The sequence below is a fragment of the Ciconia boyciana genome, chromosome 14 (assembly GCF_034638445.1).
Source record: "Ciconia boyciana chromosome 14, ASM3463844v1, whole genome shotgun sequence".
In the NCBI taxonomy this organism is placed as follows: domain Eukaryota; kingdom Metazoa; phylum Chordata; class Aves; order Ciconiiformes; family Ciconiidae; genus Ciconia; species Ciconia boyciana.
Window position 1 is genome coordinate 16,689,727 of NC_132947.1, and position 137,997 is coordinate 16,827,723.

The window sequence follows — 137,997 nt, forward strand, 5'->3', positions numbered from 1 at the left end:
ATGCAGTGGGAATGGGTTTGCTACTGCCCCATATCCCCCCCTGTTCATTTACTGGGGAACAAGAAATACGTCCAACTCCATTTGGGCGGCATCCCCCGCTGTGCCCAGGTGCCAGAAGGTTTGGCCGTGGGAGATCAGTCCTCAGTGCTGCGTTGCTGGGCTGGTGCCATGAGCAGAGCAGCCTTTGCTCGCCTGCCTAATAAACAGCCTAATAACGGCTGCCCTGGGGCCTCGCAGCCACCTTTTTCCCCAGTTGCTGGACCTCACGTGCATTGTGGTGCATCGGGGTGCCTGGATGGAACAGGCAACCTCTGGGTAACCTGAGAGGGAGTTTAGCACCGCTGGGGAAGCTCCTCTGTGCTGGGTTATTCCAGCACAGCCAGGCACACGAACCAGGACCTGAAGCCATCTCAGCAGGCGGATGTGGCAGTGCCAGCCGGCACCAGGACCTGGGCTGTGCAGCACTGCCGGGGAGCAGCAAGAAGAAGAGAGAAGGACCAGGAGCTGAAAGAGTTGGAGTAGCAAGATAGTCATTCCTCTGGGTGTCAAGGACAAACGGACCTGTAGAAACCTCTGCTGTGCCCTTGTGCTGGGAGCGTGGAGACCACGTGGCCCAGCAAGGGCAGTCACTGCAGGGACAGGGCGTTGCAGGGTTGGGGCTGGCAGGCAGAGTGCAGCGCTTTCAGGGATTCCTCCCGAGCACTATGCTCATCCCCGTGCAGCCTAAACCCATCTGCAGTGAGGGGGTGGAGAGCCTTAAGCACAAGCAGGAAGCACTGTCAAAAAAAGCCTCTTCAGTGTTGTTATGCCGGTGCAATCATGTCAAAAAAACAAAAAGGCATCACCACCTGCAAAAGAGCAGGCGCTAACTCTGACAGCCTTGGAACTCCTACCCACATCACCAGCCCTCCAAGAGACGGGCACGGAGCTCGTTCCTCAGGCCCCTGCACTCTGCGCGACCCAGTCTCAAGCCCTGGGGCCAGTCGGACCCCTCTCAGCCGACAGAGCAGCTCAGGGTCTCCTCCACTCACCCACCCCGCAGCACTACACCAGCTCCCCAGGGCCACCAGCAGCCCAGAGCCACCAACGCAGCCTGTGGTCTTGTCACCCCCTGGGCCCCAGCACGAACCCGTTCCCAACACAGCCAGGGAGAAGATGTGCCTCCTGCTCCATCGGCTGAGCCACGATGGGACGAGGCACTGACTCAGGCTCAAGTCCTTTCCCGTGAGCCCTCCTTGTAGCTTCAAACCAGGCGGAGTGCTGCAGCCCTGGTTTGCTGCAGCGGCAGCTTTTCTGGATGTGCCAACTGCATCTGAAGAACATCGCTACTTGATGCTACCTGCTCTCTGCCTTCCCTGCCTTGGGGAAATGAAGGGCCATACTGAGCGGTTCCATCGCAGTGCCAAGGGGAGGTCTTGCCTGAGCCCTGGGAGGTCTGGAGGAAGGCAGACTTGCTCCCTGACACTGCCTTTTTCCCTAGTCCTGCCCAGCGACCCAAGCAGGCTGCAGGCAGCTCGCTGGCTTATGGGGGCTCCAGGATCAGATCCTTGGACCATAATCAGTGCTCCTTCCTCGTCCTGCTGGCAAAGCACTGCCCACCAGTCTGAGTCCCTGCCCAGCCACCCATACCCTCAGCACGGTGGGTCTCCCAACACCACCAGCAGCCCGGGGGTCCTGGGGCACCCAGGGAGTACAATGGGGTACTTACCTTCCTCCCTGCCAGCTAGACTAAAAAGCACTCGTACAACATCACTTCAAACCTGGCCTGACAGCAACAGGAGCAACATGTGCTCCGTGCACAAATCCAAAGGGATAACAATCCCCAGCGATGAGAAAAACCCTGATGACAGCTGGCATGGCCTGCAGGAGCAATTCCTGCCAAACTGCTTATCTCCCCAGAGAGGATTTTCACTGGTGCTTTCTGGCATCCCTGACCTTGGTGTTACCTACCAAGGGCTGGTGAGCTGCCTACAGAGCCTGGGTACTCATCTCTCCACTGCCACAGCAGTCATTGCCACATTCCTGGTGGCCGCAGCTCAGCTCTCTGCCTGGCATCCCTGGCACGTCCCCTCTGCACCGTTCAGTGGACCCAGGAGATGCAGTCCAGAAGACGACTTCAGGAGTGAGCTGAGGGTGCCTGGCTTCTGAGCCCCAGCACTAGTGAGGCAACACAGCACCAGAGAGACACAGAACTGTCACATTGAACTGGCCCACACTAAATGTTTTGGATCTGCTCATCAGACTACAAGAGTTCTTTCCACCTCAGTAATACTTACTGACTGCACATCAAAAAACTTGCCACCTGCTTTCCTTTTCCAGAAGTGACACTTTTGTTTTGTTCCTTGCAGTGTTCCACTTAATGAAAAAAATCTGAGATTTCCCTTTTTGAAATCTGGATAAACTGAGTATAGGAAGTTTTGTGCAGGAAGGATCACGTGGCTGCTGCTCAGCTCAAGCCTTTGCTGGCTTCTGGACACTCCCAGCTGCCCTCCCTCCCCGGCTCCATGCAATGTCGTATATGCAGTATGCCAAAAGGTTTTGTGCACCGGTGTCTGGCCATCCTCTGAGCTCAAGACATGTCCCTGCAGGGGCAAATGCATCTGCAAACGGTGCAAGAAAGGAGGTGCAAGCATTGGTGCAAACGGTGCAGAAAGGAGGGCTCAGTTCCCTTCACAGCATGGCTGGCCAGAGGTGGACCCTGCTTGATGAAGAAGGAAAGAGCATCCAAGGACCCTGATGTACCTGTCCAGTGAGGAGAGATTTATTTCCTGTTTGAAGGGACTAATGACAAAAACCAAGGGGAAGAAACAAGAAAGCTGGCTAAAAGCCTCCAGGAAGAGTGGGAAGGGGCAGCGGAGCCTGAACTGCTGAAGGAGGGAGCATGGTGCGGAGTCCTGAGATCTGAGCAGGGCAGACACCAACGCCAGCAGCAAGGGGGACAAAATGGAAGAGCTGGGAACACGCCCTGGAGCTGAACATCGCAGGGACTTGGTGGGACAACACAGGCCAGGTACGTCAGTACAGAAGGCAGAACCTGGGAAAAGAGAATAGTGCAGCATTGCTATACCTCAAGGATGTATGTATAAAAATGAATATAGAGGAAAACACAAATACGGGGAGACAAAATCAAGCAGACTAAGGCAGAAAATGAGTTCTGCCTAGATGTATGAGCCTAGGAAAAAAAAAATCTTTATGTCCAGGAAAGTCTAGATTAACTAAATGGGACAGATAAGCAAATATCAGATGATATGTGAGATGGCTGAATTCTTCTATATCTTTTATGCTTTAAATATTTACAGAAGGGTTAACTGTGACCAGACTACTATTAGCAACAAGAGGCTAGGAACAAGAACAGAATAACAAGGTTGAAGAATATAGCATGAGAATATTCAAATTGTCAAGGTCTGATAAAACTTACCCTGGAGTACATAAGGAACTAGCCACAGTAACCTCTGACCCCATTAGCAATTATCTCAGCAAACATATGGAGCATGAGTGAGGGCCTTGTGGACTGGAGCAGGACAAACACGGCGTGTAGAACTAAAAAGGGAGAAAGGGAAATACACTAGTCAGACTAACTTTGATGCCTGAAAAGATACAGAATGAAATTATTACACGATCCCATGTTAAGCATCTCAAGGATAATATGGGCTAAGGAACAGACAACAAGGATTTGCCAATAATACAACATGTTGAACCAATCTAATTGCCATCATTCATGGGGAAGTAGCCCAGCTGATAACAGGTATGGTATGTCTTGACTTGCATGGGTTTTTGGCGCTGTCCCACGGGACATGCTCTTTGGGAAACATAGGCGATGGATTGCGACTGAAACATCACTAAGGTGGATGTCCAACTGGTTAAAAAACACTGAAAGCAGAGGCTGCTCAGATGCTGTCAGACTGGGAAGACATGTTAAGTGAGGTCCTGTGAGATCTGTCCTGGGTCAGGCCCTGGTCAATATTTTCATTAGCCACCAGGCTGATGAAATAGTGATTATGCTTATAAAATGCTGAAAGATAGCAAAGGGCTGCATCTGTTTTGAAGGACATGATCAGAATTAAAAAAAAAACTCAATCACTTAGAAATTACTTGAAATTGATAAAATGCAGTTCAGTAAAGACAAATGCAAAGCAGGCAACCTGCAATGCACAAACACCGTGCAGAAACTCCCTGGCTGGAGAGCAGTACTGCTGCTGGGGGTTCCGGCGGGTGCCTGCTGATGAGGCTGGCAGCCGCCTGCTGCTGTGAGCAAGGCGGGCGCATGCTGGGCGTTGCCAGCACCGTGGCCCTCGTAAGGCAGGAGCAGCCACAGCCCTGCTCTGCTTGGCCTGGGGGGAATTTCAGCCAGAGATTTGGGCAGGTCATCATGAGGAGGAGGTAGCAAATGGGAGAAAGTCCAGAGGAGATGCTTACAGGAGTGGTTAGAAGTTTTGAAAAACATGAGCTGCAACAAGAGGAAGAGCAAACCGAATCTGTCTAGGTCTGGCAGGGTGAAGCTTGAGCAGAAATATGAGAACAGCCTTCTAAAATGCTGAAAATCACTAGAAAGAGATTAGCGACCACTTATTCTCAGGTCTACCAAGGATATTTTGCGCAGTAATTGGCTTAATTTGCATCTAGAGAGATTCAGGGTGGGTATTAGGATTGCAAGAAGATTTTCCTTGGGCCACAGCATGATGTATCAAAGGCTGGCGGGGATCTAGCTGCTCCAAAACAGCAGGCAGAGGAGCAGCTCCTTGCAGTCCCACTTGCCCTTTGGGGCTGCAGGGCACCCTGGAGGGACCCTGCTGTGCCAGGCACCCTGGGGAGACTTCCCTGGTAAATCAGGGCCAGGCAGGGAAAGGCTGGCCAGAGCCATCTCTGAGCACCCAGCACTGGGGGCTGAGGGAGCAGGGAAGAGGGGAGGCAGCAGGGGCTCCTGCTCCCACTCCTGAGAAGCTGCCGGCCTCCTTGCCGTGGGAGAAAGAGGTCTTTGCCCAGTGGCAGAGGGTGGAAACTGTTTTGGTGAGCTGCGCCATTGAATAGGAAAACCAGCTCCGTAACTGTATCTCCAGTTCTCCCCTTTTCGATCTGTCCCTCTGCCACACCATCCTTTCCTCTCCCCTCCCGTCTCCCTGGGCCTCTGTTTTGCATCTCCTCCGTCATCTTTCTTCTGCTGTACCCCTCCTGCTCTCCATCTTCCCCATCCCTCCAGCTGCACTCCTCCTCCTTTCTAGTCTCTCCCTCTTTATTCTCATTCCTTCTCACACCAGCTTTTGAATTCAGCAGCACGACATTTCCATTTGAATCGCTTTCCTGACTCCATCCAGGACAGGAGCCGAGCCAGGGTGCTGCATCCTGTCCTAGCCCCACATTCATTAGCGTCACGTGGACGGTGCTGGCCGTCACCAGCAAGCCCATTCTGCATGCGTGGCAGCGTGCGCCCGCACCTCCTCGCTGCCTGCCGAGCTGAGGTAAGCATGGCTTACAGCGCGAGCGGTGCTCCAGCCCGTGTGCGGAGAGGGAGCGACAGCGAGTCTCGCCCAGAGACAGGCTGAGCGCTCCCCACTGGCATCCCCAGAGGAGTAAAAGGGCACTCTGCAGCCACCCATTCCCAGAGGGCCCGCAGGGTCTGCAGGCTGCTTTTCTGAGGGTACAAGGCACACCATCTGCACCAGCTCTGCCCACCAGTCCCTGTGGGCCAGCCTGGGAGCCCCCCTGCCAAATCAGGCACCGCAGCGGCAAAGGCAAGAGATAAGCGTGGTGAGCAGGATCATCTGGTGGAGGTGTACGTCTGTAAGATCTGCTGGCTGGGGGTGGCCATCAGACGGTCTTTCTAGCAGGCTCTAGGGTGGCTAGGAGTGAAGCTCTGGTCTCACCAGGATGGCGCGAGCTCGGCCGTTTGCTGCGTGGCTGGGTGGGGGTGCTGGGCTCAGCCCAGCCCCTCTGAAGCACTCTCAGTGCAGGGACCTCCCTGCTCTACACAGACCCTTGTATTAGCCACTGGGGTCTGTCAAAGTCCATTCCTTCCCAAGGACCATCTCCACGTGTTCCTGCTCATCTGGGTGCTGAGGCTGGTGTTTTGGGGCAAACTGGCTCTTTTCTGCATTTTCTCAAGGCCCTATGAGCACGATGCTGTGGTCTGCGTAAAGTGTCTGAATTTCTCCTGGTTTTCACAGCCGTTGCCTTCTCCAGGCTGAGGCAGACAGTGTGTGCGTGTTCCCTGAAGAGCACGTCACCAAGCTCCGTGCTCCCAGGGCCACGCTCTGCCCTTCAGCCACCCATCGCAGCAGCCGCTTTTCTTCCAGAGGCAGCAGTTGAGCACAAGGGCTTTGGTGGAGCCATCCCTGCTGAAAGCCCTGCCCCGGCTGTCCCCACGGCACGCGCGGGACACGACAGCCACTGGGTTGGGGCTGGGGTTGCTCCACTTCGCTCAACCGCGTGCTCGGCCTCACCGGGACCCTGACAAAGCAGAGGCGAACGGTGCCTTGCGTCTCCCTCCCCAGCCTTCCCAGCGACAGGCTCTCAGGCTGAGAGGTGCCCCCCTTGCTCTCAGCTGCCTGTGCACATGTGCGCCCAAATGCCCGCTCACACACACGTGAATTCGCTTCTTGCACAGCAGCACGTGTGAACGTCCATCAGGGACCAGACCACACCGTGCAGGGGCCATTGAACGGGGCCTGGGACCCCCTGTGGCAGCTCTTCTGCCTCCCCTGACCCCCCGGGGGCTGCTGGCTGAGGTTCTCAGCTCCTTCACCCGGAGGACGGAGGGCCAGGAAATCCCATCCTGTGGGCTGCCGCTCCATGGATATGAGAGGCCCTGCTGTGAAAGTCCCCAAGACCAGGACACAGTTCTGTTCCCTGAGGTCCCTTGGTCTGGAAGACAGGGTTGGGGTGGAGGCCTGTGGGGCACATGGCTGCCCGCCCTCCCCACCTCCTTCTCTCTTCTCTTGAGGCTCATTTGGGTGCTCAACCTTGCAGAGCTCTACCTCTCTCCCTTGTAATCTTGCAGTCTGCCCAGGCTAAGTAAGATTTATTATCTCCCCAGCACCGGGTGGACACACAGGCAAATAGCTTCCAGCCTCACAGGGTGTTTCTTTCCTTCTCCATCAAGGGCCGGTTAATGGTTAACTTTCAGGAGTTTTCCTCCTGGCAAACAGGGAGCCCTTCAACATTTTCTTTAACCTCTCGGTTAAAGAAAAACCAAGAGCCGGTTGGTATCTGGTGAACTTCTCTCCATGCCAGGTGGAACTGGTGCCCACTTTGCAGGTGGCTCCATGCAGGTGCATCGGCAGAAGGGCAGGGCAGCACTTCCAGGCCAGCGTGGGCTGCAGGCAACTAGCCACAGCCACCAGCGGCACGATACAGGAGAGGGCCCGGGGAGGGTTTGGTTTCACTTAGAGGATGTAGAAGCTGGGTCTGATGGAGGACTACAGATGCAGCTGAGGATGTGGGGGGCCTGCAGTGACCTGGCTGTTTGCCATCAGGAAAAGGGCTATGGTCCCCGTTGGGCTGTAAATTAAAATTCTGCCCATGTCCTTCTCCAGGGGCGGAGTGGGTGGGAACGGGGTTGTCGCTCTGATGTACTGAGGGGAGCCTCAAGCCCTTTACCAGTAAACGCACGAGACAGGCTCAGCGTGCAGGCGGTTGGTGCTAAGGCATCGGGTGCTGGGAGCTCCCCGACAGCTGTGGCCATCGGCTCCCTCATCATGGAAGAAAAACGGGTGCCCAGGTTTCCGCTTGCTCTCTCTAAAAGCAGAGCTGTTAGCCAGAAGTTCATATATTTGAAAGAGGGTCAGATTGTGCTAGTAACAGCGCAAAGGGGTAGAATATTTTGCAGTCTTGTTTGCGTTTCACTGATGGCCATTCACAAACCACCCACCAGCGGTGACCCTCGGACCGTGTGAGCAGAGTGCCCGGGGCTGCCCTTTGGTGGCCGCGGCATGGCACACCGCCTCATCCCTTCATTTTTGACTGGGGGGTTAAAATATCACTTGATTTCCATTCTCTCTGCCTTGATGGAAAAAGCGAACAGGCAAAGAGGCTTTGCGCTTGGGTTGTTAAATTTTCATGGCAATTTAGCAAGGCTGGTTGAGAGCCATTTTCCAGCTAATTTCAGTTCCTTTGCGCTGCTCCTGGGCTGCAGGGCCTGGGCTGCAAATGTGACAGCAGGGAGCTGCTCGTTTGCCACTCAGTCTTGCCATGGAAGAAAGCTAACCTGGGAAACGTTGTTATCAGCATTTGATAAGAGATGATAATGCTAATTTTGGTTCTAAAGTCTTTCCTTAATAGAAATTATCAGCTCATATTTATCCCAGCAATTACAGCTGCAAAAAGCTCATGCAATTAGAGAATATCCACCTTCTGCAGCTGAGAGAGAGGAGAGGTTTACGTGGATCATGAGAACTAATGCTAACGTGGCTTTTTGAAGGAAATTCTCCCTTTGGAGGATAAATCAGCACCTAGCTGTTAGAAATCAGGCCCCGTTCTCCCGTGGGACCGGCTGTCCCACATCTTCCTGACGGACGGGTGTCTTGCCCATCCCTCTGATGCATCTGGCTTTTGTCCTTGCAGGAACCAGGAGGCAGAACCTGGCCCTGCTCCAGCGCCCAGTGTGGGCTTGTGCTCAAGGCCTGACATTCTGAGTCGTATTTCTGAGGATGCCTGTAAGGGGCTTTTGCCAGAAAATGTCCCTTCCAGGGCATCAGGTCTAGGTGGGCACACGCACCCCAGCCTACGCTTGATCCCTGAATCCTTCTGAAGTGCAGCTATGTGCAGCGTGACCTGCTGAGGCGTCACCGTTCGTGTACCAGGGCGCGATCATTGCTTGCAGATATTGGCAGCCCGTATTTCTCATCTAGCACGTGTGGCCTGAAGGCTCAGCAGGACACAAGGCAGAGCACGTATGGCTCCACAGTGGGGATGCTGGAGCTGCTGCCAGGGAGCTTGTGTTTCAGGGGCACGGGCAGACCTGCCGTGCCTTTGCAGGGCATATTCTTACATTTTGCAGCAACAAGGAGAGTTTTCCAGCCTGCTCCAGCCCGTGCAGCACTGAAAAGCACAGTCCTTGACTCAACACGAGCTCACCGACTGCTTTCTGTAGCACCAGCCATTTAACCTTTCTCCTCTGCCCAAATCAATCAATGTGTCTGCAGGGCCTTTGGAGCTGCGCAACGCCGGCCAGCGCTGGCGGGTGGACCAGGAAAGCGAGGAGCCAGGTGGTGCTGCCGTGGAGCGCGTCAGCCTGGTTTGTCCGGGTCTCTTCTGGCCGCTGCGTGATTTGTCACCAGAAGGATCGGTGCACGCCACCGGGCCGGTGCGGCCGCCCGCAGAGGGGCCCAGACACCCGGCCGGTGCACGGGCAGGGCTGGCACTGGCGCTTCTGCCACGCAGGTGGACAAAAAGGCAAGGACTGAAAATGGGTCTTATGTGCAAAGCACCAGAGCCGAGGGGGCAGGATGAATTCCCCAAGCCAGTCCAACAGGTTTATGCAAAGAGGAAATCACTGGCGTTTCTGTGTTGGTGCTTATGTCTGCTCCAGGTTTCATATAGAACAGCCTCAGTTTTAACATGTCAGGACTTTCAGAAATTTGACTCTTTGACTGACTCCAGTGATCTGGACTTGTTGTCCACGTGAGCACCTTCAGCACAAAGCCTGCCAGTGCTGCCACTCGCGAAGGCCATTAACCCTCATCTTCCTGTACCCACTCCTGAAGAAAGGAAGCTGGCACCCGCACCGGTCCCCTCCAGGACAGGGAAAGGACAGCACATGTGTTGAGGATGACGAGGCCCTAAGCCAGGACTCTGCTAGGCTGAGTTACCTGCAGGGTGCGTCCCAAGGGAGGAGGTGGGGACCTGCTGTTTTGCCTGACGTGGCTGACACCCCTCAAACGCTGGCTTTGCAGGGGAGATATGCAAGGGGTGGAGCAGGTCCCCCTGGACCCAGCTGACCATTGGCACTGGGGATGCCCAGCTCTTCTCCTTGTGAAAGACAAGAGCGTGTCCCCAGAGCACCCAGCTGTCGGCATCAGCTGGGGGTCCCCGTGCCACCCGGCTGCAGCGGCAGCTCTGACACCTGGCTGGGCTCCTCACCAGGCTCCAGCACCTCAGAACAGCGACCAGTGAGGGCCCGATCCAGACAGGCGCCAAATACCCACATCATCCCTCAAACTGGCTGACCGGAGTGTGTCACTGAGCCCAGGGCCTCTGTGGCTGCCGCCAGCACTGGGGTCCCCACCCTTCGCCCAGGGCATTTGGGGCAGGACCAGGGATCAGGAGAGGTTCCTCCTGTACCTCCTCGCCTTGCCCAGCGCACCATGGCCACGTGGCCCCTTTGCTCCTGCCAGCAGTGTGCTTTGGAGGGTGACCAGCCGCCAGTGTGAAGCCTCCATGGCTCCGGTCCTTCCCCGGCAGCCCCCTGCTTTCCTCCCTGAGCCTGTGCTCGGGCCCCATCCCATCGGGCTGGGGCTGGGGGAGCCCCGGGCAAGCCCCAAGCAAGCCCCGCACTGTCTGCAAGGGGTCGAGCAAGACCATGGCACCCACGGGGGCCCTGGCCAGGGAGCAGAGCTGGCGCCAGGACAAGCTGCCCCCGCAGGCCCCTTCCCTCCTCCTCACTTCTGGTCCCATTAACCAGCATCAGCTGAAGCTGGCAGAGGGCTGGAGGTCTCAGCAACGCCAATAAATACCCTGAAAAGAGGACCCCACCTTCAAGCCTGATCCTGTGCTGCTGGGAGAGGCTCCAGCTGGGTGCTGGACACCCCTGGCAGGGGCTGGCTGTGCACAGATCTTTATTTTCCAAATATTAGTCGTGACCCTGTATGTGATGAGCAATAACAAGGCTGGGATCTCACTGTGTGCTGCTGCCAGGGCGCCTGGGCCGCAGAAATTGGCTGTGGAGGTGTTTGAAGTGCTTTTGCAGCATGTGGGGGGGCTGAGCCCTGGCAGCCCCACGGCTGCAGTGGGGAGGCTGCTCGCTGCTCTCTGTGCCCTTGGCCATGGGGTCGGGAGCAGCTCGAGCCAGAAGCTGCAGTGGAGGTTGCTCGGAGGCCAGGGAGGCAGGAGTCTGGGACAAAACAGGGTTTGTTTCCCCCGCCGTGACTTCTCTCATCAGCTCAGCTGCGGGCTTGTGTTCCCACGTCTCAGTGGGGTGGCATCCCCAGGAGGATGCTCCTCTCGTCCCGTGGCATTTGCAGGGTGGAGACCAAAGGTCCTGTGTCCTCACTGGAGCCTCACTGAGGACCTGATGACGCCTTCTCGTGCAGCTTGTGGGACTGGGCCCCTTGGGGAGAGCTACCATTGGCCAGGGCTGCAGAGGAGGAGAGCTCGGCAAGACCTCGGGGCATCGACCGCATGCTGCAAGGGGCTGGGGTGGGCAGACGCAGGGAGAGGGTGAGCCAGTGCCTTTCCGGGGCCGACACTGCTGAGGGGGCATTTCCAGGCCAGGCTCAGGGATGCCCGGGTTGGGTACAACAGTGGGGAGGCAATGGTGCAGCACTGTACCAGCCCCACATGCCTGAGACCCCATGGCTCAGGCGCCCCAGGAGGGTGCGAACTCCCTGCATCATCCTGCCCGTGGGACATGGGCAGGCGACCTGGTGGTCCTGGCTGGGGGCTGTTGGACCGAGGCTGTGTGGAGGGAGTGAGGCACAGACCGTCTCCCTTGCACCACGGGAAGGAGAGGAGAGCTGCTCCCCGGGTTTGGGGGCGGTTTGGCCCCAGCTGGGCTGGGCTCTGCTCCAGTCCCTGTGCTGCCCTCCCGCCCATGGGCACAACCAGCGTTGGTGGTGCAGCCACAAGGCTATCGCTGGGGATTTGGCCGCTAATCCTCTCTGGAAGAGATGGCTGTAATCTAGCAATATTGGCTCAGGCTTTTCTTATTAACTTCTCCCAGGCTGCCAGATGCCTCTGGCCAGCACGTCCAGAGGTGAGGGACTGCCCTCTCCACACCTTCCCAGGCATTTGGAGGGGGAAGTGGGGTGAACCGCACAGCACTGGGCAGGTGTCAGGTTAGTGGGGCAATGCTGGGGCTCAGTTCACAGGAGCCCCCCATCATTTGGGAGCAAGCCATGTGCTCCAGGGCAGGACAAGTATGAGACAGAGCCACTTGGAGAGGGCAGCAGGAGGCAGGTACTTCCCTGTTTTGGGAGGCTGGAGAGGATCATGGCTTCTGACCCTATGCCACCGCCTAAGACAGCAACGCTGGCCCAGCTTTTGCCGTGGGTCTCCATCGAAATTTGCCAGCTGGTGAGGGGCCGTGACGCCTGGGCAGGGCACTCGCCACGCTGCAGTAGGCCAGGCTGTCGGGCTGCCCGTGGGCACCAGTGGCAGCTGGGACAGGCAGGAGAGCGGGCATGGGGAGTGCTGCCAGGGGCAGGCAGGTCTGCGGGGGGCAGGAGCCCTCCCTTGCCTTTGGGGGAGCCACCCGTGTGGGTCCAGCCGGCCACCAGCAGCTGCCCTGCCTGCTCTGGCTGGTGTGTGGACAGAGGCAGCAGGCAAAGCTCCTGGGGCTGGGACAAAGCAGTAGGAACTCAGCATCTTGGAGACTGCCTGGGGTCCAGCGGGGAGTGAGTTAGGTGCCTGCCAAGGAGAGAGCCTGCCCTGCCTGCCACCAGCCCCTGCCCTGATAAGACCTGGGTCACATGCACAAGACTGGGCAAAGCCCGTCTCAATCCCAGCTCCTGCCTGCAGAGCAAACAGCCCTTCAACAGATCCCGCGTCAGAACAGTAAATGGCCCAGGCTGGGAGCTAACAAGCGAAGGAGGCTCCAGCTGCAGGAGCCATCTCTCCATCACAAGCCGGTGGGAGAGCAGGCTCTAGTGCTGATGGGACCACCTCTCCTGCCTCATGGAAACTGCCCCAAGCGCTCATTTTGGAAGCAATGCTGCCTAGGGCTAGGCAATTGAGTCCATCCCAGTTGCTCCCTGCCTGCGAGACAGGCTGTGGCCCAGTGGCCCTGCTCTCCTGGAGGTGGTCCTCAGGGGTGGTCACACAAGGTTTCTCCCAACCTAGGCCCAGAGATGCTGGCTCTTCCCTGTTCCCCAAGCACATCTGCTCCTGCCCAGCTTCCCACTGGCCGTGGCCAGGACCCGGCAGCGTCCACCCTGCCCACTCTGTGCTCTAGGTTCAGGATGGGGAAGTTTGTAAGTTACTGCTAGAGCAGCCAGGACAGCGGTAGATCAATTTGAAATAAATGCCCTCCTTCTTCCCACAAGAAACTTGGGCTCTAGCTGACCTAATCCCACCTATGTAATCTCACTATGCTATGCCAGCCTCCGCAGCACGGGGGCTGTAAGCAGTTTAGTGCCTCTCCTGGAAAAGAAGATGAGTCTCAGGGCTTCTCCATGGGGGTCAAATAAGCAGAAAGGCCAAGAGCCCCAGTAAAGTGCGTGCTGATGAGGGGTCTCCTACGCCAACAGGCTTCTGGCTGCCAATGCCAACCACATCACTGCTCTGCTCAGAGAACTCCTCCCAGGTGCCCTGCACGGGCTTCCCCAGTGCCTGCTGCCCTGCTGATGACTAGCAGCATGATTGTGGCTCTTGGGAAAATGTGGGAGACCAGTCTCTTTTTATTCAGGGAAGGCTGGAGCACCCTCCAGCTACGCTTGGGGCACTGGGATCTGCTCCCCATCAGTGCAATGTCTCCGGGTGAATTTCTGGCATGTACTCTCAGATCTTTGGCGGGAGATGGGAACCATGTGAATCCTGCATCCGAACCCATGAGTACCTTGCCAACATCCAGAGCTGAGCTGAGTGTTTAGGACAAAAGTGTGGCTTTAGCAGAGATGTTGCAAGCTGTTCAGCCCTCCCCACATGCTAATCCCAGGACCAGAGTCCTTTTTCATTGTCCCCGGCAAATCCTTGCAGCACAGCCCCCACAATAATGTCCCTCAGCCCAGGTGGGTTTATGTCATTGTATCCAGGGGAAAAGTTTTCATGGATTCCCTTCATTCAGAAGACATCGCAGGAAGACACTGTCAGTAACCATGGGGTGTACTAAGTGCTTTGAAGATGTGGGAGGGAAGCCTCTGCTCCTTGTGACCCACATCCCTACAACAACTTCCCCGCATCTCTGCGTCAGCAGGGAAGGGGGCTGTGCCCACCTCTTAGCTAACTTCAGCCCAGGTATGGAGCACAGACTCCTGGGGACCCTTGGTAAAAAAAGTGTCGTTCTTCCTATACCCATTCTGAACCCTTCCTGTATGAAACTGAGTCTCAAATGTGTCTTAAACCCATGAACATTCACTGGCATCATGTATGTAGCTGAAAGAGGTCTAAAGAGGGCTGTGAGCCCAGCCGGGGTCAGAAGAGCCTGCCTGGCAGCAGCAGACCAAAGAACTTCAGCTCGTTGGGTTTCTCTAGGAAAATGCCCAGGGGTGTGCGTGGGAGCCGTAGGCACCAGCGTGGGGAGAGGCCTGTGCGTAACAGAGCACTCTGTAACCAGACACGCGCAGCAAGACCTAGCGGCTGGTAACTGGAGATACTTAAATTATGGCTGAGATGCTGCTCATGCAGCGGAGGTCATTGACTTCCTTAGGACTGTGGTCAGTTCACCGTCACTCCTCCGCTGGCTGTCCCTCCCATGGACACGTGTCTGCTCAGCCGCCAGTCCTGGGCCTCGTGGGAGGTGGTGGGGCCAGTTCTCCAGGCTTTCCTGTGCAAGGCACTAGGCTGGATGATTGTAGTAGTCCTGCAAGGCTTGGTGCCTTCTCCACCTAAACGGATCCTTAGGTCATTCTTGACCCTCTCTTGATTTGTTTTCTGCCATTCTGGCCTTTAGGTTTCACATTTTCCTGTCTTTGCTGTACCCAGAAGTGCTAGAAGCTGAGATTTTCACATAGTCACCTGGCTCCATGAGCTGGGACACTGAGGGGGTTGTAACTGGTAATCTGAAATCCAGAACAGATGACTTTTTTTTTTTTTCAGGTGTTCCCTTCATGCCTGTGATTCTTAATAGAAAAATCCATACGGTCTCAAAATGTTTGCACTGAGAAGTAATAGCTTGGGCAGCATGAGAGCTCGTGCAGTACAAAGTCAGGTTCTTGGGCAGAAATACCATTTTCTGCTGGCGCAGTCCCCCAGGTCAGCACTCCTGCTGCAACACTGTAATTAATATTGCACCCTCCTCTGTGGCTCCCCAAAGCAGCGTTAAGGAGTATCCTTCTAACCGGGGCAGCTGGGGGCTACAGGAGCCCTGTGAGAGGACGAGAGGCTTCGTTGGGGGGTGCTGTGGCTCCAACCTAATCGGTGCTGACGCAGCGTGGTTAGCAGAATGGATTAAAGGAGCAAACGTGACCGCATCTGCTCCGCGCTTTGCACCTTGTTCTTCATCTTTCCCTGCTTTCTCTCTCTTTGGTGCCACGGGTTTCTGCTGAGGGTCTCAGCTGTTCTCAGTGGGGCAGGCTGGTGTCGGACTCATCTTCGTTCAATCCCTGCCATCTTCAAGCTGGCAGTTAATTAAGCTGTCAGAGCCTTCCCTTTAATCAGAGCATGTCAGACCCGTGCCAGGGGCTCCCCTCAGGAGAACTGTACTTTCCTGGCGGCGTCAGGATGGAAAGGCAGAGGATATCCATTTGCTCTGCCTGTCGCGCACTCTGGGGCAGAGCCTCGGCCGCCCTATGCTCCTAAACAGGATGCGACTGACGCTCTCCAGGGACCTGCAGCCCAGGGTTGCATCCAGCTGGTCCATGCAGAAAGCCCAGCCAAGAAAGGAGCGGGTCCCACAGGGCTCTTGCCTGCGTGGGGCAGGACGTGCACAGAGGGCTGGGGCTGCCGCTGGAGCAGGGAGCAGGACCTGCCCGGCCCTTCCCCCTTCCCCTCACAGTTCACAGGACAGGAGTAATCCGTTGCCAATATCATCACTCTCTTTGCTGGTGGCTCCTAACCCCATCGCTGACTCACCGGGAACCCCATCTGCCCCACAGGTCTCCGGAGATGGCTGTAGCACAAGTGCTTTCTGTGGTCACTTTGCATCTCGTTACAGCTCTGTTGGGTGGCATCAGGCAACCCACATCCCACCCCGGGTCTCAGGTTCCCTGCCTGTAACGTGGGCAAATACTCCTTCCTCCCTTTCTCCCGGGGGTGCTGCAATTCTTTGCAAGGTGTCAAGGTGGGATGTGTCGTAACTGTTACACGGGTCGTTAATCTCTTTGAGTTAAATTAAAAAAATGCATTTCCTGCCCCTTTTATTCCTAGTTCTCCACCATGTGCACAACTATCTGAAGTTATGCCCACCTGTCGGAAGGCATTGACAGCATCTGGGTGCTAGGTGCCCAAATGCTGTCAATGCATTGGTACTAGGGTACTTCCTTGGGAAGCAGAGGAGGAAGGCAGTGGGAGGCCTGCTCGTCCCCCAAGACTTCAGGGCTCCAGACACGCAGGGATAATAAGGGCTTGATCTGATGTCCCTGGTGCCATCTCTGTCCCAGGGACTTCTTTGAGCTTTGGATCCCACTCAAACAGCCTGGAGGAAGACAGCACCAAGAGCTGGAAATGTTTTCTTTGGATGGAAACATTTGCCTGGGGCTCCTGGAGGTGAAGCAGCCCGAGCTCACCGCTGTGTTCCCACCATCCAAAGCATGTGAAGGGCAGAAAGTGCCCAGGAGCCCAGCGCGAGGAGCCGTGCTCCCTCTCCTGCAGGGCGGCTCTTTCTGCGAGCCCTCCTCAGCCCGCGGGCACCCCCCTGCCTCCCTGCGGGCACAACTTTGCCAAGGGGGATGGAGCGGAGGAGCACACAGGGAGCATCTCACTAATCCCAGCTGGCAGCAGCTCCCCGAGCTGCACAAAGGGCCTTTTCAGGCCCTGCATAAACAAGCAAGAGGCATGAAAGGTTGTTATCGCAGAGCATCAGCACCAGCAGCAGCTCAGGCGGGGATTCCCAAAATAACCTCCTCCCAAAAACACACAGACATGCACACCCCTTTTTCCGTGCTGCTGGGCTTTATGGAATAAAGGTTTTGGGTGCACCCAGCTCCTCTGCTGAACCCTGTAGCCTGAGAGCTGGCTCACAGGCAGGGCTCGAGCCCTGTGCCTGCCAGTGCCTGCCGCCAGGAAAGGCAGGGCTGGCGGTGCACCTGCAGGCACGGCGTCTGCGTGTGCATGCACACACGCGCATGCTCACCGGGTGTTGGAAGCGAGGAGGAACACGACCACACTTCAACTTTTGCTGCGTCCTTGTGTTTGTAGGTCTGATGAAGAATACTTTGCAATGATTACTAATAACTGGCGGCGTGCTTCCCTGACGCTGGTATTGCAGGGGCTAATTAACAGTTTGCTCTGTGCTTGGAAGGTGAAGCTCCAAGAGCTCCAAGAGCTCCAAGGTGCTCTTCCTTGGAGGAGGTTTCCTCGTCATAGCCGCCCCTATGAGGCTGGACCCCTAGCTGCACCCCTATCTCATCTCTCTTCTCCGAGGAAGAGAAGGTTTCCATGTAGAAATACACTCAGGGGTCACTACTGGAGGATGCACTGATCCTCTTTGCTTTCTATCCCATAAAGCCAGGCCAGAGTCACTGCAGAGTTAAACTGTAAGGGGGAAACTTGCGGGAGTAAAAGATCTTGGAGGCTTTCAAGGAGATCTGGGAAGAGCCTGGTGACCAAACCTCTCCTAACATTGAACCATGAAACATCTGCAAGCCCTTGCAATTTACGCCAGTCCTCCTCTACTTGTATGGGCGTTCATGTTTTCTTATGTTGTTGTTTCAAGTTGATTCTGCCGGACAGTGGGAATCTGTCCAGGAGATCCTCACTTGGGTTGCAAAAATGACCTGACTCCTGAGAGAGGGTTTCCCATGGAGCTGCTGGCCAGCAGCGAGCAGGGCTTGCAGGCTCCTCCATTGGCAGCGCCATTGCGGGAGGCTCAGAGGTTTCCCTTGTGCGCTGCTGGGCAACAAAGGTCCCCGGTGTCCAATGGGCAGACGGAGAGGCAGTTCCAGCCAGCTGCGGAATGGCTGGTTTCGGTGCTTAAAACAACTAACTTCTCGGGAAATGCATGTGATTTATCTGAAAAAAATAACTGAACAAATGTCAGCTCCTTTAAATTTCTTTAAATTCTTTAAATTTTCAGTTAAGGTCCAGAAAACCTTGTAAAGTTTACACATCCTCAATGGTTTCTGGAGGGGGGGGAAAGTCTTACTGTCCCCTTCCCGCCACCCCGTCTGCAATGTGTGGCCAGAGCAGGCATCCCCATCGCTCCCATCACTGCAGCAGGCAGCTGACGGGGATGCAGGAAAGCTGTCTGTTATTTGTCTGCTATTGAATGTCCAGAAGAGGGTCCAGCACACGGTGGGCTGATCAATAGCTCCCAGGTGATTATTTTGCAAATTAAGCTCTTTTCCTCGTTTCGGCGGGCAGAGGGCTGTACAGCCAGGTATGCGCACAGATTGCATTTTCTGTCTTCAGGGCTATTGAGGAGCTTCAGGTTTTAGCTCGGTGGTAACTGGAAGGCAGTTCAGGCTGGGCTCTTTGCACCAGTGCGAGAAGGGGAGTGAAAGATTCACGGGAGGAATTTGTTCCACACGTTCTTCTGGCTCCTTGGCTTCGCAAGGGGAATGCTCCCTGCGGTGGGCACTGGGGAACTATAGCAAGGATATCTGTGCTCATAGCTCTGCCAGTGTGGTCACCCACTGCCTTATTTGACCCAAATTCACATAAAAGTGAATTTAACATTTAAATTCCCTAGATTTTCTTTTAGAGTATGACAGAACCCGACCCATTGAGCAGAAATTGTTATTTTTCCTTTGCATGACCTGAAAAATGAAAACACAGTAACAGTCCTCAAGACACTGCACAGAGCTACAGTTGCAACTATTTTTTGCAACAATACGGTGCAACCTTTCTCCTGTACGAGTTCCCTACAAATTCAGCACAGCGTGACATGCGAATGATGATGTCACTTGCAGCGCAGCCACCCCTGCAGTGAGGTAAAGCACTTATTCAGCATCGTCCCTTAACGATGCACAGCGGTGGAGGGCCGGAGGTGAAAACCATGCCTGCAGGGGGAATCTGAGCAGCCAGCTGAAATGGCTTTTATTTGTAAATGAACGCCCTCCCTCAAGCTTGGCTCCCATGCGGTGGGGTTTTTTTTCCAAGAGGTTCCTGCTATTTACCCAACTTTCCAGCTGGGCTTCTCGGAGGCACAAAGAGGCAGGACCTGCCTGAGTTTGTACAGTGAGTCAACAGCTCAGCAGGGGATTAGAGCCCTCAATCCTGCTGGCATCGCTGCCTTGGCTCGAACCACTGGACCATGCAGCCTCATTTTGTTCCTGGTACTCTCTGCTGGTATGTGGTTTGTCAGGAAAAAAGCCTCAGTGTGGCTAATAAAGGAGGCACTTTATAAAGCAGTAAAAAAAAGCCCGCCTCGTTCCAGCGCTTTGTCCCAGTCGTGGTGGTGCAGGGGTCAGGCTCCCTGTGTGAGCGGGAACCGCAGGTTTCCCGAAGGCTGGTGGGGAGGAAGCTGAAGAGCAGCGCCCGGAGGCAGCCGGCACAGGGCCCTGGCACCCACTGCTGCCAGACAGGAGACCGTGTGCTGACACACCGGGACGAGCTGCCCCAGGCCAGCCCTGGCTTGCAGAGGACGAGCAGAGGCAGCCAGGTCAGACCTTCCCTGCTGGGAAGAGTCCCCAGGCCTCCCCCTCCCCACGGGAGACCTGCCTGTCCCGGGGTCCCGCGCAGAGCTGCACCCTTCTGACTTCAGAGGACCAATACAGTAACTGATGGCAGATGCGCTACTAGATAACGGAGCAAAGCAAAGGCCCTGCAGGGAAGTCCAGGGGCACAACATGCTGCTTGGAGCCCTGCATGAAGCAGCAAGTGCTAGTGGGTGTTGGGTACCGAGTCAGGACTAGCCACAGGCTCTGGGGACGAGGAAGCCAGACCCAGTGCTAACCTGCGTGTGACACATCCCCTCCGTCCTTTGCTCCTCAGCATTTGCGAGGCAAAGAGGGCTGAGTGTGCAGCGCACCTCTAGCTTCATTCCTCCTGCTTAGGAGCACCAATCTGACTTCCCCAAAGGTTGCACCTATGGCCATAGTGGCCATTGCAGCCATGCTGTGCACCCAGTGCATCCCTGCACCCAGTGCATCCACGCACCCAATGCATCCCTGCACCCAGGGCATCCATGCTGTGGGTGCACACGTGTGTGGTGGAGCACCTGGCCCCCCCTTTTCATCTGCATCTCTTGGAGGGGGCTGCTTGCCCTGACACACCCCAAATACACAAGCCAGATCCCTTGATGATGTGGAGATCTCTGGAGACCGGCTGACGGGTGTCCCACACAAACACCGCACGCAGCGCTCCGGGGCTGTGGGCAGCGGGTGGGCAGCCCCGGTGCTCCGGGAAGGGTCAGCCACCCCTTGGGAGCTGCAAAGCCTGCCGACGCGTCCCGCCGAGGCGAAGCCCCTTCCTTGAGGAAGGAAACCTCGGTCCGGGGCTGCAGCCCTCGACGGGGAGGCGGCAGGGGGAGGCTCTGCAGGGACGGGAGCTCTGCTGGGCCGGAGAGCGGCCGGCGCAGCCGTGCGAGCCGAGCTGGGTGAAAGGGGGAGCGCAGAAAGGGAGGGCCTGGGTGCCTCTGCAGGACCCTGCCCGTGGCGTGGGGGGAGGGGGGAGTCGCGCGGGACGTGCGCGAAAACAGCCGCGGCGGCCCCCCGTGCCCGCGGGGACGACCCCGAGCCGCGCCGAGCCGAGCCGAGCGGAGCCGAGCCGCGCCGCGCCGCCGCGCCCCCGCACTGCCCGCAGCTCCCGCAGCTCCACGGCGCGGCCCGTGGGCGGCTCCCACGCAGCGCGGGGCGGGGCGGGGCGGCAGCGGCCTCTCCCCCTCCGCAGCGCCGCGTCCCGCCCCGCCCCGCCCCGCGCCGCGCTCCCGCCGCACGGCGGGCAGGCAGCAGGCAGGCAGCAGGCAGGGCGGGCAGCGGCCGCTGCGGCGTGGGGCCGCGCCCGGGAGGCGGCGGCGGAGCGGGCCGGGCCGGGCCGGGCCGAGGTGAGCGCCGGGGGGATGCGGGGGCGGGCAGCGGCGGCAGCCCCAGGTGCGCTGCCTGCGAGGGAGAGGCAGGCAGGGCTGCAGGCAGGGCTGCAGGCAGGCGCAGCCCCGCCGCTGGGAAAGCTTTTCCAAGCCGGGCCTCCCCTTCGCGGCAGCGGCGGGAGGGCGGGCAGCGCATCCCGCATCGTGTCCTGCCTCCGCGCCCGCCGTGCGGGGCGGGACGCTGAGGTCGGGGCGCGGCTCCCCACGGGGGTCCAGCCGGGCACGGGGCGGGGGGGACCGCGCTGCCCACCCGCGAAGGAGCAAAGCGGGGTGCGGGGAAGCAGCAGGGCGATCGGCTCCTTGCACCGGGGTGAGCCGGCCCCAGGGATCCGTAGCGCCGAGCTGCGGGCTGCCGTAATAGCATTTAACTGCCGGGCTGTGATTTCAGGGAGACGATTTACATTAGAGGGAGAATGTGGAGAGAGCCAGGAACAACTTGGAATGGGTCCTCGCATATTTCTGTGGTTATTTTTGGAGTATCGTCATATGGCAGGAGGTGGGCTCTGAGGTATCCTTGAGCTCAGCATTTTCTCCATAGGCTGGTTACCCGGGAGATTGTACTAGAGGACCTGCGTGGCCCTTCTCTCTGTCAGCGGTTTCTGTATAAACCACTATTTCTCTTGCTGTTTCCGCGGTGGTATTGTTTCCCTCTGGCGTGCCCAGCCTTCAGCGTGTTATGGTGGGGACCCTTCTGTGGACAAACAATGGTCTGGGTGTGCGTGGTTGAGTATTCACAATGTGTTGCAGGAGCAGGCGATGGAAAAGCTGGGTTTGCTTCAGCTGTAGATGGTGTGAGGTGACTCCTGATCAGCCCCCTCTCCACTGCCGTGGGTGAGGTGTGGCCTCTCCAGCATCCCTAGAGAGGCCAGCCCATGCATCGGTCTCCTTCCTGCACTTAACTGTCACTTTCCCTCCAGCTTCCTCATGCTAGACTCGTCCCAAGTGGTTTTTGCTTCCAAACAACTCGAGGTGCGGGAGGCACGTTGTTACCAAGGTCTGCTCCTTGGGGCTGCCTTGCAGATCTCCGCGTCCTTTGCGGCCCGCTGGAGGACTCTGCGTGTCAGATCCCTTTGAGGGTGGCTGCGCAGGCTGGGGAGCTGTTCTGGTGGCTTTCAGTTGCGTGCCCTTGTTGCCGTCAAGCGAGTTTGGAGCTGAGGGAACGCTGGGTTTGGGTGATGATACTTGCAAGAAGGGAATTACTCTTTAATTATATTTTTTGCAGAGCCTGGTTTGGTAGGCATGGAGGCTGTCTGCGGAGGCCTCCCCAGGGTGCTCAGAGCTGAGGCCTCCCCAGGGTGCTCAGAGCTGAGGCCTCCCCGGGGTGCTCAGAGCCGCGCTCTCGATGAGGACCCTGGTCTCTGCTGCATGCAGAGATGCAGGGCACGTTCTGGAAGCTGTGGCAGACCCTGGCTGTTGTAGCGTATGGCAGGTCCACAACCACCCTCTTTCTCCCAGAGTGTTCCCTCCTTACGCAGGGGTAACCTCCGTGTTTGGTGTCAAAGGACCATGACGTACCCATCCCTTGGGGGAGCAAGCTGCCGCCCTGGGAGCGGAGCACTCATGCCTCCTCTCCTCTTCGTGCCATCCTTGTGCTGTGCTTTAGCTGCAACTTCAGATGGTAATGCAGTCATTAAACCAGACATCACCGTGAAGAGCAGAGCCCTGGGTTGGGCTGCGGGGGTACGGGGTGTCTGTCTGCGGGGGTATGGGGTGTCTTGGAGGGTGTGATGCAGCTCTGGATTAGCTGCAGAGCCTGTGTGTTTGTGCTGATGGTAGGCTGGCTTTGGCTGCAGGTGATGTGTTCTTCCGCTGCTGTTTTGGTTGCTTGTTGATGTTGCAGCTAGAACTGTCCAGAATTTTTGGTTTTACCAATTTTTGAGAAATCAGCGTTTTCCAAAACTCTCAGGGGAGATGTTTTGGTTTGGAGGAGGCTTCTAAAAAAGGTTTTTGAAGTCCAGTGTTGTATTTCTGGTCAAAAAGCACAAGTGTAGAAGAGAGCCTGTGTTCCTGGCGTGCGGAAGGTGAAGGTTTTGGTACCTTTCCTGTCCAGTGCAGGCATGGAGCTTGCTGGGCCCCGTTGCCTGGGCTGCTGCCATGGTTGCCACCACCACAACAACCTTCCAGGGTAAGTGTCTTCTGGCATGTGGTTTATGGGCAGCCAGGAAGGGTGGCTGGGTCAGCTGGAGAAGTCACTGCAGTGTAGAATGGGGAAAATCTTAAAAATCAATTTTCTTCCCCGAGGCAGTTAGCTCCCTGTTGAGCTCTGGGTGATGACCTTGGTCCTGGTGAGGAGCTGGGTCTCTCATTGATTTACAGAATAACCTCTCACGCTTTCTGCTGGCAGCACCGAGCCCTCGTCCCATGGGCAGCTCCAGCGTCACTCTGTGTTGCCTGCGTTCCTCCTTGCTCTAGCACTGCTGGTGACTTCTGCGTTACTAGAGGAGGTTTTCAGAGACAGACAGACAGACCAGTCAGGTGCTTGATTAATTTTGTCCCTAAAAAAAGAAATCTTTCCCATAGCTAATTAGGATTTCTAAATTAGGAAGTCCCAGAGAATGACCTGTCGGTTAAAGGGCAGGGGGCGGGCTTGGCTGCTCCCAGGCTTGCTCCAAGTTTCCTGCCCAGCCTCGCAGACATCACTTGGGTGTCCTTTGCCTTAATTTTATTCGGCTATGGACTGGGAATAGTTCCCTGCCGCCTTGGGCACGGCGCTACGGCCCCTGAGTGACAGCTGGGGTACTGATAGGGAAGCAGCGTGTGAGGAGATGGGCTGAGTACGGGCTTAAGCTTTGCGGCAGAGCAGCGTGGGCGTCTGTACGGCCTGTGTTTAGCTATATAGTAGACTTTCATGCGGTGCCTGTCACTTGGGGGTCTGAGCCGAGGCTGAAGCTCTGTTTTAAGCATAGACGCAAAAGAAGAAATGCGAAACGGCGGAGGTTCCTGAGTCCCCGTTTGCTGGAAGCTCCTGTGCAGGAAGACTTGTGCAGCTACAAATACATGACTCTCATACGGCATCTAAAAATGTGCTTGCACTGAGGCTGTGACAGTGATGGCTGCGTAGCTTATTGTTCTCATTAGAGCAGTCGGGTGGCTCTGAGTCAGCAGGTTTGGATTTGTCACAGCCTGGGCGATTGTGCCAGGGAGACCTGTGAGGTTCTGTGGTGCTGAGCGGAGGGGCTGGCCCTGGCCATCTCCTCCTGCGTGGGGACGCTGGGGTTTGAGCCTGGACTCACGCTCACTGTTGGCTCGTGCTGTCACTTGAGCCTGGAAGGAGTTGTTATGTATTTGTGGGAGCTGGAGGACAGTCTCCCTTGGGAGCTCCTTTCCAGCACCTGCCCGGTGCCACTTGGGTCTATAAAGTAAGTTGAGCATCACTACTGCCAGGGAGGCGGCTTGCTGAGTGGACCAGTCTTTCTTGTGCACATCACCTTGTCTGGATTACAGGAGATGGGAAGCCTGGTGGGAGGAGACCGTCTTTGATGGGGACATGTTGCAGTATTTCATTCTGGCTGCAGATCCATCTTTCCTCTCCTCCCAGCCCTTGGGTGGAAGTTTGTGGGTTGTCTAGGACCTAAGTGTGCCTTAAAGGGAAGAGGAAGAGATCTGGGCAACCACATCTTCCACCATGGAAGCAGTGGCTGCTTTCTGCAGCAGCTCTCCCATCCGCACAGCGTGCTCCTGGTGCAGAGCAGGGTGTTGGGCCCAGGCCTCGTGGATGTCCCTTGTCTTGGATGATAGTTGCTCCCTCCTCACTGCCTTGCTCCGAGGAGGTGAACTGTTTGGGGGTGCACGGAGGCATCTGTACCAAGAGCTGTTGGGCTGAGCTTTTGTACAACTGGGACAGGAGCCAAGCTTTGCTCTCCTTGCGCTAGACAGGGAGCTGTGGGACTGTGTGGAAAGGGGCAGTCATCGCAGAGCCCTAGGTGGGTGATTTGGTATAAATACTTCATGTCTGCTTGTCCCAGTACGCAGCTGAGGGTGCTCTGAATTGAAGCTGAGAATTAGTCAGTGCCCTGCTGATAGTGTGTGCATGCCCGTGGGCATGCCCATGCACACTCCCAGGTTTGCTGTCTGGGAGGGCGGGAGCAGCAGACAGAGCCTTAAAATCTGGATGATGATGCTCTGGAAGAGGAATTTCTTTCCATCGTCTGCTGATGGTCTGTCTTTTGCCCTCCGGAGGGCAATGCTAGCTCCCCTGGGTGCTTAGCAGTGTCCCACGCTGGGCTTGCCCCGTGCAGGAGCTGCTGTGTCTGGGAGCAGCCGGGTCTGGGTAAGCAGCATCCCGGGTCCAGCGTGATCACAGGGCAGAGAGGAGACTGGGCTGACCCTATTGTGCTCAAAACATGAGACAAACGAGGCTGAAGCTGCAGATCTGCAGTTGCCAGCAGGTCAGCAGTTTAACTCGGGCATTTGGCCTCTTTGTGGAGACGAAATGTGGTAGCAGTGTAGTATCTGCTCCATCCCCCTTTCAGAAACCAGCCCTCTGCCCACCAGCTATGACTGGACCCTGTAGCCATCTCGGGGGCTTTGCTGTCCCCGGCCCCTTCTCGGTCCCGAAGACCGATGCTCCTTTGCAAGGTATTGGCGATGAGGTGGAAACCAAGACCAGGTGCTGCGCTAGTGTAAATCGCATCCTGCGTTTGAGGCGATGCTGAATGAGGATTCACAGCGCGGCCCTGCTGCCAGGTTCCACCCACCGGCTCCTTCCTCCCTCTGCTCCTACTAACCCACTGCCGGCGCCCCGCTCGCTGCCTGGCAGCCGAGCGGAGATGAGTGCTGGTATCCTTCCCCGAGCATCAGATGGAGAGGAAAACACAGGGTGGAGTCATCTCTCGCACAAAGGAAATGTTGAGGTATCGTTTCTGCCTTCAGTGGATTTTTTAGGTGGCTGGGGAGAGATTAAACAGGATCTTAACACATTCACAGCCCCCTTCCCACCTCATTTTCCTGTGAATCTGTTGCTGTCGTGGTATCTTTCAGAAGATATTTTTAGCTTTGCCTTTTCTTCCCCCCCCCCCTCGTATCAGGCTTTTGAAGGGAAACACGTTTCTATGGCAGAACAGAATGAGCCATTTCACGAGACATTTTGTTATGGGCAGAAGGGCCGGGAAATCCGATTGTGCGTTTTAAATGACATATTCCCCTTTGTAATCAGCTAATCGTACTGGCTGGGGTGAGTGCCAGCTGAAAGGCATCCTGGCCGGGCCAGAGGCAGGCTGCGGGGCGGAAGCGGGGAGGGACTAGCCCTTCGCATCCTCCTCCTGCCCGTCCACATGGGACCATCACCCAGGTGGCCAGGCATGAGGGGCTGCAGTGCTGGGAGGGGTCCTGCAGCTTTTTCTCCTTAATGATCCTGTTGGGTAGCAGTACCCCTGTGTATGAGGGAAGCAATTAAATGTGCTAATGAGGTGCACTATTGATCTGGCAGTGTTTCTGCTGGCAGGAGCTCCTGCTGAGCATGGGATGGCATGGCACCTGACGAAGCTTTGGGTCTGCGCTTTGCCGGTGATGAGAGGGACATGGCAGAGGTCTCAAAGGGGGAGAGCGGTGCTGTGTTAAGGCCTAAGGGGTGGTCGTACAGCTGGGTCTGCTGCTCACGATGGGAAGGTGCAATTTTTGACAAGGATACAAACCCAACATTGGGTGAACTTTGGGGTGGGAAACTCCCAGCCTGAATTCTCAGCAGTGCTGCCGTTTAGGAGATTTACTGCAAGTCCTGATAGTTGAAGGTCCTGCAGAGTAAACTGGCCAGAGCAACACAAACCGCCTTTGAGGTCTGATCTGGCTCTGGGTATACGCTTGCCGATGTGAGGGAGGGGCCATTACCTCTGCAAATTCACTGGGGCTCTTCTTTGGGGAACCCAAAAATGCTTTCTGGTAGTATGGCATGAGTAAATCCCTGTGGGTCACCTTGGTCTCGTGTGTGATACATCTGTGAGAAATGCAGCCGACTTTAGGGTGACGGTTGGAAGTACTACAGGACGTAGAGAAAACGCAGCTGTCCGTGCTGTGTTTTGGTGGCAACTTCCACCATCGCTATAAGCCCGCCTGGCCACTTCTGTGCTCCTGCAAGGGCTTTGGAGCTCAGTCCCGCCCCGGCGCAGCGCTGCTGGCTGCGGCAGCCCAGCGTGTGTAGGCAGGGCAACCGGGAGGGCCCATGGTGGTGTGGTCCATGGTCACCTCCTGCTGAGCGCTGGCTGGGCTGTTCCTTCTGGGCTCGCCAGAGCGGATGTGATCCCAGTGCAGGGTGGAGCCGTGCACAGCTGGACCTCTCTCCAGTCATGTTTCGTGCTCGGCTAAGCTGCCCTGGGGCTGCCGCGCTGCCCTGCCCTGTTTATGTTCCTGCTCTGGTGGACATGTGAAGGCGACAGTATGAATCCCTGTCCCCTTCCTTGCCCTTTGTTGGACGCATCAGCATTTTTGCAGCACGCTGGCCTCGATTTGAGTGAGCTGGGCTCAGCATATGGCTCCCTCCTGACCCCAGCCAGCGGTTGAGCCTGCCAGCGGTGCTGGCCGGGACCTGCCGCTTGCACAGACCGTAGCCTTCGTCTGGCTGCCGCTGGTGTCCCGCCGCCTGCTTCCACAGCCAGCGCTCACGCTCACCCCGTCAGGGTCAGGCTGGATGATTGCGATGACGATGTTGTGACAATGTGGGTCACTGTGGGATGTTTTCGAGCCCGGGGCACTGTCTGTGGCTGAAATGGTGTATGCACCGGCCCGGCGCCGGAGAGAGCTGCATGGCAGGAGATCGCGATGCAATCTAGCATGGATTTTTTGCTAGCAAGAGTGTTACGGGGAGCTGCTTGTTTGCAGGCAGAAGTGTGCAGGGTTGGGGGAAGGTCTTGCTCCCGCTGCCTGTTTTCTCAGAATGCTTCGTTAATATGATAGTAATTGATGCAGTAGCTCAGATCCCAAAACGCCTATAGCTCAGAGCCTGCTGCGATGCAGCCAGCCCGGTGAATGCTGCTTCACGCAGCAGAAGACAGGAAGGAGGGACGGTCGGTGTCTGATGGGGAGCACAGGGGCTTTGTTTGGCAGTGTTAACACAGGCAGGTTAGGGAGTGTTGAGTGCCGCTGCCCTGCCTTTGGTGACTGCACCCTCCATCCTCCCTCGCAGGAGGAACACGGTGCAGCCCTGGTGAGCCCTGGGTGCCAGGGCCGCTGGCGCGATACCCCTTCTTCTGGGTCTATCAAAAGCTGGCTGCTCTTGTGTCTGGCTGCGCGTCTGCCTGCCTGTCTCTGCTGTGCATCTCTTGACTCGCCCTTCAGCTGGGATGGGAGAAAGCCGAGCGTACGAACCCGGGAGCAGCACGGGCCCCCACAAAAATCACTGGGCTTGGCAGAATAGGAGCAGGGTCACGGAGGCTGCACTGAAGAGAGGAGAGAGCCCCACAGATCCCCATGGCTTTGTGCGACCGTCTGTGGGTGGGTGCAGGAGCTGCTGGTATTGGAGTCTGTTCCCTGGATCAGCTTGGCCCGTTGGGGCACCTGTGTGTCCTGCCGCTGGGAGAGGGCAGGGCTCTTCTCCTGATGGGGCTCTTTCTCTCCTTTGGCTCGTTAGCCTCTGGGCAGTGGCATCTGGTGCCAGTGGAGGCTGGTGCACGAGAGGGAGGTCTGCCGTGGGCTCTGGGATCGAGGGGTGTGGGCACGGAGGTAATGGCATGGGACAGTAGCCTCCACACACCAGTGGCATCCCTTGGTCCGTGGGCGGCGCAGGCTCTGTGCGTAATTGCGAGTGGGTCGGGAAAATGCCTTTTGCGGGTCTGGGAGAGCAGCGAGCTGTGCACCGGGGCTCGCGTTCCGCTCCTGTGCAGGGCGCTGGCATGGAGGTGTTCAGGCCCTGTGACGCCAGCCCCGTGGTGTGGTGGGTGGGGGTCCTGGGGCTGTGGGTGCAGCCAGCGCTGGTGCCGGCTGGCTGGGTACGGGGATGCCCCGCGTTGCATCCCAGCCCCGCTCCCCACGCAGCGAGACAGCTGAGCAAGTAAAACCGGGCTACGTGGTGGCTGCAAAGGAATCTGTCCCTGGTGGGCAGGGGTGTACGAAAGCGTGCCCAGCGACAGCGCGCGATGACATCCTGCTTGTGCTTCCCCTCGTGTGACAGCCGCAGAGAGCTGGGACAGGACCACGCATGCGGTGGTGGCTGTAACTCCCTCTTCTTTCTGTGTCTCATGCAAATCATTTGGGGGTGCAATTTCTCCCTGCTCAAAGGTGATTTTGTTTCCTTGGAGGTGCTGGAGCTCCCGGCCTTATTGCAACAGGTTTTTTGCCTGGGGGACAGCAGTGGGTCCTGTCCTTGTCCGGGAGGGAATGGCCAGAGCCCCACGTGGCAGCTGCCCAGCCGTGGATCAGTCGCTGCGTGTCACCGTGCTGCTTGGGGACTCTGTCCAGATGGAAAGTGGAGCAGCTTTATGTCCCGAGCGAGCTCTTGGGAAAGCTGCTGTGGATCGGTGTCGGGCTGCTCACAGCTGATGTTTGCTTGCGGAGAGTGGAAAGGTTTTTGCTGAATCCATGGGAGAGGTGGGCACTTTGCACAGGCGGGTCATCCTGCCTGCTTTGCTTCTGTGCTTACGGGAGGATGTTTGACAATTAACCCTTGGAAAAGCAGAAGGTATCCTTGCTGTGCTGTGGGACTGTGCTTCCTCCTTCATCTAACCGTAGTGCCTGCTGGGCAGTTTTTCCTCCCCCATTAGATGCAGTTGTCATCTAAAACGTGGCCCTGAAAATGCTGTTGCAGGATTTGGGCTGTTCCTGTTAAAACTGCTGATTTTACTCCTGGTGTGCCAGGGCTGCTGGGCACTCCGTGGGGGAGTGAGTGGGGCTGCCTCCCGTGGGTCCTGCATCACTGACCTGCATCATCACCCTGGGTGAAAGTCCTGCCGACCAGATGTTGCCCTTGGCAATACCGCAGGGGCCGTGCCGGTGAGCCGGAGGGATGGGCGACAATGTGGCGGCACAGATGGCCCTGAAAGGAGAACTTGGGTAGCGCCCGGCAGCGCGAGCCAGGAGGGTATCTGTTTCATTTCTCAGAGGTGTGTTGGTTCTGCGGCACTGCCTGTAGTAAATATTTGCTTTTATCACTCAAATGAGCAGAGCTGGCTCGCAACGCATGCAGCGGGCAGACTGACTGCGTGAGAAGGTGCTGTTTTCACATCAATCTTTTTGAGAGTAAAGCAGCATCTAGCATAATCTGGAGCTTACATTCTCCAGCAAGCAGATTTGTATGGAGTCTAAACGCAGTGCTCGAGCCGTGCGGGCACCATCTTGTGATGAAGTGCCTGGCTAACGTCCTTCTGTGCACTTGCCATCATCTCTGGGAAGGGTTTTTTTCTTTTCTTTTTAACCAAATCTGCTTTCTTCTTTGCAGGTTCTGAATCGTGCCTGAGCAGAGCGCTGAGAGCAGCACCTGGAAGCAGTGTGAGTTTATCCTGAAAGCTTTTCTTCTCCTTTCCAGATCCCACACAAGGCTGAGTGGGTTTTGTAGCTTAGAAGGGGTTGCTCAGCACGGAGCCGGTGCTGCAGGGAGGCTCGTCTGCCAGAAACCCCCGGCAGGACTGGAAATCTGGCCTCCTACCACCAAAGCGCAAAACTGCTGGGCTTGGGCTTGGTCTGGCTTTCTTTACGTGTTGGGATTTTTTCCTGGTTTAGGTAGGAGTTGGGCAACAGCCCCTTTGCCAACAGAAAGGCTCCTACCGGCTGCCTGAGTCTTTGCCCGCTGACGGAGCGACTTTGGGACGTCACGCTTAATGCCGAGTTTCCATGCTCTCTTTTGTACGGAGGATTTGAGGAAGGCGGCGTGTTTGCAAACCAGCCGTTGTGTTTTGTTGGGTGTGGATCCGAGCCCAGGGCGTAGGTCCCCGGGCTCGCGGGGGCTGGGCACGGCCGGCTTCAGGCACGTCCTGGGGAGGCTGGCACTGCTGGGCAGCTGGGAGCGAAGGATGGGAGAGGACAGCGATAGGTCTGAGCTGCAGAATTAAATTGCTGGGATGCCTGAAAGAGTTGAGGGCTTGTGGTCCAGGCCTCCTCGGAGATCCCCGCGGTCCCTCCAGCTGGGTGGGCTGCTCTGCCCCAGGGCCCAGTGCCCAGCGGGTTTGCACGGTGCCATCCCTGTGAAACCAGATGTCAGCTGCTTCTGCACGTCCTGCAGATGGTGTGTGGCCAGGGATAGCTGGCAGGACGAGGCCCCACTTCTGCTTTCCCTCCCTGACCTGCAAGGCGAGCCTGGGCGGAGAGCAGCGGAGCAGCACTACCCTTGCTCTGGGTCCAAGATGGGAGGAAGTTGTCGTCATCTGAAAACTGGGGACAAGGAGCTCCATGGCTGCACCCCGCTGTCCTGGCTCTTTCCTGGGTGACAGGAGCGTGCGGCAGCGTGCACCGCGAGGCTTGCTGCATCCGCGGAACCCCGCTGCCCGCCGGGGTTTGGCTCCTGCCCACGTGAGGCAAAGGGTGCAGAGCCAGGCAGCGCCCTGGATGCGGGCAGGGGATCCGCGTCCTTGCCGAGGGCTGTGATGGGCTGCTGCGGTGTGCTCCTTGGGGCTAGAGGTGTCTCTGGCTCTGAACGGGGCAGCTGGTTACTTTTTTGAGGGGTTTCTCACCAGCAGTGCAACAAGACCATCCCTCCAGGACAGCTCTTTGCAGGTCCGGCAAGACGCCAGCTCTGCCCGTGTCTGGGGGCACGTGTCTGTAGGGAAAGCGAGGAGAACGGCAAGGTTTCTTGTCCCGTCTCTGTATGCTGAAGGGTTTGGGTGCTGGAAGACCAATTTTGGAATTGGTGCATTTGGGGGCAGAGGTGCAGGCCCAACTTCAGTGGTGGACTGCATGTGATCCTGCATTGCTGCGTGCCTCAGTTTCCCTCCAGCACAGGGTGGGGTGCCTGTGTGCTTCCGCTCTGGGGCTGTGCACGAGGAAGGCTGCTTGGGAGGTTGGGCACCGGCCACCGCCGATGTGGGAGCGTTCGGCTCCTGGGCGATGCCTGGCAGGAATCTACCCCTGCGTGGGGGTGAGTCCCTGTCGGGGTTCCCCGCACGGGGGTGGCCCAGGGAGCAGGAGGACACGCACCACCTCCACGGTGACTCCTGGTACCCAGCCAACCCCTCGCTTTCGCTGGTGGCCTCGGTGTCCCGGGTGCAGCTGGGGGCCGGTGGCCCAGGTCTGGGTGTGTTCACGTTCCCCTCTTCCGGTTGTGTCTCGTGAGCCAGCACTGGGGACTTGGGGAAGCACTTGCACAGCAGAACGGCTTCATGGCTGTGCGCTCTGGGCCAGCTCGCTGAGCCGTGTGCTGGTCGCCTGCGGGTCCCGGCTCCCTGGCAAGTCCAGGCAAGCGAAGCCTTGCCAGCGCAGCCCGGACCAGCTGCCACGTTGTGCCGAGGGAGGTGTCCCCCTGCTTCTGGAAGGGCTGGTGATGCTCCCGTCACGGCACAGCGATCGTGCTGGCCATGAGCTGCTCGTTTCTCTGCGCGTCTACAGCTCCCTCACAGCTGATGTAATATCCTACCTCCTGGATGCCATGAAGGGCTTGCTGCTGGGATTCCGTAGGCGGGGGCGAAGGGAAGGGACTGTTTCCTTGAGAGCTTGCTCGAAGGAGATGGTCCTCTGTCAGTTGGACTAGATGATCGTTGTAGGTCCCTTCCAACTGAACTATTCCATCCCCCCCAGAAGTGGCGCACAAGACGTGACCATTACCTTGGGGAAAATGGCACTTTGTAGCCACTGCTTTAGACCCTGAGCAGGGCTCTTCTGGGGCTGCAGATCAGAGGACGATGACTGTAGGCAGAGAGCTTGGGCCTTCCTTTGGAAGGAAAGAGAAGATGGGAGAAGGCAGGGCTGAGCCCATGCCTGAGCTGGGCTCCCTTCGGTGGCTCCCCTTGCTCTAGGTGCTTTTCACCTGCTCAAGCTCCTCTCCTCTTCCAACACGCTGCTTACAGGCTGGCCTTGTGGTTTGCAGGGTGTCTGGTCCTGTGTTCTTCTTGCACATAGGGCAGCTGAGCTCCCCTGGCTGCTGCGTCCCAGCGCAAGACGGCTGAACCCGTGGTCTCTACCTTCCTCTGCTTGCTTTTGTCCGCGAGCGGTGATTGCCGCAGCGGCAGCGGGTGCCTGGAGCGGGGACAGGAGCTGCTCTCCACCATCACTGGTGGAGGAAGAGTGTTCCCTGGTGATAGGTGGTCCACATGGTTTGCAACACCCCTGCCTGCTTCTGGTGTGTATCTGAGGTGCCTTGCTGGTGCTCTGCAGTGGTCGGCCACAGGGCATGTCTGCAGCTGGGGGAACTGCGTTCAGAGAGCACTGGTTGTTACCATAACTGCCTTTGGTTCAGCCTCCCTCCCTCTGCTGCACCAGAACAGCCCCGGGCTCTGCTCCGGTGCCGTCCCTGCGCGAGGGTTGGAGTAGGAGGGGAGGGATGGCTGCAGGGCCGGTGGTCCCGGTGTCTCCCTGCAGAGCCTGGTCCCTGCCTGGGCTGACTGCTCCATTTGGCCGTGGCACCTCTTGGGCAGCTCCTTCCCTGTCCGAAAAAGCGTGCAGGGGCCAGCGGGGCATGGCCAGCTCCGCAGCCGGGCAGCCCCGTCCCCCAGGCAGAGCCCCCTGTGCTGTCCGGATGCGGCACTGAGATGGTTTAGCCCCGTAACTCTGCTCGCAGGCAGTTCCTAACGGCTGCGACGCGCAGATGAGCACGGAGCAGCTGCTGAGGTCCCTCCCCAGCACCCTGGGCCAGATCAGCTCCTTATTATAAGAACTGGCCCAGGTCGCTGCACTGATCACCTTTTGCCTGAGAAATGCTGTTGGTCTGTTTTACGGAGTAGTTAGGAAGACGAAGCTGTTCTTTCCTCCCTGCCCTTCGCCCGGTGCAGCGGTGGGACCCTGGCTGGGCCGGCAGCGCTGCCAGCCCTGGCACAGCCGGCGGGAGCTGGCAGTGCTGCGGCTGTTTGCTCGGTGCTGGTGCCGTCTGCGGCGGGTGCCGGGGCAGTGCTGTGCCTGCTCCCCCCGTCCCGGCTCGGGGCTGCTGGTGCGCTTTCCTCTTGCTTTGGGGCCCATCCTTGCTGTGAGACATGCCTTGGTCAATGAAGCTTGCTCTCTGCCATCCCAGCTGCTTTGGCCTGGGCTGAGCAAACAGGTTTGCGGTATGTGGCAATGCACGCCCTGAAGGCTGGTGGGAGCTGCCAGCTCCCTCGAACTCGGCTTGGGAACGGCTGGCTTCTGGCCAAACACCCTGCTTGCTTTGGCTGATACTTTTAACCTTTTCTGCATCACGTCGGTTAGGAGCTGGGCTTCCCTGTGCTGTGTTACGCTGGGGTGAGCTGGGATGCCCACCCTTCTCTGACCCCCTCTGCCTGGCTGTTGAAGGTCTCTCTGCCCGAGAGCCGTGCTGGGGCTGTGATCCTTTGACGTGCAGCGCTGTCTGCTTGGGTGGCAGGAGGTGGGGCTTTCCTTGGAAGATGCAGCTTTGCTGCTCCGATGGCCGTGTGCTTGCCCAAGTCCTTGGCAGCTCTCAGCGTGGCAGAGAGCTCTGTTCCCGTGTGAGGTACCACCCTCACCACTGGTTTTGGCCAAGGGTGTGAAGGACTGGGATGGGCTCCTGCCTTGCTAAACTGGTGATCCCATTGAGGCTGGGTGGAAAGGAAGAGCTGTCCGTTCTCAGATCCTTGCAGAGGAGGACTTGCCACCCGAGACTGATGTTTCAGCAGCTTTTTTGGCACAGCAGGACCCAAGGGATGTGAAGCTGTAGGCAGCGTCTGAGCAGGCGCGGTGCGGGGTGCTGATCTGCAGGACTTGCTCCCAAGGGTGGATGTGGAGGCTGGACCACGTGCAGGAGAGCACCCGGCCCTGGCCTGGGTATGCTCTGTGGCATGATCTTCCAACAGACGGGTGCTAGTGGTGGCATCTCTCTTGGCTTCTTCCAGCCCGGCTCCCCCACAGGCCTTGCTGATCTCTCCTTTGTTCTGGGACAGAGGCTTTTGATTTTCCTTTCTTGGCTTTCCTCTGTGTTGCTGAAGGGGTTAAACAGTGTTTGGGCCACTTCCCATCCTCAGCAGCTACAAGAGCAGGTGCTGAGAGCTGCTTGGTGGGAGGCCAACAGGTTCTGTGTGGCATGATCTGCTCCCCTTGTTGCAGCTTGCCAGGCTCAACCCCATCCGCGGTGCCCGGGCTCGCCTGCCTCCCCGGTGCCTTCCCAGGAGATGCTCCTTCCATGGGGGCTGGGTGCTTGTCATGCCTCTGCGTACGGCGGCTCAGCCTGCTGAGAGGGTCCTCAGCATGGCTGGTATTTTCTCTACTGTGGCATTGCTCAGGGACCTCTGGAAAGGGCCAGTTCTTCATAGAGCCATGTGCTGCCCTGGGACCTCGGGTCTTGGCTTGTGTCCTTCCCCACCTGCAAAGAAGGCCGGACGCTTGGTAGGGCGATGGGGAAGCTGGCGGGGCGCTGGAGGGGGCTTCGTGCTGCAGTGAGGAGCTTTTGGAGCCTCTGAGGCCACCAAATGTGCTGGATGGAGAGTGAGGTTGGGTCTCCTTGCCACTGATGTCACCTGGAGGATGCTCGTCCTGCTCCCATGTGCACGTAATGGCCCAGGCCATTCGAGGTAGCCGGCATTGAGATGGTGTCCGTCACTCCACATGTGACTGCTGCACAGGTCCCACTTTCTTCCAGCCAAAAGCCCAGTGGTGCCCAGTAAACCCCATGGCGGTGGTGGTTGGTGGGGTGAGCAGGAGTGCTGCTACTCCCCGTGACACTGGCGTGATGCTTCTTGTTCCTCACCGCGAGGTTATGTTCTAATGATGAATTTTGGATGGAAAGGGCAGGAGGGTGGGGGAAGGAGAAGGCTGCTGTAATCCTGCTATGGATTCAGCATGGCTCTTGCTGCACAAGACCGCTCAGCTGCAAGTAAGAAGGCGCTGGTACCCAGGTTGCCGGGGAGACGGAGATGTTCAGACATGGTGGATGCTGCGGCCGTGCCGGGCGGATTGCCGTCCCACCCCTTTGCTGCCACCAGTGACAGCCCCAGTGGCTGTCCCTGATGTCGTTGCAGGGGACGCAGTGCCGAGCGGTGTGTGTGCTGCCTCATCCCGAGAGGCACTGGTGATGGAGCCCCCGCGCCAGTGACGTGGCTCCTGGTGGCTGTGGCTGCACCACTGCCCTAGACGGATGCCCTGAAGTCGGGGCAGGCTGGGGAGAGTCGGACGAACGGGTATGCTTCTGGCATGGATCAGGCGCCCGTGCTCCAGAGCCATCTCCAAGTGGGTCCCTTGCTCTGGCCCTGGGGGGGTGATGCTGGTGGGGGATGAGAGGCTGTCTGGGGTGGCAGGAGCCTTGCCACCGCTCAGCTCGTCCACCTGGCAACCAAGACGGGCAGCCCCATCTCTTGGAAAGTCTAGACTTCTCTCCTCTTCTAGAAGGCACCCATCATGGGCCACCTTCAGGTCCCTGAGGAGTGACCAGGGACCGGCAAGCAGAGGCAGGCAGTGCCATGCCAGCCCGGGGGTGGGTGCAGTGTGTTGGTGCTCTGCCTGGGCTACAGCCCTGCCTGCGTCCCCACATGGCCGTCACCCATCCAGCGCCTCTTCCAGGCAAGCCCACCATGCCTTCTTCCTGTACGCCCGACCCCGAGCATCCTCTGCAGCTGCCTGCGCTGCTCCCCCATGCACCTTCCTCGCGGCGGGCCAGGTGTCCTGCCTCCCGTCCGGAGGCCACGGTGGGGAGCGGCGAACCCATCAGGGATGGCTGCCAGGTATAAGAAGCATCTCTGTCTTGTTCCCTGCGTGCTGTGCTGAGGGCGCTGGAGCCTCATGCTCTTGGCAGAGGTGGTGTCACCGTTCCGTGCGCGGCAGGGGGCTGTGTGGGGCAGAGGGGTCAGGCTGGGACGGACCTGGCTGAGCCCGGATCTGCCCGGGAGCTGGTGCTGGCTTTGCGTCCCCGGTCCTGGCTGAGCTGCCCCTGGTTAGCTGGGAGGGCAGGAGCCGAGCCAGCCCGTGCCCAGGTCCGCTTGGCACAAGTTGTGTGCCAGGGCGTGCTGCTGCCTCTGCCAGCCACTTGTGTCCAGGACCTCCTGGGCACAAACCTGTCCCTTGGGTTGTGCTGTGGTGGGGCCAGCTCAGCTGCGGCGCTGGGGTCCCTGCTCCCTGCCTGCAGCACCCTCCTGTGCCGGGAGCAGGCTTTTGTGCCCAGGGTGCCTGGATTGGGACCTTCCTCTCGAGCATGGGAGCAGGAGGTACAGGTGGTTACCCCGGGCTCTGCCCACCGTGGGGCTCTGCCCTTGGGTGCGGTGGGGAGGTTCATTCAGGTTTGCCTTTTTTTCCTCCTTTATTTTTTTATTTATTTTTTAAACTTCTCCTCCAGCCCTTCCTTCTGTTGTCATGTAATTGTTCAACTTCCCTGAATACCCGTCACCTGCCTGGGGGTAGAATTTGAGACACATCAAAGCTAGATGAGCTTCTGCAGGCGCTAAGCGTACATCCTCTGGGAGCTGGAGGGAGATTAAACAGCCGAGAAAAACAACTGCTCAGGATTGTCCGAGAGGTAAAATGGAAGGGTTGAGGGAGCGTGAGGGAAAATCAGCAATATTTGCTTACCAGAAAATGTCTGCCTCATGCCTGGGAGGCCAGCCGGCGTGGTGGATCCCCCTGGGGTGAGGCCTGGAGGATGCTGGCTGGGGGAGCACCAGGCTGGAGCGCTTCTGCAGTGGGAGTGGGGATCTCTGCATCTCTCCCCATTATGACCCTGGCATGGTTGGTACAGCTGTTCGTCAGGTTTACATCTGTGCGTCATCAAAATTACTCTGATTCCTGCCACCCCTCTGGCAGGGTTGGCACCTGGTCGCGTGGAAGCGGAGGAGCGGTGCCAGGGAAGAAAAAGGTTAAAATTGAGTGGCAAACTTGGTGTCATACCTGGGCTGGATTCCTACGTGGGGTCTGTGGGCACAGTGTGGGCAGATGTGAGTCCGGGCAGCGGGAGCGGACCTGCACCCACCCAGCTGCCTGCCTGCAGTGGGGTGCTGCTGCCTGCGGCTGGCGGAGACCTGCCCGCACCTGAGGGGTAAATCAGGCTTCAACTTTCAGTTGATGATGGGGGAAAAAAAAAAGGAATTTTAAGCTTTGTATTTGGGAATAATACAAAGCAAATGGCATAAATCCCAAGTGGTGGCATTGTCCTGTAGTCCGGGACCAGCTCAAGCAGTGCTTGGAGAGGTGTCAGCGGCTTGCTCTCTAGCAGAAGCCGGCTGCCTGCATGCACGAGGGAGCGTGGCGTGGGCCTTAGCAGAGCAGCCTGCTGTGGCTCCTGGTTGCTGCCCTGGCCCTGCGCGTGTCTTTGACCAGTCTTCGGTGCCTTATTAAACCTGCATTCAAAGAAGAATGTGGGGGTTTTTTGGGGGGGGATGGGTTGGTCTGTTTCTTTTAAAAAAACCTATAGTAGTAGTCATTTTGTTGCATAAAGTATCTCCTTCTCATATCTTTAAAAAAAAAAAAAACAACCCACCCAAGATATTTTACTCTGCTTCACTGAGAAACCTTTGTTTTGGATGATGGCGGTGAGCGAGCTGGGCGTGGGATGCCGGGCCACGCCAGCCGGTAGCATCTCCCCTGCCATCCTGCACGGCCCTGGGTGGGGGTGCAAGGGAAGGTGGGGACCTCTGGGAGAGCAGCCTCTGGAGACCCAAGTGCAGGTGTCTGGGGCTGCTTTAATGCACGGGGCCTTTGCCTCCTGCAGTGCTGGCACCCAGTGCCAAGCTGCAAGGAGGCTGTTACTGCAGGGTTGAAAGCTCGTGGAAGCCCCTCAGCTTCTTTAACAAGACTTTGGGGCAGTGTGCTTGTGGTCGCATTGATTTCTTGCAGCACTGATGATTAATCAGATTTTCAGGTGCCAAGTTGAAGGAAAAGCTTGGTTTGCTCTCTAGCTCTGACCCATGAGAGGTCAGACCTCTGCTAGAGACACCAGTGCTGGGGATAGTTTAAGGAAGCCTCAGAAGGTCTATTTTCCAGTCTTGATTTTCCGTGGTTAATATAGCAATTTTCTGCTTCTCTTTCCAGCCAGCTAATCTGTCTTCACTCAGAAGTGAGATGAACAGCAGCATAAATTGCAGGCAGTGTCCAAAAAGATGTTTGCAAGAACAGTTCTCTTCCTTGAGCTCCATCTCCTGCTTGTTTCACTTATTGATCTGCTTCTTTTCTTCCTGTGAACTTGTAGCATTTTCCTCCCTGCAAAGGAATTGTTTGGAGGGATTTTGCCAAGCACATTGGCCTCTCAGTTGGGAAGCAACAGCGATGCTGAGGCTTGTGATAGGCCCTTTGCAGCTTGGGGACCTGCTAGGAGGCAGCCAAGCTGTGAAGAATGATGCTGACCAGAGCACGGGGGGGCTCAGACACATCGGTGTCCCGGGGAAAGCAGGTTATGTGGTGCTGTGGGAGATGCTTGTTCCTGGTCAGCCGGGCTGGCTGCTTGAGATGGGCTCAGATGGCGTGAAGTGGTTTCCATTTGTCCTTGTCCTTTCTCTAGCTAGCATTTATCAGCTTCTGGAGGCAGCAACTGGACTTGGGGTGGGAGGTCTGTCTCATCTAAGAGCGTTGCTCCCTTTCCTGTAGGGCTTGGGTCCGAGGCAAGGCTGGGAGCTGAGATGTGGGGGCCGGTGGGATGCAGGGACAGATTGCAGCAGAGCTCGGCCCCGGTGCGTCAGCGGGAAGGGGGAAGCTGGCAGATACCAGGTGGAGGTTTCTGGTCTCACCTCCGCGGCCGGAGCCGTTGCAGCAGAGCTGGTGCTGCTGGCAGGGACAGGCGGGCGAGGTGGCTCCTGCGGGATGCTGGTCGCTAAGCAACCGGCAGAGGTGGAGCTTTCCGGGTACCATCCCCAGCGCCGCTGCCTGCCTGCTCCAGCATTGCCCGCATCCCCCCGGGCAGCGCAGTGGGCGTCCTGCCGCCCTGCTGGCCGCACCACACTGTGCTGGGGCAGGAGGGCACCCCAGGGAGTCTCTGGGCATCGCTGAACCCCAATTTGGGGTTCCTCTGCCCAAGCTCACTGACACCGTCACCCTGGGGAAGGAAGTTGTCTGGAAGCTCCATTGACCCTTTTGTTTGGGGCTTCCACCTCAGTGCTGCTTCCCTGACTGGTGCTGCCATTTTGCGCCAAAGCAGGGCAAAAAGTGGGGAGCCCCAAGGCTGCTGCACCCTGTGGCTCACGTGCAGCCCCTTGGCTGGGCCGGGGGCTGTGGATGCAGGGTGGGCTGGCTGCAAAACTGAGGGGGAGCATGTTTCCCCTCTGGGACAGTTGTGCCAATGGAGCCCGGGCGCCTTCGGTCCTCCTTAGGCGGTGGCTGTGTCGAGACAGGCGTGCTCAGGGCGGTACAGGAAGGCTGGGTGGTGCAGAAGGGTTTGGGGAGGTGTCGGTGGCTCAGGTGACCCTGCTCGGGGCTGTCCCTCAGGGCAGCTTACCCTGTCTGGGTAAGTTGTGACCTTGGGGGCCTTTTCTTTAGGACCTTCCCAAGGCCGAGTGTTTGTAAGGCACTTGGAAAGTCTTTGGATCAAATGACATCCTGCAGCGTGGGAAGGAGCTGTGTCGATGGCTGCTTGGGGGCTGGAGGATGGGGAGGTTGCTCTGGGTGGTGGCTTAAACCCTTCAGTGCATCCACAGGGCTGGTTCACCATGTGCCATCGCATCGGAGGATGTTGTGTGCTGAATGTTAAGCAGCCTGCTTTCTCCCCTGCCATCTCCTGTAATATTCCTGCCCACAGCCAGTGCTTCTTGCTGGACCTCTGCTGGAAGAGCCGAATGCCCTGGGTGCACCATCGTATCATAAATCTCCTGTCTCCCCACTCCTACTGTGCTCTGAACTCTGCTGACAGAGCAAGCATGCCTTTTCCAGGCAAATGCATTCCTTTTGGAGGCACATTCCTGGCTTTACAGGGCTGCCTGACGTGACAGAGGGGGCAAGCTGGGCAGCCTTTGGTTTTGCAAGAAGCCTTAATGAACTTCCACACCCCCCTGGGCTCTTTCCGGGAGCAGCAGGCAGGATGCGGGCAGGCAGCAGAGGGTGATGCAGGGCGGGGTTGCCGGTGGCCGTACAGTTTCTGGCACAGGGCTGCCTGGTTTGCCGCTGGATTCTGGTGCGAGTGGCTTTGCTGCCACGCTGCCGGTGGGAGCCTGTGCTCTGGGCTGGGCGTGGGCTGAGCTTTGGGGTCCCTGTAAGCCTGCGGGCTGGTGTGGCTGTACTGGCACGAAGGTGCTGCACGGTGGCGTGGCTGTCCCCGGTCAGGGAGGGGACCGACAAGCTGTTCCCTGCAGAGACATGCCCCTGTCCCTGAGAGCCAGCGACGGTGCCGGCGCAGCGCAGCCTTGCCACCAGGCTCCTTCCCGAGGAGGCAACGAGACGGCCATCGCCGCCTGCCTGCATCTGCCTGCTGAGGTGCTTTGGAGATGCTTTGGGGTGGGCGGCCAGTGGGCAGCAGGGATGGCTCTCAGGGAGCAGCGGCAGTGGCCCTGCCTGGAAGCAGGGGATGGTTTTTGGCTGGCTGGTGACAGGTAGGCGTTTATGCTTGTGCTACCGAGTGGCTGTCATCAGGGGGAGGGAGCTGAAGTGTGAGGGAGTCGGGCTGAAACTGGAGAGCTCTGGAATAGCATCAACCCTGTGGTACCTCCAAAGGCCGCGGGACTGCAGAGCTGCTGCCCTGCCTGGGCTGGGCAGGTGCAGGCAGGGCCCTGGCGTGGTCAAGGGCATCGATTGGACTTGGCTTTTGGGGGGGAAAATGGGTGAGGCCGGAGGGACCCGTGGATGCCGAGGAAAGCAAAGAAATCCCCGGAGCGCTAAGCAGGCGGGTCGTGGTCTGCCAAGAAGGCGATGCTGTGGTGTCTGGGCTCAGCGGTGGCACGCGGCATGGCGTGGCTGGTGCTGCCGGTCCCATCCCGCGTGCTCACGTGGGCCTCCGGGAGCAGGGAGAGCAACCCAGGGGATGAGGGGTGGCTCTTTCATATCGCTGGTGGGTGGTGTCTGGACTGCACTTTCATCTGGAGAAGCACAGGGTGTTTTTGCAAGGGCTGAATCACCGCTCTGCTCTCCTGACCCACCGGCCGAGAGATCTTTGTTTGCATGTTAATGACGTTGCGTGGAAGGTGTTTCTTGGCTTCCCAAGCTGTCTTCTGCAAGGGGTCACAGCAATTTATTCCTGAACTTATTTATTCAGCTGGGAGGTGTCACTCAAAAGGGTGGGAGTGAAACCTTGTTTAAAATGGCCCAAAATTGCCCAGGTCTTGCAAAATGACCATGTGCCGCTGTGCGTGGCGGGAGCAGGGCAGCAGGCAGGAGGACGTGCTGCTTTTGCATCCTGGCAGGCTTGGAGGAGGAGGCCCCTCAGCCCCGTTCCCCCCGCCCCCGGGACGCAGCAGAGGTCACGCTTCTCTTCCCTAGTTTTTCCTGGTGCCAAGAGGGCTGGGGCCAAGGCGTGGAGGGAGCAAGCTGGAAGGAGGGTTTGGTCTCTTGGGATGGACTCTGCCCCGGCTGCTCTCGACACTGGCAGCTGAGCCGGGCAGGCGGTGAGCTGCCATCACTGCCCCACTCCAGGCTGACTTGGGGGACAGCCCTGCCCTCTCCCTGTGAACTCGGTGGCTTCTTAACTTTGCTTCCCCCCCCCCAACTTTCTCATGATTCATTTTTGACCCATGGCACGATGCCTTTGGAGCCGCAGGGGAGCTGAGCCCGGCTTCCAGAGTGTAGTTTGGTGAAATAAGCTCAGGCTGCTTCATTAACCCTGGAGCAGGGGGATGCCACCGTGGGCAGCAGGTCGCTGCCCATCTCCCGAAGGCGGTGCCCGCGGAGGACGGTGCGGTTCGTAGCAGGGGAGGCACTTTTCTGCCTGTCAGCTGTGTTTGCAAAGCCCAGCGTCCTGCTCTGGGGTCAAATGTCTCTGCGCTGCCTGGCTCGCGCATGATGAGCAAGCAGATGTCCAGGCTCTTGGCAACTGCTGACATAATATAAATACATAATTGCCCAAACACAGATTCAACACGTGTCAATTAAGTCTGAGCTTGCTGCAGGAGAGCAGCTTTGCCAGCCCCGTTCGGAGAGGTGGGAGAGCCCCATGCCGTGAGCTCCTTCCACGTGGTGGATCCCAAAGCTTGTGGAGGTGTTACACAGGATCACTGCCCTCACAGGAGTATGTTGCCACAGGATCACCTCATCCTTGCAGCCTTTACTCTTATATTTTCCCCCACCTGACCCACTTCATCACTTGGCAGCTCCAGCCTGGCCATCGTGCACCCTGTCACGAAGAAGGGTGCACCCTGTCAATGAAGAGCCACCGTCTGCTTCTCATCGTGGTGCTTGGCAGCTGCTTCAGCCCTGGGTTTGACTCCTTTTCTCCAGCTCAGCATCCCTCAGGAACTCCAGGTCAGGTCAGTGGTTGCAGAGCACGCCAACTCAACAGCCCAAGCTTGCCAGGCTTGCTTGGGGCTGGAAAGCAACCACCTCTCCTGACAAAGGTGTCTGTAATAGCCACCAAAGCCCTACATTGATTAAGGCCCGCTGATAGGGCAGGCTTGGGCTTGTCTTCAGGAAGGGACTGGTCCAGACAACCTTGATGAGACCTTCCTGCCCTCCGTCGCCAGGCAGGCTCTGAGCTAGACCTGTCATCTCCGCAGGAGGGACAGGAGCTGACGTGTCCCTGCAGTTTCACTGCGAGCAGTCTCTTGTGGTTAGTTGGTGGTGATCTCCGCCAGCAGGTTCAAACCTCATTGCTCTTCCCCACCCGAAGGCAGGAGCCGTGGCAGGGCCAGGTCCTCCTGATGCTGTGCTGTGTTGTGGTGGGCCAGCCTTGGTCTGGTTAGCAGGACAAGGCAGCAGAGCTCAGTTGGGCCAGTGCTAGGTCTGCTCCCAGGCTGGTGAGGAAGGCGTCTGAGGTGAAGAGGGAATGCTCGAGGCTATCCTTCATGTTCCTAGCGTGACCTACTTGAGCTCATACCATCCTGCTGGGCAGAAGAACATCATACTATGGTGGTCTGACATCTTTCTGAATGCTCCTGGCAAGTGGGTGGGAGGGGAGCAGGCTTGGAGGTGGTGGGAAAAGGGTGAGTTATGGGCAATGTGGCTGTGAGACTATGTGGGTGTGCAGTGACGTGGATGGACGTGTGGTGCAAGGCTCATGAGCGGAAGGAGGGACGATGCCTGCGAGCACCTCATGGTTGCAGGGAGGACTGGATGAGGTGGATGGTCGTGGCAGGGCATGGGTGAGCAATAAAGCTTCTCCCAGCACCCCAGTGCGCTGCTGCTTTTGCAGTAATTGAGTCCTGCTGCACAGGGTGCCTGTGGGATGCGGTGCCCGTGCTCTTGTGCTTTAGTCCTGCCTGTTGTGTGCACATTTAAGTGCTTGCTGGGCAGAGGAGCCAGGTCATTGGGAACTGGAGGATGCCTTTGGTGTGAGGCGAAGAGGGAACTGCTTTACTGTAAGTGGAGAACATCAGAAGAGATTGTGATTGTCTGGAAAAAGGCTTGGATGCTAAAACGTCCATCTGTGTGACTGATCTGAGGAACAGAGAGAAAACAGCGGGACATGAGGAGGGGGCTTGAGACAAGCGTGCAGGCATGAGGTGTCTTAGAAAGCGATGGTTACGCACCAGATGGCAAATCTCAGTGCTGCGGTCGCAAAGCCTTGCTGTCCTGGCTAAGAGGGATCTGCAGGAGCCAGGCAGAGATGACAGGTGAACCCCAAGGTCCATCCAGCTACAGGCAGCAAGGGCACGTGGACTAGACCCTCACGGCACAGCCAAGACCCTGACGGCAGGAGGAACCACCGAATGCTTTCGGTTTGGACCCAGCAGCGCTCAGTGCCCAGCTGCCCATGCCTCTGCCAGCTGTTTTCTGCTCTTGCAGGGTTGGGCAGAGAGGAGCTCCTGGGGCTGGCCCTGCAGGGACCTCCCTGGGCAGCTGTCTCTGCCTTGGCGCTGTGGCTCTGTAGACCTGCTGCTCTCTGAGGGCCTCCAGATCGCCTCTGGGAAGGACCAAGGCTGGAACCTGATGGACCTGAGAGGGCACTTTCCTGTTGGGGTGGATGCAGGTCCTGCTGGTTGAATGGTGGCCGCAGGGGTTGCTGTCCCTGGGCTGAGTGAGCTACCATGGGTGTTGCCTTCTCCTCCGTGCAGGGCTGAGCTGCTGCCGGCACCGGCTCTCTGTGGGGCTGCTCCCATGGAGGGGTCGTGGTGGCCTGGGGATGGTGGGGAGCTGCAGAGCTTGCAATAGCAGAAAGGCAGAATGAGCTCTGCCCTGGCTCTCGGGACAGGGACAACCCCAGCCCAAAACTACACAGAAGGAGGTTTGGTGAAGTGCTGGAGAACACCTCTCTAAAGGGATGAGGATAAAGCCCTGGCGCAGGCAGCGGTGCAGGGAGAGGAGATTCCACCGCAGGAGACTATTAAAAGGCTTGTCGGGCTGGTATGGATGGAGCCGCTCCCTGTGTTGAGCAGAGTGGGATTAAATGACCTCTTGAAGCATCATCTCCCTGCTGCAAGGAGGCTGCCGCAGCCTCCCTGGGGCTCGCAGAGGCGGTGTGGGGACCTGAAGGAGGGTTGTTGGGAGCGAGCTCGCAGGAGGCTGCGGGGACCAGGGCTCCCACGTCAGCCGCATCCGGAGCCTCACCTCTGTGAGTCAGCGTTTCGCTGCCGATGATTCACAGCAGCGCCGCAAGACAGCCACGGGCTGGTGCAGGGCTGAAATTAATTGTCTGAAAGGAGGGCAGCACGGGAGGAGGGAGAGAAGATGTTTTCCCTCATCTTATCAGCGTTTCCCGAGCCTGGCTGCGAGGTACGCCAGCACTGAGCTGGAGAGATGTGCTCTGCCTGCAAAGGGAGCTCCACCCTTCGGTCCCCTCCCTGGCAGCGGCCGGGGCACAGGGTTTGGGGCCCTGGCACCTTGGCGAGCTGGTGGCCGCATCCAGCCATCGTCGTCCTAACCCGAGAGCACGGTCCGCTGCTGGGCTGGGCCTCCTGGCGTGCTGCTTCTGTCGCAGGCAGCCCCTGCCCTCCCGCGACCCGGCGGGGAGGATGAGATGGCCTCCCTCCTCCCCGTGCGTGCGTGGGGAGGCACCTCTGCGCCCCGCAAACCGCGCTGCAGGGCTCCTTGCTGAGCAGGTGTTTCTGTAATTCAGATTAAAAGTGGGGGTCACCTGCCTCCCTTTTCCTGGTGGGAGGCAAGTGACCCCCAGCACATCTGGCACAACTGTAAATCCATTGAGCTATTCGGAATCAGCTTGAGGATGGTGGACGTGTACCGTCGTTATGCTTCAAAAAATATTATTTGGGCATCTCTCTGTGTCCTTTCTGGGCTCAGATACCCTCAACCTGAGATGTAAATTGTCAGAACTGTCCACAGGTGTAATGGGAGGCTTGGCCCCCTCCTCGGTGCTGTCGCTCACAGCCGGGTCGGAAGCTGAAGTGCTGCGTCCTCAGCGCACGCGCGTCCAGTCGGTGCCTTCCAGCCTCTGATTGCCTTCTGAAGGATTTTTGCAGACCAGGTGCCCTGCAGCAAGCTGAAGCCTGATGGTGGTGGCTTTTTTGGTTGCATTTTGCAAGTCATTGAGGAGTTTTCTGTTTGTCCCCGGTGTGGGTGTCTGTAGAGTCCAGGCACTCGGATGCCAAAGGACGGATTCTCCCCAGCTCTGCGGGGAGACAAATGCTGCTGCTTGCAAATATGGATTGAGGCGAGAGTAGCCAAGTTATTTTCTTAGCGAAGTAGGATCGGAGCCAGGTAAGAAAGGTTGTTCAAGGCCGTGAACCTCTTGCCATCCATCTCCACTGAGGCAGCCATTTGAAGGTTGTTTTCTGCTATGAGGCAGCCTGACGGGGGGTGTCTGGCTGCCCACGCCGTGGTCCTTCCCGATGCATGTGTCCCAGGCTCCTGGTTGCTATTTCTGGCTCCTGCTCAGCCCTGTGACTTGTTCAAGCTCCTTTGACACCTTGTCGGTCCTTTCACATATCTGTGAAATGCTTCAGAGCATGGAAATTTCCAAGTTACAGTTTTCCCCGCAGCAGCTGGAATCCAGCTATGCCGCACGTATATTTTAGGACTCGGGTGTAGGAGCGGGCACTGCAGTGCCGGTCGCTGCGGGCACGGCTGGGGACCGGCGTCACAGTGGCTTTGGGACTCGGACCTTCTGAAGTGACGGTGCATGGCACGTTTGACTGTGCAGTGATGACGCTGCATTAATGTATATAATACATACATTATCTATATACATCCTGAATATAAAACAGGCAGGGAAAGCAGCCTGGGCAGAGCTAATGGCTGCTGAAAGACAAACCGGGGACGGATAAAGGGTATTAAGCAGGAGGGAATGGGAGTAAGTCCGTCCCCGAGAGCCGGTTGTCTGGTGTGCGGGCGCTCCTCGCGCTGTCCCGCAGCGGAGCCGGGGCAGGGCTGGGGGGAGATGGTGTCCCAGCTCCTGGGGGATGCAACCTGGTGGGGAGCCCATGGGAGAGGGCCGGGAGCACGTGGGGCTCGTGGAGGTGGGGGTGCGGCAGCGCAGGGGATGGGGCAGCTCCGCTCCTGCAGGCTTGGTGGCATGGCCTGTCCCCTCCCTGTCTCCTCCGTGGCGGGTGGGGAGGGCTGGGGGCCCCTTTCCTCCTTGCCCTCGAGGCTTACCCTACGCAACTGAGCCTCGGTCTGGTGAAGTGGGGTGCTCCCCGCAATGGGTGCCTGCCAGAGCCCCGGATCTGGCCAGCACATCTCCTGGCGAGCTTTGCATCGGGTTCGGGGGTGCTCGGGGAGGTCTTTGTGGGCACTGGGGCACTGTCCCGGACAAACTGGGAAACGTGAGGATAGGCGGCAGTGAGCCCAGCCGGTGTGGGAGGCTCCTGGAGGCTTCCCCGACAAGCGGGGCACCGCCCTGTCCCACGGGACCCAGGGGCACGCGTGGCGCGTCCTGCCCGCCGGGGTGGCAGGAGGCGGCAGAACCCCGGTGTGGGCAGCACTAGTGGGGGTCTGGGCTGGGTTGGGGTGCACCCTGCAGTGCCATTGCAGTCTGGGGCAGGACCGAGGTACCTTCTCCTCGGCACCATTTTTTTGGTGCAGTAGCCCCAGGTCTGCCCACGTGGCCCAAGTCCTGCTGTGTCCCACAGTGTCCCATGGTGTCCTCTGTGTGGAAGGTCAGAGCTGATGAAGGAAGCCCGTGTGCTGCTCCCCACCCCACTGCGGCTCCGAGCCGACTCGCTTTTTCTTCTCCCCACCCTCTGCTATCCCTCTTCTGTCCCTTCTGGCCTTTAAAACATTTGTCTCTTATCTTTGATAATTGCCTGCAAGGCTTGAACATCTCTGAGGCCTCAGAGCTGTCCTTGCCTTGGAAAAAGCTAAAAAGCTCTTTTCTCCTGTGCCTGGGCACCCGCAGAGGGTGCATGTCCTTCTCTGCAGCAGCCTGGAAAGCTGCTGCACCATGGGGAGCAGGGGGGGTATTTCCGTGCATAGGACAGGGTTCCTCCTCTTCCCGCTCCTCGCTGGAGCTGCGGGTCGTCGCCAGCGGGCAGGCTGCTCCCCGGCTTCCTGCTGCCCTGGCTGCTCGCGCTGCCCCAGCAGAGCTGGCCTCGTCCAGTGGGTCGGTGCCCTGACCAGGCCCGTTAGTGGGATGTTGAACCCCGAGATGGGCAGGGGGGCCATGCTGCATGTGCTCTTGTTATTTAGTCTTATTTGATGACGCTCTGGGGTTTCTTAGGGTCCCGGTCCTGCTTCAGTCTGTTGTCACCGGTGGGGATGTGGCTCACAGCCGCGAAGCCACAGGGATGCCATTGCTCCCCTCTCCTGGACATACCTCCCTGGGGTTGGGAGAGGGTCGGATGGGGAGAAACCAGAGCGAAGCCTGCGCTGCTGTCCTTAGGCATTCAGAAAGCATGAGCCAGGTGTCCCAAAAGCAGGGGAATTTCGTTAAAACCCACAAACATTCTGATAACAGCTCCTCCAGCGCTTGCTTCAGCCTGCACGAACCTCCAAGGTGGGTGCCGAGCTCTTTTTTGGTACTGCAAGGACAGAGCTGAACGGATGGTGACGGGGACAGGTGGTTCAAGTGGGGTGTTTCAGGAAAAGACTGTTTCAGGCATGGACCAGGCGTGCCGTGCCGCGGCCCCTGGCCCCCCCGAATCCTCCCTCCTGCTCGGGCTGTGGAGGGCAGCAGGGGCAGGCACGGGCACGGTGTCCCTGCACAGGGCGACCAGCCGCGCGGTGCCTACGGGTGCCCCTGATGGCTGGAGGTCACAAGTAATGATTAGCCCTCGCTTGGATTTAAAGCGTTCTGAGGATTCATGTTGTGTTTTCTCCAATGCCTGCCACTCACGGGGGGTGGCAGGCCTGAGCGGGCAGCTGGGTGGAGGCTCTGGGCAGGGGAACAGTTGCAGGATGAGGCCCATCCCAAATGCCTACATCCCCCACCAGGGTGGGAGGCAGGGAGAGAGCGTTGCCGTGGCTGCCGTGTGGCCGAGCCCCACGTGCCTCAGTTTCCCCTGCCGGGAGCCAGGCGAGCTCCCAGCCTGCGGAGGGGGCCGCGGTGCGTGCAGGAAGCCCAGCAGCAGGGCGGCGGCGCAGCTCTGCCGCCCTCCCCTCCTCGCCTGGGCTTCCTGCAGCGATGGGCGCACGCTGCCCCGCTCCTGGTGTGCGGGCTCGGGGCGGGAGGGGGACGGACCCCGTGGCGGGGCAGCCCTGGGGGACAGGGCACAGAGAGGAAGGTGCTTTTGCTGCAGCACGAGGCAAAAGGGCTGGCGCTGCAGAAGCGCTTGGCAAGTCTCCTGAGCCCTGCAGCCCCTCGGCCCCGCAGTCCCCTTCCCGAGCGGGGAAAGCCATTGTGCCCCCACGGGCCGGGGAGCCAGCCACGAGCGTGGGTTTGGTGCGGCCCGGGGCCCAGCGCCGTGCTCCCGCTGCTCTGGACAGCCCTTCGCACCAGCCCCGAGCTGTGCTGGCCCTTCTTCAACTGCGGGGCTGCGAGGCGGCGTGGCAGCCCCCTCCTGGGTGGGCTGCCAGTGCAGCGGCCCCAGGGCACCCCGGCCGCACCCCAGCGCTCCCCTCCATGCCTGTGGCAGGCACACGTGTGCTGGAATACGGGGAGGGTTTACGGGAGGGATGTGCCCAGTGCTAGTGGTCATCAAAAGGTCTTTTTTTTTTTTTTTTTAAATGCAAGTTTGGGTGGAGTTTTTCAATGCATTTTCCAGCACTTCCAGGGCAGGGATTGGCTTTGCCAGCCCTTCCCCCCCCCCAAGTTTAATTTCTACCAAATTAATCAGAAACATTTTGATGCTCAAAATCAAAGGCTATATCTGGGATTGAAGGAAACCTTGAATCAGCCTATAGATAGAACTGCTCCATGCAGCAGCCACCTCCCTGTCTTCCTCCAGGTTTGCAAATGCCTCCAAAACGCTGGTTGGCAGCCAGCTTTGCTGGGCTGGTGGGGGGGATAAGACCAGTGCTCCTCCGCGCCCACAGCGTTCTCCGCTGGGATCTAAGGACTTACTGTGATGCTGAACTAAAACCTAAGCCCAGCTTAGCCCTGACCTCTTCTAAGAGTTGAGCCTATGTCCCACCGTGGTCAGAGGGAGCTGGCTCTGCTTCGGTGCCTGAGTCACCAAATTGTGCTTCGGGTGGCAGTGGGGAATGCAAATGGTTGCCTCCTGTGCCGGGTGGGACTGCAAGAATGTGAGGAAACCGTGTCGTGGAGTCAGCAGGGGCGGTGGGATCAAGGGGGGACTCGCCAGCAACCACCACCTTTGCAGGAGCATGGCTCAGTGCTTGTTTGGGGGGGCACCTCTGGGCTCGGTGGGTCCCCAAGCTGCTCCCTTCCCTGGGAGGGATCGCGGTATGGTTTTTTGGTGGGTAAGGAGGTGCAGGATCAGGCCCAGCCCATGAGTTGCATCTCCGTGGGACAACTCGGGCATTAGCTGGGTCCTCGCTGAGCACGGTGGCACTGTGGCAGTTAGGCGTGCTCTTCTGTGGGGTGGTACCGCGGCTGACGTCTTTCTGCTGGCCCAAACCCTGCGCTGAAATGCACACAGAGGTCTCTTGGGCTCTGCTGGGTCTCTGCCATCCCCTCCCTTTTAAAGGGAAAAATGTGCTACGCGAGTCAGCCTGTGCCACCCCGGGGGGTTCATTTGCCTCTCCTTAGAGTGAAAAGTGGGGGAAATCATCCATGGGGCAATTTCCCCCTGCCGCCAGCAACACGTGCCGTCCTCAGCTGCTGCCGGGGCTTCCTGCCAAGAGGACGGAGCCAGGCTCTTCTCAGTGGTGCCCAGGGACAGGACCAGCGGCCATGGGCACAAACTGGAGCACAGGGGGGTCCCTCTGAACATCAGGAAACACTTTTCCACTGTCAGGGTGACGGAGCACTGGCACAGTTGCCCAGGGAAGTGGTGGAGTGTCCATCCTTGGAGACACCCAAAAGCCGCCTGGACACGGCCCTGGGCAGCTGGCTCTGGGTGGCCCTGATGGAGCAGGGGGCTGGACAAGGTGACCTCCGGAGGTGCCTCCAACCTCAACCAGCCGGTGATTCTGTGATTCAGTCCTCGAGCACAGCGTGGTGGCCTCTGGCGTGGGCAGGGTGCAAAGGGTTCAGCAGAGCACAGTGGGGTCCTCGATGGGGTGCAGTGCAGGCACTGATGCCACAGGGACCAAGGCACCAGCAGGACCCTGTTTGAAACCTGTTGCTGTTCAGGGCTCCCCACTGCCGTGTGCACCCTGTGGGTCTCACCGGTGGCAGATTTTGGAGCCAGGGAGAAGACCGTTTCCACAGGCACCTCCGTCCCTGTTAGCAGGCAGCGGGTGCAGTGGGTCCCTTCCAGCCTGGTGCCCTGGGCCCCGAGCGCCTCTGGCTGGGTGCATCATTGCTTCCTGCCAGGGAGGAGGGACGATCCTTTCTGCTCTTGTTTTCCCCAGGCTACCTTATGGAGCCAGCTCAGGGACGTTTCACGGGGTTCAGCACTGATCAGAGAGGGGACACATCCCATCGTCCTTGCCTGCCCCCCCAGACTGGCTGGCTTGCTTCCCCGGGGCACGCAGGTACGGGACAGTGGCAGCTCCTGCTGCCTCTCTCCTGCTTCGGGCAGCGCTCCCCAGGGCCAGGGAGTTCGGCTGAGCCGGGGCGGGGTTGTGCACGACACAATGAATTAGGTCTTTCCCATCACGTGTCACGTCCAATCTGAGGCATGGCTTGGGTCTCGGGGTCTTTGTCTGCCGCCATCTCTCCCTTTCCCCCTCCTTTTCCTGTCTGGGTTTCGTCTCCTCTCGGCTCTGGGCTGACTCTTCCCTCTGCTTTCTGTGTCTCCTCCTCCTCGTTCACGCGGCGGCTCCGGACAAGGAGGTTTTACAGCTGTGGGTGCTGGGAGGTTGGTGACGCCAGCCCTGACCACGGTGGGAGGGGTGCAGAGCAGCCGAGAACCCCAGCCCCACACCTCCGTGGCTGTAACCCCCCAGGGTGAGGGCGAGACGGGCGTTCAAGGCTGGAAATGCCATCGAGGCTGCTGAGGCTGCCCAGGCCGAGACCCCCTTGCGCGTGGGGCTGCCCTAGTGCTGCTCCCGTGGGAGCCGTGGGGGCCCGTGTCTGCGCTGCTGCCCCACTGGGAGCCAGGGAAGCTGTGAGCCCGACCGGTCCCTGGCCTTGCTAAACTTGTGGGGATCGCGCTGCCGAGGCCAGGGTGGCAGGTTAGGGTGCAAACGGGCCGGGCAAGGATTTCGGAAGAGGGGGGCTTGCTGAGAAGCATGGGTTGACTGGTCCTCCCTTGCCGCAGGCTTCTGCGTTTCGCTCGAGCAAGACCCACCCCCTGGCTGTCCCGCTCCAACAGCCCAGCAGTCCCTGTGCAAGGCCGAGCCAGCGCGGCCAGCGCCGGCCTGGCTGAGCCGTGCCCAGCTCTGCAGGGGGCTCGTGGGGAGGGGTGTCAGGGCTGTGACCTGGTCCCTGCCCTGCCAGTTCCCCCAGGACTGATGTTCACGGGTGGGGAGATGGTCGGTGCGCGTCCCAACCCATGGGTGCCGTTTGGAGAACTCACTGGTGAGCGGCTGAGCAGCTGGGGCTGAAGGGGGTTTTCTCCCTCTGCATCCAGCGCGGTCAGGCTCTGCGTGGCCGAACCACGCGGGTGGGTGCCTGCACCCCAATCGTAGGAGTCTGCCAGCAAGTTGCCAGACTTTGCGTGGCTTGTGCTTCTTCCCCTGGGGCTCCTGATGACTTGGCGTGCTCCGGAGTTTTCATCAGCATGTGTCCAAACCGGCGGGGACTACCTGGACACTGCTCCTCCCAGCAGGCTGCCTGCCCCCGGTAAATATTACCTAGCCCCTGCCTGCCTGACCTACAGCCTGCGCGGCCGCAGCCAGCCCTGTCTGCCCCCTCCGGGCTGCCCGGGTGCGGGTGCTGGGCAGCACCCGCTGCCACCTGCGGCTGCTCTGCCAGTGCCCTGCCCATGCTCTGGGGTTTCCCACTGCTCACTGAAGGCAGGATCCGTCCCTCTGCTGTGGCAGCGTCAGCGCTCTGCCTTACGGGCACTTTGTGCTGCTGCGTTACAGGGGTACAAGGCACCTCGGCGGTGTGGTACCTAGCCCCAGAGTTTGCTCTGTGGTGCTGTCCCTCCCAGGGGACAAGGGGGGGACAAGGAGCCGCATGCCCTGTAGGCAGGGATGTGCTGGGTGTCACGCTCTGCACTTCGCTGTGGACAGGGGTGATGAAAGAGCTTCTGTTCAGCTATCACTGCTGGTACATCGCCAAGCTGACTAGTGCAAGTGGGGTGCTTGGGTATGTGTTTTGCAGGCGGTGCAGCGTTTCCTGCCCTAGGACCCATGTAAGAGAGGGGGGGGTGATGCAGGAAAGTGCCAGATTAACTTGGGATGAAGACGTATAGTGGTTCCAGCTCCTTGCTGAGCAGCCGGTGCAGGAGCTGAGCTCTCCTTCCCTGCCGGTGCGTGCACGGGGAAGGATCCTGGCAGGATCGCAGCCTGCGCCGGCTCTCTGGTGCCTGGCCCGGGATGAGTCAGGTGTTTGCAGGCAAGGGGGGCGGATGGGGCTGGCACCAGCGTGGGACCCTCCTGCCCCGCCAAGGGGCTGCGGTGCGGGCACAGAGCTCCCGGCGAGGGGGGAGCCCAGCAGTGGGATGGGAAAGCAGCCCAGTTCCCAGCTCGGCTGCGGCTGCGGTACACATCAATCACTGCGCGGGGGTGTTGGGGTTGGGGAAGAGGCGGCTCTGCAGAAGGCGCTGCCTCGGACGCAGCAGCAGCCTGGCAGCGGCGAGCTGTGCTGGAGGCATGGGGAGCTGGCACCAAGGTAGGGCTGGCCTCGCCATGGAAAAGGCAGCTCTGTGGGATGCTCCGCGGTGCTGCTGGCTGCCTGCGGGACGCTCTGGGCTTTAGCCGGCAGCGGGTGCCCAGCATGGGGAGCACCAGCCTGGGTGGGATGGGGGTTCTGGAGCCTGGCTGGGGCGATGGGGCACTTTTCCAGCTGGGGAACGGTTCGGGCCAGTGCAGATCTCTGCCCCTGCCAGTCCCGCGTGAGGAGGAGCGGTGTGCAGTCTCCAGGAGCTGGGGACACCCTGCGTTTCTGATCCCTGCCCCCCTTCACCATAAACAGGGCAGCTCATATGATTTTTTGGCCTTGCTGCAGAGCAGCACAGGAGAGCTCTCCGGGCTTCCCGCTGTGCTGTGGAGTGGTTTGGGGATTTGCACGTCCCCCGCGCCAGGGGGTGAGGGCTGGGTGACAGCCGGGCTCGGGAGTGCCACGTGTTGCTGGGGCTTCGGGAACCGCTTTCCTTGTTCGCTTTTTATGTTCGCTTATCCTAGAGGATACCCAGGACTCCCCGCCGGGGCTCCTCTCCTGTTCCCAGGGTGGCTGCAAGGCGCTGCCTGGGCTCCCATCCTGCCTGTCCCCTGCCAGCTCAGCCTCTGCCCCGTGGCAGGGGAGCTGGGTGCCACAGCCCTGGTTCTTGGGGGCTGGCAAGTACCTGGGCCCCCTGCCCGGTGTCATGCAGCCACTGCCGCCCCCGCAGGGTGCTCCCTATGCCCAGCTTGCTCCCCATCTTCGTCTGCCTCCACAGCAGCCGTCTGTCCCGCAGCGTGGCGGTGGGCTTTGCTGCCGGGATCAGCCCCACGGGGCCCTCGGCCGCTGCTGAGCAGGGTGGCGGGGAGGAGGGCGCTCGGCTGTTACCCGGCGCTGTGCACCCCCCTTGCGCTGGAGCCCGTGGGGAGCTGTTCAGGCACCGGCGTGGGGCTTTGCAGAGCCTCGTGCCTGCCTGTGCCCCTGCTGCTTCGGAAGGGGAGCGGCACGGCCGGGCAGCGTCCTCGGCAGGGGGTGAGGGGGGAGAGCAGAGCCCAGGAGCAAAGGGGGGTGCTCAGCCGTGACAACCAGCCCGGCAGCAGGGAGCGAGTGGCAGGGGAAGGGGAAAGCAGGCTCTGGCGAAACCCCGCTTGGAGGCGGCAGGGAAGGAAGGGCTCTGGGAGGGGAGCGCTGCGGAGGCTGGAGCCGGGATATGCTGGGGAAGTGCGGGGGCAGAGCGTCTGGGAAAGCCGTGAATCCACGCTCCAGCTTGAAGGGGGGGAAGAGGAAAACACCGAGGGAAGGAGGAGCAGGCAGGGAGATGATGGGCGGGGATTAGAGGCATGACGAGCAGGTCTGCCTCTCGTCCTGCTCGGGCTTTCTTTGCGGTCACCGTTCCCACACGCCTGTTTTGGTAGCCCGGAGCTCCAGCCAGCTCCAGCCATTTCACCTGATGTTTGCACTGGGGAGAATATCCCCCAGCCCATTTTGGGTCCAGCTACGGCAGAAGCGAGCCAGCCCTTGCTGAAAACCGGGGTTGTGCTTGGCATGTGGCACCGGGGACCGTGGGTGCGGAGGAGTCCTTCACCAGCGCCCTGCACAGAGACAGGGTCCGGGGAGATGGCACCCGCTGCCTCCTGCCTCTGCCAGCCTCAGCCCGGGAGCTGCTCTGGCCCTGGCTTCGCTCCCGAGGGAGCGTGCAGGAGCAAGGCTGGGTGCTGGGAAGGGCTGGGACAGCCTGGGTGGGCTGCCTGCCCTGCAGGATTGGGTCCTGTTCCTGCTGTGGGTATTTAGGAACAAATTAAATGATTTAAGGACACGGACCTGTTGGAGCGAGTCCAGAGGAGGGCAACGAAGATGATGCGAGGGCTGGAGCACCTCTCCTATGAAGATGGGCTGAGAGAGCTGGGGTTGTTCGGCCTGGAGAAGAGAAGGCTGCGGGGAGACCTTATAGCAGCCTGCCAGTACTTCAAGGGGGCCTATAGGAAAGATGGAGAGGGACTTTTTACAAGGGCAGGTAGTGACAGGACAAGGGGTAACGGCTTTAAACTGAAAGAGGGGAGATTTAGATTAGATATAAGGAAGAAATGTTTTACAATGAGGGCGGTGAGGCACTGGCACAGGTTGCCCAGAGAAGCTGTGGATGCCCCAGCCCTGGAAGTGTTCAAGGCCAGGCTGGATGGGGCTTTGAGCAACCTGCTCTAGTGGAAGGTGTCCCTGCCCATGGCAGGGGGCTTGGAACTAGAGGATCTTTAATGATTTGGGACATTTATGATTTGGGACAGCATTTTCCACTGGTCTCAATCAAGTTCACTGCAGTTGTGGTCTAAACCTCTTCTAAAGGTTAAATTGTCCCTTCAGCAGCATGCTGGCACCCATGTCCTTTCTCAACCCATGGCCCCCCACATCGGGATCTCCTGGGGGGCTGTCCTGTGGGGTGGGGCAGCAGGAGCTGAGTTTTGCATCCAGAAAGTGCTGTGTGATGGCAAGCCCTCCCCATGACTGGCTTCTTGCTGTCTGAAAGCGTGCTTTCTGCCTTTAAATCAGGGGTAGTTCCTGCTTAAGGCACAGAGATGCTCCCATAATAAACATCATCTGCTTTTGAAGCTCTTGAGTGCTGTAGGAAAGTCCATGGGAAAAAATCTAGCTCCCTGGGGGAGAGAAGGGGCTGGGACAGGTCACACCGGCTGCCTCGCCGTGGGTGCTGCTCAGGTCCCTATGGAGTCCTGCAGGTGCCCCCAGGGTGCTGAGCACCCCAGGCTGGTGGAGGGAGCGGTCAGGGTGCTGGCGGTCGTGCCAGCCTCGGTGGCCTTCTCCCATGGCTGGGCCTGCAGCAGCCCTGGGTGCAGGTGACCAGGCTGCGGTGGAGGGTGGCAGCATCCCACTGCTGGCCCGAGCCTTGGGGCTGGGTGCTGCCGTCCCCAGGGGCTTGGTGCTGCCAGGCTGAGGCTGACCCCCAGTGTCCAGCCAGCCCCGAGCCCCCCAGCCCCGCTGCCCACGCTTCTGCGAGCAGCGCTGGGGCGAGCGGCAGTGCTGCAGGCAGCCCTGGCTCCATGCTCCCAGCCTCTCTGCTCAGCTCTACCGTGGGCAGAGAACCCCAGGCAGCAGCACTGCCCACGTGGACATGGCACCAGTGCCCCACCAGCTGCTGAATGCTCCGTTGTGGCTGTGCCCAGGAGCGTGGCGGTGCCAGCGGCCCCCCCCGCCTGCGCTGCCTATGCTGGGACGGTGCGCATCTGCGGGGCTCAGCTGCAGCAGTGCTGTCTCCCAGGGTTGCTGGCTTCCCTGCCAGCCCCATCTCCCTTGGGGCATCTCCTGGACCCTTTTATCCTGGCAATGGGTTTGCAGCCCCATGCGAGGGACCGGAGCCGTCTCAGCACAGCTGCAAGCCGAGAGACCGAGGGGCTTCCTGCTCCTCCCCGAGCCCATCCTACCCAGGGAGCGTGGAGGGGCTCATTCCTCCCTCCTCCGTGTTCCACACTGCTGGGGCAGGAGCAATGCCACAGGGATGGGCTCAATGGGCCCATTGGGACGGGGCCCATTGGTGCTCTGGTTTCCTCTGCGCCCGTGCTGAGCCTCGTCTCCCTGCCGAGGCGCGGGGAGGGGTGCTGGGGCGCCCGTTGGCACCCGCAGCAGGTGGGGCAGGAGGGAGAGTGGATGGCCGGGCTGGGTCGTGCTGGGACCGGGGAAAGGGGGCAGTGGCTGGGATCCCAACGCAGGGTGGCAGGAGAAGCCAGGCCATGATGGGAGCAGGGAGATGCTCCCTGGGGGCTTGCCAGACCCCTTTGCCAGGGCTCCGCCACCCCGGCACTCCTGTGTCGTGCTCTCACCTGCTTCAGCTGAAAGTTAGGGTCCCCGGATCAGGCTCCTTGCCCATCATCAGAAGGTTTGAACTGGAGCTTAATATGCAAAAGTAGGGCTGGCTGGGAGAGGTGGGATGAATTCCCAGCCTGCCACCCTTAAACAATCCCCATCATTTCCTCAGGGATCGGTGCTTCCCAGTACAGGGAAAAAATAGTTTGGAAGAAAGTTTAGAAACCTCAAGTGACAAAACTCAGCATGTTTTTGGCCCAAAGTGATGGCTGTCATTTTAGAGATTTCATGTCAATTCAAAATTTCACACGCTGAGATCCAAACGGAAGCGGTTGGGAATGATCCACGCAGGGATTGGAGCTGGGAGCGTGCAACTGCTTGAATTTGCAGTGGAAAAACAGCAGCCCTGTTTCCTCTGCGGAAAAAATAAACCACTGGTGACCTTTGAAATCTTCTCGTGCCCTTGGCTGAGCACTGGGGTCTGCTAGGAGAGGCTGAGCTGATGTTTCTCAGGGGCTGGGGGCAGGTTGTCCTGCCTGCTCCGGCCAGGAGAGCGTGGCCCTGGGGCGGGGGGGTGAGATCCTGGCTCTTTTGGTGTGAACCAAGTCCCTCTGCGGTGACTGCACAGCGCTTGTACAGCCAGCACGGCCAGCAGCAGCGTTGCTGCCTGCCGGGCCGCGGGAGAGGGCTGCTCCCAGCAGGCTGAGCCTGGCTGCAGGAGGCACAGGCTGCCTCGCTCTGTCTTCTCTGCCCGTCCCTTCTCTTGCGTCCTGTCTGTCCCCTCCCACCCCTGGGAGCCAGTTTTAGCAGTTTTTCTGGGTAAGGTTTCACATCTCCCCATTGTGCTGAGGACACCTGAAAGGCAGAGGTGGGACATGAGCTGTGGTGTGGGATGTGTTTTCTTTGTAAAAGAAAATCAGCAGCTTTGTGGATGGCACCAAGCTGAGCGGAGCAGTCGATTCACCAGAGGGAAGGGATGCCGTCCAGAGGGACCTCGGCAGGCTGGAGGAGTGGGCTCATGTGAACCTCATGAAGTTCAGCAAGGGCGAGTGCAGGGTCCCGCACCTGGCTTGGGGCAATCCCCAGCACCAGCACAGACTGGGGGACAGATGGGTTGAGAGCAGCCCTGTGGAGAAGGACTCGGGGACACTGGTGGGTGACAAATTGGATATGAGCCGGCAATGTGCTCTTGCAGCCCAGAAAGTCAAGCGTATCCTGGGCTGCATTACAAGAACCATGGCCAGCAGGTCGAGGGAGGGGATTCTCCCCCTCTGCTCCACCCGTGTGAGGCCCCACCAGGAGCACTGCGTCCAGCTCTGGGGTCCCCAGCGCACGACAGGCATGGACCGGTTGGAGCGGGTCCAGAGGAGGCCACGGAAATGGTCAGAGGGCTGGAGCACCTCTCCTGTGAAGAAAGGCTGAGAGAGTTGGAATTTTTCAGCCTGGAGAAGAGAAGGCCCCAGGGACCCTTCTTGCAGCCTTTCAATACTTAAAGGGGCTTATAAGAAAGACGGAGAAAGACTTTCTACCAGGGCCAGTAGTGACAGGACAAGGGGCAGTGGTTCTAAACTGAAAGAGGGTAGGGTCAGATTGGACATAAGAAGAAATGTTTCACAATGAGGGTGGTGAGACAGTGGCCCAGGTTACCCAGAGAAGCTGTGGATGCCCCATCCCTGGAAGTGTTCAAGGTCAGGTTGGACGGGGCTCTGAGTAACCTGATCTAGTTGAAGATGTCCCTGCCCACGGCAGGGGGGTTGGACTAGATGGTCTTTGAAGGTCCCTTCCAACCCAAACCATTCTGTGATTCTAAAAGTGGTCTTTCCCTGCCTGCCTTAGATCATGAACCTGACTGGGGCCTTGCTCTCCCATACCTGCTAGAACAGCATTTAGGTAGTTGGGACTTAAAGGAGGTGATGGTGGTGGGACGTCATGTCACCAAGCAACTCCTCCAGCCCCAGGGTGGCCGGGTCCATGGTCTGGAGCTGCACTGGGACCTCATCCCTGCGTTAGTGCTGCCAGGGCTGGGGCAAAGGCTGGGGTCTGGCAGCTCAGGGAGAAGCCAGCTCCCTGCCCGTGCCACGTGGGCTGTCATTCCAGAAACAGGGATCAGAAGTATCCTGTATGGGCTTCCACACTCCAAAAAAGTGCAGTTTTTCTGGTGTTGCAGGCATTACTCAGGGCTGCTCATGTGGCTGCTCTGTGGGCAAGGTGGGTGATGCAACCACAGGCAGATGCTGCCCACTGAGCCAGCTTGTCCAGCCGCAGCCGCAGCCGCAGCCGCAGCCCTCAGGCACGCTGGTGACGCGATCCGAGCTGGTCCTGCGTGGCTGGACGCAGCCCAGGGAGCCCAGCGATGGGGAGCTGGTGGGGGCCTGAGCAGCCCGAGTGGTGGATGGGTGACAGTCACAAAGGGTGCTGGATGACCTGTGCGTGCGTGGACCGTCCCAGGAGCCCTCGCCAGCCCCACGCTGCATTTGCATAAAGGTTTCCAAAACGTAAAGGTTGCAAAAACATGTTACTGAGCACCCCAGCATGGAAAGTGCCTTCCCCTCCCCTGTTCCTGGCCCCGAGTTTGTTTTTGCATCTTGCACGGGACAGGCAGCTGGAGCTGGAGGCAGGTTTTGTCCCGCCGCCATGCAGGGTCCGGCCACGCCGGCCGTGGGAACCCAGCGTGCTACTGCTGCTGGCAAGTCCAGAGGGGAAAAAACCAGCCATCCCGGATGCAATATGTGGAGTTGTCCATGTTTGTTTGCAATTTGCTGTGTCAGTGCAGCCTTTAACCTGACTCACAGCCTGGTTTTTCCTCTCAGAATAAACGCTTCCACTCATAAAAAAGACTAGTGAAGGTACTGAAGGCCTGAGGGCTGAGGGGAGCAGGGGGTTATGGCCAGCCCTGCTCTCTGCTGTGAGTGCAGGGATGGGGCGTGAGCCCTGTGCCCTGACCGCAGTGGGTCCCCGCCACCGGCGTCCCTCCCCACACCGCTGGCTCTTCTCCTCCGGCTCAACTGCGTATGAAATCCTGACATCCTGTGCTGCTGCCGCCAGCCCTTTGCAAAGCCACCTCCTGGCGCAGACGGGGAGCCGGGTGTCTGGCAGCGGCTCTGTGCTGCAGGCAGCGGGGCAGAGATGGGCAGGTCCCACGCCTGCCCATGCGGCCAGGGCATGCCGGGCTGCTGGCTGCCCAGCTGGCATCCTCCGTCCCCGTGCGCCCAGGTGACACCTCCTGTCTCTCCTTGTGGGTGGCGGTGGCAGAGCAGGGTGACCAGTGGCCATGACGACGGAGACAGGCCCCGGGTCGGAGGTGAAGAACGCGCAGGAGGAGGCTCCACAGCAGCAGCTGGAGGCGGCCGCACACGGCCCCAGCGCCGCAGCCGCCAACCCCGCCGGCCGGGACACTGAGGCCAATGAGAAGCCCGGGGCACAGTCCGATGCCCGGAGTACGGAGCTGGTGAGTGGGTAACGGCCGGGTGCCGTGAGACGCGGCAGAGAGGAAGGCGCAGCAGAAGAAGGGGACGTGCCGCCGCTCTCTGCTGCCCATCGCCGTGTCTTCGCTGCAGCGCAGGGGCTGCAGGGAGCCCGGTGAGGTGGGCACCTCTCCTGTGCTGTCGGCCTGGGGGAGCATCCCGGAGGGGAGCCCCCTACAACCAGGGCAGTGGATGGGCTCTGCTGGCTGCCTCCCAGCTGGCTGCACGGGTCCTTGCAGGCAGGACGGGCAGAAGGAGCAGTACAGCAGCCCAAAGTGCTGGCGATGCTGGGAATGGCTCTGCTGCAGCTGCCAGCCAGGATGCGGGGAGGAAGCGGGTGGCCCCATGTCCCAGGACTGAGCCGCCCCTGGCAAGGCTGGAAGCAGCGGCTGCGCCTGTGTCAGCCTTGGAGCTGCCGGGGAGCTGTGCCGCTGCCAGCAGGCAGATGCTGCCCTGGCCCGGCCTCCTGCACCAGGCAGTTGGGCAGGGAGGTTTTGGGTGCTGAACTGGCCCCCGGCTCATGGGTGTCCATTTCCCAGGGACCCTGGTTGTGCCGGTGGCGGGGGGGGAACTGGTGGCGTGGCGGGGGGGAACTGGACTTGGCTGTGGACTCCCAAGAGGTCATCAGCCTCCACCCCTCAGCTGCCCTCTTCTGCCTGCTGTTGGAGGGCTTTCCCCATCTGTCTGTCTGTCCATCCTGGCAGTGGCGCTGGGTAACCCTGTGCATCTCCCCACTCCAGGGCACAGAGATGGAGGAGAAGGACTACAGTGAGACGGATGGGCTCTCTGACAAAACAACCCCCAGCAAGACCCAGAAGTCACCCCAGAAAACTACCAAGAAAGTGAAGAGTGCCCTCTGCAGAGTGACCCTGCTTGATGCCTCCGAGTACGAATGCGAGGTGGAGGTGAGTCCCAGCTTCAGGGGGCTGCGCTGGCACCAAGGAGGGGACACACCTCAGCCCGGGGACCCTGCCCAGCCCAGCGAGTCCCTGATGTCAGGGCTCTTCCAAGGACAGCTTTGTAGTACCTCTCTCCTAGGGAAAAAGATCGACAGAAATAGCCATTTAAGTTGAAACTTCAAAACAAGGAAAAAATCTGGAAAGACAGACCCTAGCAGGGAATTTCAGCCCAGTGAATCCAAATTTGGCAGCTACTCACAATAGAAAACAGTGTCTAAAAAGCAGAAGCTTGATAGATGGGGGATAGAGCTCTGCCTGACAATATGTGCACAACACATCCATGTGCCAGCCTGTCTGCCGACACCTCAAGAGCGCAGCGTGTTGGCTGTCCCGTGTGCTAAGGCGAAGGATGTGTGTGCACGTGTTGGTGCGAAGAGGCTGACGTGCGTGGACCCTCACGGCTGCCCCGGCGGGTTTACGTCCATCCTCTCTGTGTTCATCTTCTCATCCCTTTCTGTCCCTCCCCATAAAGCTGGCAGAACGGGGACCGCGTGGGGAGCTGTGTCAGAGCCTGGCAGCGCCGTGCGTGTGTGCGTGCGTGCGTACGTAAGGGTGATACATGTGCACATCCCTGTGGCTGCATCCTCGTGCGTGCAGGCAGGGCGGTGTGCCCGGGCAGGCGGTCCAGCACCCTGCTCTGGGTGCATGGGCCACCCGCTATTTGTGCCGCGTCGCAAGCATGTGGCGTGGGCATGCACGAGTGCACGTGGGTGTGCGCCGGGGAGCGCGTTTCCCTGGTAGAGGCTGTCACTGCAGGGGGGGACAGAGGGGACTGGCGCTTGCCAGTGGCTGCCTTGGCACTGGGAGATGCTGCAGGGCTGCTCCAGCCGCTGTCAGCACGGGGACCTCTCCCTTCTAGGACAGGCTGGGGGACACCCAGGATTAAACTGGGAGTTGAGGCTGGTTTTTGTGGAAGGGTCCTGTGGCCCTGCCGCAGGGGCAAAGGCAGCTGGGAGGAGAAGTACTTGCCGGGAGTGCTTCTTTCTGTCCCCTGTCCCCCGTGCTCGCTGCCGTCTCCTGCCTGCAGGTCGGGGAAGGCAGCGCTGCTCTGACCTGCGGCATCCTCCTGATGGGAGGGACATTTTTAAGGACTGCCAACTTTGCTTAAAAACGCAAAAGCTGAGGTTGTTCAGGAGCAGAAATCCCGGAGCCTTTGCCAGGGAGACCTTTGCACTTGCTGCTGGCGAGCGGGCAGATGGGTTTTTGTTAGCAGCAGCTCGGAGCTGGCTGCGCAGAGCGGACCTGCATCTGTATGCAGGTCCTGCCTCCCTCGGGTCTTGGCTGCACAGGACTGATAAATGTAAGGAGCATGGCTGCCTGCTCGCCGTGGCTGCCTGGGACAAGTGATCACCCTGAGGCAGCCGGCGGTGGGGGGGCCTGGCCCCCTGCCCGTGGCACAGGCAGGAAGGCCTTTGATCTCCGCGCTCCAGCAGCCCTGGCTGTCGCTTTAGCGGTAAAATTTGTCACAAAGCTGTGGAAAGATGGGTTGTCATGAAGATGAAAGCCCTCACGAAGAAGAAAAGGAGCAGAGCACCCCAGGGACTGCGGGGGGGCTCACGGGGCACAGGAGCGGCTTGCGCGAGCTCCGACGGGGTCGTCCTTCGTCTGGCTCTCCCCGTAGCCTTGGCCAAGCAAAACCAGCATGCAAGCAGAAACCCGGGTTGCAGGCTCGCTGGCAGCTTCATGAGCAGAGCAATGCCCCTTGCCGGGCGTGGGTAAGGACGAGCTCTCTGCTGTTGTGCAGAGGATGGGGTCAACTTTTAGAGAGCTGCTCTTAAAAAGCCACCTGGGGCATAGGGAGAGAGGGTTTAGCATAGAAAGGCTAGTGCTGCATTTCTTCTTTCTTTCTCGCGGGCCTCATGGGAATAGTTGTGCCTTGCCTGCATGCTTAATTAAGGCTTAGTTCAGTAAAAATCAAAAAGGGGAGTCAAACCGTTCAGTGTGACACCCCGGCACGTGCCACGGGTGAGCCCCTGCCTTCAAAACCCAGGTCAGCAGGAGGGAGGAGACCCAGGAAGGGCGACTGCAACCGCTGGAAAAGCTTTGCAGGGCAGCAGGAGCCCAGGGCTGCAGCGGGGGGCAGCGAGCCGCTGGGGCTGCGCCGCTTGGTGCCCTGGGCTGCCGTCCCTGGGGCGCGTGGTGAAGGTGCTCCGGTAAATGGATGCCTTGGAGAGGGGAGATGGGAGCTGCCAGGCTGGAAGGCTGTAAACAGGGGAGGAACACACATGGGAACGGTTCTTCTTCCATCTCCACGAGTGAGCCTGGGCCTCACTGCCACCGGTAATGAAGGGAAATTCAGTGGAACTCAAAGAACCAGATAAGGAGGGTGCCCTCCATCCCCATGCGTGGCTTGGGCTCTTTGTGGCTCTCGTTTGTCACGCTGTGCTTCGGCACCCAGCCGCCACCACCACCAGCGGGGAGGGCGTTGGGAATGAGCTTGTCCCATGGGCAGCACCGGCTGCGAGCTCTGGGGCGCATTTGTCCCAGCTTGCTGGTCTGGAGCGGAGGTGCCTGGGCTGTCTGGACCCCTCTCTGGTTTGGCATCACCGTCTCCTGGTGTGGTGGGGGATGAGCCGGGTGGGCACCGGGTCCCCCTGGCCCTGCTGCCTGCACTGCAGTGGCGGGGCTCGACCGTGCCCTGTGCCGGCAGCCCTGGGACCGCCTGGGTGTCTCTCAAAGGCAGCCCGGCACCTTTTGGTGGTCGCCTGGAGGGCCAGAGCTGCCCTGACCCTCCAGTGCTCCCTGCCTGCACCCAGCAGGTGCTGCCTGCACCTGCCCGGTCTCCAGGAGCACAAGGGGGCCAGCTCACCATCAGCCTCTCCATGTCTCTGACAGAAGCACGCCCGAGGCCAGGTCCTCTTCGACATGGTGTGCGAGCACCTCAACCTCCTGGAGAAGGATTATTTCGGCCTCACCTTCTGTGACTCAGACAGCCAGAAGGTGAGCACGGGGGGTCCCTCTGCGGCCGCCCCCTCTGTGCTGGGGGTCCCCCTGACCTGCTGTCTCCTCGTTGCAGAACTGGCTGGACCCTTCCAAGGAGATCAAGAAGCAGATCCGCAGTAAGTGCCCGGGGAGGGTCCATCCTCCCCAGCCCTGGGGCATCCCGCGGGGCTCCCGGATGGCTCAGCTGTGGCTGTCCTCTGGCGGGTCCGCTCCCCACTTGCCCTGGAGGGGACCTTTGGTAGCTGGCCTGGGGACAGGGATGCTGTTGCTCGTTCAGCTGCCTATTACCCACCTCTCCTCTTACTCATGACAGGCGTGGGGGGCAAAGGACCCTGTCTATGCCACCAGAGAGCTGGCTGAGACCTGGTCCCTCTCTGGGCGCCATCCCCACCTGCCCTGAGCAGGGAGGACAGGGATGGGGAGAGAGTGGGGGCTTGCTGGGACAGGCCCATGATGTTGCCTTGCTGGGCGGCAGAAGGGCTGTTGCCCAAGGTGCCACCTTCTGGGACATGTGAGGCTTTTGCTGTGACATTGGTAGTCACGCTGCGCTGATGGCTCCTGAAGCTGTGATGCTTTTCTCTCCCCATCTGTTTGGGGAGGATTACCTGAGTCATGCTGGTGTCCCGATGGCTGTTCTCCCAGCAGCTTCTGGAGCCCCCTTGTCCCTGCCCTGTGCCGGGCTTGAGGGGACTCGTGGGACCGTTAGTGGGTGCCTAGATGCTCCTGCACGCCTGCCTGCAGCCAGCGTTGGTGCTGCCCCTACTGCTCTCTCCCCTCCCTAGGCGGGCCCTGGAACTTCGCCTTCACCGTGAAGTTTTACCCTCCAGACCCTGCCCAGCTCACGGAGGACATCACAAGGTGAGGACCACCCCTCCGTGGGCACAGCTGCCGGGGCAGCTCCCAGGGGACCGGCTGGGAGCATGTGGAGGGGCAGGGCTCAGGCAGGATGTGGGCAGCTGGGGGACGTCTGGGGGCTCGCTGCCCTTCTGCTGCGTGTGGCAGGTCTAAGTCATGCAGAGTGGGGCCAGGAAGGTGGCCGTGGGAGGTGGCAGTCCCCGCGGAGAGCAGTGCAAGGTGGGGTGCACGCTGCCGCTTCCCGGGGAGCCCCAGCCTGCTCAGGGGGCACGCGCCTCCGCCCTGCTCTCACCCTCTGCCCCCTCCTGCAGATACTACCTGTGCCTGCAGCTCCGTGCAGACATCATCACGGGGCGCCTGCCCTGCTCCTTTGTCACGCATGCCCTGCTGGGGTCCTACGCTGTGCAGGCCGAGCTGGGCGACTATGATGCCGAGGAGCACGTGGGCAACTACGTCAGCGAGCTCCGCTTTGCCCCCAACCAGACGCGGGAGCTGGAGGAGCGCATCATGGAGTTACACAAGACCTACCGGTGAGCCCCAGGAGAGGACGGGCTGGTGGCGAGGAAGGCACCAGGCAGCTGGCCCACGCCTGGTGGGGCGCCTGGCCACATGTCCACCTCTCTGTCTCCCTGCAGGGGAATGACCCCTGGGGAAGCGGAGATCCACTTCCTGGAGAACGCCAAGAAGCTCTCCATGTATGGGGTGGACCTGCACCACGCCAAGGTATGGGGCCATGGGGCTGCCAGAGCCATGGCAGTGCCACTCCGTCCTGCCCTGCTGCCTGCACACCCCTCCCTGCCCAGCCCCTTCCTCCCACAATGAAGGTTCAACAAGGACACGGTCCTGGGCAGCCAGCTCTGGGTGGCCCTGCATTGGACCAGAGGACCTCCAGAGATCCAACCTCAACCAGTGTTTGACTCAGTGACCTCTCTGCCAGCCGGTCCCCCGTAGCAGAGCACCGAGCAGGAGGGAGTGTGGCACTGCTGGCCAGACTGGTTCTTACTGGGCAGCTGAGCAGTCCCCTCCTGTCCCTCTTGCCTCCTCCAGGACTCAGAGGGCATCGACATCATGCTGGGCGTCTGCGCCAACGGCCTCCTCATCTACAGGGACCGGCTGAGGATCAACCGCTTCGCCTGGCCCAAGATCCTCAAAATTTCCTACAAGAGGAGCAACTTCTACATCAAGATCCGCCCTGGTGAGGTGGGTGCCACGCGCCAGTGCGGCCTCGGGGCATGGCAGCGTGCCTGCTCTGCTGGACTGGGGCTGCCTGCCAGGGAGGTCCTCGCCTGGCCCCAGCCTCCGCCCCAAGGGTCCCAAGTTAATGACCACGCCGCCCAAGAGAGCACATCTCCTGTGGCATATGGAGGCTTTCAGCAAGTGCTTTCTTGTTCGTGCTCTCATTTTCTCACTGGCAAAGTGACGTCAGCAGGCTGAGGGCACCCCAGGCTCCTTTCCCCACCAGCCAGACGCCGTGAACCCGCTGGTGTAGGGAGGTCACCCAGGAAGGGGCGTTGAGGGCCATTTTTGATATGTCTTCCGTGCTTCACAAAAACACATCAGGAGGCTTTTTCGTTCGTTTTCCGACTTTATTTTCACTCTTTTCACTTTTATGTGCACTGATGGGAGAATGCATTTCCACCCCAGTTTTCCAGCAGGCAGGAGGGCAAGGACAGTGCATCTAAAATGGAGAGTGATGCCCTCTCGCCAAAACGAGCCGTAAAAGGTTTTTGTTTCTTGAGGGAATTTATCTTGCACTGAAAAGCCATTTACAGTTGAGGAAAGCGCTTAGGCCAAAAGTGTGGGGGCATGATCCCACCACCCAGTGGGGCTTTGCATGGACCTTTCCAGCACTGCTTTGAAGAAGACTTTTTATTTCATGGTCACGGCTCCTGCCAGGGGAACCTGAGGGCCTTGGCAAGGCAGGTCCCATCATGTCCTCTAGAGCAGGATCTGCCTGTAACGGCGTGTTTCTGTCTCCCCCAAGTACGAACAGTTTGAGAGCACCATTGGCTTCAAGCTGCCCAACCACCGCTCCGCCAAGCGTCTCTGGAAGGTCTGCATAGAGCATCACACCTTCTTCAGGTGAGGAGACCTTCTCCAGACCTTCTCCAGGCCTCCCTTCTCAGAGGCAGACATGCTCCTGCCTCTTCCACAGAGGGTACACGTGGGGTGCAGCACTGGGGGACATGGCTGGGGCTCGCTGACGGCACTCCACCTCTCTCACCCCTAGGCTGGTGTCCCCGGAGCCACCCCCCAAGGGCTTCCTGGTGATGGGCTCCAAGTTTCGCTACAGCGGGCGGACGCAGGCGCAGACACGGCAGGCCAGTGCCCTCATCGACCGCCCGGCTCCCTTCTTCGAGCGCTCCTCCAGCAAACGGTACACCATGTCTCGCAGCCTTGACGGAGGTATGCCCCAAATTGGGGAGGGGGAGGGAGATTGGTCCGCTGGCGGGAGCGAGGGGGATGCTGTTCGGCTCGTCTCTGCGAGCTGTTCAGCTCATTTGGCAGGGTTACAGCAGCCATCAGGCTTCCTTCTGGAGGCTGTCCCCAACCGCATCCCCATGGCAGAGGGTCTGTCCCCACCCCAAGTGATAGCTCAGACTGCGCACGAGCAGGGGAACATGGCGGGGCTGGGGTCGGGCAGCTTGGGGACGGGCCCCCCCCGGCTCCCTGTGCCCTGAGACCCCTGGGGCCACCAGGAAGCTCTGGGACCCCTGGGACCAGCCATCCCTGCTGCAGGGCATTCGGGGCTCCTCGGCCCCCAGGTCTGAGCTCGCAGGGTGGGGGGCAGGGGATGAGGGGCTGGGGTCGGGGTTGAGGGTGGCAGGGCTGGGGTGACCCGGGCTCTCCCCCACGGGCAGAGTTCTCGCGCCCAGCCTCCGTCAGCGAGAACCACAATGCCGGGGCGGAGGGCGAGAAGCGGGATGAGGACGGTGAGTTTGGCAGCAGGAGACGGTCCGAGACGGAGGACGAGGAGGTGACCACCCCAACGAAAATCAAGGAGCTGAAGGTACAGACGAGGCGGGCAGAGGAAGGCGGAGGTGGAGGGGTAGGCTGGCTCACACCTGGAGAGGGCAGGCAGGGGACCGGGCACGGGCAGCAGGGCTGGGCTGCAGGCAGGAAGGGTCATGTCAGGGCACGGTCCCCTGCAGCCCTTTCTCTGCCAGCTGTGCCCCAGGCTGGTGGGACCCCGGGACACGGCTCTTGGCCTCACCAGTGGAAATGGGGCTGTCACAAGGGCTCGGCTCAACTCTGATTCCCCAGTGCCGTCCAGGTGGTCTCAAGGCTCATCCCCAGGCAGGGCTGGACCTGGGAGCAGCCCCGCTCTGGGACAGGGGTGGGGATGGGGACAGGCCAGGCACACCGGTGCTCACTCGTGCCCACCACTGCCCAGGCACAGCCCACCCACTCCCTGCCCTGGTCCCCGGGCTGGCCCAGGGACACCCCAGCCCATTTCAGCCCCGTGCTGTGAGGGAGGGGGGTCCGGTCCTTCTGCGCCCTACCAGCCCATCAATTTAACTGTGATGTTTGTGACAAGTTCCCTCGACTGACCCTGCTGGTTACTTTTAACCCTCTCTTTGCTGCCAGCCGGAGCACGAAACAACCCCCAGGCACAAGCAGGAGGTATTCTCTCTCTGGAGTATCTTAGTCCTCATCGGTGCATCATATTGTCCATCCTTTCCAAAGCAACACTGTGTGTCACCCTATTTACTGGAATACAAGATGCACCAGGGCGGGGGGTTTGATGCTAGAGAAGCCGATGAGCAGACAGCTGGGGATCTGCCCCAGTGCACACACGGCATCTTCTATCCCACTAAGTAAGGTAGTCCTAATCGTACGTGTGAGCGAGAGCCCTCCCAAGGCGCAACGGCCAGGCCCCCGCGCCGAGTCCTTGGCCCATTGGGAAGACCTGGCTTCTGCTCGTGTTACTGACTCCACCATGTCCTCGCCTCGTGTCTCCTCTCTGTCCAGCCCTGCAGCCCTAGCTCTCCTGTGGAGGCTGGTCCCATCGCTCCCGCTGGTACCCTGACCCACACTCTGCTTTTGCCTGACCCGAACTGCCTCCGTCACCTGCCCTGCCTGGCGGCTCTGCTCTCCTGCAGCCCCCGGCTCCCACAGCGTGGCTCCCCTCTGCGGAGAGCCGGGCTGAGCTCCTCGCGGCGCCGCGGCTGCCGTCCTGCCCTGCTGCGGGCAAATGAGTCTCTGAGCCGCCTTCAGCGCCCGCTCGACTGCCTGTGCGGGCAGGCGCTGCCACCCACCCCCTGTGCCAGAGGGCAGCTGCCTGCGCCTGCCCGGCCTGCGAGCAGGCTGTTGCAGGGAAGAGGGAGGCTGAGCCCTCCCCTGCACAAACTCCTGCATCCGCAGAGCCCCCCCGTCAGGAACGATTCATCCCAGCCTAAAATCCACGGCTGCTCCCCGGGGGTTTCTCCTCCGCTCGCAGTGGGACGTAGATCCTCACTGGAGCTGTCGAGGGGGGCAAACGCAGCCAGGCGATGGGGTTTGCTGCGCTGGCACCACCCAGCCCTCACCGTCCCGCTCGGCACCACAGGGCAGACTCTGCCGGGGCGGTGGGCACCGGTTCCGGTCCCTCCCCTGCCCGCCTCATTGCTTACCCCACTGCATGTGCATGTGCTGCTCCCCTGGCCCCGGCGCACCCCGAGCCCAGAGGTGGGCAAACCATGAAGCGGTTCTCCACGGCTCAGACACGCAGGTCCACGGGGGGAGTTTCTTCATGAGTTGCGCTGAGCCTTCAGGATCTGGAAAATTTGGTAGGGTTTTTCATGGGACTCTCTTGGGTCTCTGGGCTGTGGCTGAGGAGAAATACCAGGGAGGTATTTTAGGTGACTCCTTTCGAACCTCAAAAGAGGTTTGAGTTTGAGTTTGAGTTTGAGTTTGAAGCAGAAGCCAGGGTCCTTGCTCTTGCTGGTTCTTGCTCTGAGCCAGTTTGCCCACCTCTGCGGCAGGACGAGGGGAGCCACCCTGGCGCCTGTACCGTCACAAAACGATGCTCTAACGCCTGAACCCCACCTTGCACTTGAGCGCTCTGAGCTGTCCCGTCTCCGCAGCAGGCCAGACACCACCCCACCCCCGGCTGCCTTGGGCCCAGGCCGGTCCATGGTGATCCAGGCTTGGATCCATGCTGGACATCTCTGACCAGCCCTTGACCACCTGCCCGTTGGCAGAAGCCCACTTCGAAGGAGCTCCATTGAAATGCCGGTTTCCTGCCCTGCTGGGACAGAGGCTCGGGCTCCCTTTGTGCCTGGCACGAGGGAGCAGCAGAGGCGGCTGCTGGTATTTCCAATAGGGCCCGATCCCTTGCTGATCCCAAGGGAGAGCCCACTCTCTTCCTCCACGTGGCTTAGCTTGTCCTCAACAGGCCGTGCCGGAGATGCCGAAGGGTCATGCTGTGCCCTTCATGGAGGGAAGCTTGCCACGCTCATTTGGCCACGTGCTGCCTTTTTGCTGCTCCCTGAACGGTCTTAGCGAGAACTGCAGACCAGGGTGCTCTGACACGCTGTTCATTTGCCTCATGAGACCCTAAATTCAAGCCCAGTGTGAAGCAAACTCTCCCAGTGCCCCTGCTCACATCTTTTGCCTTGGCTGGTGCTTTAATCATAGTTATCTTCTCTCCTTCCCCAAGTTTTTAGACAAGCCAGAAGATGTTTTGCTGAAGCATCAGGCCAGCATCAATGAGCTGAAACGGACCCTGAAGGAGCCCAACAGCAAGCTGGTTCACAGGGACCGGGACAGGAGGCTGCCTTCCTCGCCAGCCTCTTCCTCACCCAAGCATGAGGATGAAACACCAAAGGGAACCCCAGAAAAGGCCAGTGAGGTTTGTTCTGCTGCTTCTCTTATGGAGGGGATCAGGTTGTTCGCGGGGAGGTGTTCCTCAGCTGTTGGGCTCTGGGTCTCTGCCTCCTGTGCTACCGCGGGGAGCGTGGTGGAAATTACGTGGTGGGGGCACAGGGTGGAGGGAGGGGGCCTTTGGCCAGGCCGTTGTCTTGTGAGTTTTATAACAAACTAAGCATTTTCACACTGCTGATAGTGATCGCCCTGTGTGCCCAGGCACTGCATGGGGCTGAACTTCTTCTCCGGAAAGCTGTGTTTTGGGTGTACCTGAGGGTTGGACTGTGGCTTTGTCGGCCCATGAGATGGGGCTTTCCTCACCCCTCGTGCCAGCAGGTCTGCTGCTTGGCAGTGCCCGGTGCAACTCTTGCCCAAGGGGTGTCCTCAGCAGAGCAGGACCTGGTGCCTGCGCAGAGGTGCCCCATGGTGCTCTCACCAGCCGGGACCTGGGTGGTGGGAGTAGGCGGAGGGGTGAGCAGTGCCGCACTGGCACCCTGCACGCACGTCCTCCCCTCCTGGCATTTTTCCTGCTGGTTTTGCGGTGGGACCGCGAGTGTGAAAGGAAGGCGCCTGTGGAGCTGGAATTGGGGGTGCCAGGACATGCAGAGCGCCCGGTGCGGCGTGAGGGACGCCGATGTGGCGCAGCTGGGTGCTCTGTGGTGCTGGGTTCCTGGTTGGCTTGGTACAGGCAGCGTATGGCAAGGGCATCCCCGCTGCCAGCCTGGGTGCCCTCTCCCTGCCAGGGACCCTCCCTGCTTGCTCTCCCCTCCGCAGTGTTCTCTCCCCCGCGGCGGCTCTGGAGCCAGTCCCGTGCCTGCACCGGTGGGCATGGCTCCAGGCAGGGTGGATGCCACACGTGGGGCCAGCTTTGCCCTGGCTCCCTCCCGGGACGGTCTCGCAGAGCAAGTGAGGACGTGGGGTGGAGCTGCGAGGAGGGTGCGGGGCGCTGCGGGGCGGCTGGGCCAGGGCCTCTCTGCAGGTGATTCGTGATGTGCACGTGCACTGACCGGAGAGCCTGCAGAGGTGAGCTCACAGCCCCTCATCAAAGCACTGAGCTGGGAAGAGGGACTTCACCCCGTATCTCTTTTACAAGCAAATACATAAAGTGCAGAGATGTAAATGGAGCATCTAGAGGTGGCATAGCTGTGACCTCTGTTCATCCATCCATCCATCCATCCATCCATCCATCCATCCATCCATCCATCCATCCACCTATCCATCCATCTACCCATCCACTCAACCACCTACCCACCATTTGTTCCTTCATTCCTTCTCATGTGCTCTCTCTCTCTCTCTCTGTCTCTCTCTGTCTCTCTCTTTCTCTCCCTCTGCCCGTGGGTGCTGGGGTTTCCGTGCTGTCACAGACGATGGAAGAGGACACCCTAGACGATTTTGCATCTGAGCACGGAGCTTCCCTAAGCATGGAGTCTTTCACGCAGAAAAGCCTTGTCTCCTCTCCTGAGGTTGTCACCACCCTCCTTCTCTCCCCACCCCTCGCTCTCACAGTTTGCCCCCCCGTGGGGCCCTCCAGCCTGCCGAGGTGGCTCTTGCCCTCTGAGCAGAGCTTAAGCCGTTTGCTGGCCCCCCTGGGTGGGTCCCCTCTCCAGCGATGGGCAGGATCCCTCGCCAGGACAGGGCTGTCGGTGAAATCTGCTCCCCTGACTGTTTCTTCTGGGCTGTGAGACAGGGTCCTGGGAGAGACCTTCCAGTGGAGCCCCGCTGTGCACCCTAGGGCCGGCTGTGTGGGTGAGGGGCCGTGCTGGAAGCCAGTGTGGGGGTCCCGGGGCAGTGCTGACCCTATGGCACAGGCGCTCTGCAGGTGTCCGCTCCAGGTGCAAGCAGGCAGGCAGCTACAAGCTGTCTTTAGCAATCCCGAGGGCTTTCCCTTCACTTTGGCTACAGTTACGGCTCCACGGGCCCGGGCACCCTGAAATAGGGCATCTCTGGAGGCATCAGAAATGTTGGACTTATGCCTGTGCAAAGCAGGGTCACGCTGCCTTTGATGTCCTCGCGCAGTGCCCACGGGTGAGGAGTGTGGGCTCTCGGCACTGCTCGCATGCAGGGTTTATCTCATGTGATGGTGGTTGTTTCCCAGGACAGCCAAGAGAAGATTCCACTGAGCAGAAGAAAACTGGTCTTTGAGACTTGGTTGTGGTGTGGTTGGACCCAGCCACGCCGCAGCGTGGTGCCCAGCAGTGCTGGGTGCACGTCCTGCCTGAGTGCCCCCGACACAGCGGAGCAGGAGCAGCGTCGGGCAGGGGAGCAGACAAGGCAAGGGCAGGGGCAGTGGTGAGGCTGGTCCCACTCTCGCTCCCTGTCATCTCCCTTGGTCAGTGCAGAAGTTGCCGGCGTCGGCGGGCTGTGCCCTGCCAGCACAGCTGGAGCCTGAGCCTGGGCTGGCTGGAGCACGCGTCCCCAGGAAGCAGTACGGGTGTGAGTGAGGGCTGGGGCACATCCTCGGGCTTCAACAAGGATACGGGCACCTTCGGTGGAGCTTGGCCTCTGCAGCAGCATCTCTTGGTCCACGCTAGGACCCTCTACATGCCAGTATTTAGGAGCTGGTGGACAGAAACGGCAGAAGTGAGGTGTGCACGCATCTCTTGCTTCAGAGAGTCTTCCCCTCTGCCCTCCGGAGACCCTCGGGGTGCCAGGGCTGTGCTGGGGTGCAGGTGCTGAGGTGGCCTCACCGGTGATTTCTCTTCAGGCGCTAGTGGCTGAGACTCAGCAGTTGATATGTGGGAACTTGTCCTCTCCTGGCCTGTGGTTGCCATGAGGAATCTGTGGCCCGAGAGGGTGATGACATGAGGACAGCACATCTACAGAGCTTGGAGCTCTCATCGCACTCAGCCAGAAAGTCCCTTAGTGCCCATGGGCTCCAGACCTGCTGAGGTTGGGTTATCTGTCACCCCCAGCTACAGGCATCTCCACCCTCCCCTCCATCCCTCAGTCCTCACTCCTGCTGGAGGACCAGAATGCTGGGCTGGGAGGTGCTGGGAGTCTCTTCAGCTTTGGGTGGCAAAGCAACCCAGTGTGTTGTCTCAGCATCTCAGATTCACTCATTCTCCCCTCCTTGTTGTGAGGCTCGTGCTTTCCTCTCAGGTGAGCTGGGTCTCCCTGAGGAGCAAAGAAAGATGGCAGGGACACTGAAGGATGCCAAAGGGAGAAGTCTTCTACCTGCCTTGGGCTCTGCTGAGGTTACGAGCCTTGTTGACAGGGGCAGAAGGCTGTCTCTGCTCCGTGCTGTCGTTTCTTTCCTTTCTACCAGCTTGCTCTCTCTTGTGCTGTGTAGGCCACAGTGAGAATGGCCTTCCCAAGCACTCCTGTTCCTAGAGCAGATTCGTTGGGGGACGGGGGGGAAAGTGTGAAAATAAATTATCCCTTGGGAAGTCAACATTGCTCTATGGACAGGCACTTCCCAGCATCATCACTTCTTAGACTCAGCTCCTGCCTTGGCACACATTCTGTCCTGCCAGCCTGCTGACCTCCAAAGCTCCAGAAGTTCTCTTCTTTCCTGGAGGACATACCCAAGTATCCAGATATTTTCTCCAAACATCCCCAAGAGTCCTCAAGCTCTGGAGAGACAAGGGCTGCCATGAGCTGTGGAACCAGAGCTGTGGCTGGAGCTGGCATTGAGCCCTCCGGAGCAGAGTTCAGATCATATCACAGAGCAGCTGGCTGTTCCCTTGCAGAGAGCTGTGCTCATCCCAACAAAGTTTGAAGAGAAGGAAGCCGGTTTGGAAATAAATCTGGAGCTTTTGGTTTTTCCTTACTGGTTAAGAGGTGCTGCCATGGATGAACACATTGTTCCAGGCTTCAGAAGACTTGTCTTAAGGCTTTTTGATTGACAACATATATCTCCAGCATTAGCTCGCAGAAGGAGCCTGAAGAAACTCATCATCTTTGTCCAGGGAAGGTCTCCTCCAAAGGACTCTGGTTTGCAGCCAGAGGAGGGAGACAACAGGGCTTCACTGAAGAGATTTGTACATGTGCTCACAACCTGTCCATCCTTGCCTTGGCTGCAGAAAGGGTTCGGCAATGAGACCGCAGTGCAGGAGCAGAAGAGAAGCTGCTGTACCCTCAGGAAAGCAGGCACTCTGATTGAATCACCCACGAGCATCGCTACTGAACGGCAAGACTGGTGTTGAGAGAATGCCAGAAACCAACCTGGGCTTCCCGGCAGGCCCAGCGCAGCCGCCGAGTTAGTGATAATGTTGCTTTCATGGGTCAAACCCAACTGTGAAAGACCTAGGTGCAACCTAGTGCTCCTGGCAGTCACTGACTGCCTCTGTTGCGATTTCCACGGACTAGGAAGAAATAAAACCTGCACTGGAGGCAGGTGTGGAGGAAGGGACCTGGAGAGCAGACGGTGCTTGGGAGTGCAGGGTACAGGGACATCGGAGAGGCTTGTGCAAGCAATGGTGTAGGAGCTGGCTTGGGACAGGTGTCCTGAAGACCTGGCTCCTCCAGCATGGGTGCAGAGGGCTGTCTGGCTGTGGCAGGGCGCAGGTGCCACGGCAGAGTCCCCGGCAAGGATCCGTCTGTCATCTGTGGAGGAGGGTGCCCTTGCTGCCGTGTGTGTGGCACGGTTGCAATGCACGTGTGCCGTCCCAGCAGCTGTCCTGGCAGCGTGAAGAGCCTGCGCCCACCTCTGCCCTCGGGTGGCTCGGCGTTCTCGCAGAGGGCCAGCGGCAGGCCGTACCCGCGCGCAGCCCCCGTGGTGCCTCCCACCCAGGCACAGCCCTGCTGGCACCCGTGGGGGATTCTCAGGGGGCAGCCACGCTCTCGCCAGAGCCTGGGGCAGGGGGGCAGGCGTGAGGTCTGCTGCTTTCCGGGTGCTGCCAGGGCGAGGCCTGGGGCACTGTGCCTGGGGAGCTCTGCTTTCTTCGGCACCTGGTAAAGAAGGCAGGGGCTGGGAGGTGGCATTTTTCTGCGGGGGCTTTCACCGATTTCTGATTCCCCTCCTTGTGGAAGCCCTTCCACTAGTAATTGGTTTTCCTCCTTTCTCTCTCTCCTCTAATCTCATCTTCTTTTCCCTTCCCTCTTGCTCTGCTTCCCTCTGCCCCCCTGTTTCCCCTTATTCAATATCAGTTATTAGGTTTCCATTTCGGGTGCAACTGCTCCAGATGTTCAGCCTGACACCCCTGCGTGGGGCATGGCTCATGTTTTCACGGATTATTTTTCCTGGTTTGAGCAGGGGCAGGCAGCCCCCCCTCGCTGGCGCTGGAGCACATCCTGGTGCCACCGAGGGTCAGTCCTGCCCAGCCTGCAGAAGTGACGCTGGCTCTGCCCGCAGGCCGGTGCCCAGGCAGCCGGTGCCATGGGCAGAGCCAGCCCCATGGTGACCTCCGCAGGACCCTGCCCGCAGCACTGCCCGTCACGTGTGTGCTGCCTGCAGTAGGATGGCTGGGGAGGCTGCGGGGCTTCCTCATCGGTGCAAATGTTCTCCTGCTGCTGTCTTCTCGTGGGTTATTTTCTACCTTCTGTTCCAGAAGTGGTTGTATTTTAGCAGTGCTTTGCTCTTGGCACTTGTGAAGTCTTTACCTGTCTCACAGGACAAACACGTGAATGTACAAGTGTACGTAGTGCCAGTGCTCCAGCATCCTCCCCTGCGCAGCAGCACAGGTACACTGCGTGGTACCGCAAACCCACGCTGTCCTTGCTGCAGGATGCTCCACAGCCTTTGCTTGGTCCTCGGCTGCAGTACCCGTAGCTGTCTCAGCTACCAAGCCTGTGGTCTTCTTCTACATGTCACAGGTAACCTTTTACAGGTTACATTTTCTGAACTGCTTGGTTTCAGCATTGCTAGAAACCTCTGCTAAATAATTGCATCTGATGAGATTTCCCTGGAGAGCTGGAAAGGAAGGATGGACTTTGGAGTGAATCTGAGCTGCAGCATCTGGTAGGAAGGGAAAAGGGCCTTTCTGATGCCTAAAGGTGGTTTCTTTTCTTGCTCGTGCTCCTGGCAGTCTGACATAGTCTTAGGGCACGTGGATGAAGCTGAGAGTGAAGCTACTCAAAACACAGACCGTTGCCTACAATGAAATCTCACCCTTTGCTCATGGAGATTGCTAGAGCCCGCTGAAAACAGGAGTCAGCTGGGGAGTCCCAGCTGGGTTTAACCAGCTGTGTTCCCCTGCCTCATGAGAGGTGCCCTGATGGCTGTTAATGTGTCTGCTGGGAGCATTGCTCTCACTTCTGTACTTCCAGCAAAGCTGCAGATATTGCAGGTATGTCAGGGAGCCACCGCCCAGAGCAAAACGTGGTCCCTGGAGAGGATGGAGGGGCTCAGTTCCCGTCACGGCATCAGCCCCCTTATTTGCAGTGCCTTCTCTCCATCAGCGAGTTGCCAGGCTCTTTGTACAGACCCTGCCTCAACTCTTGCATGAATAATTATAATACTACTTTAGCCAGCCCTGTCCGAGGCAGATCAGCTTTCTGTTACTCATGACAGCAGTGATCAGCAGTTAGGTAAAGTATGTTTGATGCTAACTCTTCTTGCTCCAATTGCAATGCAGGGCTCGGAGCATTGGGTATTTATAGAGAGAGAAACTCCTAGGCTGGAAGCGGTAGCTCTAAAGAAAGCTCTGGGAGTCAAGAAAGAAGAGCATGCGGGTGCCTCAGAGGTGAAAATGAGTGCGAGCATGTCGAAAGTGGAGATGGCAGTAGGGAGAGCCAAGGAAGTGGCAGGCCAGGAAGAGCCAGCAGATGCAGCCTTGGATACCCGGACGAGAGCAAAAATGATCGCTAGTCCAGAGGATTTTGAGTCTGTCTGGGAGGATGAGACCTATGAGAAGGAAACCCAGGGGGAGCCCAGCCAGGAGGCAGAGCGCCTGCCAGCTGAGAGCACAGAGGAGAAGCCCCAAGAGCAGGGCGAGGAGGCAACCACCAGTGAGCCAGGTCTGCCCAAGCCATGTCAGCAGCCTGAAGAGAGGCAAAGGGCCAAGATTTTGGGGCCAGAGCCTCCTCAGGGAGAAAGTGAGGTGGTGTCCAAGGAGCGTGCTTCTGCAGCCTCCAGGAAGGAGGAGGCCAGAGTGCTGGCTGCAGGCACAGAGCTCGTTAAAATTAAAGTGAAGGCTAGTGACGACAGCTCCGAGACTTCTGCGACCCAGAGGATCATCTACTTAGGAGATCCAGAGGGAGAGGCGAAGGACAGTAAAACACACCTGCTTTCGGAGACTGGTGGATGGCTTGGCTTGGAGGAGAGACCAGAAGCCACTGTGAACACATCTGGGGAGGGATCTGGGTTCCAACCCCCTTCCTCAGCAAGTCAGCAACACAGGGCAGCATCTGGAAAACCTGCTGAAGCACCGGAGCAGCCCAGGACAGGCTGTGATGGGACCAGCCTGGCGGGACATCCCACCTTGGGGCAGGAGGAAGAGCTGCCCCTACAGCAAGAGGAAGCATCCGCTGGGCTGACAGGCTGCGAAGCACCCGAGGGAGGTGAAGCCCTACCGTGTTCCCGAGAGGAGGGACCAGAGGAGACGGATCTGCAAAGCCCACTGGGAGGCTTAAAGCCACGTGGCCTGGCAGGAGATGGCCACGGGGCTGAGGAGCACAGAGGGAGCCCAGTACAGAGCCCGGACATCTGCACGGCAGTGGAGGGGCTCTCAGGAATGATTGGAGCAGACAACGACAAGGAGGAAAGTGCCAGAGTGGTTCTTCAGATGGAAGAGATAGAGACCAAGTCGCCTCTGTCAGCTGTGCCTCGGCAGGGCCACCCTCACACCACTGCGGGGTCGGAGGGGGATAAACCCAGCACTCCTGCCCCCACGCCCTTTCCCCAGCAACCCAGCCCTGTCCCTGCAGAGCCAGCCCCAGGCACTGAGCCTGAGGGCAGAGACCCGTCCCAGGGTACCAGCCCTGTAAGAGGTGTGGGCATACCCAAGGATGTGAACCTCTCAGCGAAGGTGGCATGCAGGGAGGCAAGCCCTGTAGTAGACAAAGGAGCACCCAAGGACGTGAGCCCTGTAGCAGAGGTGGCAATACCCAGGGACGCCAGTCCTGAATCTGAAGAACTCCCCCAAGACATGGGCTTTGCTACATGGAAACCACACCAAGGTGCAAGTCCTGTTGCAGGCAGACCACCCCAAAACACAGACACTGCAGCAGAGCCTATCCAGGTCAGAGACCCAGCCACAGCGGAGGTGGCCCAGTACATGGACCCTGTCACAGCGAGGGCAACCCAGAGCAAAGTCCCTGCCACAGAAGAGCCGCTCCAGGAGGAGAAGCCCATGATAAAAGAGCTCTCCCAGGATATAGGGCCCACATCAGGGAAGCTGACCAGAGATGAAGGCTGTGGGATGGAAGAATTGTCCCATGACAAAAGCCCTTGCACGGAAGAGCTGCCTCCCAAGGCAGAAGAACCAGAACAACAGACTGAGGCCATAATAAGAGACCTGCCCCAAGAGGGTCCCATGGCTGGAGGGCTGCTCCACACTGCAGATGCCAAAGCGCAAGAGCCACCCCGGGACCTGGAGTTTAATGCGGGACCAGATCTGCAGGGCAGGAGCCCTACAGTAGGAGAAACTGCCAGGGACAGTGACCTTGCTCCGGGGCAGCCACTACAGGATAAGTCTCCCCCCAAAGAAGCTGCTGATGTCCCGCACTACCGCTCCCCTGTAGCAGGATTGTGTCAAGGAAGCAAGACATACCGGCTCTCTACCTTGATCTACGAAGGCGGGGGAGAGCTGCAAGTGAGCAGTGGGACACATCAAATAGAGTCTGGGTCATTGATGTGCGTGGCTGGGAGGACAGGGGCTGTGTCCCAGGAGCATGGAGATGTCACTGTGACCCCAGGTAGCTGGCAGGACAGCGAGAGCTACCAGAAAACCTCAGTGGCCTCTAAGATTAAGATGTTCGAGCAAAGTGAAGTGGAGCGAAGGGCAGCCCAGGAGGGACAAGAGCGTGTGTCTGAAGCTGAGACATCAGCAAAAGCAAAGGGTCTGGCACAGGACATGCTTTTGAACACAGGCCTCGCCTCACCGCCAGCGGTGCCGGTCGCTCTGGTGGGACCTGCATCCAGTGTGGGCTCCTTGGCCCTTGGGCTAGGGGCTGGTTCAGGAGACACCTCCCAGCCTCTCTCTCTGAAGGAAGATGTTTCTGTTGACCTGGAGCACAAAGGAGAAGACAGTGCTGACCTGGCCTCCCCCGACTCTGGCTGCGAACTCACGCTGGCAGAAGCCGTGGTAACTCTTCCAATGAACTGTCCGGATGGAAAGTTCATGCGCATGTTGTGTGGCTCTTTATTATCATGTCCAGTGGCTCCTCACACATCCATTGACTGACAGCAGTCGCTTTGCATCCCCTGTCCTTTTATGTATGTGTGTGTGGTCAGGCTTATTTGCTGAATGCAGACCCGCTGGCCAGTTGGTCCATCAGCTTTTGTTTTGTGACCCCCCCTGACATTTTGGCTCCCTGGAGAATGCTGCTCGCTAAACCCGAGAGCGGGCACCCAAGCTTCATGTCCAGGAGCAAGAAAGGGAGATGGGGGGTGGCTGAAGGAGCTGCGACTCTGTCACGGACACGCACACACACCTAGCAGCAGTGTGCCCACGCTTCCAGCTTCACCCTTGCATTTCTTACGTTGATATCCCTTCTTGCTTAGCTCGCCGGCCTCACCCACCCTCCCCTGTCTTCGGCAAGCTGGTGGCTGGATGATGAAATAGCTTTCTTCGCTCTCGTAAGCGCTAGATCAGCTCCTGTAGAGTTCATTTCCTTACAACTAACCATTTTCTCTAATCCAGAGCAAATCTCAGGAACCAAGTGGGGAAGAAAAGGATTTATCTGACCCGTCAGTAAAATCCAGCCTGAAAGAAGAGAATTTAAAGACTGCTGTTCCAGTGGTCTTCCAGGTCTCAGTGCCGTTTTACTAACTGCTTCTTACCGTAGTATGAAAGCTCACCTTAACCAGCTGAGGGCTGTGTCCTTCCAGCTCCTCTCCCCATTGCAGAGCTGTTATGTATATATTTATACATACACACACACACAAAAACATGTATGCAGGTGTGTTCCTCTTGAGTTTGTTTGACACCCTGTTTCTCATACCTCTCAACCTCCCAGCAGTGCCAAGGGAAGGTTGTGCTGGCACAGCCTGGCCCGTTGGGGGGATGGCTCTGGCTGCAAACGCTTGGACCAGGGGCCAGGAGGTGGGTTTCCTCTGGCGTCAGTGGGCTTGGAGGTGTTCCTAAGGGAGAACTGCCTAGAGCGAGACGCAAAGTCCAGCAATGGGTCTAGATTTCCCAAAGTCCAGCATGGGTCCAGATTTCCCATGGCTTCATGGCAAAGCGTGGCGAGGGGAAATGTGCCCTCTGATGGCGGAGTTGAGAGGTATGTCCATGTCTGGAGAAGAGCTAACGGAGGGAGGTCATCCCTTGGCTCTGATCGTGCTGTCAATTACACTGACCAAACACCCAACCAGCTCATCCTACGACTCACCCCCGGCTGCGTGAGGCCTCTGGAGGGGAGCGTTGTGTTGGTGGGGCAGATTCACCCCCCGGCACAGGCAGCCGCCCCGGCGTGCAGGGCTGGTGGGCGGCCCCGGCAGGGCTGGTCCTCCTCCCCCGGGGCGATGCTCCGCACGGCCCAGGGATGCTCAGTGGAATTGGCACACTCCTTCGCTTCTCCTTCACTGTGCGTGGCTGATGGGGCCCTTTTCTTTCCGGCTCTTCTCTCTTTCTTTCCCTTTGTTTGTTTTTTTTTTGAGTGCCCAACCTTACTGACGTACGATAGCACTGGCGTCTGAGCTGTTTCTGAATGTCTGTTGACAGACCTGTTGTTTTGCATACATCTGCTTCCACCGGGTGCACTGATGTGCCGCCAAGCTGGCCAAGCTTTTCTGTGTGACTGATCCTTTTTTGAGATGATTAATTACCAATAGACTTTCGGCAAAATCAGATTGAATAACCCTTCTCCCCCCACCCCACCCTTGCAAAGTCGCTGCTGTCAGAAAGGTTTCAGTCTCCATGCTTGAGTTGTCTTTGACTCTACTCTGTGATGTTTGCTGCAGCCTTCTTTCTCCTCCTCCTCCCCTCTCCCCATCGGCACTGCCAGCACTGCCGCGCCATGCGGTGCTCACTGTATTCGTCTCTCTCCGCCATTGTGTCTCATTCAGAGAGCGGGCTTGAGGGAGGGCGCCGAGGAGAAAGCTAAGCCGCCTCGGCACAGGGCTCCTGAGAGTGACACCGGTGATGAGGAGCAGGACCAGGAGAAGGACTCGGTCTTTCTGAAGGACAACCACCTGGCCATCGAGCGCAAGTGCTCCAGCATCACGGTCAGTTCAACCTCCAGCCTGGAAGCAGAGGTGGACTTCACAGTGATCGGTGACTTCCACGGCACAGCCTTTGAGGACATCTCCCGGAGCCTGCCCGAGCTGGACAAGGACAAGAGTGAAACAGAAGATGAAGGCCTGGTTTCCTTCCAGCACACTGACAAAGTAGTTCCCGGACTGGAAGAGGATGTCAAAGGCGGGGAGAAGGTCTCCCAGCCCAGCCCAGATGTCTCCCAGCTAGAGGTACACAGGGACACCATTCCACCAAGGCTGTCTCAGTGCCATCACGCGTCTGTGTTCCTTGTCCTGGTGCCCAGTATTGCCTCACTGGTGTGCACTCCCGTGTTGGCTTGGAAGAGCATGCTAGCTTTCAAACGTGCCCAGGTTCCTGTCCGGTGTAGCCGTTTTCCCCCGATGCACGCTGTCACCTGTGTTGCATGGCTCTGTCGTGTGTTTTGTGCATCAGCTAACCAGGAGGAGTCATCGTCACCTCTTAATCCCTTGCGTTTGGCTGCCTACTCTGTCCCTTGCACCACTACAGCATGTCAGCAGCTGGGAAGGGCACGTGTCACTAACCGGCGGCTCTGTCCTTGTGTTTTGCATGAAGTCAGTGACCAGTTTGTGTAGTGAAGAGAAATGTGCTGCCAACTAACCTCTCTGGTCATGCCGGGGCGGGGAGGGATTTACAGAGTAGCTTGTGGGAGCCGCTCCAAATCTCGTGGAGGGTCACTCCTGTGCCGGGAGCGATTATAACGGGGCTAAGAAAAATGCACGCGGCATGCATGTGGAAGTTGAGTGTATGCCACAGGGAGAGGACAGTAGAGCCAGCCCCAGCTCGGACAAAATGTAGCCTTGCCTCTGTTGCCGTGCCAGGGCCATCTCCTGCCCGGTCAACGCCGGGGCACCCCTGGCAGGTAAGTCCCCAACGCTGCCTGGAGCTGCCAGGGTGAGTCCACACCTGGAGCCAGGAAAAAGCTGCAGAATTAGAGGGAGCTTTCTCTGAGCCAGCCTGGAAACCCCTGTGCGGAGCATCCGACACCGTGGGCTCTGGGGTCACAGCAGGGCTGTGGGCATGGGTGATCAGCTCCGTGGTGCCCCATGGCCGGCGCTGGGCAGCATCCCCTGTGCAGGAGCCCTTGGCAGCTCCAGTTTCCTGTAGCAGGAGACTGCTGGAAACCTGTCTCCATTCCCCCGAGGTTCTGACATCCCAGGTGTAACCGCAGCCACCGGGAGCTGGTGCAGATCGTAAACCTGCTGCAGGGCACGAGTGAAATGGATCTGGTGGGTCTCACCCACCTTTTGAAGACCAGTTTGACCTAACCCGTGGTGTCTATAAATCTGTCAAAAAAATCCCTGAAAACCCCAGGGACAGAGCATCAGGTGTGATTTGGGGTATGTCAGTCACACAGGGCACTTTGCATGGGGGCTGTCTGCCCAGGGCAGCAGCCTTGCCCAGGTGGGGCTCGGCGTGACGCTTGCAGGACGTCGTACATGTGTGGCACTTGCAGAGGAGCGGGGCGGGGATGCTCTGCTCCTGGGGGCTGGTGCACAAGGAGCACTCAGGGCTGTTGACATTGTGCCCCAGTGACTGACTTGCTGTGTTTCTTCTGCAGTCATCAGCCCCAAAAACAGATGCTGTGACCATCGGCCTGCAGCCGGGCATGAAGAAGCCCGAAGCAGACGGCTCTGCTCCCCACCAGGTCGGCACCACAGACGCAGCCCAGGTGACGTGGTGGCTCTGTCCTCCTGTGGCCCTGCTCCCTGATGGCTCTGCCAAGCCTCAGTCCAGCAAAACCTGTCCCCAGGCAGCGGCGCTGGGCGGGCAGGTGGCTGAGTGGGGCGGCTGGGGGCCTTTGCTCACCCTTGTCCTGCTGGAGTCCCCCAAACATCAAACCACAGCCCACCCAGAGATATTCTGTGTGCGTCCCTGACGCCCTCTGCCGTGCCCCTGGGCAGCACTGGCACGTGGAGACGTCTCCAGAGGGTGACGGCCACCATACATGCTGCACCGCGCGTGTCTGCGGCCTCATGGCCCTCCCTGGCTTCCCCTGGCAGCAAGGATGGCCGCACCGTCCCTGTGGGTGTCCCCCCCCTCCCCGGCACCGCCAGGCTCACCAGGTTTCCTTTGCCCTGGCAGGTGGAAGGAGGCACCCCGGGCAGCAGGGACGCCACAGCCACTGCTCATGCTGGCACCGCAGAGACGGCACTGGCGACCTCAGTAAGCGGGGCTGGCCCCTCGAGAGGTGGGGGAGCCGCTGTCCCCTGCGGTCCCTCTGCTCCGGGGAGGGCGACCAGAGCCAGCTGTGCTGGGGGGGGACCCTGCCCCGCCAGGGATGTCTGCAGAGGGCAACCTGCTGCGTTTGCCCCCGTGTTGCATCCAAGCCAACGGGCCCGTCTGCTCTTCTTTCAGGATCACGGCACCAAGGCTGGGAAAGGGGCCGTTCCCACGACAGACCTTCGCTCCCTCTCACCGGTGAGGGGGGGACGTGGTGCCACCGGCCAGGCCAAGTGGCGGGGAGGGAGGGATGCAGCCCTGCGGGGCTGGGGGCTGGCTGGGGTTGGTCCCACAGGGCCCCCTCCTGTGTTCCCAGCACTGGCACCCTGGGCTGGTGTATTGGTACTGGGAAGAGCAGAAGGATGCTCAGAAGGTTGGGGAGTGAGATGGCGGGGGACCCCCTGCCCGTGGCCTTTCTCCTGTGCCAGATGCGCCTTGAGCATGTGCTGGAGGAGGGTAATTCCTGAAAAATAGTCCCGTCCCTGGTGAAGTCTCATAGCGGGCTGAGATACCTTTAGCCCTGGGTGTCCTGCCTGGCCACCCAAGGCCACACTCAAAGTCTCCTGACTCCCAGTGGAGGTGATGGCCATCAACAACCCTGCCCAGCAGCAGGCCTTCCTGTGTAAAGTGTTTTCCTACTCAATTGCCTTGTTTCGATGGAGCCAAGCCTCCCAAACGCCTCATGCTGCTCCAGGCTCGTCACTTTGGGCAGCAGGGAGAACGTGCCTGGCACTGTGGCTGGGGCACCAGTGCAGCCTTCCCAGCCCTTGCCACGCAAAGTGGGACGGACAAAGCTAGAGGTAGCCTGAGAGCTCTGCGCTTAGGGTGGCCCTGCGGATGGATGGGGAAGAGCAGAACGCAGCCGTGAAATCATCTCCCCGCTGCAGAGGCCCTTTCCTGCAGCTCTGGGCTGGGGGTAGCTGTCGAAACCTCTCCCTGACCCCTCAAAAAAACCCTAGGTCCAGTTGGAAGCACAGTGCGGTGTCTTTTTTATTCCCTTGCCATGCTCTCCCCTCCTGTGCTTGGCTGAGTAGGTGCATCCCGGTGGGAAGGTCCCAGCTCTTCGGGAGCCAGCACTGGGGCAGCCCTGCTGACACCGCTGCTCTCTGTCCCGCAGATCACCAGCGGCTCTGCTGGGAAGGAAGTGCTCACCAGCATATTCAGTGCCACTGCGGAAACCCTCTCCACTTCCACCACTACCCATGTTACCAAGGTAAGAGCAGCTCCAAAGGGGGCAGCCGGGGGGTTCTTGATGCAAGCCACTGGGATTTGAGGCTGGGTGGATTTATGCTGTCATTGGTCCAGCAGAAAATGCCCCTCTCCTCCTTACAAGCCGAAAAAGTGTATGCTGTCCCTTGGGGGGTGGCGAGCCAGTACAGCGGCCCATGCCCTGCTCTGAGCGCCCCGTGCCCAGTTCAGCCCTGCTGCGCTGCCCGTCCCATCCAGCCAGGCATGACCACGGGGGACTGCAGGCAAGGACACCCAGGCGTTGGGTGTTTGTCACCGGCGTACCACCCACGAGGACTGTGAACACATGCCGTGCCCACCTCTACTCTTTGGTAGACTGGGAGGGCAGGGAGTCATTGGGGCGAGAAGGAAGAGCGGCATGCAGTGTCGCTGACCTCCTGAAGCCAGCTGCAGGGGTGGAATGGACTCTGAATTAGGCTGCTGGCAGCATGCGTGCAAGTCCCTGCCCGTGCAACTGGGGTGAGTGTTCCCAGGCGCACCTAGAGCCAGACCCCAGGTCCCCCTGGCCCAAGAAGCCCACAGCACGAGTGCTGGAGCATCTCGCCTTGTGTCAGCTATGGGAGCTGTGTTTGCTGGGGTGTATTGGGTTTATTAGAGCTGGAGTGGTGCAACACCAACTCAAGGGTAGTGGGAGATACACTAAATTATGGGGGCAGTTCCTAAGGCGATGCTGGCATTGTCCCTCCTCCCGTGGGCAGAGCTACAACCGCCAGGAGCTGGCTTGTCGGATGGCTGTGGGTGAGTGCTTTCCTTCTTGTCGTGCAGACTGTGAAAGGAGGGTTTTCAGAGACCCGAATAGAGAAGCGCATCATTATCACAGGAGACGAAGATGTGGACCAGGACCAGGTAGGAGCAGGACACCCTGGCTTTGCCTGGCTCTGGTTGCCCCAGCTGCAGCACCACATGCTTCTGGTTCTGGCTCGTACCTGTTTACTCCTTCTTTACAAAACCTGACCCCTTAGGCCCCAAACCTACCAGCTCTGTCTGGCAGTGCAGGTCCCCGTGGGGTGCAGTGGCACCCTCGTGAAGCCCCAGCCCAGCTCCCACCAGCAGTGAAGCAGCGGTAAAGGTTACATCCCAGCACAGAGCCCGGTGATGGGATCACCTTTTTATTTTCTTAAAACACGTTTCCAGTTGCCCTTTCTCTGTTGAAACACTCCAGTGACCCAGGTTCTTCCTCTCTTTCCTGCACAGTTTCACTGCAGTCTGACTCACTCCAAGTGATGGTGTTTTGCATCTGCCTCCATGATAGAGGAACAAAAAGTGACAAACTTTTATGATGAAATAATACAGATTGACACAAATCTCCAGGGCTGCAGGGTCATTTTCCTGTGACCTAACCCTTTGGGATTTGTTCCTTAAAAAGAAAAATTAAAGAGCTAAAGTATTTAAAAGACTCTAAAGTAATTTTTTTCTTTTTTTAGAATTATGATAATACATTTAAATAGATTATTATTGTAGATTTTTCTAGGGTTTTGCTGCATAGAGAATTGCTGCTGTTCCTTTGTTTGGGTTTCAGCAGGGAGCCTGGGACATAGCGCATCTCTACAGAAAAAACAGCAAGAGAAGGGCAGTGCATGAGGCATCCCAACGGTGTACGAATCCCCCGTCAGTGGTGGGCTCCAGCCTCTTCTGCGAGGCTACTGTGGGTTCAGCTTTGAACCTCTGCATCCGTGTCCTCCTGGAATCCCACTCAGCTCCAGCTCTTTCTGTCCGCTGGTTCTGTCTGTCTGAGAGAAATGTGCCAGATTTCAGGGAAGTGACAATAAATGCTTTCATCCTTCTGGTTTCTAGGCACTGGCTTTAGCAATCAAAGAGGCAAAACTACAGCATCCTGACATGCTGGTAACCAAAGCTGTGGTATACAGAGAAACAGAGCCTTCTCCAGAGGAAAGGGACAAGAAGCCTCAGGTAGGTGGAGAAGTTACCAGGTATGATTTATACCTGCTGCGTAAGGGGTGGATGTAACTGGGCGAGTGTCTCTGATCCCCACCCGCTGCCGGTGCCAGTAGCCATTGCTGCTCCTTGGCACTAGCAGTGGCAGCTCTTGGCCTGCAGTTCCAGTGTGATGGTGGCTTCGGGCATGGCCACCTGGCTGTGGTTAGAAAGCCGGTGTCACGCCACCAAAAGCAATTCTGCAGATGTCACCTTGCTGTCCTGCTCAGCAGAGGGGCCAGAGTGATTTGCAGGTGAAGAAGAAAGGATCCGCTTGTCCCTCTGGGGCGGGGAGGGACCGAGGTGATCCCAGTTTTGTGGATGGGCTGAGAAACTTGGCTACAGGCTCTGCAAAGCCAGTGCGAAGTATCAGACCGGTGTTTGCAAAAAAAAAAGAGGCTTCTTCAGTCCCATTCAGATCCCCAGGTTCTCTTTTTATACACACGCAGGTGCAGGCAGCAGCACACAAGGTTTGCACCTCCCCACAGATGTCTCAAAGCAGTCACAGCCCCAGACATTTTTCTTCAGGGCAAAGCTGGCTTGAGGAGCCCTGCCCCACTCTAACCCCCCCACTCCGGCCCCGTTGCTCGCCCATCAGCCGGTTGCTGCAGCTCTTCGGTGGCGGCACAGCCCAACAGACCTCTGTGGCAGAGCAGCTGAGGGGCAGAGGAGTGTGGTGGAAAGGAGAGGGGGAGCTTTTGAAGGCAGCTTCACTGCTGAAAAAATGTATGCGGAGCTCTGTCACCAGACAGGCTGCAGGTGCATCTGGAGAGGCCTCTTTGGAAACGTGATTTTGTGTTTCTTTATCATGTGAAGATTTTGATTGGCAGCTTTTAAGCTTGGAAAAGCGACCGGCTCCGTTGCAGCTTGCAAGGTCAGAAGAGGCTCTTGCATCTCCCTAATCTTGCCTCCTATTGCACGGTACAAACAAGCAAGCCCAGATACTTCTGCATCACTTAGGGAGCCACCCAATGTTAATTGAATGGCTTCAAGTAAGGGAGCAGTGACTCACCGTTATCTCCCCCATACACCAACACCAGCCCAGTGAATTAAGGGTTCCTGCTAATTACCAGAGGTCCTGGTAATTAAGAGCAAACCGTGGCCCCAAGTGTTTGCGAATTTGCTGTCCAGTGCCCTCATACAAAGAGGAGCCCTTTTATAGCCGAAGAAATCAGCACCCCATGACTGGTCATTTCCATCTGCCTTGTACAGGAATCTTGACCAACATGTTCATGGAAGTGGGCATCTCTATTCAAACCTGGAGAACAGCGGAGAAGGAGCCTTCATGCTGGATTTGTCAGCAAGACATAGACATCCTGGCTGCAATGTTCATGGCGAGAGACAAAAATTTTTAAAAAAGGAATAGCAAATATATTATATATATATATACATACATACATATATATATATATATAAAAAACCAGGAAACAAAATGCATCCTTGCACTGCTGCTATATGCTGGAAGTGAATAGCAAACACCACCACCAACAAACAAAGCCAACCCTCTTTGCAGATAAATTGAAGAATTTACTAGATTGGTGATAAAATAAGATTTAAAAAATCATAACAATAACAATGATATTGTTAACAATACAATAAGCCACCATCTTGCATGTTACATTAAAGGATACACAATCATGAGTTCATTTGTTGTACACTGAATGGAAAGGAAAACTGCTTTGCAACAAAGCAAGAAAAAAGCAAACTTAAATAGAAAACCACAAGCAGAAGCAAAACCATTCCCCACCTCTGGAAAGAAGAGAGAAAAACATTGACTTTATTACCTTAGAGTTATTTTCCGATTCACAAGTGTGATTTCGCCCTTCTCCTCATTCCATGCCGGTTCTTTTGCATCTTTTGGGGTTCTGTTAACTCTTCCCCTTCCATTCCTTATCTTCTTCTCTGTGCACTTGTCCAACCTCTTGTTCTCTGAAGGTATTTAAGAATGGATTTCATTTCAGACAAAACAAATGATATGTATATGGTTTCTCATTTATAAAAAAGCAGCCTGTAGGGGTTTCATATGGATGTGCATTTAAGTTATGTATATTATTATATATAACGAGGGGGGAGGGAGGGAACAATACTGAAATAATTCAACAGTGCTGGTAAATACGATGACAACATTTTAAAATTATTAACTCTTTGATTGACTGTGGTTGGTGTATTTTGAGACTCTTAGATCACACGTGGGACTCGGTCCTGCAAGAAGAGAACAGGGAAGGTTTCAGCCGCTGCTGTTTCGGGGGGGAAGGGGAGAGGGCGAGAGACGGGAGATGTCCCGCCGGCTGGTCTGCAGTGTATGGTGGTTGGATTTGGAGGGTCAGTGGTGACTTGGAGGGGCAGGGAAAGAGGTTGAGGCTGCGGCTCCGGCAGCTGTAGGCAGCATCGTCTCCCTGGCCCCCACCCAGGGCCACGGGAGTCAGCTGGGAGCAAGATGGCAGCCACAGGACTGCGTTCATCGCTCCTCTCCAGCCCACTGAGCCGTGCCGGTGGTTGGGGTGGTTTTGCTTTGCTTGTGGATCCCAGTAATGAAGTTACTCGTAGAGCTTTGTAGTAGGGTCGAAGGCAGAGGGGTTGTTTCTGCCCTGCCTCCCCCACTGCCTGGGTTGTGATGGCAAGGGCTGCCCGAGGCGCTGCGGGCTGGTGACAGCAAGGGCGGGACGATGGCAATCCTTACCCCAGCCGGCCTGGGGATGGGCGGTGGAGAGACCTTGCTGTCTCTGTCACTGCAGAGTGTCCCCAGCATCCCAGGCTGGCCGAGAGAGCCCAGGCCCTCTGCATAAGAAGGCGCATGTCGAGGAGATGTCAGTGGAGCTGCCTTCCCCCAACTCATCCCAGCTCGGCCTTTAGCCACAGCCTTCCTCTACGGCTGCCTTTGGAAGGGGATCACGGGCCAAGCGCAGGGCCTCGTACACTGTGAACCAGGCAGTTAGGGTGGACTTGGAGCCAAAATCAGAAAGGAAAAGGAAAGGAAAGGAAAGGAAAGGAAAGAAACAGGTTTCCTTCTTGGAAGCCTCTCTAGCTCCTGCGGAAACAGAAGGGCCCACGATTCTGCACCATTTTGCCTTTAGTCTCCCACCCCTCACACGGACTGTGCCCAGAAGTAGGGGCATTTTGCCAGGTCCTGCAACGGCTCGAAGGATGACAGCGAGCAGGAGAGCCTGCGCCGTGAGGACGTTGTGGGCAGACTCCGCTCACTGCCTTTGCTGTCCTGGGAGAGGCCCTGCTCTCTGGCAGCCATGGTTCACCAGTTGCTTGCTAGTATGTCCCCTTTTGAAGTCTGTTCTCCTTTTGGCAGAGAGGTTTCTCCTGCAAGCATGAAAGGCGTGAGCACAGGCTGCTTGGGAAGCGGAGCTGCTGGCTGGCGCCAGTGCTGCCAGGTCGTGAGGGTCTCCCAGCTTCCATCCGAGCACTTTCAGCTACCTTTAGAGAGCATACCCCCAACCAAAAAAGAGTTAAGGCAGTTGCAAAGAGGCTACTTTTCTCTCTTTTCTTTTTTCAATACACCCAAACCAGCTGTAATCAGCAGTGGCACTTTCAGAGAGAGAGGCGGGGTGGCGGAGGACCTGTGGGTCCGCATGCGGCGCTGGTGTTCATCAACACACTGCGTGTTTCACGCTCAGAGGAGCCCACCTGGCTTTGACACCTTTACAACCCACCAGAGGCTACTGTGAAACTAGATACTTGCTTTTGACATTGTGTACAGCTATGAAATCGAAGGTTACTGTTAAAATTAGCGGCCTTACAGAGTTAGACTTGATGTGCGCTTGGACTGAGATGAGTTAGGTTTGGAGTGAGCAGACCCAGTCCATGGCTTCCGCAGCGTGTTTAATGGGTGACAGTGTTTAAAAAAGCAAAAAAGGAAAGAAAAAAGCTCACCGCTTGTTCGCCTGGCGAGGTGTGGGTTTCTGATGCTCAGCCGCAGCTGAGGCCCCCGGGGGCTCAGCTCCCCCAGCCTGCCCGTCGCCTGGCTCCGTCTCACACAGCTGATCACTGCTTGTTTTCTTCCAGGGGCCTTTCTGTTGAACGGGGTGGGAGACATGAGTGCCTGTTTTTACCTGATCCCACAAATTCATTCCAAACCTGGCCTGCGATTGCATGAGTAACAATAACAGTGACAATAATAATAATATTTATTTTTATTTGAGAAGCACCTTACCAACCAGCTGCGACGCTCTGTTGTTCCTTCACTAACTCTCCTTTTCTCTTCCCTTGTTCTCCCTCTCCCCCCTTCGGTCATACCCATTTTCAGTGCTCGGTGGTGTATGCGTGTGTGCTCACTGTTCTTGTATTCAATAAAAGTGAAATAAATGTGTTTGACGCTAAACCAGCTCGGGGCCTCGGCGGACTCTTTCCTACCAGGAGGATGGAGAGGGGAAGGGGGGGCCTCGCCCCCGGGGTCCGCACGTGGAAACACTGGGCTCCGGCTAAGGCGAAGGTGCCGCCAGGCTGGGCCGGCGGAGCTGGCGGCGGAGGCGGCTGCGGGGAGGCTCCGCAGGCAGAGGGGCGGCCGCGGGCCGGGGACGCGGGGCCGGGGGGTCCCGCCCGCCTGTCCCGCTGCGCCGCTCTCCGCGCGTCTGTGCCGCTGCGGGGCTCTCGGTCCGTCTGTCCCGCTGCGGGGCTCCTGTCTGTCTGTCCCGCGGCAGGGCTCTCAGTCCTCGGCCGGGAGGACTGGGGGCCCCAGGGGAATGGCTGCCAGCTGGGGCGGTCGGGGGGAGCCAGGCCACCTTTGGGGGCGTCGGGTCTGGGCGGAGCAGCCGCCAGCCACGGAGGGGGCCCCGGGAGGGCAAAGGGGAGCAGCTGCCGGGTTTGGGGTCTTGGGAGCCAGCGGACATCGGCGGGGAGGGGAAGGGCCGTGGGACCGCCTGCCGTGCGGGCCCGGGGAGCCCAGCGGGGGCCCGGCCGGGGCGGGGCGGCGGCGGCGGCTCTCCCCGCCGGCCGCGGGCGGGCGGGAGGGGGCCGCGCCCGGAACCGCCGTGCCCGGAACGGTCGCGCCCGGAACGGCTGCGCCGCCCGGGCGCTCTTCGGGGAGGACCGGGCAGGCGCGGTGGCGGTTCCGGGCGGTGAGGAGCGGGCCGGGGGCGCCGGCCGCGCCGGTGACGGCCCGTGCTGCCCTGCGCTGCCCGCGGCCGGGCCATGGCGGGCCCGCGGCTGGAGCCCGAGCTGGCCAGGCAGCTCTTCTTCGAGGGCGCCGCGGTCGTGGTGCTGGGCGTGCCCGAGGGCACGGAGTTCGGCATCGACTACAGCACCTGGACCGTGGGCCCCAGGTTCCGCGGCGTCAAGATGATCCCGCCGGGCGTCCACTTCCTGCACTGCAGCGCGGGGCGGGCGGGCGGCGGCCGGGAGACGGGCCCGCGCACCGGCTTCTTCCTCAGCCTGCAGCGGCGGGAGGTGCGGGTGCTGCGGTGGGACGCCGCCAGCGAGGTGGTGGGCCTGGCCGCCCCGGCCGCGGGGGAGGCCGCGGCCTTCAGGGAGAACCTGCAGGAGATGGACCAGTTCCTCGGGCCCTACCCCTACGAGACCCTGAAGAAGTGGGTCTCCCTCACCAGCCTCATCAGCGAAGCGGCGATGAAGAAGCTGCAGCCGGAGAGCGGGCGGATCTGCGCCTTCGCGGAGGTGCTGCCGGTCGCGGCCGGGCGGCACACCAGAGACCGGGCCGAGCAGCGCTTGCCCCCCTTCGACGCCGAGTGCCGGAGCTACGCCGAAGGCATGGCGCGGCTGCCCCAGATGAAGCCGAAAGCCGGCACCGAGATCCGGTTCACGGAGCTGCCAAAGCGGATGTACCCCAACGGTGCTACTCCGGAGGAGATAACCAGGCACAGCATGGACCTCAGCTACGCCCTGGAGAAGGTGATTGACCAGCGGTACGCCAGCCAGCCTCTGGATCTGCTTGGTGAGTACCGCGTATCGCCCCGTGGAGTCCTCGGGGGCGTTGGGAGAATAAAGTCATTTCTCCCTAAAACGAGAGCCCCCAGACGAAGCCTGCGCCTGTTCTGTTGGCCCTCTTCCCTGGCGCCCTGAGGCATCTCTCTTAATTGCGTGACTCCACAGGACAGAAGTTTGTGGAGTTTTTAGCAGCTGGAGGGCCTGTTCCAGTTGCGCTGGTGTGAGGACGCGGCGCTCGGTGTCCGGGGCTGCCAGCCTGCCACGTTTGCGTCTCCCGCTCCTGGGTGCTGCGCTCGGAGCCCAGATTGCCTCAAATGAGGTCAAAAGCAGCAATCGCAGGTGGCCGCGCGCTGCATGGCGTGCAAAGGGGGCCTGTCAGCTGGCACCAGCCTGGCAATTTGCCTCTTAAGTGAACCTCTGAGGACAGAGCTTACGCAGTCCTGGGAGCACTACATGGGGCTGAACATCATCATTTTCAGATTCTTGTTCCCATTTCGGTGGTGAGGTGGTATCAGGTCTCCCAGCAGGCAGTTCCCAAGGCTGCAGCCAGTCCCCTCCCTGGCTGGAGCGGTGGCAGCTCTGCTGTGTGCTGCTGGCAGCTCTCTGTGGCAGCATTTGGGGTTTGCCAGCCCTGCTGCAGGAGACATCCACAGCGAGGGCTGCGGCTCCCGGTCACAGGGTCTCAATTACTTGCCAGCCTTTTTTGGCAACCTGTGATACGAATAAATATCAAACCCGTGGAGGTCCTGGAGTGTGGTTTTGTTTCGGGGCAGGATGGAGGGAGGGCTTGGGACCCCAGCTGAGCTGGAGCCTTGAGGCTCCTGAGGTTTGGAATAAGCCTTTGTTTCTCCCTTTTTCCATTTTTCTATATTAATGTTATACCATTTATTCTTTATCAAAATTATCAAAGACAACTCTAGGATATACAAAAAATGAATTACCTTAGGAAATGGTGACGCCATCATTCTAGCAGAATAGCTGATGCTAAGCATCCAGTGAGACGAACCCTGGCTCTTAACTCAACGAGGAAAAAACATCTCTTAATGCTCACCTCTGCTCACCTCTCCCGGTGTTCCCACAGCCCTTGCGTTCAAGGGCAGCAGCGTTTGCACTCCTGTGTGGCCCTGGAAACCCAGGCACAGGCAGAGTGAATGCTTGCAGAATAACAGCAATGTCTCACTTCTTATTTGGGTGTCATTTTGAGAACGCGGATGACAGTGGGAGCCCTTGGTGGTGGCTGTTTACTCTGATTCCCTAAAGTCACTCTCCAAAGATGATAAGTACGGTTACAGGTGGACCTGCCTGATTATGCTTTGCTTTTTATCCAGTTGAAGAGCAGAGCATTAGGAAATAGTCACGTGTTTGGAGTATTGATTGCTACTAGCAGAATCGCTGGAAGGGCAGAATGCATGTGCGGAAGGCAAACCCAGAGTTTTATGCAATCATTTACAGAGTTTTTGAGAGGACACGTACCTTGGATATGTTTTTAGTCTTATGTGTGTTTTGTTTTGTTTTCCTTTGCTGAATATGTGCAGCTGAGTTGCAGTTTGCTTTCATCTGCTTCCTGATTGGGAATGTATATGATGCATTTGAGCACTGGAAAAGGCTCTTAAACATCCTCTGCCGATCTGAAAATGCCATAGGGAAGTATCAAGACCTTTACATCAATCTCATTTCTGTGCTGTATCACCAGCTCAGTGAAATCCCAGCTGATTTTTTTGTGGACATTGTCTCCCAGGACAACTTTTTAACCAGCACCTTACAGGTACGTTTGCGGCTATCTCTTGAAAAATGGGAGGGGGAGGAGAGGGCATACAGGACATTAGAGCAAATTCGGGGAGAAGCTGCAAAAGTAATTAAGCTACTGTTGGGCTGCGTGGGAGATTGTGAACCTATCGAAGCACCCACATATTTTCTTTTACTTTTTCCCTGTGTTATTTACAAAGAAATGCAGTTTTCTTGTCATCTCAGAGTTTGATCTGCTCAAGCTATGCTTCGAAGAGTCTAATACACTATAAAATTGAGTTAGTCCGCCTGTAGAGAGGCCATGAGAAGAAAGGCTAATGAAGGTGGCTGCGACAGAGAATGGGGACTGTGTCTTTTTTTATTACGTTTTCCTTGCAAATAGTGCTGAAAGTAGCCTGCTGCATTGGCATGGTTTTAGAGTTCTGGAGTGGCGCATCTAATGCGACTGGACTGTACCAGCATACTTTTTCTAAAAATTTTTAAGGCCTTTGACTACATTAAGCTGAACAGCTATGAGAGGCTGAGCAAGTGCAAGATGATGTCTGTTTGTTTATTTTTTCCCAAGTGCCATTCATTCTTATTAAAAAAAACCCAAAACTTTGGCATAAAAGACTGATGATGCTGATTTTTGGTCAGCTTGAATGGTATGCTTAGTAGGCAGAGAAGTTGCAGTGAAACCTTATTGAGCTTAGGGCACTGATAGTATTTAAGAAGCTTTTTCATTCCTGTTAGCCTTAAGCAAAGCGGAAGGTTTCCTATAATAAAGTTCTTATCCAGAGGGAATTTGTGGTTAGTCCAAAATGCAGAAAACACTGCTTCTACTGAGACAGGCCTGGACAAATCTGTCATTCAGCACTAGTAAAACCAGTTACTCCTGCTGATTGTAACCGTGCTAACAGCTCAGCAAACAGACTAAGCAAAACTTGGTTTAAAAAAAAAAAAGTAAGGAAAAAAAACAAAAAAAGCCAAAACCAAATACACTGGTGAAGCTCAGCAATGCAAACTTAATCCCAGCAGAAACAGTAGTAAGTTATGTTGCAGGTGCTTGATGCAAATTGGTGGTGCCTTCTCCTTTGTCAGGGAGTGGTTGCATTTCTCTACTTGTAACTCCAAGTTCTTGCTGTAGATTTGGGGAGGGGGGAGGTGTTTGATTTTAATTTGCTGCGTAAAATGTTGTGGGAAACATTGCTTTAGTCAAGTGACTTTCTTCACTTTTTCAGAATTTGGATTCATAAAAGTCCCGATTTTTTAAATTTTCACTTTATTTTTGTCGGTGTTTTTTTTCCATCCCATTACAGGGCTGGAAAACCTAGCTCTATTTGCAGCACACTCGCAGAGCAACACTTTGCACTGCCAATTTACAGCAGCACAAAGAACGTGTCAACCAGCCATTCTTTCCATCTGATGGGAATTTTGGAAGCACCCTGTCTTGCTGGTTGTCTTTCCTTTTTGGATACCTGAGTCTTGTATGCCCTTGGATTTCATCAGTCTGGGTTTTTCACTTAAGCAGTAGAAGCTGATGCCTTTAGGTGGCTGTACTGGCTTCAGTGATCACTGTTAAGCCCTAGCAGGAGTCCCCAGATTCCTAGTAACAAAGAAGAAATTTACCTTGTGGTTGAACTGAGCCTCTCCTTGCTAAAAGTTCTCCATTTCTGTGCTCCTGTGGGATTTCCCTGATGCGCTGAAATAGTGCCAGGGAACCTCTGGGACTTGCCTTACCCAGTCACTTTACGTACACAGCCGTCGGAATTAACAGTCTTAACTGGATGTGGGCAGGTGGATCGGAGGAAGTGCAAAATGGTCTGTGTCGGGGGAGTGTATTATCTGTGTTAGCTTTTGCTCAGCTTTGAATTTTTGAATTTTTGTAGTTTGGTCTGAGGCAAGAAGAGTACGGCACAACCTCCATTGAATATGCAGCCCTAACAATGTTTAAAGAAAAAAATACTGATTAAATAACTAATTTAATGTGCAATTCATTGAGGAGAAGTGGGAAGTATAATCTTTTTAATTTTTTTTTTTTTTGTAATAGCAGTCTTGCTGTGTAAGAGATTTCTGTTATAAAGAGGCAATTTCATGGTAGAATGAACAAGGAAAAGGCAAATGATCATAAACAAAGCAACGAACTTTGCTGTTCATTGTCAGTGTTTTATCCAGCTGTCAGTAGGTCTCTTCAAATAAGAGCCTGCTTTTTCCCCAGAGGGCTTTCCCTTCACTTCCATCGTGCAATGACTTCTTTATTTGGCTTTGAAATATAAGTTTCTTCCTATGGAAATAAATTCTGGATCACGAGTTCAGAAGAGGAGCAGAAGCAGGCTGGTGAGAGATGGGCTCTGAGGCTAAATGCCCTGTTTAATCATCCACAGGCGCTTTAACTCTCAAAGTGCTAACAGAAGCTGTGAATTTGTGAAAAGTTAACAGATTTGTGTGTGTTTGGATGATGGAGGGGAGCCACCCTTAGACGTTAGTCCAGATTTCAGTGCCCTGTGCTCAAGGGAATGGCTGTGCTGGGAATAACTGGACTTTTTCCAGAGAGCTCCCATTCCTCTCTTACCTTCAAGGTAATTTTATTAAGTTTCCGCTGTATCCTATGGTTCCACTGTAACCATATTACAAAAACACTTTGGGGGATCTCCTGGTCCATCCAACCACAAGAAAGATGGGTATAATTACCTGTTGGCCTTTTTGACCCATGCTGTAAAATTGGCTATGTGGCAAATGAAAACTGATAGTCCTCCCCCTCCCTCCCCCCCCTTCTGCTCAGACATTTTTCTTTGCTCACACTTAAGTGTATTTCAGAATTCCATAGTACGTATTTAATTACATGTATACTCCTGCTTGAAACAAAGTTATTACCTTAGTGCAAATATTTCTAATGCTGACACAGTGTGGAGTGAAGGCAGGATGTCTGTCTTGGCTGTGGGATGAGAGGAGAAGCATAGGCTTTGTTTAGGTACCCCCAAAGCTGGAGTGGTTTCCAGGGTGGTAGGTCCCTTACCAGTGGCCTAACCTGGAACTTTTCCTGGCGCACAGGTTGTCGTCTTTGTAGGAAAGAGATGCACAGCTTGTGCCGTGGCTGAGATCTTACTGACCTCTACTCTGTTCTTTTAGGTGTTTTTTTCCTACACGTGCAGTGCTGCTGTTGATGGGACCCTAAGGAAAAAGGCTGAAAAATTCAAGGCTCACCTAACGAAGAAATTTAAATGGGACTTCGAGGCAGAGCCTGATGACTGCGCTCCTGTAGTGGTAGAACTTCCTGAGGGCATGCAGGTGGACTAAGCAAAACGCTCGCTTGGAAACAAACGGCTTTTTAAAATAACTCTTTCTCCACATCTTCTCCAACCTTGCCAGCTTCCTAAAGTCTGTTTCTGAAGCTGACTCCTCTTTCTGCTGTAGAAGCAGATGTGGGAAACCCAGCAGGATTCCTAACTTTGTGAGGAGACCAGAATTATTGGAGGAGTTTGAGTATTGTCACGTGGCTACTTTGGACACCCTGTTTTTTTCCCTAGCTCTTCTGCAGCGTCTCCTCATTCTGTACTCAGCTGACCTCTAGATCCCTGGTCCCTTCCATCCTCCTGGGCTGGAGGTGACACCCTGCTTGGAGAGCATCTGTGGTTTACACTTGAAGCCTTTGCTGCTCCGATTTGATGCCTCCTGAGCGAGGAGTGTAAGCCCACATGACTGGTCACTGCAGCTTTTGACAGGCTGAACCCAGGCTGTGAACTAAGAATTTCTGCTTTTCCTAGGCTTGCGTTACAGGGATGTAACCACAACTGTTTCAAAACTGTGTTGGATGCTTATGCTGCTTACTGTGATTTATTGCAATGATCTGTTGTGGAGGATGACTCAAAGCCACAGCAAAATTCCTCCCATTTCATACCCGTAATACTGTGGTATCTTATTATTCCTCCCATTCTGTTAAAGCCTTTTGTATTTACTGCTGACACTGTTTAGCCTGATGTAAAAGAAAGTTAACAGTTTGGTAACAATAAATAGAATTATTGGACAATAGTCATCCAGGTCTTGAAGAAGAGAGCCAGCATGAGATGAAAGGTCAGACTTCCACATGAACTGGATCCTCTGTTTTGTTATAATGGGAAACCTTGCGTATTTTCACTGGTGACAGTCTCTTCTTTCTCCCCATTTCCCACAGGTAGGCTGTAAGAAAACTTGTGGTGCTCATTCAGAGCTGTACAGGGACTTAGTCCTACCACTCGCTTGTTACTTTCTCGGCTGTTAGACTCCTTCAGGAATTTGTCTGTATGCATGTATACCAAGATAACGCTGTTTGTTAATCTTTTATAGTTCAAAATAAATCTCAAGAGAGCCTTGCCTACAGAAAACATCTGTACGAATAGTTTTTTAGTTATTTAGTCAAAGCTTATGGTACAGTGACACTGCCCTCTCTCTCTCTCATCGGGATGTCCAGTGTCCCCAGAAGTAACACCACAATGGTATCTGTGACATCCAAGGACAACTCATAGTAAAACGATACATGGCACGGCACAACGCACAGCGTGCTCTAGGAAGGAGGTATGTGATGAAGCGTTTCCAGATGATCAGGAACTTGCCACAGGAATCAGCTGTCAGAAGCCCTCATCTACTGCTCGGTGCTGTTTCCTCCCTTTCCTCAAGGGCTCTGCACTCCATTACTCTGGTGTCTTGGGTTGTCCATTTTAAATGCACTCTGTATTGACCACAGGCCCTTAGGGGAGGTTGCTCTGATTTGGCAAGTGTTTTGTTCTTAAATCTTTCTTTCCATGCTTTCTTGTCCTTAACACCCTTGAGATCTTTTGTACAGTAGTTTGACTGTGCTCTCCTCTTGCCGTCTTGCTCTTTGTATCCACAGGCAGTGCTGTCTTTGCAGTTGCAATTGGACAGATCATTTCTAATGACTGGTCGCAGCTTTGATGAAAGATGCCTTTTCAGTTGGTTGGCTCTTTGCACCAACCTGATGACTGGTTCTGTTGCTTTGGAGCAGAATGCCAATCACTGATGTACGTAGAAGTAGCGAAGGTAGCGTGGAGCCTGGGGACCTGCTTGTCCGGAAGGGAGAGAGGAACAGTGCTCTGTGGCTGCAGACCGGGCTGGCCAGGCTGCGTCAGTGCTTTGCAGGCTGTCCTGGCAATCCTCCCACTGGTTTGATGGATAGGTTAATTTGAGTGTGTCTTTGTTAAATCTCAAAAACAATAACTAAAAATTGACTTCCAAAGTGTGTAATAGTCAGGTTCCCATAATGAACTACACTTTTAGCAACTGAGAAAAGAGAATATAATTGTACTTTCATTGTGCTTTTTTTATTTTTGCAAGGTTGTAATAGGGAGAGGTAGTATCTCTTATTAGACCCACAAAATAGGTGGGGAAGAAACAGGCCTTTGGGGACACAGTCCCTTTGTTAGATATGAAACAGAAGCAGCGAACTTTCAGCTAAATACAGGTTGAGGTGTTCAGAATTCAGCTCCATTATATGACTCAGTTGCACACTTTGAGGGGAAAGGGAAGCCAGCACATATGAAGCAACATGTGTTGGATGTTTGCAAGGGGGGGTTATAAATTTGGGAGGGGAAAGAGTGCTGTTATTCCCGTTGAAGTCAGCAGGAAGGAGGGTATCAAAGGAAAGTGGTAACGTAATAGAAGGAACATGTTCTTGCCCTTACATAGCCTCAGGCCATCTATGGCTATGATAACACTACCCCTTCTCCCAGCTAAGATGAATATAGTGATCTGAAAGCAAAAGAGAGATTGTGTGTGTGTGTGTGTAAATACACATTACTGCAAGCTAATGAAGTGTAATATGTGATGTGTTTGCAACACTGGTTCAGCAATGAATTAGGGTCAGGACAAGCAGCTTTCGGTGCATTGTGAAGTGGCACTGAAGCATGAGGTACATTGGCCTCCTGCTTATGCGGAGAGTTGTCCAGCTGCCAGAGTTGTGCAAGTGAGGCAAATTGGCGTCATTCCTGTCCTGTGACATGTGCTTTCACTGCAAATTGTGTTGGAGCATGGGCCCTGCTTAGCCCTAGGTGAGGCTAGTCACTTGTGGATCAGCAGTGGCATGAGCTGACCACTGGGTACCCCCAAAGATGCACTGCACACAGCATTTACAATGCAAAGCCCAGTGTGAGTGTGTTCAACCCTGAGAGCTCCTATTCCATTTTTTTTTCCACTTTCCCCATAGGCTCAGTAACATTACCCAAACCAGAGTTTTGAGACTCCGTGATATTTATCCAGTGTGGGGCCTCCATGTTGTCCTGCACCACACCGAAGAGAATTGCTTCTTGTTTCATCGACCCTGCAAATTCAAAGATGTGGAATGTGCCGCCTGAGGCTGTAGAAAGCTGCCTTCCTGTCCCAGTGTTGTAGTACATCCTTTTTTTATTGGGAAGAGAAATGACACATCTTGCTCTGCCAGTTCACGCGGCTTCCTTTGCGATTTCCACCACCTCCTCCCCAGCTGCCAAAAAAGCAGACGGACCATTTCTGTCATTTTTCAGGTGGATTGCTGCCGATGGCTTCATCGTGCCACTGATGAACATCCACAGTGTAGTTTTGCAGTTCAAATTGGTTTCGTGTGGCAGCTGCCTCAGCAATGCTTTAACTCCTGTGACAGCAATGCTTGTGGACCTCGAACAGCACCAAGTCTGTGTAGTGTTAGATGCAACCCAGACACGTAGAGGTGGTGTTCTTGTCCCACAGCTCTTGCCCTCTAAATGCAAACTAAAGATGAAAGGGAGCAGGTGGGGAAGCTGTAGAAAGCGATCAGTGAATCCGTGTAGTTTGTTAGTGCTGTGGTTTTAAACCTGAAGTGAGCTCAGGGTTAATTATTATTTGAACCAGCGACTCTTCCTTGGTGCTTTCACTTTTACTGCTTAGTGTTAAGTTGAATTTTTGGTTATTTGCTCCATGTAACCCTAGCCTTTTGGTAACCCTAGCCTTTCTGTGTGCATCTTGTTTCAGTTCAAGTCTTTTTCTATTTTTATTAGGCTTTTCTAGTGCTGTTAGTATTGTACCCCTATTTTTCTAATCCAGAAATAGCAAATGATAGATATCCACTTGCCCTTTGTGTCTCTAACAACTAACAGGAGTGAGAGATTTTTCGGGGTCTCTTAGACATGCACCACCTTTGTTTGGAGCAACGTTTATTTCTGCTGCTGCTTTGACAGCTGGACAGAGACTGTGCCAGCTGCTGCAGATGGAGCGGCTGGCACTGAGCTCCTGGAATATGGAAAAAGATGAAATGGAACATCTTGGTCCCTTTCTCTGAAAAAGGAAACAGTCTTCCCTTGATATTGCTGTTCATTGTCCAGCGAAGCTTCGACAGTGGCTTGTTCTGCAGCCCTGTTACTATAAAAGGGATGTGCTGGGAATGGTCATTCCTTCCCAATGTGGTCAGCTATCTCATAGCTCTTTCTGCTCCCCCTCCGAGAATGTGCACCTCCTGTCCCGCTGCGGGCGGCAGTCTGCTGGGCGGACCAGGGCTGGGGTTTGGCAGTGCAGGAGCCTGTCCCACCGAGGCAAGTGTTGAACCACAGAGTGGAGCTGGAGCACTGGTTGGGGGATGCTCCATAAAGCATGGGCTGTGCTGGAGCCTGTAATTAATGCGCAGGAGGCATCGACTCTGCAGGGGCCTCATTAAGAGACCGTAAATGAGCTGTAAGGCAGCCTGCTACAAATAAACAAACTCCAAATGGGTTAATCAATAGGAGGAAAAATCCATATACACAGACTGCCCGAGCCGCTGCTTTGGGTGTGTTGGTCCAGCTCGCTGCCCCGCCTGCCCCCGTCGGTGTGTTCAGCTTGCTCAGAGGCTTTGTGCGTTGGCGAGGCAGGAGCTGCTGTCGGGGCGCAGCGATGGGGCGAGGGGCCAGGTCTGCACCTTGCCCGCTTCCAGCAGAGCCGAGCTCCCGCTCCAGCGCTTGTCTGCCTCGGCTTGAGGGGCTCCGCGGATGCGGAACAGAAAGGCCGTGCTCGTGCTCGTCGTGGCGCGGTTGCAAGCCGAGGCAGTCCCGCCAGATCTCAACTTCGGGCAGGCAAGAAGTGAGAGGGAGAAGGAAACGAGGAGAGGGTTAACTTCTCACCTCGTGCAGCCATCGGGAGGGCTGTGTCAGTGGCCTGGCTGGCGGGTGGTAACCCCCGTGTCCTGCGTGGGCTCAAATGGGATGCTTAGCTGAAGCACAGGGAAGTTTCCCAGACTTCAAATCCCTGAAGCCATAACGCTTGAATGTTTTCCCCCTCTGCGAGGGAGTTTGCAGCTCAGTCACTATCTTACTGATCCCACGCAAGGCTGACCTGGTAAGAGAAAGGTGCCAGCGACCGGGAGTGCTCCTGCAGTGTCCCTCTGCAATTTACATATTGTCTCTTTGCTTCTAAAAGTTATGTCTCTTCCCACCATAGTCATTAAATAGTTCAGGAAATCAACTGGTATTTGAGGAGGAGGAGCGGTGACAAATGCAGGCGTTGAGCAGCGAGCGGGGAGATGACGGGCAGGGAGCAGGAGGGAGAGCGGCTCTCGGCTGCGCTGGCCGCTGGAGCCGCTCAAAGGCCCTGGGTTGGGCTGGAGGTCGGGGGCCACTGTTTGCCTGGGGCACGTGCAGAGCTTGCCAGAAGGGGAGTTAATTTTATCCTGTGCTGCAGGTTTCAGCACTCCCCCGCGACCCCCCCCCCAAGACAGGTTTAGCCACATTTGATTTATTTCAGAAGAAGCTGATTTTTAAAAGCAAAAGTTGCTTCTTCTCCCCAGGTCTGATTACTGTGCCTGAATTCATTAGGATGAGAGGGCAGCATAAAGGTAATTACTATGATTTTTATACATTACAGTAAATTTAAACCCTAATACAGATGGCAAGTTTCAAGTTTAAAGGTATTTCTAAAAAAAAAAAAAAAAAAAAAAACAACAAAAAAAAGGGGGGAAATAGCCATTGTTTTATATTCAAAAATCCCTGATTTCTCCTTCAGCTGCGGAGCAGCTGGAAATGTGAGGAAGAGCAGGCGGCACCCAGGAAGGCTTAACCCAGCGGCAGCTGTGCTCTCCCAGGAGGCTGCTGCAGTTTGGAAATGAGGGACATCAAGGATGTTAGTACTGAAAAAGCCAGGTTTGGAAAAGACAGTGTTGAAGTAGGCACGGTTTTGTCCTTGCTTTGGAGGTGTTGGCTGTTGCATGAAACAAGAGCTGTTTCTTTTGACTGGACAGAATTTGGGATTCTTCTTGCACTTGAGCAAGCAAAGCTGTGGCCGTGTCTGTTGGGAAAGGATATCCAAGGGACATGAATTTCCTTGAGAATCTGACCTGTTTCATCCTGTGAAACAGGATTTCATTCTTTTTTTTTCCTTTCTTTCCTTTTTCTTTTTTTTTTAAATGATGAAGCTATCTTTGTTTGAACAGTGGGAGTTCCTGTTAAGTGTTTTTCAGGAGCCTATGTTGGGTACCCCAAGCTAATTCTGTAGCTGGAAGGTTAGCAGTGGCACAGGTTACCTGTGGGACTCTTCCCTTACTGTGAAAGTTGCTCATAACTTTACTGAACTGGTAAGAAGCTTGTGAGTTAACATTCCAGAAGCAGTCCTGTTAATGATGTGAGTTTTTACAGCTTCCCCCCAAAAGTATCTTTACTTGTATTCTGGGAGGGAGGGGCCACTTGCTCTGCCTTTTCTGTGCAGGTTCCTGTGAGGGGAGCATCAGGGGCAGGAGCACAGGCTTCTTCATGTGTTTTAAAACAAACTTTACCATAAAAATTTGTTTGGCTCGAGAAAGCTGCTTCTTTGCAGAGAAGGGGTTTTCAGTGAAGGAGAAGGTCCTCTGGGTGGCTCCATCTTCACAGGTTTGGCACTGGATATTGTAATTTCTGCATGCGTACTACAGGAACAAGTTTTATTTTCCTGATCCATCCTTATGTTTTAAGTGCTCAGCAGCAGTGAATACTCATGCCTGGCTAATGCAGCTAGCTGGAGACGGTGTTACTCCAGTCAGTCCAAGGAATTGTTTATAGCAGGCTGTCATCCCTGGGAGCGCTGCCTCATCACTGAATGCTGGTGACGTATCCCGAGTCTGTACTGGACGTCCCGGCTGGGAAGGTGATGCTTCACGTGTGTGCTGAGGCCCTGCAGTCACGCGTTGGTCTGGAAATGGGCTGGCTGCTCCAGCACCCCGCTATTGCCTACTCCAACGAAACTTTGCACCATGGAGTTCTGCAATAACCTGCATTTCGGGATGGTTGTTCCCTCCAAGCAGAGGCCGACTGTTCCCAGTAACAGGAAGGTGAATTGTTCTTTTAATAAGGTTTGGCTGGAGGATTTTATGTAGCTACATTAATAAGTATTCACTCAATGCTGCTTGTTCCTTCTCTGTGTAAGTTCTTGTGCTCTTCACACTGCTGTGAGCTGCTCAGACAGGTTAAATGGCGGGTGACCCAAACCCGCGTGTGCGCTGAGGGGACCCTGAGCCGGGCCACAGTCAGCCGCTCTGCCGATGGGGATGGCTCTCTCCAGGGAGACGTGTGGTTAGCAGGTCCAGAGCAGGGCAGTGGCGAGGGGTACAGCCCGGCTCCTGCCACAGGATCGTCTGTTCGCACCATGCACGCCTGACTACGTCTGTGAGATTCACAAATCTTCCTGAAGTTGAATTCCTGGCATCTGGGCAGGAGGAGATGGAGCAGGGATGAGCTGGCAGACCTCGCAGCAACAGGGGAGAGGAGGCGATTCAGGCAGGAGAAGTGCTGGGTGGCCCTGTGGGCTCAATTCTTCCATTTGTGCTAAGCACGGCCTCGTTTCTGGTGGTATTTTTGTTTTCTTTTTCAAACAGCCACTTCAGGATTTAAAAAGCATGACTCGAGAGTTTGCTGATCGTTGCTGTCAGCTTTACAGACTTCTGAGAGACCTTCCCTGTGCAATCCAGCAGGGACCTGTTAAAGACATCACCCAGCCGTGGTGTGTGGTCACTCGGGGCCTCTAATGGCTTTATTTCATTAGCAGGAGTTCACTGGGGAGGGCTGTGCATGTTCGTTGTTGCTGGAAGTTCACACTGCCCAAGTGTGTTCATTTAATGGACTTATTTTCTTAACAAGACCAATAACCAGTGTGATCTAATGTTCCTTCTGGGGCTCTCATTCACTTTATTCCTCAGCAGAAGCAGGCAGGTCAAGAGCTCTCCTGCATTAGCTAGAAGATGTTCCACCTTCCTTATTATCCACCGTTCCCTGCAAAGATTCTTTTAAACTCCCAAAGAAAATGTTACCTTTGATTTACCATTTTTTCTCCCTCTTCCTTCACTTCTGCAGTGACAAAACATTTATTGCTGCTTCAAAAGACCAGACAACTTCTTGTCCTGGTTTCAGGTGAGATGGAGTTAATTTTTTGTCCTAGCAGCTGGTAAAGCACTGCGTTTTGGATTTAGTATGAGAATAATATTGATAACACGCTGATGTTTTGGCTGTTGCTAAGTGGTGTTTACACTGGTCAAGGACTTTTCAGCTCCCCATGCTCTGCCGGGCGCACAAGACCTGGGAGGGGGCACAGCCAGGATAGTTGATCCAAGCTGGCCAAAGGGCTATTCCACCCCATAGGGCGTCATGCTCAGTACAGAAACTGGGGGGAGTTGGCCGGGGGGCAGCGATCGCTGCTCGGGGCCTGGCTGGGCGTCGGTGGGCGGGGGGTGAGCGGCTGCATCACTTGGATTTTTTTGTTTTTTCCTGGGTTTTGATCCTCTCTCTCCCCCTCTCTTGTTATTTTCCTTTTCATTACAATTTATTATTATTTATTTTATTTCAATTATTAAACCGTTCTTATGTCAGCCCACGAGTTTTCTTAGTTGTGCTTTTCAGGTTCTCTTCCCCATCCTACTGGGAGGGGGGAAGGTGAGTGAGCGGCTGCGTGGTGCTTAGTTGCTGACTGGGGTTAAACCACACACTTCTCTTGTCGTGTCAGGGGTCCAGTCCAATTCTAGTGTGGCTTAACTCCATCAGCCTTCCCATGCTTCAGTACCGAAAGGAAATGGCAGTTCTTGTCTTGTGCCAGCAGTAAACCAATTTTTTTTCTGTGTTCCTGTCGGGTCACCACTCAGTAAAAGCATCTTTTGGCTGGCTTTACCAGTGCCACCAGGTCGGGTCCCTCGGAGCTGGCTGACCGGCTTGCGTACATGAAGTCGCAGGTGTGTCCGTGCACGCGGAGCTGAGCTACCAGCGTGTGTATCACGCAGCTGAAGTTACCGAGCAGCTGGGTGGGTTTGGGCCCTCGAGTAACAGCTCTGCTTCTTCCCCTGGTTACTGCCAATGCCTCTCAAAACCTTCTCTCTCCCTCTTGTCACATGGTGGGTGATGGGAGGGCTCAACCCTGTGTTGTTTCTGCCCTTGCGGTGCAGGACGGGAGGTGCTGAAGAGAGGTGTGCCTAGGAAAGGGCTCTGAGTCTGCAGCCAGCCCTCGGTCCTCTAAATGCACACCAAATGTGCAGAGTGTGCACCGGTGCAAAGCGGGTGTAAAGTGCTCCATGGAGTAAGGAGCAAATGAGACCGAGGCCTGGCATGTCCTGATAATGTCTTGGTAGTCAAAGCGCTGTTGCAAGGCAGTGAAATGGGTTTGTTTGGCATGTGAGCCAGAGGGTTGCTGCATCCAACTTGGCTGCTGGAATAGAACCCATACAGCCTTGACTTTGGTGCCCACGTCAAAGGCTTGTGTCCGTGAAATTAAGCCAGCGGCATCTATGCTTGTTTTGCAGTTAGCAGAGGTGAGGGAAAAGCCGAGGAACAGGGTCTCCTGCTCAGCTGCTGCCTGACGACTGCTATTCACCAACAGTCCTGTGTCTGTGCCCTGGGTTTCAAAGCTGTTTCTCCTCCTCCCCACCCCACTGATTTTCCCCTTTGCTACTTATCCTGGCCTCTCCTAATTCTACTGTGAATCAATGGGAAAATGCAGTGAAGGAGAGCTCTGCGTGCCTTTCCTGCCTCCCTGACCTGGCTGCTTCCCAAAGGGAATGGGGATGAGTGGGTGGATGAGTGCCCGAGGCACCTGCCCTCGACCACTGGCTGCCTGCACCTCTGGCTGTGACCTGGCCCCTGCTTGATGTCGTGGCTGTCCAGACCTGTAAGGCAAGATTCGACCAGAACCTGTCCTGTGTGCCTGGACACCAGATGTGTAAGCGAAGTGCCGGGTGGTGGGGCTGGTCCTACAATGGCACAGCCTACGGTGGAAGAGCTCTTTGCCCTGGAGAACCAGCAGGGTCAAAGGCAGGAATGGAGGCTGTGCCTGAGCTGGTTTGCTAGTGATGAGGGCAGCAGCTAGATCTGGCAAGATGTGGCTCATTGGAGGTGTGAAGAAGGTGTGGAGATGGTGAGCAGGCTGCTGGCTGGGTGAGATGCATGGGGCTGAGGACTGTAGGGGCCACAGGCTGGGCTGAGACACTGCTGGAAGCATCCCGCTCCCTCCCAGCTTTGGAGTCCCTGTGTGGCACCAGCAGCCCTGCTGGATCCAAGAAAACACATGGTGGGATCTCCATGAAGGCACTGTGTTGGCTGAACCCCTGCAGATTTAGGGAGGGGAGCAGTGGTTTGCTCTGAAGACCTTCCCCTGTGTGGATGGTGGCCTGTGTCATCAGGAGGTGAGTCAGTAGTGGGGTTTAGGAGATGGAAATGCGAATGCTTGCTTGGATTTGGCAGGAAGACGCTAGGAACACAGTTTTGGGAGACATTTGAATAAGATGAGGGGCGCTGCAGGTAGGAAGGATAGCTGACCATGTGATTTGGGGGAAGCAAGACAGGCTGTGTCTGGCATGATGAGGAAGGACAGCAAAATCTGACAGAGCTGGAGGCTTGGGCAGATGGGACAGAGGAAGACGACCTCTGCTCCCCCCCCCCCCCCCCCAGCTCTTCCTCCCTGTGATGTGCTGGGCCAGGGGTCCAAGCAGTGAAGAGCTCAGCCCCAGGGCCGCGGGTGCTCCTTGGCTGCTGGGCCCCTGCGTGGCTGTGCGGGCAGGCTGCCGGCCCGCTGGCTGCGGAGACGTGCAGGCAGATGGCAGCACGCCCCGCCGGCGGGCACCGGCCCCGGGAGCTGGGGACCGCTGGCAGTGCTGGCACCCCTGCCCCTGGCAGGGCTCTGGCAGCAGGACTTCCCTGGGGGTCCTCAGCGGGGCCAGACCCAGGGAAAGGTCTCTGCAGCTCGGAGACACGCAGGTGCCCACGGCAGGTCCCGGTTCTACAGTGAGGGACCTAGCCAGCATCTGGCAGTCACTACTTGACATGGGTTGGAAATGTGCTGGTGGGAAGATGACTCTGAGAAGCAGGATTTCCCCTTGAAGCACAGCAGGATGAGGGGTGGCTGGGAACCTGTGCTGCTGTGTGTGCAGCCCTGCCCAGAGCTAGGGCAGAGCTGCAGGGACATCCCTCTCCCAGCCCCTGCAGCTTGATGTGCTCCTGAGCTGCCCGGCTGGGGAGTAACGCGTGTGTAAGGAGCGACCTGCCCGAGGGACAGCACCGAGCACCGGGGTATTGTCCTGAGCTCCACTATATACTGCGCAGGAGATGGATGCAAAAGCAAGAACACCCCGTCTGTGCTGCAGGCTGACGGCTGTGCTGGGTCTGAGGCATGCGGTCTTCCATGGGGTGAGCACCTCCTGTTAGCATATGGGGGCATCGATGCTTCCCTGTGCCCTTCTGTCGGTTGAATTACCCTTTTGCTGGGTAGCAAAGTTCCCCGGGCAGTGCTCTGCCCATCAGTTCTCCATGCAGCTGACGTGTGCTATGAAGGCTTCGCGAAATAATCTTTCTCCCTGTGTCCTTCCAAGTAAGGAGAGCTAGTGTGGAGGAACAGGAGGAGCTTTTCCTTGAGGTCACCTTTCCTGGAACGGTTCTGCTTTCCTTCTGATCCTGCCTGGGCAACATCTGTCAGATTTTCTGTTCTCTCGCAGCAGAGACAGGGCCTGAAGATGCTCGCTGGAGGAGAGCTGCGCTCTCTTGTTGTGATGCTGATCAAAGCCAGCTCTAATATTACAGCGCGGTGTAATGCACGGCGTGAATTGGGTGCTGTCCTCAGCCTGGACCCCTTCCCAAAGGACAGCACGGCTTGTGAACAGCGTTGCTTCTGACAGTCTTCAGCAAGTGCCTTCACAACATGTTCATTTGTTTATCTGTCCCTGAACCCTGGTACCAGGCAAGGCAGCATCCAGCACAGCGAGGCCTGGCAGAGCTGGAAGGAGATGGTGGCCACCTCTGCCTGGGTAGGACTGAGCTCCCGCAGAGCCTGGTGAGGGCTGCTCCCCTTTACGGGCCACAGGTAGATCCAAAGAGCTGGCACCACCTGCAGTAGGCTCTGTTAGGTGGATGGAGTTCACAGCTGTCCCTGGAAAGCGTTTTGAAGTGGCCCAAGCACTAGAAGTACTATTTGTCTGTAGCTGGCAAAGAGTTATGCTTGCGTTTCAGCTGCGGAAACTGGGTGGCGTGATCTCAGCTTGCACAGCGAGAGTGCGACAGAGCCGGGAGGAGACCCAAGGCTTCTTCAAACAACTTCTCGGCTTCTCCTGCTTCTCTGCCACCATACGCCCCAGCCAAGGCTGCATCTGACTATTGGGGCAACACTGGTACCCGGCTGTCTGCCACAGCTGCTGCTGCGGTTGATAGTGCCGCGATATGCAGCACAGGCGTGGTAAGAGCACCCACGCGCACTCAGGACTGCGGTGGCATTGGGGCGCAGATGGGAGCGGCTCATGGCCGAGGGGTGAGGCTGGGTGGTCGAGCCCTGACCCCTCAGTGTCACATTGGTCCCGGGAGGAGCTCCTGGCCCTGGCTGCGTGTTGTGCTGCCGTCTGTGCCTGCCCGCCTGGCGCAGCGGGAGGATCGGCGAGTGTCCCCTTCCCACGTGTAGCAGCTCCAGGTGCAGAGGAGTTGAGGAGCAGCTAATTGCTGTGCTCCATAAGAAAAAAGAAATAAAAAGGACTTCTGCAAAGAATATAATCTCCTGGGGAAGAAATTGCTGCTCTGCTCCACCCACCCCCTCCCTGAGTGGCCTTCATGCACTGCCTCATCCCTTCCTTTCCAGTGACCGAGGGCAGGGCTGTCTGAGCCCGCTGCTGGGGGTGCTCCGCTGGCCTTGCCGTGGGGCAGGACCGTGGGGCAGGACCAGGGCTCTCTGCCCCTCTTATCCCTGTGCTGGGCTGCCAGGGCTGGGCAGCTGGGACAGCTATCCTCCACGGGGCCTTCAAGAGACCTCAGTGCTTGGAGGATTTCAGCTCTGGGTGACAGTGGTCCTCCAGGAGCTCTTGTGACCGCACCTGGCCGTCCAACCCACATGGCCCTGCCAATGCTTCCCCCTCACTCTGTGCTGTGTCAGTCTGTCTGTCTCCCGCTCAGCCAGCACGTCGTCGTGATCCCAGGGGACCCAATGGGTGTCAGCGTCCATGTACCTGCTCTGCAGTGACAGGGCTGTGGTGGGGCTGTGGGTGGTGAGAGGATGATGTTTGGGGATGGTGGGGGTGTGCCTGTGTCTCGGGTACAACAGCCGCTGCTGAACACCCTCTCTGAGAAACCAGGGAGGTGTGGAAGAGAGGCGGGACCTGGGACAGCTTCCATAGAGCTGCTGGGAAGTGCCTGATGACCTTGAAAGCATCCTTCCACCCAGCACCTGAGTCGCTTGTGAAGCAGTTTCTCACAGAGTGTTGTAAAGACCAGAACTATGAAAAGATATTTGAAAGAGAATTGGGCAAATATCTGCAACCTCTGGCTGAGGAAACACCCCAAACGTGGCTGGCCAGGGAGAGTGTAACGTCTGTCTCATTCCCATGCTGTGGACCCTGGTGGAGAGGGGTCTGTGGGGTTTGCAGGCCACAGTGATGAGTCCTTGTCCCTCCCTACTAGGTGTGCTCATGGGAGCTGGTGGAACAGGAGGGCTGCTTGTCAATGGTGGCTTGTCTACTGTGGACTAAGCAGGTTCTTCTAGATGCCTCAGTCCCACACAATGTCTTGTCTTTCCTCTTTGCATTTTCTGCATCTTAATCATCTCTTGATATCCTTCACCACAGACACCTGCGTGAAGCATCTGGAGACGTGGCGCTGAGGTTGGAGACTGACTCCTGGCTGAAGGGCTTGTGCTCGAAGTGTGGCACTTGGTGCTGACTCGGGGATTTGGGCTGAGTGGTGGAGGACAAGCTGTGGCTCTCAGCGCGGTCCCTCCCCGCTCTGCGTTGACACAGCCCATGAGAGGCTGCTCCTCCTCAGCCGTGAAGTCCTTTCTGTCTATGCCTCCATCCTCGTTGCGGGTCAAGGAAGGAGAGAGCTCCAGGGCCCTGATGTGGGGCAGGGTGGCCCCACGTGGTCAGGGGGCCGATGGGGTGCCCCTGCGGTGTTTTGCTCTCCGTATAGCGTGTCCTGGTTCTGGTCCCTCGCAGGTGCCCCTCAGGGCACAATCACAGCGATGATGGGAAGGGGAAGGAGCGGAGTTCCCTTTGCTGTTCCCAGCTGCTCGGCACGCTCAGCAGTACAGCCCTGGGAGTTCGGGATGAGGCTCTGCGGCGGTGTGTGGGGCACGCAGCGGAGGAGCAGCCCCTGGCAGCTCGCCCGGCGCTGCTAACTGCAGTAAATCTGTGTTTGTGGCTTGAGAGTGAAGGCTCGAAGTGGCCAGTCCAGACACCCGTCTGCCCACGTGCGTGGTGCTGTGCAGGGTGTTGGAAAGCACGTGGCAGATGACAGTTAGGAGTTAGTTTTGCTTTGCTCATTGCAGCACAACTTGTCTGGCTTGTACTGAATGAAGCACTGAGCTGCAAGGAGCTGCCTCCTGATGAGGACACAGTGTACCAGAAGATCAGGTGCATGGCTTGATAATGATATGATGATACCATTTGGGCTCATACAAGCAGTAACAAGAGACAGGAGCAGAATTCAAGGAGCCAAGCATCGCGTGAGAAAAGAACTAGAGAGGGAGATGTGGGAAAGAGAGAGGGAAGACCAGATCTAGGCTGCGATAGGATTGTTGCCTCTGCCTCAGGGCTACGGATCTATTAATCCTGGGGAGAGGATGGGTGGGCAGACGATGGCCCTTTCCTTTACCCTCCGCCTGGTAGAGGGATCCTACCTTTGGCTACTCTGTCACACGTGCGGGAAGGTGACAGCGTTGGTTTGCCCCTCTTGTCTGAAGTCTGCTCTCTGTAGGCAGGAAGGGGTCGGCTCCCCATGCCAGACGGTTTTCATTTTTGCTCTGAGTTTTGTTTTCTTAATAGAATAAAACGTTTTGACATGCAGCCACCGATTCTGTGAGCAGGCTGCTGGTGCTCAGGGGGAGGCTGGCTAACAGTGCAGGAAGCATCGCTGGGGGATGCTTCATGCAAGTGCATAATATGCATAATTTACCAATACATTAATATTAATGATCAACCTAGCCTAACCCCTTGTAAAAACAATCAGCAACAAAACTGCTCCTGCAGCTGTGGGGAGGTCTCATTTTTCCACCGGCAGCAGTGGGGCTTCCTTCCTGCTTCCATCTCGCGCTCGCTCGGGTTCCCAGCTCCTCCCTCAGCGCCGGGTGAGGCGATGAAAGCCAGCTTTCAACAGCTCCTTGCTGCTCTCCAGGGCCACGCAGGAGCTCCTCCTGTACCGCTGGAGCTCCGCGCAACCTCAGGACTCCTTGCCCTACCGTTCCTTCCAGACACAGGGTAGTTTTTCACAGAAGTGGCTTTGTGACTAAGTTGGTTTTTTTTTCTTTCTCCATCTTGGGCCCAGCTTATCCTGATGCCTCTTTTCCACCCTGTTGCTGTGTAGCAGCTGTATATAACTTTATAGTCACCGTTCAAATTGTCTCAGCTGGCACAATACAGTGTACGCGTCAGTGCTGTGGCAGTAGGAGTAGGTTGATGTCTCCTCTAATGAACCTCCATTCCCACATTCAGCTCCATTCAGACCTTCACAGGTTGCTGCCCTGAGTCCATCCCAAAGGAGCTGGTTCCAAGGAAGTGGAGCCCAGGTCTGACCTCAGAGCTGGTGGCTGTGCCACCAAGGGGACAATACCCTTTTGGAAATTCCTTCAAATTGTGGCCACTTCTGGAGGCAAAAACATCTGAGAACTTCTTGAGAGCATCTCTAGGGAGCTTGGTCCACTGAATAGCCACAGCCTCATGAGCTGACCTCTCTGCCTCTGCCTGTTGAGCAGCTCCCTGGTGTTTTGGAACCATTCCCCCAGTTCTGGCTCCCTCATTCCCAGTGACCAGGGCTCCCAGCAGCCTGGGAGAAGACGTCTCAAGTTGTGGCACCATCAAAGTTTAGGAGAGGTTGGCAGTGTGGAAGGAGATGGGTGGGAGGGAGGGATTGAGGGAAGGATAATGGACCAGCATCTTTCCAGCCTGCCCTCACACCAAGAAGGCAGGATGCTCAGATGCCTCTTCCAACATATTTACGTACCTGCACATACGCTGGTAGGAAGGCATGGAGGGTGCTCTGCAGTGCATGAAGTTGGGCGTTAGCAGGTCCCTGTGCACAGAGCAACGTTTTGCCTCTGTCAGAGGGATTAAAGGTGAAGCAGTCGCGTCTCCTCGGAACTCCTGCTCTGACCTTCCCTGTCCTTTCCTCTCTGCAGACACCTTGGCCTTTTTTTCTAGAAACCCTTGAATTGTTTAAACCTGAGTAAGCCTTCCAGTTTTGGGGTTGGAATGCAGGAACTGCCTTCTTCTTTAATGACTGCACTTGAGCAATCTTTCCTCCCAGAAAATGGGAGACTGAATGGAGAGCATCAACCCATAAAGCAGCCTCCTTTCTTCTGCTAATGCTGGGTGGCTAGTGAGGAGGGACGCTCTCAGCTCCTGCCAACCAAGTGATGCGCTATCATTAAAGCTCTGAAGCAGCAAAATGCTTAAGAATGTCTTTGAAGTGCTTTCCAGAGCCTGGAGTGAAATCTCACAGCTGCAGCGCAAGGCTGAGCCCCACCAGATGCTTGGAGGAGCCCTCCTTCCCCAGCTCTGTGCCAGCCGGGGCAGCTGGGACTCCTCCTCTCCAGGACCCAGACAGCCACGGCCAAAGTCCAGCCCCGTCCCTGGGGCTTGCGCTGCTCACGGGACAGGAGATGTCCCCGAGGACCTTTGGGCAGTGAGTGAGGAGGTGTCTGTGTGTTGCAGCCACGTTTGTGTTTCCCTGGCAAAGCTGACCACGCACTTGGGTTTCTTCATTTATCTCCTGATGTTTTGAACCAGGGTGGGGGACACATTTGGACTGTGATGGCCCAACTTGGTGACCTTGCAGAGAATTCTTACTTTTCATTGAGAAAATAAGGACCGCCACATGCAGGACATGGATGGGATGGGATGGGGTCCTGTTTCACATTTCTGGTGGTGGTTGAAACTCCCCGGGTGTCAGAGACACAGTGCAGGGCTGGCAGACTGGCGCAGGACCGGGGTGGGCTGTGGCTGCTGGCAGTCTGGCAGGGTGTGCTGGGGTGCCGGGGGGGCTGCACCGGTCCCTGGCTGCAGCGACGCAGGGACCCTGACTCAGAGCCGTGGGTCTGCAGTCAGGCACCCTTGCTCTGCCCCTCTGGGCACGGCCCTGCTGCCCTTCTCCCTGCAGGCCCCAGCTCCCATTCCCCACACATCCCTTGCTGTCACGGAGCAGGGCAGGACAGGAGGTGGAGCAGAGATGGGGTCACCGGTGCACCCCCTTTCTAGCCACCCGCTGTGCCGGGGAGGGGGCGAGAGCGCTGCTGAGCATGGAGGCATTGCCTCTCTGCCTCAGGGCCACGTCGCATTGCTCATCTCTCCTCCTCCCTGCTGCTGCCCTCATTTGGCTGCTTTTTGTAGAGGAAAAGTGGCCTTTAAAATATAGGACAAGGTCACCCTTCCCTCCCCACGCAGCAATCGCAGCCCCGTGCGGCTGTGCCATGGTGCTTGGTGACAGCGGCTTTGCAGAGGCACTGCCTGCAGGCGCTGAGGGCAGCCCCATGGGGACGCAGCGCCAGCGATGGCCCTTGGGTGGGCTGGGCAGCGGCAGAGGTGCAAGTTGGTGCCCTGCTCCAATGCCACCTCAGTGCCCAGGCAGGGCGGCACTGGGCTGGTGGCCAGAGGTCTGGAGCTGGCATCCAGCTGCGCCACCGCTGCTCTGGAGCAGGCTTCTTTGCAACGTGTGTCTCCTACACCCTCTCCTTTGGCCATACTGCCGGCTGTCCCTTCATGCCCTGCCGAAGTCCTGCTGCCCACCTTGCGGGAGAGAAGCCCAGCCCTGCCTGGGTGTCCCCAGAGCAATGGGGCTCGGGTGGCTGGGTTTGCAGTCACTCCTGGCCCAGCATGAGCCACTGCAGGTGGAAGTTTGTTTCCACATGAGCAGAAAATGCTCCTCTTGCTCACCACTGGGCCTGCTTGCTCCTCCTGGCCCGTCCAGTGCTACTGACAGCTTTATTCCTCTGTGGTGTGAGTTGGTGGGGAACCGGCATGCCAGCAGCCCAGCGAGTGTTTGTAGGGTTGATGTCTTGCAGACCAGTGTCAGGTGGACATGCTCGAGTGTTCTTGCAAGGTGCCAGAGTGCGACCCAAGGGTGCTATCTGGAAGGGGTCATCCACGTCAGGGTGGCCTGAGTCCATTTTATTGCACCTTTCCGCTCCTTTCATTGCCGCTAGACGTTGTCCTCTGAGTGCCTCAGCCCTCTGCAGTCCGGACTGTCACCGCTCCAGCCCGACCGAGCCAAGGCAAAGTGTGCAAATGAACTTCCTTGGGAGCAGTCCAAGCCTAAAAGTCCTCTGCCCTCCTTCCAAGCATAAAGATATTGAATATAAACAGGCTTGTTATCTCAAGGGGAAACAGGGGTCTAAGGCAAAGCCTCCCAGAAGCAACTGCTGAGCAGCGGCAGCCCTTCTTGATGAGAAGTTTCCTCGTGCCTGCCCCTGATGGCTTTCCAGGTGGATGCCAGCACTCCCATAGTGCTTTTAGTTAATGGAGAAAGATAATCCTGATGTCCTGGCCAGCACCGTGTCTGTGCAGTGCCCAGGGCTGTCCAAGCTGCTGATGACTGTTCTGTTTCCTTGCGCTGCCTTGTGCTGCCAGGACCTAGCGCTCTGGCTGGAGTTCCTGGTGCCCCCAGGAGAGGACAAGCTGCTGCCCCAGGCCTGGGGACCATCCTTTTCTCAGGGGTGCCGCAGTGTGCGGGGGGGGCTGAGCCAGAGGTGGAGGGACAGGAGGCCAAGGGCAGCACTGGCCTGGGCACTGAGCACGCTTCTCCACCAAGGTGTTGGCTGGGTGCCTTCTACCTGCAGCCCTTCCTTTGCGATCTCTTGGCAAAGAGATGCTGTTACTGAAGAGAGGAGGCAGGTGGTCAACCCGAAATAACCAGCTGGTGCTGTGCCTCTGAATGTAGGACAGGGTGGACCTGTAGCTCCCCGTGGTCTTGAACAGTGTCTGAAGGTCTCCTTTCAGATCTCTGAACAGAAGTGCAGGGCTCGGATTGATGCTGCCAGCTCCTGCCCCAGGAGAGGATCCAAAGGACCACAAGAGCCACATGGGTCCACAGTCACTCCTGTGGGTGCTCTGCTGGAGGCGTGCTGGTGCTGCCGCAGGGGTGAACTTGGCCCTCAGGAGTCAAAGAGCTATTCCTGTCACAGCGGCGCAGCAGATGATGGTTTTGCTGTCTGGGCCGAGATTATTTCTGACCTGATATCTGAGAGACAGAGTTGCCAGTGCAGCAGACCCTAGTGCAGTGCCTGCACATCCCAGAGCTTGGGGAGAAGCGGGAGGTGGGCTCCAGCCCTGCTGCTGCTGGAGGAGCAGTCTGTGTGTGCTGGCGGCCATGCACGCCTGTGGGCAGGGTCCTTCCTGCACGTGCAAGTCAGATTTGCTGTAACAAAAGCACTGGCTCTGCACACCCGGTGTGTATGTCCCTATCATGGACCTGGTCCTCCGAGTGGTACCAGGTGAAGCATCTGAAAGGTTGATCATTCTTCAGCAGGGACCTCCTGTCTCTGTCTCTGGCTGAGACTGGGAGATACGCCCTAAGAGTCTATCTGGGAGATAATGGAAAAGTCCTAGGGGTGACTGCCCTTGACAAAGAGGTGTCTAGCTGGTTCTTTGCCTTGTGCATTTCTCAAGGATGCCTTTTGGTCCTGCGGCCCAGAGGCATTTGCTATTTATATCTTTCAAAGCCAAGAACTCTGGATCCAAGATTTATAACTCCATTAGGATATTTTGTTCATTCACTTACTATATTATACTGAGGTATGACAGGCATCCTTCCACCTTTCCTCTAAGGAGATAAGCCCACTAGAAAATGTGCCCATGATTAACTGCTAGTCTGTTCGCTCCCTTGACCGGGCACAAAGCTGACTCCTGTTCATTTGCCTCCTGATGGGTACTGACAAGCGAAGCAGTGGTCCTGGGTTTGTCCCCCCTAGCTTGGGCACTGATGCCAGCTGTGGAAGGGAAATGATTGCCTTGATCCTTCCTTACCCTCCTGCTATCTGACTTGATCCATCTGAATTTGAAAATAACAAGCTTGGTGTCATACCAGAGCCGCGGGTGGTATTTGTTATCTCAGTGGCTTCCAATCTCCTGAACTTGCAAGGTCTGAGATCCCATTTTGCTCTCAGATCTCAGACTGGTGGCTCTCAAATCTCAAACTTGTGGTGCCCAGAAAGGCTTGTCTCCTTAGAGCCTAGCAAACTGGGAGTCTTCCATTCATTAGTCAAAAGAGCAGTCCAGCCCTTCAGACTGGGTTTGGGGTAGTCTCTGACAGCATTATGGATATGCTAGGAACAACCTTCAGGTGTTTATGGGGCGTTACGTATGGACAGTCTGGTATTTGACACAGAGTTGATGTGAACTGGCTCTCTTAAAGGCTTAAGCCCCTCTTAAAGACTTAAGCAGCTTGTTGATGTGTTTGGCTCCAGGCTGGGCTAGGTGGGCTTACAGCACAAAACTGCAGGCAAGGTTCAGGCTGGGGTCCTGCCGTCGCTGTGCTGGAAGCTCTACTCAGGCAGTCCCAAGGGTGCTGAACCAATCTGTAACGGAGGTGCAATTGTTTGGTCTTTCAGGCACACACTGACAGAGGCTGTTGCAAGGTCACACTGGGTCTGTGTCCTGTCCCATTATATTGGCCTTACCCACATCTGCTTGGACCAGCCACCTCCAGATGTCTTCTCTGAGTGATAGTAAGACCATTTTGCTGGCTGAACTCTAACCCAGACTATCTTGGTTCAGAATAAAACCCAATGGTATTTGGTTTTAATACCTAGAAAGTATATTTTGACTGTGCTGACTCATTTACACAAAATATCCACAACTGCATGATGTTTTCTCTGCTGTCTCATAAGCACAAACGCCACGTGGCTCACAATAGCTTGTTCGTCGTGCTGACAAGTCAAGTGAAGAAGACACAGTGGGGACGAGCTCTTCCGCACTCCCTCCACCAGGGAGTCTGCGAAAGAACTCCGCTGTGAAGTTCAGGCACCATCAGCCTTTATTAAACATCATTACACTTGTCCCAGTAGACTGGCAATATGAAAATTTCCTGTGGCTTTTAGTAAGGCTGGGCGGAGCTTTTTAAGCATCTACATCTTGAGAAAGACGCAGGAAGAAATCTGTGCCAGGCTAGGCAAGCAGGAAGAAGTACATTGAAAGTACACCAGTATGATTTCAGGATGGGAGGTGACCTGTAGTGGACCTCCAATGACTCTGTCAAAACCACGCTTATTTTTTAAGCATGTATGTGATTTTGGGGCAGGGATTATAGGAAGTAGCTGCTTGTTGCAGAAGATCTTAGAAGCTCTGACCCAAGGTGACCCTTTTATTCCTGTACCTGTGCAGGTAGGGAATGAATGAAAAGAGTTTAAAGAAGACTTGATGTCCTGGTCTCACTGCTGCTCACAGCAACAGTCGGAAATAGGAACAAGCGCGTGGCAGACATTGGCTGCAGCCTGCTGCAATTTGGTTACTATGGGCAGCATCGAAGAAACTGGTCCCTCTGCATCGGTCTGTCAATAACTGTCAATTCAGTGAAACTGGAAAGACCAAAACTTGCAGCAGAACAGAATTTTTGTTACACAGGCCAGCCATGGCCTGTAAGACTTGCTTCTGTAAGAGGTCAGGAGCTGAGAGGGGGTAGGATTTGTCCAAACGCCACTTCTGGTTTCACAGCTCCCACTGGCACGGCCAGCCCTACACTCTTTCTTGGAGAAAGAGCCAAAGGCTGCCATTCCTCACAACCCCTGGCCTCATGCAAAATACCGGAATACAGGGATGTTCTCAGCACTCCTTGGGCAGGAAGGGTTTACATGCAGAAACTCTGGCCCACAGTCAGTGATGCAATGTCGTATGGCAACAGGACCATCATGGTACAAGTGGGAACGCAGTGAACTAAACCCAGTGTAGTCATGGGGGAGCTGGGTGGGCTTAACTACAGCCTGGGCGGAGGGTGGACCGGCACCCTGTGGACACAGGTAGGGAAACCTGGCACAGGCTGTGTCCAGGACCACCTGGCAGCCTGGATGAAGATGGTTCTGCAGCTGCTCCATCTCACCTCCACCTCCTGCTCTCCAAGGCCTCCCTAATTTTGTGAGGGCGTGCTGGGTTGGCATTTGCCATGGTCGTGCTGGTCCTGAGCCCCCTGGTAGGTCTGTGGGGTTAATTCCCCCACACGATTTGCACCATGCTTTTTGGCCTTGTTTCCTGTCAGAGCTGTGATGTACTGGGCTCTCTCCCAGGACTTGGCAGGGGTGGGACAGAGGCACCTGGAGAAGAGAAGCTGTCTGGCCCCCAGCGGCCTGTGGCAAATGGCCCAAGTGGCAGGTAGCCCCAGGCAGGGGGTCTGCTTTTAGTCCTCCTCCAGAGGCTGCTTTGCACTCACACTGCCAGACCCCAGCAAGGAGCGAGCGCAGCTGGGGACAGTGCCCACGGCGCCCGCACGTTCCCAACTGAACGCGAGGGCTTTGGGAGGTTCCCAGAAGTGGGAGCCAACTCAAGTGTGAGTTTTGCCAAGTGACAGACCTGGAGGTTGAGCTGCAACCCAGCAATACTTAATGTAGCACTTATTGTAATGACTGCCACTAATTGCAAAAGCAGACAACTCGGCACCTGTGTGTCACTGCAACCCTGCAGGTGATCCATGACTCCTCATTTCAAGAAGCAAGGATGGGGAGCAGGATGCCTATTTATATATGCCATGACTGGGTCACGCTCCCCATGCTTCTCTGTAGTCCAGCTCTTTGGATGCCATGGGAAGGTCCTTCGACACGGTAGGGCAGTTGCACTTGTGGAAGGCAGCCGGTGGCAATCTCTCCGGTCTGACGTCTGGACCCTATGAACTGGCACTGTCCCTTGCCCATAGCCAGTCCCTGGCCCTGACACCGTTTTGTCTCCCACCTCACTGGGCTGCTCCCCCGCTTGGGGCACTGGGCCAAAATCCCGGGCTGTGAAACAAATGCTCTCACGTGGGGGGACTCTGAGAGAGATTGAGCATCTCAAGTGCAGGGACAAGCTCTCCTTTAGGGCATACAAAACAAGGGGTGAGATCTGCTGAGCACAGTGTGATTACCAAGGCCTGAGGAAGGAGCCTTGAAGCTGGAGAAACAGGGAAGAGCCTGGGAGGCGGGGAGGAGGGTCTCTTGCAGCTGGTCCTTCCTTTCACTCCCTCTGACCTCTGTCTCTCTCCTTGCCTGTGGAAAGCTCCCCAAACGGCAAAATCACCATTATTTTGTTTTCCCAACCTGAGCTTTAAGTAAAAATATTGCTAAGTAAATATTCCTGATGCAGCGGTGGTCTTCAGCAAAGGCAGCAACATGACTGCCTGGGTCTTGCTGTGGGGTGGGATGGGGATGTGTGTAGGGCAACGAGCCATGGGGAGCCCTTCCAGGATGTTTGTGTGCAGGATTCAAGTCTAATCAGCCCAGGCTGCCAGCCTGGCCACCCGCACTGGGCACGCAAACCCGGGCATGCTTAGGGCATCAGCCTGTGTGTGCTGAGCCGTGCGTCCCTGTGTGTTTGGAACCCTGGTCAGCTCTGCTGTTGCTGGGGAGGGGAACAGGGCTTGTCTTTGTTGGTGATCTTGGCTGTTGCTTTGTGTAAGGCCAGCCGATACTTGCTGAGGCTCACGGGCTTGGATGGGATGCAAGGGCAGCAAGTGTGACACAGCTCTGCACGCCTACCAGACCCTGCTGCTGTCTCTTGCTCTCAGGGACTGAACCCAGCCTCTTACGGCAGAACAAGGCAGGCTTGCTTGCCCGAGCTGGCTGCAGTCCTGGCAGTTCGAATCACTATTTCTCCTAGGGCTAAAACTGGAGATTGCTGTAAACTGTTGTTTGCCTAACCAAGACCTCGGTCTGCCTTGACCCATCCTGCAGTGATCCTTCAGCAAACCTGTTCCTCTCTCGCTGGCACCGATGTGATGGGCAGCGTTGTCTCAGGGAGGCTGGTAGAGGTCCCCTGGGGTACCCTGGTGTCGGGCACAGTAGCTCTGTCTGAATCACAGGCTGGCAATTTGGTTCATTGAGTGGGAGGGAAAGCAGGGATGCTCCCAGCAAGGCGAGGAGGGGGCGAGGGCTGCGGTACCCCACCTCTCTGTGGTAGCACCCCTTGCTGCGGGGGTCAGGTTGACAGGAGAGGCTTCCTACCTGTGTTGGAGCGGTGCCTGCCTGTCCACAGGCCTTCCTGAGGGGCTGCACCTCACAGCCTGTAAGCCATGTTGGCATGCAAGTGGCCATCTCCTTTTGTAAGTCCCTTTCTCAAAATCCTGGCTCGAATGCACGGGCCTTTACCTGCGCCCGCTGCTGCCTGCTTCTCCCCTGCGGTCACTCCTGGTGTGGCTCATGCTGGCTCCAGCACTGTGGCTTTTTCACATCATAGGGCAGAGATGTTGCAGTAAACGCCCTCTCGGGTGGATGCGGGAAGAGGACAGAGAGGGAAACGCATTGCCCCCAGTCATCAAGCTCCTCAGCCGAGGACAGAAAGGGTGGGAGAGGAAAGCCATTCCCCCAGTCCTTCTGCCGCGGCTGGTCCCAGTCCAAGCCCTGGTGCCACGCTGGGGCTCCTGTTCCCCTCCGCAGACGGGATCACCTCCTCCTCTGCTGCTGGTGCTGTGGTGGTGGACGCGGGTTGCTCCTCGGCAAGCCGGCACTCCGCTCCCTGTCCGCTTGCCGCCCCGTGCGGGAGCCCACCGCCCTCCGGACGAGCGCCGGGTTTCTGAGCCCGTTAAGACTTTGCAGAAGTACGGCTGGGGGTGTGTGTGGGGGATTTATTTATAACCTCCCCGATTTCACCTGTCTGCTCAGTCATAACAGTCCCAGACACGCTGCCTTTCCTCCCCCGTTTTCCATATGCTAATGCTTTCCTCTCACCTGCCAGGGGCTGCTAATAGACTTGTTCGTGTCAGCCTGATAGACAGCCCTTTAATTTTCTCCTCCTGCAAACCGTGTGGCTGCAGGAGAAGGAGGCCACCTGCCAGGGGAGGCATGGTGGTCTGGCGGGTTTCCGAACTGCTGGGGTCCCTGGGAGGTGGGTATCTGGATGGGAGCTCTGGGCAGTTTGGGACAAGTGGCCTCTGCCCCGTGCTGCCGTGCCCAGTCTGGCCCCAGTGGCAGGGAAGGCCAGCAACTGGTGGCAGGGAAGGCCAGGTACAGACCCCAGCCAGCTCGACAGGGTCCTTCACGCCCCGGCACGCTGCTCCCTGCAGGACCTTTTCCCGTCGTGTTCCCAGCCTGGCAGAGGGGCTGAGCCCGTCCCCAGAGGGATGCTGCTCGCCCAGGAGCAGAGAGCTGCCTGCCTGTCCTGCTTGCCCAGCACACACGCGGCCAGATGTGGGGAATAGGACAGAGGGAATAGGTCCCTCAGGACAGGGATGCTGCAGGGACCCTGGGAGGTGACAGCAGTGCCTGGCTTCCCACCAGTGAAAGGTGGTGGAAACCCTGCCCGTGCTGAGAGCGGGGAGCCCAGCTGTGCTGCCGGTGTCTGCCCTCTGGCAGCCCTTGGGCAGGTTGCTCTGCCAGCTCCCTACCTCAGTTTCCCCAGTTTCCACAGCCCTGTTTTGCCTCAGTGCCTTTGTTTCTACTTATCTCTAAGCCAAGGCAGTTGTGCTGTCCTTGGCTTTGCTTTAGGGGCCCACAATAATCCGGATCTTTCCAAAACCAGGAGCGGCTGTGGCACGAGCCTCCATTCCTCACCGCAGTCTCCTGCAAGCTCTCCAGTTCTGTGCTCCTGTGACAAATCCAAATGCTTCCCCCTCCTCACCCTTCTCCCAGCTGCCAAAAGAGCCCAGTGCCCTGACCCAGGACCTGCAGCAAGCTGGAGACTTGCCGGGCATCAGCACCCCACAGTGCTGGGGCGGGTGCTGCGCTGGCCCTGCCGCTCCCGGGGTGGGTGGCAGGGCTGAGGGCTCGGCAGCCTCCCTGCCTGCCTGCCTGCCCTCCCTGGGCCTCCCCTGACGTGAGGTTATTTTTCTCACTAGATATTACTCTGTTGAGCACCTCCCTCTATTCTTGGACCCTTTGAGCATCGTTCGTTTCCCAGGCATTCTCCCCCCCCCTTTTATTTTTAAATTAAAAAGAAAAAAAGAGATGTTTCCATAGGAACTTGGTGAGAGGCTGATCCCGACCTCATTATTTGCTCAGTGAAAGGAACTTTATTTTCGTCTGTTTGTGTACATTGTCAGATTTTGGCTAAACCTACTTTCCTGACTTTGTACAGTGCGTTCTTTTAATCTTCATTTCAGATGCATTCATCCCGTGGCTTAATTTATCCCGTATTGTGATCAAATTTAGCTGAAAGCGATCTGCTTTGCCAATTCTGAATATTCATCAGCTGCCTCATTCATTCACTGGAGCAAACGCTGCTCGGAGCGGGCGGCTGCGGCCGCAGCAGCCTCCGCTGGGTGCTGCCGACCGGGTTGCGTGCTCAGGGCGCTGCCTTTCTGCTTGCCCTTACCTGCTGCAGAGGTGCTGCCTGCAGCCTGCGCCCGCAGCCTCTGCCCGCTGCGAGGGAGCGCTGCGTGCTCCGCCGGCTGGCAGTGCCAGCAGCCTCGCACCGTGCCGGCGGACTCACCGGCAACAGCCGGCCCCGGCAGCCGGTGGGCATGGGCTCCTCAGCGCCGTTGTCTTTGGGCCTGTCTGAAGAGAGAGGGGAGGAGGCTGCCCTGTCCAGGGAGGATCACAACAAGTTAGGAGGAGGAGGGATGGATGTCTTTGCCAGGTTCACCTGGGGGATCTGCAGGTGGTCGAGGACACCTCCACCTCCCTGCCCTCCGTACCTGTTTGGGACTCGTGCACAGACAGGACCTTTCTGATCTCTCCTTGTGACCCAGCTGGCTCCTTCTTTATCCAGAACTGGCTCGTTTCAGCCTCCGTCCTCCGGGAGCGTGTGAATGCAATGAGGGGAACAGGAGGAGAAACACCCACAACCCAGAGCCCAGAGGAAAATTCACGAGACCTTTGGGGAGACACGGCCAGCACAGGGTGTAGTCTGTGTTCCCCAATAGTCCCCAGCTAGCACTGGAGCCCAAGCTGGGAAGGTGCTGTCACCATTCCCCACTATTCTAGGCCTGTCTTGCCTGTGACCCGATGTCTGCATAAAGTGCAGAGCTCAGCCATGTATTAACAGTAGCGGAGGTGATCGGTGGTGATGCGAGAAGTTACACACCCTGTTTCCCAAAAACGCAGTGACCTGTTCATTTTAGGAGACATTGCACCCATTTCTGCAAGTCCTGTGCCGCGGGCAGGGCTGCGAGGGCAGTGCTGGGGGGAGTGAGCCCCCTCTGCGGCTCGCGGGCTCAAGCCCCGTGCTGCTCTGCAGTGTGCAGGAGGCAGTTGCTGTTCTGTGGGAAGAATTTTGTTTTCACCTTTATTTTCAGGCTACAAGTAAATGTGACAAAGTGGAAAGAAAGTGACTTGATTTCAGTGCTGATGTTGAGGTTTTCAAAGGAGTTTTGGTACTGCTTGAACTGAAAAGATGTAGGATTGCCCCTTTCCCTGCTTTACCTTTGTCTCTATGAATCAGCAGTGTCTTAAAGAGGTGAAAAAGTTTGTTTGAAATTTGGGATGAAACAGTTCACTAAATATTTGTGAAAAAAAAAAATAAAAAGAAATTTGAGAGGTGGATTGTTTTGACGACCGAGTGCCTCTTCCCTCTCCCCCAGCTCAGCCCCACAGGTCCCACGGGCTGAGGGGCAGCCAGCCTGCCTGCACCTTACACAGCCCCATTCCCACAGCTGCAGCGAGTGGGCGCTGCCCTGTCCCCAGCGCAATGACCCTGTGCTGGTTTGCAGATCAAGGGGTGAACGTGTGTGGGGAAGCGATGCACCCGCAGCCCTCCAGCAAGGCAGTGTTAGATTCTGGGTCTGATGGCTGTTAGACGATGCTGTTGCAGCAGACCATGGCGTAGCCTGCATAAAATACGCCTTCAGCCTCCGTTTCTTCATCTATAAGAGGCAAAGTCTAACAAGATTTGGATAATGGATCAAACTGGTCCTCTTGGTATATTCAGCTGGAAAATGGGGGTACCTGAGGTGCCCATGAGGTCTTCATACGTCAGGGACCAGTCTGAGAGCTTTATGGTGGGCTTCTCTAAGGCAGTGCTCAGTGCCTTCAGTCAGACAGTGCAGTGCTTGCTATGTCCTGTTCTCCTTCTGGGGGAAATGAAATTAGTTAATTCATAGATAAATGAGGTTTGAGAAGTGCTTCATGAGAGAGATCGGAAGCTGTGGGAGTCCTGTGGCTGAAGAGCCAGCTGGGTGAGGGACATAGCAGTTGAGCTTGCTTTTCAGCATGACAGAAAATTTGGGCTGAGTTTGCTCTATAGGCCTGGAAAGGGGGAGAGAGGACATGTTTGCAAGGTCTCAGGAATCTACCTCAGGGCTCTCAGTGATTTCCCTTACCCCTTGTTGTGCAGAGCAAGAACCCCTCAGCTGCAGAGCTGCATCCGGGTGCGGGAGCCAGGGATGTGAACAGCCCCAGGCAAACAGCACGGCCCAAGGGACTCGGCAAAGGCAGCGGCAGCGTCTGTAAAAGGGATCGAGCACTTTGTTCATCACCTTTCTCTGCAGAAGGGCTGGCGTGAGATGCCCGGAGTGAGACAAAGCAGAAATTCATGCATAACGCTACCTCCCAATCTCCCATCTAATCCATCCTTCTGTATTAATGTCACTTTACAGCTCTTGCACCAGCGTTGCGCTGCCCCTAGAGACCAGAGAGATTACTGGGAAGGAAGCACGCTGGTGCTTTGTCATGGGCTCCCACAGCACCGTGCCACCTTACACCGGCTGAGCATCTGCCCCTAATCTGGTTTAGCCGCATACAGCTCAACAAAACCACTAAGTGGATTGTCTTATCTCTCCTCCACTAACCCAATCTGCGAATTAGATCTGGCTGTTTTTTTCATGGTGTACAAGTCTGTCCCCGAGTCATTCAGGAAATCTGTACAGACGGGCTGCCTGGGAGGCTCAGCGTCATCCCCAAGCTGGCTGGCTCCAGCCACCTGATGCCGTCCACTGCCAAGCTGTTGGGAGCACGCCATGGTGTGCCACGGCCCTGCCAGCCCTCGGCTGCTGGGCACGGTAAGCGCACCTTACCCATCTCCTCTGGCTCCTTTGCAGACCCACATCACCTCCCATCTCACTTTGGTTGTTGCAGCAAGGAGAGCAGCAGGATGAGTCCCTGGACTGATTCATTCCGTTCTCTGCAGCCTTGTCCAGACCGCCAAGACCTCAGAGGCAGGAGCTGGGAGTGCTGCAGGGGCAACTATTACTGTGCTCTGGCACTCAGTGGGACAGGGGAAGAGGAAGGGATGAGCAGGGTCATGGCCTTCGGAAGGTGGCTGGAGACACTGGTATGTGTAATGCAGCTCGTGTATCTGTCCTCCCCTTGACTCAGTGGGTCTGCTCCGGCCCCTCAAATGCCTCAGGCCCCTGGGCCGGCAGCGTAGCACGGCCACCAACGCTCCCAGCCCCTGTGCAACGCTCCGCCTGCTCGCACCAGAGGCAGCAGCTCCCAGCCCTGGAGCACAAACATCCAGCCCTGCTGGGATGCCGCGTTGCTCGCCTGCCTCTCCCAGGCCAAGAAAGCTGCGGTGAAGGGCAGGTGGGCAAGGGCTCAACGGGGGCCAGAGGCCTCAGCCCGACCCTCTCCAGAGGCAGCAGCTGAGCATAGCATGGTGCAGTGCCCCCGCCAGCCGTCAGCTCACATCTGCAGGGCCCTGGCAAAGAGTGGCCGTGTGACCACAGAGCAACCCTGCCACCACAGCTCCAGGTACAGGGCAGGAGCAACGCTGTCCCAAAGCCAAGCCTGAGACAAAATATCCTGGACGGGAACCCCCTCTTTGTGTAAAAAAGTAGGTGCAGCTCAAAGCATCTCCTTCCCAAGGAACATGGGGATAGAGGGCAGTCTAGCCCCCGAAGACCCATCTTACCCCATCATTGTTTGGTCAGGGAGCAAGAGGCTGCCTTAGTAGAGACGAGCAGATTAATTTTCTGCCTGCTGCTTGCCAAGGACAGGCTGTGTCTGTGACCAGCCGCGCTGCAAGACGCGCAGTCCCTGCTGGAGCCACGTTACACCAGAGACACGCTTGGCCTCCTGCAACCAGCTTTATGGCTCCCCGGCCTTTCTGATTACTGGGCTTGTTCCTATCAATTCTTGTCTGCAGCTGGTGTTGGCTTTTTAATTTCCCAAGCTGCTTGCTAGGCAAGAGCAAATTGCCTGCTGGAATCAAGTGAGATTGGATATGTGTTCTACTGGGACAGCCACTTTCTTGGGTTTTTTTAAAAGAAAAAGAAAACCCCCAAAGCTTTCAGAGACAGGTTAAAGGTTGCTCAATTCCTCAAGGCTCCAATTTAGATCAAGATCAGCTTTTTCTTACTGTGAAGGTAAAGGACAGAAGGGGAATAATTTCTGGCCGTGTCCTGAGAGCTCTTCTCCTCCCAGATGCACGTCTGACAGCTCCTATCCAGGCTCAGCTGCAAGTGTACGCCTCATGCTCAGCTGCTCCTCAGCATCAGTTGCAAAAAGGGATGCAGCAGAGGTGAGTGTTAGACTTGCTTTTGTTTCCAGGCTTTGTGACACTAAAACACATTGAGAGAGTGGCTACTCTGAGGGTTTATGCTTTGAGCTGGTCATTCAAGTCTAACACTGCTCCCGCTCCGGAGACCACCACTCCTCTCTGCCTGCGAAATGGTGATGACCCTTCTGCCAGTGGTGCTCCCGTCTCTCCAGTGAAGCCTGAAAATGGGTCTGACAGAAGGGGGACCCGCGATGCTCCTCTTTAGCAAACAAGGTATGGAAAAGCAGCACAGCTCCAAAACCCCAGGCCACCTGGGACCTTTACACCTCTTCCAGGGTGCTGTGCTTTCCCTCGTCTCTTGCTTCCTTCGTGTGGGTGCACATGCAGTGCCCTGTGCAGCAAGCTCTGCTCTCACGCACCATCCCAGCACACCAGGATTCAGCACTAATAACAGCTAATCACTGGGCTGACTTGATTTTTAATGGCAGAATGAGGCAAGTGCTGTGCCTTGGCAGGACCTCATCTTCCTTCCTCAGCAGCGCCGAGAGGAGGAGAAGGAGAAGGAGGAGGAGGAGGAGGCGGAGATGGAGCAGGAGGAGAAGGAGGTACACTCCATGCTGTGGAACATTCCTTGCTCTTCTGGGTGCAAGGACGAGTGGAAGGGAGCTTGTGGCATGCTGGTGGTAACACTTGGGCATTTGATGCATCGTGGGACTACCAATCACAACGATTCACAATATTTAGTGAATTTTAGTGACTTTTATGACCTTGCATAAGCAAAAGGTGGGGCATGCCTCTTGCTACAATTTGGGAGGGTTTGGGATCCTCCACGAACAACCAGAGGAGGGTTGCCAGGTTCAGCCTCACCTGTGGTAGCTTGGAGTTGGTGTCAGCTCTCGTGCTGTGATGGCCTTGCCACGGGTAGGACTAGGGGAGCCGGTGCTAGGCAAGGCTGTAAGTCTGCAATGGCTGCAGCGATGGCGGCTCTGAGTGCTCCTTCACCCGTCCATAGTTAGTCACAGCACAACTGCCACGCGCCCTGCCCACCCTGGCATCAGCCTGCTTTGGGCCCCTCTCACCAAGGGACCAGGTGAGGATGTGAGATGGTGACACATCTCCTCAGAGCAGGTCTCAGATCACCTCCTCCAGTCACACATCATGCGATGGCTCTGAGAGGACTAGCACCTCTAAGTCTCCCAGCTCTGGGCTGCTGGGGAATATAAAGGCTTTGGGACAGACTCCATCAATCCCAAGAGCAGGGTGATCACCTCAGCACCTCAGTCCTGTGTTATGGGCATTTGTGTCATTATTGTGTCCACAGTGTGGGTATCCTGGTCCTCAGAGCCCCTCATGGCCACACAAGCTGGGGTGATTGGCTGTTTTGAGGGAGGTGGATGATGGAGGAGGTTAGATGTGGTGCTCAGAGGAGCCCCTGACTAAGGCTGTAGGTGATGGTCCAGCCATGCTGCCATTTATGCCTGGCGACAAAGGCTTTGCTGGTCTGTGCCCTGCTTCCTGTGGGGCTGGAGCCTGGCTGGCGAGAAGGGATTCAGGTGTATGCGGTGGGTCTTCAGAGGCTCTGGAAAGGCAACTTTCTGGTGCACAATGCCCAGGTTGCCTTCCCTCAGCCCATCCTAAACCCTCTTGCAGGTGGTACCTGCTGGTTGTATGGCACTGCCACTCCTGCAGCAGACAGACCTCCAGGACTCCAGGGCACAGGGCCCCTAACCATGGGGCTGCCCCATATGACCAAAACAGAGGGGATGGCACCATCTCAGGCAAAGGATGAAGCATCCCTTCCCCTCTGCTGACCAAGATGAAGACTTTGGGGGTCCTCACAGGAGACAGGCTGCTGTGTGGTGACCAAGCATGGTGTTAGGAGGTTGATCTCAGGTAACCACAGCCGATATGCGGACTGGAGAAAGACCCTGAAGGCAAGCACGGAGCTGCTAAAAGCCCCATGCAAGGCACAGCTTCCTGGGAAGGTGGTAGGGTGGGAGGGACAGCTCTAAATGGTGCTTTCCCATTTCTCTGCAAGTAGTGGATGAACTGGAGAGGGAAGACTGTGAGAAGGCAGCTTCATTTCTTACAATAGCCTACTCTGAAGCACATGATGTTTTTAATACTTCCAATTAAGTCAGGCGGAGGAAGCTAACTATCACAGGGTATTAAGGAAAATTGAGGAGTTCCGCACTCTGCACAAAACCTGAGCAGCTGAGCGGTGCCTTTGAATGAAGTGCAGAAATCAGCGGCGAGCACAGAAGAGTTTGTGGCTCTTGGAAATCTAAAGAGGCAATATTGCCAGGGCTAGTGGATCCCTGATACGAGATGAGATCTTTTAGCAATCCAGAGGTGGGGAAAAAAATCTCAGAAAGCCACCAGAAGGACACAGAATTAACCCCAAACCAATTAGGATTCACTCACCAAAGGAAGACATGCAAGCTGATGCGCAGAGCATGAGTTGCCCTGACACTCCTGACCTGATAGAGGATCTGGTCGTTACAGGAGAGGACACTAGCTCAGGGTTTACAAACAGCAGCGCACGGGTCTGCAGGTGCTTGAGCCAAAGTGATGGATGGGAAATGGCTGTGAAGGGTGACAGGTGACCTCCCTCTGCAAGGAGTTGCCCAGGGTGGGCAGGAAGGAGCTGGTTCAGCCTTCATTTGCAGGAGGAGTACTCTGGAGGGGCAACATGCACCGCGGCAGCAGCAGGGAAGTGCAAGAAGCATTTTTGCAAACAGAGGGTTGAGATAAAGCCAGTCTCCCTTCCCTAGTCACTGCTGAGGTCAAGGAGAGCTGAAGGAATACCGTAACTTTGTCTGCAAGAAAACATGTTCTGCTGCCTCTGCCAGCTCCACCCCCCTCAAATCAATTCCTGCCCTGGTTGTATCTGCAGCGTCTGGGAGATGCCCTTAGGGAAAGTGAGCACGTGTTTTTGAGGATTCAGAATCTCCAACAAGAGGTGATTTCTTCGGTGTGCACTGACATTGTCTTCAGCTCTGTGGTGCTTCACAGAAAATGGTCCATTCGGGAGAGTATGGCAGGGCCCAGGTCCTCAACTGATGACCTTTTGATCTAAGAGAAACCATCAAAGACCACAGCCAGCCTGTAAAAAGTTTTGGGAAGAGTCAGGACTGATGAGCTAAAGTAACGAAAAGGATGTCCTCGGTCAGTAACACGTCTGGGACAGTGATGGACACAGTGAGGTGCCAGACTTGGCTCTGAGCGATCACTGGAAAACACCAATTATACCAGCGGGAGGGAGATCTGTCCCAGTTAGCAGCCGTGGGGAGTTGCCTAATGCCATCCAGACCATCAGGAAGCCCAGATGGTGCTGAGCAGCAGGGGCTGTGCTCTCTGCTGCTGCTGCTGAAGGGTTTCCTGTGGCTCTGGGGCCACCAGCGCAGCGGGCGGGCTCGCCTCGGGGCTGCGAGGCTGGGGGACCTGGCGGAGGAAGCTCCGTTTCCTGGACCTCTCCTGGCTGGTGCTCAACTAAGGGCTGAATTAAGCGGCGGCAAAGGAGCCAGAGGCCAGGATGGAGCCAGGGCCATCAATCCTGGGCTCTGTGAATTGCCGGCATGTGCCACCCACTGCCTGAGGTGCTGGTCTGCACCACGAGGCATCCTTACATGCACCCTTTTGGGGTACCAGAGCTGAGATTAGTCCCTGCGGTTACCAAGGGGCTGTCAGTTTGCTGAGGTGGTTTCAGATGAAGTATCTGTCAGCTTCCAAGGCTGCCTTCCAAGGCGGCAGGGTGGCCATGTGCTCTGCCAGAAGCTGCTGCTATCAGAAAGGGGAGAATGGGAAGCATAACTGCCTCAAAAACGCAGTGGACAAGAGAGGGGGGACGGCAAGGCTTGGGGCTGCGTGGGCAGTGGCACATTTCTGTAGTTGTCTTTGCCCGTCTCCCCCAACGGCACGGCTGCTGCTGGGGCTCAGTGCTGGAGGAGCCCCCGTCCTCCCCTCCCTGCTCGCCCCCTCCAGCTCATCCCCCGCTGCCCGGCACAGGCCTGGACCCAGCACTGCTCCTGATGCCCTCATGCAGGATCCTACTGCCCTGAATGTGCCTTCTCCACCACTTCAGTGCTGGCATCCTCAGATGTCTCAGATGAGGTTTGTGGTCTCCAGTTCATTATTTGGGTCTCTCTGTCCTTTATATCCAAACTTTGGTCTCTCAGGGGCACAAATGCTACCAGCACAGCTTGACATTAAGTTTCCCGAAAACTCCAAAGGAAGACAAACCCACCAATTTTGCTTCTTCTCATGCTCTGAGGAAGACCAGGCGCCCATCCTGGAAGAGTCAGAGAGTCCTCAGACACATGTATGGTGTACTTGTAACACAGAGGTGTGAGAATCAGTCCATGGCAGGGGGAGAAAGTAACGGCAAGGGCACCCTACCCCAAGGGACAGTGCTGGACGGACTTTGAGGACTCTGGTTCCTACCCCAAGCTCAACCCAGCTCTGGCATTTGGGAGACGAGCTGCAACTTGCACTGCAGCCAACCTGGCCCAGCTGCCTCCCACTCTCCTGCGAGTGCTCCTTCCACATGTGTTCCTCCGGTATTGCTTTTATCACCAATCATGCTTCCCAGGCAACAGTTATTTGGAAGCAAAATGACTATTAGCTCACAAACACTGGGGCAATATTTGTCTTCCGTAGGAGTTAAACAAGCCCTTGCACCTCGTCCTTAGGTTGCTGCTGGCTGCTCAGCCTGGGTGGGCTGCAGAGTCCCATCCCTGCCTGCTGCAAGTCCAAAAGAGCCTTGAACTGGCAGGATGGGGATGAGAAGGGGGTGTCCCACCTGCCCTTAGCAGTTCCCCGGCTCCCCTGACGGATCCTTGCTACATGTCAGCCACTGGGGCTTACCTGTGTGGACCAGAGTGACATTTCTTGGTTTCTCACACAAGGACAGACAGGCTCTTTGGCAAAGTATTTCTTGATTTGCGTACCTGTGTTGACACGTGGGGGGTGGGCAGCTTTGCCCCGACACACCAAGGCTGCCAAAAGCAGTTTTCTAACCCCTAAGCAGAGGGACGCTGCTTTCTGGGTGCTTGTCATGCACAGCTGAAAGTGCCAGTGCCACCTTCTCTGCCAGGCTTGTAAGTTGTGTTTTGCCATCCCACCGTCCACACTGCTGGGTCCTGAGAGCATCCCCCTGCAAGGAGGCTTGGCTGGCAAGGCTCAAGGCCAGCTGAGGGCGGCCGCTGTCTTTTGGGCCCCTTGGATGGCGCGGTCCCAGAGAGCACTGCAGGGAGGCTCGGCGAGGGCTGACCCCCTGCCCCATCGCGGCCATGCCTGCACCCGGCAGGACCCGGTCCCCTGAACCCTGACCCGAGGACTGACTTTCCGGCGCGAGCCCTGACCTGCTTCACTGCCGTGGGTTTGCTGGGTGGTCACTGGGCTGTGCCTGACCCTGGTTGCTGTCGCCACACCTGATCCTGACCCTGGCTCGCAGACTCGCCTGGCCTTGGACCTGTCTCATCACCAACGACTTGCCTGGTGATCATGACTCTTGGCTGAACCTGGCTGCCATGCCTGCCCTGCTCCCTTGCTCAGGTACCGTGGGACAGACCCCCACTGACGAAGCCCCTGCCCTGCCAGCGCCGTGAGCCTGCCCTCGCTGTGCCCTGGCAGGCATTGCCATGCAGTGCAACACTGAAAGGATTGCTTTCCTTTGACCTGTGATGAAAAATGAATATAGAAATGAGCTGGAACCTTGCTTTACAGAATATACCAGGTGACTAAATATGGCTTTGTGCATCTGCCCTTCCCTGCCCACCTCCCCGTGCTGGCCGACCCCTTCTCTCCTGGTCTGCTCCCACTTTGGCTCCAGGAAGTCCAGCCCTGGCTTGTACAGCAGCTGGCTAGACAAAACCCGTCTGAATTGGCTGAAATTAAGCAAGCTGCATGTGAGACAAAGAACCTGGACCGAGCACGAAATGGCTCTGTCCCTCCCCAGCAGCTAATTTCTAGATTGTCAGAGCCATTTACAGATGTCTTCCTGCTGCAGTCTTCTTGTCCTGCAATACGATAGTAGCCAAAAAAACGATGAATAATAAAATTGGTTTTGTCCATTAACTCTGTCTCTCAGGGCCATGCTCATATACAGAGTACCACAATCTCATGCTACCTGATAGGCAAGAGGCTGCAGCGCTAGCAAATCTCCGGGTATGTTGACAAGAAGGTGAATCACCAGCTAGACGGATTCAGGCAGACAACTGCCAGGCGAGCACATGGCTGGATAAACAGAGGTACAGGAGCTGATCGGTAGGTGGAAAAGCATTAAAGATCCTTTCACGGTTCATCTGTAGTGCAATAAATAAGACTCTCACCAAGAGCGGAGAACACATCTCTGCGGTCTGCAGGAGTGTGAGTGATGTACCTCTGGCATGATCTATACGGAGGGACAATACGGTCCCTGATTAATAAAGCCAAAGACTTTTGTCTCCTACGCTTCCAAAGCAGGTCATACTGAACTATGAGCTGAGATGTGCAGAAAAAGGGAGGATCTCAGCTCTGCAGAGCCAAAATTTCTGGTACGCTGCTACGCTGGTACGCTGTTTTTCCACTTCTGAGATTTTTGTTCTTAAAATCAAGCCTTTTCTCTGAGATTCACAAAATGGATATTTCCATGCTAAGAACAATCCAAATCACACTTAAAATTTTTAAATTTTTTTAATACTTTCCACCGTGATTAGAGAAACAGGACATTTTTAATGAAAATATTTGCAACATTTTGCAAATATGTTGTGAAAACAGGATGATTCTTGCATTCATAATGAAGAGTGAGGAGACTGGTAGAGAGCATTTCCCTGTTTCATTGCATGTATTAGTCACTCTCTGAGTGGGAAAAAAAGACACAGATGTAAAGGCAAGCAGAGAAATGAATCTATAGGAAAAGAGCACTTTGTAAATGGACCGATGAGGGACAGAAAAGGGGAGAAATAGGGTGGAATTTGGGCAAATTGTATGTAAAAACAGTCGTGAAGCTGGATAGAAAAATACATGGAGGGGTAGCAAACCGAGCACAGGAGGAAGTCCTATTTGTTGAATATCTTCCTTGCACCTGAGGACTTCATCTTGTCCCTTCCAGGGCAGATCATGGCCTACCTGCAGTGCCCGACTGCCCCAGCATCAGACATCGCTAAGGAAGCAGCGGTTTATACATTGCAGGATTTACTCCAAAGAGAGCGAGGACCACATGCTGTCCTGCACGGGGCATCAGCTGTCCCAGCAAAATCATAGAATCACAGAATCGTTTAGGTTGGAAAAGACCCTTAAGATCATCGAGTCCAGCCGTAAACCTAACACTGCCAAGTCCACCACTACACCGTGTCCCTAAGCGCCACATCTACACGTCTTTTAAATACCTCCAGGGACGGTGACTCAACCACTTCCCTGGGCAGCCTGTTCCAACGCTTGACAACCCTTCCGGTGAAGAAATTTTGCCCAATACCCAACCTAAGCCTCCCCTGGCGCAACTTGAGGCCGCTTCCTCTCGTCCTATCACTTGTTACTTGGGAAAAGAGACCACCACCCACCTCCCTACACCCTCCTTTCAGGGAGCTGTAGAGAGCGATGAGGTCTCCCCTCAGGCTCCTTTTCTCCAGGCTGAACAACCCCAGGTCCCCCAGCCGCTCCCCATCAGCCTTGTGC

General features: G+C 56.9%; 2 protein-coding genes and 1 long non-coding RNA gene across 10 annotated transcripts; 2 read left to right on the forward strand and 1 right to left on the reverse strand.

Annotated features, from left to right (window-relative positions):
* The first annotated feature begins 20,822 nt into the window (after positions 1-20,822).
* Positions 20,823-93,141, forward strand: EPB41L1 (erythrocyte membrane protein band 4.1 like 1). Of its 8 annotated transcripts, XM_072878753.1 has the most exons (25): positions 20,823-20,950; positions 30,357-30,406; positions 61,269-61,464; positions 62,221-62,385; positions 65,275-65,379; positions 65,456-65,498; positions 66,165-66,240; positions 66,549-66,767; positions 66,873-66,960; positions 67,285-67,437; positions 68,222-68,319; positions 68,468-68,643; positions 69,099-69,247; positions 71,879-72,070; positions 73,449-73,547; positions 78,600-81,269; positions 81,828-81,935; positions 83,195-83,593; positions 84,964-85,074; positions 85,488-85,568; positions 85,761-85,823; positions 86,743-86,838; positions 87,639-87,719; positions 88,668-88,784; positions 90,021-93,141. In XM_072878753.1, the coding sequence occupies exons 3-25, from the start codon at positions 61,288-61,290 to the stop codon at positions 90,027-90,029; spliced, it is 5,475 nt and encodes a 1,824-aa protein (XP_072734854.1). In that variant the 5' UTR covers positions 20,823-20,950; positions 30,357-30,406; positions 61,269-61,287; the 3' UTR covers positions 90,030-93,141. The 8 variants fall into 8 exon arrangements, with proteins under 8 accessions (XP_072734854.1, XP_072734847.1, XP_072734848.1 ...); XM_072878746.1 differs by lacking the exons at positions 78,600-81,269; positions 81,828-81,935; XM_072878747.1 differs by lacking the exons at positions 78,600-81,269; positions 81,828-81,935 and having other exon boundaries at positions 61,274-61,464.
* On the reverse strand, positions 88,008-92,831 carry LOC140659294 (uncharacterized). The gene is made up of 3 exons (XR_012045086.1): positions 92,691-92,831; positions 90,593-90,737; positions 88,008-88,603 (listed from the first exon to the last, which is right to left on the reverse strand). It is a non-coding gene; the product is annotated as an uncharacterized lncRNA (long non-coding RNA).
* Positions 93,142-93,762: 621 nt separating the features above from the next.
* Positions 93,763-100,772, forward strand: AAR2 (AAR2 splicing factor). Its single transcript, XM_072878754.1, has 3 exons — positions 93,763-94,704; positions 96,233-96,462; positions 99,552-100,772. The coding sequence occupies exons 1-3, from the start codon at positions 93,948-93,950 to the stop codon at positions 99,717-99,719; spliced, it is 1,155 nt and encodes a 384-aa protein (XP_072734855.1). The 5' UTR covers positions 93,763-93,947; the 3' UTR covers positions 99,720-100,772.
* Positions 100,773-137,997: the final 37,225 nt, after the last annotated feature.

Excerpts from the sequence above, each read along its gene's own strand:
- EPB41L1 (XM_072878753.1), top strand. The coding sequence starts at position 61,288 with ATGACGACGGAGACAGGCCCCGGGTCGGAGGTGAAGAACGCGCAGGAG. Across the intron at positions 61,465-62,220 it reads ATGCCCGGAGTACGGAGCTG|GGCACAGAGATGGAGGAGAA; the intron begins GTGAGTGGGTAA and ends TCCCCACTCCAG. Across the intron at positions 87,720-88,667 it reads AAGATGTGGACCAGGACCAG|GCACTGGCTTTAGCAATCAA; the intron begins GTAGGAGCAGGA and ends TCTGGTTTCTAG.
- AAR2 (XM_072878754.1), top strand. The coding sequence starts at position 93,948 with ATGGCGGGCCCGCGGCTGGAGCCCGAGCTGGCCAGGCAGCTCTTCTTC. Across the intron at positions 94,705-96,232 it reads CCAGCCTCTGGATCTGCTTG|CTGAGTTGCAGTTTGCTTTC; the intron begins GTGAGTACCGCG and ends GAATATGTGCAG. Across the intron at positions 96,463-99,551 it reads TTTTAACCAGCACCTTACAG|GTGTTTTTTTCCTACACGTG; the intron begins GTACGTTTGCGG and ends CTGTTCTTTTAG.